This window comes from Capricornis sumatraensis, chromosome 5 (genome assembly GCF_032405125.1).
Source record: "Capricornis sumatraensis isolate serow.1 chromosome 5, serow.2, whole genome shotgun sequence".
Lineage (NCBI taxonomy): Eukaryota > Metazoa > Chordata > Mammalia > Artiodactyla > Bovidae > Capricornis > Capricornis sumatraensis.
This window is the reverse complement of record NC_091073.1, coordinates 70,795,394-70,939,572: the sequence shown is the minus strand read 5'-3', so window position 1 is coordinate 70,939,572 and position 144,179 is coordinate 70,795,394. Positions and strand designations below refer to the sequence as shown.

At 38.9% G+C, this 144,179-nt stretch overlaps 1 protein-coding gene and 1 pseudogene across 1 annotated transcript; both read left to right on the top strand.

The window, feature by feature from the left end:
* Positions 1–9,747: 9,747 nt before the first annotated feature.
* On the top strand, positions 9,748–10,177 carry LOC138080428 (protein yippee-like 5 pseudogene; annotated as a pseudogene).
* A 35,414-nt stretch (positions 10,178–45,591) lies between these two features.
* ZNRF2 (zinc and ring finger 2) lies at positions 45,592–135,939 on the top strand. The gene is made up of 5 exons (XM_068973203.1): positions 45,592–46,048; positions 101,297–101,392; positions 124,395–124,500; positions 131,039–131,118; positions 134,720–135,939. Exons 1-4 carry the CDS (start codon positions 45,592–45,594, stop codon positions 131,094–131,096), a joined length of 717 nt encoding a protein of 238 aa, XP_068829304.1. The 3' UTR covers positions 131,097–131,118; positions 134,720–135,939.
* The last annotated feature ends 8,240 nt before the right edge of the window (positions 135,940–144,179 follow it).

Here is a 144,179-nt window from a genome sequence, read left to right as displayed (position 1 = left end):
GCAATGTTGTATATGTTAATTGCAAACTTCTAATTTATCCCCCACATCATCTTATATTAAAGAGACATTCATCTCAATGGAGTTTACTCTTAAAAGTGGACTCTGATGCTGAATTCAATTCTGAGCATCAGAAGCTAGGCTGGAAGATCTATAACCTCCTGCTTGTCAAGTGACAAACTGTGCAGCCAGTATCAGACAGCAGGTTAAGAAAGCATGATCCAAGTGTCCCATAAGGAAACAACGATGGATAAATGTCTAAGCTTATTCTCTTCAAAATATGTTTAAAAAACTCAAGACATTCTTTTTAATCAAGATGACTATTTCTGGAATTTCTAGGCCCTGAAAGACAGGAAAATGAAACAAGGAAGCAACAGCATCATTTTTTCTGAGAATTAATTAGAAGTAACAAAATTTCAATAAGGAGCCACTGTTAGAAATCACCTTATACATCTTTGAGGAAAAGCTCAGAGATCATCCCCATGGTTGAGCAGAGCCTCAAACATCAAGTTCCTCACTTAAGGCAAAAGGGTCATTTATTCTTGCATGGAAATTTGCTGACACCCAAAGGTGAAATAAGAAGAAAGGGATGGCTTCCCTGGTGGCTCAGTGGTAAAGAATCTGCCTGCCAATGCAGGGGACACAGGTTCGATCCCTGGTCCAGGAAGATCCCACGTCCTGCCTGTGTGCCACAACTACTGAGCCCACGAACTGCAACTACTGAAGCCTGAGCCCACCTAGAGCCCGTGCCCTCCAACAAGAGAAACCACAGCAATGAGAAGCCAAAGCATTGCACCTAGAGAGTAGCTCCTGCTCACTGCAACTGGCAAAAGGCCTGCATGTAGCAATGAAGACCCAGAACAGCATAAATAAAATAAAGAAACAAATAAATCTTTAAAAAACTTTTTTTAAAAAAAGAATAAAGGGAAAAGTTGGCAAACCCCCTGTCCAAGAATAAAAATGTGGGACTAAAAACTAAGGCTTCCTTATTTTTTAACCGTCTCAAAAAGAAGTCAGACATTCTAGACCAAGGATTACCACTGTAGGAACTTTGGATATATAGTCAACTTTCTCACATTTTTTAAAAACAGTTTGCATTCAGGACCAATGATTATGAGATCTTTGTCCTTTTCTACAGCCATGTTGAGAAACCCCTAGGGATTCAATGGTTGGAAACACTGACTAAGGTGAGAGCTGGGCTGGATTTGGGGAGACAAGAGTGCCATGTGTTTAAAAATATACCCCAAATTCACACTGGAGCTAGAAGATAAATCCAGCATGTGAGAAAGACTGAGGGAGGCAGGGATGATAGTTGGACCTCTTAGGGGTCATCTTAAAGAATATTAGAATAATTTTTTCTTTTGGTTTCAAAATCTCTCCTTCATAGTGTTCAGATCATGGATCTTTATAAGTGTGTCTGAATCTAAAAAGATTGCTTCATGGCAAGGAATCCTTCCTCCCGGACCCCGGTTGCCATGGAAACAGCACTTGCTCATGTGGCAGAAGCTCACATGCACACAACACATACACACACAGCAGATTAATATATTCTCGGGGAAATGCCTTTTATGTGATCTCCTTCTGGTGTTCTGTATACTTCTTAAAAAACACATTCAGAGCCAAAATTTTACTAATTCCTACCATCCAATTGTTAACTATCGTGTCCTTTGTTTTAATGTTTAAAAATTCTGATTTTAGGTTTTTCTTCAACACAATCTCTCCTGGAAGTGAAATAATCTATTATTCACCCCTTCACCTACCTCTAACTTTTCTCTCCCCCTTTTAATGAACAGACAATGGATTTCAATACATTTAGTTTAACTAAAAAGAAGCCTGTTTCAGATTTTACTTAATTTCTTTGATGAGTATAATGATACATTTCAAGTATTTCATTTCCCTAAATATTCTTTATTCCAAGTATTAGTTGTTGTTGTTGTTTTTTTTTATTTCTGGGCTGTGATGGGTCTTCTCTGCTGTACTGGGGCTTTCCTTAGTTGCGATGAGTGAAAGCTACTCTTCGTTGCAGTCAGTTTCTGTGGTGGCTTCTCTTGCTGCAGAACACCAACTCTAGGTGTATGGGTTTCCGTAGTTGCTGCATGTGAGTTCAGCAGTTGTGGTTTGTGGGCTCTAAAGGACTGGCTCAGTAGTTGGTACATAGGGCTTAGCTGCTCTGTGGCATGTGGGATCTTCTGGGACCAGGGATTGAACCAATATCCCCTGCATTGCAAGGGGGATTCTTAACCACACTGGACATCTAGGAAAGTCCCAAATGCTAGTTTTACCTGGCAAAACAGCGATTCTTTGGAAGGATGTTGATGAATCCCAAGTTTATGTGAGTATAGGACTATAGTTATCTGGTTTAGTGTTTCATCTATACGAATTTGAAAAGAAATCAAAGGAAAATCTGATACATGGAAGTAATTTCCTTCAACCTGTAATTCTTGAGCACCTACTATCTGACTGTATCTGACTCAGTTCCCGTGACAGCTGATTCTGATTACATAGAGAAGCTCATGGTCTACCATATGGAGAGTGGGTACAGCAGAGTGCATGAGAGTCGGAAACTGACCTCGATTTCACCACCAGTTGGGAGCTTCACTTCAACTGAATTGAGCCCTATAATTATAACCTGTAAAATGAACAACTTGAACTCGACTCTCATCCTGGCCCCTCCAGTCACACGATGCCATGACTGTAATCAGCTTCAGAGCCAGACCAATGGAGGCATATGGTTGATGAAGCAGCCTTAGACCTCAGTCCAGGTGGTGACTGTCATGACATTGGATAAGGTCTGACACCCATCAGTCTTCCCATCCCTTGTGGTACCCACAGCTACCCAATGTGTCTGCCCATGGGGTGAGACAGAGCTCCTACTCAACTGTCCCTTTCAGACCATTCTTTCTTCTCCTGCATCAACTCTGACTGTCCTTTGCCATGCCCCTACTGAGGCTTGCCAACCTGCAACACTTGTTCTCACCAAGTTATCCAGTGTCTTTGTTTGTACTCAAGGCGATGTTCTTTAGTTGTCAAGTTATTTTTTGGGGAGCTATTAGACCCTGGTAAAATCTCCAGTTGAGTTCCTACAACTATCCCTCTCACATGCTTTGCTTCAGCCTCAAGGACAATTCCTGAAGCTCACCAAGCTCTTGATTATCCTGGACTTTGGCCTGAAGCTGTGGCCAGTGCTGCCTAGAGGGGTTGTCCCTCTCCACTCAGCTGTTAACTCTTTCCCACCCTTCAATCTCAGCCTCCCTAACTGAGCCCTGGCTTTGCTCTTTTCCTTCTTACATCTTGCTACCAGATGCAACAATTTCATAACCATCTAATGTCTATTTGCTCCAGGAGATGACAAATACCATGAAGGCCCTGCACCACTGGACGCCCAGTGCCTGGCCCACCCAGGGGTGCAGTTAGTGACTGTGAAGTAAGTGCATGGATGAACAAATGAATGAAAGCACCATCTTGACCCAAAGAAGAGACAAATGGTGGGAATTTCAGGCCCTGGCATATGCTGAGTGGGGAGAGACATCTTTTTTAAAAAATTTTATTGAAGTATGGTTGATTTGCAGTGTTGTGTTAATTTATACTGTGCAGCAAAATGATTCAGTTATGCATATATATTCTTTTTCATTATGGTTTATCATAGGATATTGAATACAGTTCCCTATGCTATGCAGTAGACCTTGTAGTCTATCCATATTCTATATATAATTGTATATGCTGATCCCAAACTCCTAGTCTTTCCCTCTTTTCCCCTGCCACCCGACCTCTTGGCAACCACAAGTCTGTGGGAGAGATACTTTTGACCCATAAAACCTGTCTCTCTTTGCGTTGTTGTATGGCAGAAACCAATACAACATTGTAAAAAAAATTTTTTTAATAAATAGAAAAAACACACCAGTGAATTCTTTCCACAAAAAAAGAAAAAAAAAAAAAAACTTGTCTTTCATCTCGATCTGCAGTGCTCACCTAGCTCTTGAAGGACAGATAGCAGCAGCAGAAAACATCGTTACTCCCAAATGGTCTATAACTATTTGTCAATAGTAATGCTTTAACTCATGATGAAAGCTTTCTCCATATAAATCCAGAGCATTTCACTTTGTATTTAGGCAAAGGTTGATGACCACAGCCTTTAGAATATGAAGCATAGTGTTAGAGACATTAGACTGAGATAGAAAAGCTGAGAAACTTGCTGCCATCTCACAGTGAGCCTTTAGCAGAATGAGGACCAGAATCTGACTTCTGGAGGTCAAGCCACTTTGCCTCTCTGGGCCTGTTTTCTTCCTCTGCAGATGATTTCCTCTCATCCCCTTCACTTCACTGCTCAGTGGATCCTGAAACTCCTTAATTTAAATGCAACATTTCTGATATCAGTAATGCCCCAATCCTTCAAATTAAAAAAAAAAAAAGAGTATAGAAGTATGTCAAACATTTAATTGACACTCAAAAGTTTTTTTAGATTTGTGATATTTATGATTTATCTGATTTTAAACATTTGCTATATTCTCTAAAGAAATATCCATGTTTATATCTTAAAAAAAAAACACATGTAAACTTTTCTTTAAATAACTGGCTTATAGAGTACACATAATCTTGGAAATAAAAAAAACAGCGTCATTTTTGCTGTCCAGACTGGCGCTGGCAGATTCAGTTGCCCTACTTATTCTATTTGTGTGCCTGCAGGATAGAGGAGAGGTAACTGCTGGGTTGCTCTCAAATCTTTGTATATCAATTCCATCTTTAAAATATCATTTTGCATCCTGTTTTCACCACTGGATCAATGTGAATTAGAAAAATTATTTATAGTTTTGTGTTTGCTTGATTTTTTTCATATGTGAAAAGGAAAGAATACCTTTTCCTACTCATGTCCCGAGGAATTTGGCAAAGGCTATTGGAATTAGTGGTTGTGGCCGTGCCTGTTCCATGGGCTTGACCACAGGGCAGGTCATACACTGATATAGGCTTGCCAGGGATTTGTGGCACCTCTGTTGCTGAGTCCCAAGGAAGGTTTCTGGAGGAGATGCTGATTAATGGAGTTCTGTGGCCTAAGAAGACAGATTTTGTGTTGCTTCTAGAACAGTGGGTTCCCCAAGAACCAATTACAATTGGGTCTTTCCATCAATGAGAATAAAAGGATAAATGTGGTGTGTGTATATTTGATGTCAGTGTGTGAATGTGCATATTGTTGCCAATATTCTTTCCTCTGAGATAATGTTCTTCCTATCCTTTGGAGTTAAACTGGTGTTTTTAGCATCCAAAAAATGTAGTCGTCCGTAAGATTCCAAAGTCTGCTTAGAAACACTGAGCTGAAGGACAACCTTGTTATTATTTCCTAGATCTTTTGTGACCTGGTTTTCTCAGTCAATGATTAACTTCCTTTGGCTAACAGAGATAATCTAAGCTTTGGAAATTTACCCAGCTTCTTAAGTGGAAGGATACTAACATTTATTGAGTGTATACTGTGTGCCAGGAACTGCATTTGGTGCTTTCATATCTATTACTGCATTAAATCTCCTTAGTAACTCTATGAAGTTGGAAGTATTATGCCAATTTAAAATGGGAAAAATCTGAAACTCAGAAGACAAGCCACTTGATCAAGTCCTGAGTTGTTAACCAGCAAAGTCTAAATTTGAACTCAGTTTTTCTGAGCCCAAAGTCCAAGGTCTTCTAACCTTACTAAGCTTATTTCCCCAAATAAAACCATAAGACACATATTTTAATCTGGGTTATACTTTTGATGTCAATTGAAGACCATCTGGGGACTGGCATTTTAATTCTCTGTTGTGCTAAGTCGCTTCAGTCATGTCAGACTCTGTGCGATCCCTGGATTGTGGCCCACCAGGCGCCTCTGTCCAAAGGATTCTCCAGGCAAGATTGGAGTGGATTGCCATATCCTCCTCCAGGGGATCTACCCAACCCATGGATCAAATCCGGGTCTCTTGAGTTATAGGCAGATTCTTTACTGTCTGAGCCACCAGAGGAGCCCCTGGCATTTTAATCCTGATACCTAAAAAGAAAGCATTCTACTTCTAATAGATATAGGGACACATACACTCACTGTTAACAGAGGCAATCCAGAGTTGACCAGGACTAGTTAATCCATGACACCAGAGCCTCTTCTTGTCTGTGGAGTGTGTAAAGAACTCTGAAGGGGTTCCAAGGCCAGGGACTAAGTGAGACCAAGTTGCTTAAGACACACTGTGTTTCTGAGAACCTTTCAGAGCTAGGTATAAAATATTCTGGATTATCTCTTCTTCTGTATAACCTATCCTTGCTTTTCCCTCTGTCCATAAGAATAATCCGTATTGACTAAATTTCATGACACAAAAACAAATGGTTAATTTGCCCTCCCAGGCCATAGCCAGCGATTCGCCTTGTGTTCAGTGACACACAGGCTAGAGTTTGTTTCTATGCCTCATACCTTGTCTTATCTGTGATTAACTTCTGCTGTGATGGTGACAAAGAAAGGCTAAAGTTCTGAATTTTCAAGACTTTATTGTTAAGAAATCAGTTCAAGAGAAGGCTAAGTCTTTGGGCAGAAGGACTAAAAGTCTCTAAGCCCCAGGTTTCCAAAGTTTAGTTAAAAAGGTAACATGCAGGCTGCCCTGTCTGTAGGTTCCCATTCAGTAGGTCTAGGGTAGTGGCCTGGAATCAGTGTTTTAACAAACAAACCAGGGAGCTAAGTGCAGCAAAGGATCCAAGGAATCCTTTGGGAAACAGTTCTAAGACACATTTCATTCAAAGAGGATATAATCATTCACTTGCTCAATGGAGCTTTTTCTTTTATTGCTGTTTTTTTTTTCAACCAATAAAGGACAGTGTTTTTGTACCCTAGTGCTGAGAGGGAAGTGCATAAACTTTCAAATAACAGCTCATTTTCTGGGTATGTTTCAGTATGAAAAATGGGCCAAAGAGAAAAACCCTTAGCTGTGGAGAATTCCAGACGATTGGTGTGTGTGTGTGTGTGTGTGTGTGTGTGTGTGTGTGTGTGTGTGTGTGTGAGATGGGGGGTGATAACCCTGTCATGCTAAAGATCCCAGAAAGGACAACATCACACATAGCCTTCAGAAGGACAAGGAATATACTAGGGCCATCAGCATGACGACCATAAATCTGGACCCGGCAGTCACAGTAATTCAAGTTGCTTGGAATTTCCAGACAGTTCTGTTTTTATTGAGTGTACAAGTCAGCATCTCTTTTAAATGCTGCCTGAAAATACCAGCGCTCTGTCTGCCTGCCACGCTTCTCCAAGGTAACTGGCACCACGGTAGGGCTGTCTTCCTGGTTGTTTACGGGAAGGGAGCCATTCTGGTTGATGAGCACCTGAGCTGAACCAGTTGTTAAATGCACTGAATGTCTTCCCTAACTCTGCCAGTGCCTTGTGGGTAAGTTGTGACCATGGAGAGTCACAAAGAGTGAAGGGCATAAAGGATGCCTTGAGAAAGGGGAGCCGGAATCTGAGGCTCCTGGCAGAAAAGCAGAAAATATAGCTAAAAATACTTATGCTGTCCCCAGTGAATTGGGGAAACTAGGCCAGAGATGGCAAAGTTTCTTTAGGAGAATTAAAGCTGAAGGGCAGGTAGTGGCTCCCTGCCCTGAAATAGATTCGGAAACCAGTCTTGGCAGTGATCACCTACAATCATTGATTACTGATGTCTGCCAAGGGCTCAGGAAGGGGTATGTGTGTGAGGCATGCTTGTTAGCTGTGCTCGAGGGGACATGGGGCTGACCTTTTGCTGATCTCTCCTTTCAGAAAAACACACCAGCTTATTCTTTCTCCCCATGAATATACGTGGCCATCTCCAAGCTGCTCAAATAAGAGATTTATAGTAGTTTAGGCAGAATCTCTCAGAGATATCTGGGCTAATGAGCAGTAAATGCCAGTCAACATATGTCTCTGAAAACTATGAACAGGGGACTCCCTTCAAGCTGGCTTTCCCTGTGTAGTCACTTATTCTCTTTGCAACAGATGTCCAATGTGTCAGGTTCCCCCAGGCCCTAGAACCAGCTGCCACCCTCAGATCCCCTGGGGTGGCTCATGACTGTGGTAGGATTCACATCTGTCACTCGGTTTCACACAGAAGACATGGTGGGTTATTATGAATTACGACTGTGAAGTCACGGGTACTTTCAGTCATAACTGAGGTCCCTGGAAACACCTGCCCCATCTGATGGTGTTGATGTTCCTGGTTGTGATCTGCTGGATGGATGGGCAATGGTGCAGAGGGTGTTCACCTTGCTTCCTTATCTCTCCACTGACTTCCTTTTTGCCATTTTTTAAAATGAAAAATCCAGTTTCCTTACATTTTAAATAATCTTGCCTTCGGGGACACTCTCTTTTCTAGAAGGTGTATTATCATTCGAAAACACCAGCCTTTGATAATAACATAGGGGATATAACCTATGTAACCAAATTTTCTACCAAGATTTTGCTTTGCAGTTTGACCTGACAGTGTTATGTTTTGGGCCTGTAGGGAGTTGATATACTGGTGGTACTGGCTTGTACTAGTCAGGATTCTATGGAGAAACAAAACCAGTAGGATATATAGAGATATATATGAGAGGAGGGGCTTCTTTGGTGCTAGTGGCAAAGAACCCGTCTGCCAATGCAGGAGATGTGGGTTCGATCCCTGGGTCGGGAAGATCCCCTGGAGGAGGAAATGGCAACCCACTCCAGTATTCTTGCCTGGAGAATCCCATGGATAGAGGAGCCTGGCGGGCTACAGTCCATGGGGTTGCAAAGAGTCAGACACAACTAAAGTGACTTAGTATATACGTATGCACATGTAAGAGGAGATGTATTATAGAAATTTGCTCGTGTGAATAAGGAGGTTGAGAAATTTCACAGTCTGATCTGCTGTCTACAGACTGAGAACCAGGAAAGCTGGTGGGGTAATTTAGTCTGAATCCAAAGGCTACAGAGCCAGAAGCCTTGGATGTCTAACGGAGGGAAGAGATGGATGTCCCAGCCCAAGGAAAGAAAATGATTTTTCCCCTTCCTCCAGCTTTTTGTCTTATTCAGTTCCTCAACGGATTTGGTGACACCCACCTGCCTTGGTGAGGGCAATCTTCTTTACACAGTCTACTGATTCAAATGCTAATCTCTTCTTTATACAGTCTACTGATTCAAATGCTAATTTCTCCCAGAAATAATATTTTACCAGCTATCTGGGCATTCCTTAGCCCAGTCAAGTTGACACATAAAATTAACCATCACATGAGTGGAGAGCACAGAGCCTTAAAAAATCATTAAGATTTAGAGAAATAATGGTATTTTTTCAGGTTTAAAAGAAGTAGTGAGTGATTTGGTTGTCAATGCTAATCATAGAAAAATGCCTTCGAAAAATCCTCTGGGGAAATGCAGAGGAACACGCAGTAGGGTGTGGGGAAGACTCTGCGACTCTATGCACTGTAGCCCTCCAGGCTCCCCTGTCCATGGGATTCTCCAGGCAAGAACACTGGCGTGGGTAGCCATTCCCTTTATCCGGAGGATCTTCCTGACCCACGGATCAAACCTAGGTCTCCCATATTGCAGGCAGATTCTTTACAATGAAACTTCCTCTTATATTCACATTTCTAAGCCACGAAGAACTTGCATGTATATACTGACAAATCACAAAAAAGAAAATAGAAATGGTACAGACGCATTTGAAAAAATGTTCAAGGCTTTATCCCAGTTGGGGAGCGAAGAGTCATTGGCAGTCATGATCTCACAGCCCCTTGGGGGTATTTAGAGCTTTAGCTATAAAAATGGGCAGGATTTTCCTTGATATCAGTGGTACCCGTCTGCTTTCCTGTGCAAACTGATACGATCCTGACCAACTGCTCAGAATTCATCTCCATGCAATTCACAGGCGCCACTAGCAGAATACTTCTTTTCAAAAAAAATTTCTTTCTTTATTTTACTTGGAGGATAATTACTTTACAGTATTGTGATGCAGAGCATTTCTTTATAACAAGGTAGTCAACCTGTGAATTTCAAAACTGGGTCATGCTCTCTAGTTATCACTTGGTTCAAACTGTGAGCTGCAAAGACTACAACAGCAAACTGGGATGGATCTATGAGTTTGCCACTGAAGACAGCCAATTTTATAAGCAAGGCCATGTGACACTGAAAAGTGCTCTAGTTCGAGAAAGTGAGGGCTTTGAGGAGGAGCATGAACCATCTGATAACTCTTGAAGAAAAAGAGATAAATCCATCTTTTCCCAGGTCTCTTTCACTGGAAACAAAACTCTACTTACATACATTGTCACCTTAGCATCAGAGTCTGATTCATGAACTGTGGAAAGAGGTTATGAGAATCTATGATGGAATCTTTCTCTCTTTTTTAAAATTTTCTATTTTCCATCCAACAGCAGTGTGTAGAGAGAATATTATGCAGATGCTGTTCTTTTCTTCCCCCTGTGTTTATATCTTGAGGCAGACTAGTCTACCTGCAGCTACATGGTGGGCTATGGGAGGAAAAAAGTCTGTGCTATTAGAGTAAAAAAGCGTTTTACAGACATTTTGAAAGGAAAATGTGTCAAGGGCATGATTTTTAAATTTTTCTGGGCTTCATTTTAAAACTAAAAATAAAATCCAGTTATTTCACTTGATTTGCTAAGTTCAAAGAAGAGATCTGAATTTGTGGCCAGTGCAAAGGTTCAGTGTTAGTCTTCTCTATGTAACTTAAGCATGAAAGTGAAAGTAAAGGTCTCTCAGTCATGTCTGACTCTTTTCGACTCCATGGACTCTAGCCTGCCAGGTTCCTCTGTCCATGGAATTCTCCAGGCCAGAATACTGGAATGGGTAGCCTTTCTTATCCCTAGGGAATCTTCCCAGTTCAGGGATCAAACCCAGGTCTCCTGCATTGCAGGCGGATTCTTTACCAGCTAAGCCACCAAGGAAGCTCAACTTAAGCATAGTAATATAAATAAAGTAATAGCTGGGAAAAAAGAAGAAATATTCAACTTCATAAATGAAAGAAATACAGGTTGAAGTAAGACTTTACTATTTTCAAACCATCAAAATAATGATTTTTCAACAATTTAACAATTCACTGCTAGTTAGGATGTGATATATATATATATGTGTGTGTATATATATACATATAACGATATTACATCCCATCATTAAGAAGATAAGTGATATGGACTTCCTGGGCATCTTTTAGCAGTACACTTCAAGAGACTTGAAACATTTCATCCATTGACAGTGTAATTCCATTTTTAGGGAAACATTTTTCTTAGGGAAACAAAGCTTTATAACAAAAGATGTTTGTTACATCAGTACTTAATATAGTAAAGAAAGAAGGAAGGAAAAAGGAAGGAAGAAAAGAAAGTTTCTACAAATAGCTTCAATGTTCAACAAAGTAATGATTCAGCAGATTATGCTGTATCTATGAAGTGATCTGGCTTCCCAGGTGAAGCGGTGGTAAAGAATCTGCCTGCCAACACAGGAGACCTGGGTTCAATCCCTGGGTCGGGAAGATCCTCTGGAGAAGAGAATGGCCACCCATCCCAGTATTCTTGCCTGGAGAATCCCGTGGACAGAGGAGCCTGGCAGGCTAGAGTTTATGGGGTCACAAAAGACTGGACACAACTCAGTGACTAAACAACAACAACAAAACTGTCTATTAGAGGCCTTAAAATGCCAGGCATTCCTACAGTTCCCTCTAAGGGGTCTTTTAGCCAGTGACCTTTCCAGCTGGCCCAGGGGTGGAAACCTGACCAAGGGAAGCCAGTTTATTTACAGGATGATCAGCAGGGGAGACGGTGATTCACTGAAACCATGCAGAGCTTTCCTTGGCACAGGCTGAACCTGAAGCTTAGGGAGAGAAAAGCACATGGAGGCAGAGAGGTGAAGATGAGTAGGATCTCCATCATGGTGGTGACTGAAACAGTGTACCAGAATTCTCTTGCGGTATTAACAAGCCATCCCCAAATGTAGTGCCTTCAGTTCAGTTCAGTTCAGTCGCTCAGTCGTGTCCGACTCTTTGCGACCCCATGAATCGCAGCACGCCAGGCCTCCCTGTCCATCACCAACTCCCATAGTTCACTCAGACTTACATCCATCAAGTCGGTGACGCCATCCAACCATCTCATCCTCTGTCGTCCCCTTCTCCTCCTGCCCCCAATCCCTCCCAGCATCAGAGTCTTTTCCAATAAGTCAACTCTTCACATGAGGTGGCCAAAGTACTGGAGTTTCAGCTTTAGCATCCTTCCTTCCAAAGAAATCCCAGGGCTGATCTGCTTCAGAATGGACTGGTTGGATCTCCTTGCAGTCCAAGGGACTCTCAAGAGTCTTCTCCAACACCACAGTTCAAAAGCATCCATTCTTCAGCACTCAGCCCTCTTCACAGTCCAACTCTCACATCCATACATGACTACTGGAAAAACCATAGCCTTGATTAGATGGACCTTAGTCGGCAAAGTGATGTCTCTGCTTTAACAAGCCATCCCCAAATGTAGTGCCTTCAGTTCAGTTCAGTCGCTCAGTCCTCTGACTCTTTGTGACCCCATGGACTGCAGCATGCCACGCCTCCCTGTCCATCACCAACTCCCAGAGTTTACTCAAACTCATGTTCATTGAGTTGGTGATGCCATCCAACCATCTCATTGTCTGTCATTCCCTTCTCCTCCCACCTTCAATCTTTCCCAGCATCAGGGCCTTTTATAATGAGTCAGCTCTTCACTTCAGATGGCCAAAGTATTGGAGTTTCAGCTTCAACATCAGTCCTTCCAATGAACACTCAGGACTGATCTCCTTTAGAATGGACTGGTTGGATCTTCTTGCAGTCCAAGGATCTCTCAATAGTCTTCTCCAAGACCACAGTTCAAAAGCATCAATTCTTTGGTGTTCAGCTTTCTTTATAGTCAAACTTTCACATCCATACATGACTACTGGAAAAACCATAGCCTTGACTAGACAGACCTTTGTTGGAAAAGTAATGTCTCTGCTTTTTAATATGCTGTCTGGGTTGGTCATAACTTTCCTTCCAAGGAGTAAGCATCTTTTAATTTCATGGCTATAGTCACCATCTGCGGTAATTTTGGAGCCTCCCAAAATAAAGCCAGCCACCGTTTCCACTGTTTCCCCATCTATTGGTCATGAAATGATAGGACTGGATGCCATGATCTTAGTTTTCTGAATGTTGAGCTTTAAGCAAACTTTTTCACTCTCCTCTTTCACTTTCATCAAGAGGCTTTTTAGTTCCTCTTCACTTTCTGCCATAAGGGTGGTGTCATCTGCATATCTGAGGTTATTGATATTTCTCCTGGCAATCTTGATTCCAGCTTGTGCTTCTTTCAGCCCAGCGTTTCTCATGATATACTCTGCATATAAGTTAAATAAGGAGGGTGACAATATACAGCCTTGATGTACTCCTTTTCCTATTTGGTACCAGTCTGTTGTTCCATGTCCAGTTCTAACTGTTGCTTTCTGACCTGGAAACAGATTTCTCAAGAGGCAGGTCAGGTGGTCTGATATTCTCATCTTTCAGAATTTTCCACAGTTTATTGTGATCCACACAGTCAAAGGCTTTGGCATAGTCAATAAAGCAGAAATAGATGTTTTCTGGAATTCTTTTGTTTTTTAGTGATCCAGCAGGTGTTGGCAATTTGATCTCTGGTTCCTCTGCCTTTTCTAAAACCAGCTTGAACATCTGGAAGTTCATGGTTCACGTATTGCTGAAGCCTGGCTTGGAGAATTTTGAGCATCATTTTACTAGCGTGTGAGATGAGTGCAATCATGCAGTAGTTTGAGCATTCTTTGGCATTGCCTTTCTTTGGAATTGGAATGAAAACTGACCTTTTCCAGTCCTGTGGCCACTGCTGAGTTTTCCAAACTTGCTGGCATATTGAGTGCAGCACTTTCACAGCATCATCTTTTAGGGTTTGAAATAGCTCAACTGGAATTCCATCACCTCCACTAGCTTTGTTCATAGTGATGCTTTCTAAGGCCCACTTGACTTCACATTCCAGGATGTCTGGCTCTAGGTTAATGTGAGTGATCACACCATCGTGATTATCTGGGTTGTGAAGATCTTTCTTGTACAGTTCTGTGAAGTGCCGTAAAACAACAATAAAAAGTAACCTTGCTCACAAATCTCTAATTTGTGGGCAGAGCTTAATGGGGACCGTTGGTGTCTGTTCCATGAGAAGAGCCTGTCGGGAAGTCAGTGGAGGACTGGATAGAGGGTCCCTCTTGAAGATGGCTCACTCACTTGGCTGGCATGTGCAGGCCCATCACTAGTTATGACCCTCTCCATGAACTTGTCACACATGGCATGGTGACCGGGTTTCACTGGGACAGGGCTGAAGAACATGAAAGTGAAAGTCACTCAGTCATGTCAGGCTCTTTGTGACACCATGTTCTGTAATCTGACAGGCTCCTCTGTCCATCGAATTCTCCAGGCAAGAATACTGGAGTGGGTAGGTGTTCCCTTTTCCAGGGGATCTTCCCAACCCAGGGATCAAACCCAGGTCTCCTACATTGCAGGCAAATTCTTTACCATCTGAGCCACCAGGGAAGCCCCTGAAGAACGTAGTTTTCTTTTTTATAAGCACATGGTATTTTTATGACCTAGACCTGGAAGTCAAGGAATGTCACTTTTACCAGGCTCAAGGTCAAGGCAGTCGTAACAGTCATCCTACTTTCAAAGGGATGGTCATAAACTCCACTTCTTGTTGGAGGAATGGTTAGGCTTTCCTGGTGGCTCAGATGGTAAAGAATCTGCCTGCAATGTGGGAAACCTGGGTTCAATGCTTGGGTTGGGAAGATCAGCTGAGAAAGGGAATGGCAACCCACTCCAGTATTCTGGCCTGGAGAATTCCACAGAGGAGAGAGGAGCCTGGTGGCAGGCTACAGTCCATGGAGTCACTAAGAGTTGGACACGACTGAGCAACTTTCACTTCAAGGTTCTAGAGGAGAGCATAGAACAGGAGACATTTTTGCAGGTCTGCCACTAACACAGAGGGTTAAATAAATGAAAGGGCACCAAGGACCTTAGTTGCTAATTAACCTATGCTGGGCCCTGAATGACCTGAAGTTTCAAAACTACATTCTAGACACCATGAGACCTGTCTGTTCTTTTTCTGGGATTTCATGATGGCAGACCTCCATTTTCTACAATAAACTTTCATTATTTAATTATTAATACCTAAGGTAACTTTAGCAAATCTTCCATCCTTGCAAACAAAAAAAGAAAAATAAGTGCTACTAATCTAGACATCCGGATAGCAACTACATAAAGAGAAATTAATGGAAGGAAAACTAGAAATAAATGTGTCAAAATGATAACAATTGTTGCCTCTGAGTGGTAGATTTTTAGGTGATATGTCTTATTCCTTTAAGATTATTTGAAAAACACTAAGGTGAAAAGACACTAAAAAACTTTATTTGAAAATAAATAAGATTATTTGTGGAAGGGAGATTTGTATTATAAATGAGCCTTCTATCAAGTTATGTCTGGTTGCCCAGAACTGGTTCTCATAAAGATCTTAGCTATACCCAGTTCTTTCCCCAATCTCATTTTTATTTATTAAAAATGCTTTTAGTATTTATTTTTATTTATTTATTTATGTGTCTGAACCGAGACTTAGTTGCAGCATGTGGGCTCTAGTTCTCCCAACAAGGATTGAACCCGGGCCTCCCACACTGGGAACACAGTCTTAGCCACTGGGCCAGCAGGGAAGTCCCCTAAATCTCTTTTTTAATAATCCCAGTTTGGTGCCAGTTACTTGCAAGAGATTGTTTTCTAGACGTATTCATGTCTAATAACAATCCTAAAATTAGATGTTTAGGGAAATTGGAAGAGACATCTTGTCTGATCTGGTTCTCTTGTTCTTCACCACCCTTGAACAAGCAGTCCCTCAGCAAGGGCTGACGATTAAGGATGCTCTGCAGAGGACCACTGCATCAGGCTGGCTGCTCAGGCTTGCCAGGTTGCCCCAGCATTCTGCTGCTGGTCACGGAGAGTGATGACATCCCACTGCAATAAATCCTCATGGGCTGAGGGCTCGATTTCTATTTAAATCCACTGAAGTTAACCCATCTTGTTATTTCTCATTTCCACCACTGCCAGCTGGTTTAAAGGCAGTGACGAAGCAAGTTCAGGCCAAACAGTGTCCATTCTAGAGATTCCCACTGTCTCCACTGTCTCCCTTTCATGTTGTCATGTATGGAGAGAGAAGACATAATGTCAGCCACAGGCATGGTCCCTTGACTCGCTGGGAAGTCATACAGCCACAGGCACGGTCCCTTGTCTTGCTGGGAAGTCATATTGGCTCCCTAAGATTGCAGGGGTATTCCTTATCATCTCCTTCACCCCAGTTCCCTTTTCTTCATCTGACTCACCTCACCTTGCAACTCCCCCACTTGCTTCTACCCAAGGCACATATATAAACACATGCACGTACACATACACCCCCTACTACCACCTCATACAAATCTGTTCATCAGAGGATCTTTTACCAACTCTCCGTAGAGTCTTTGTTGTGCTTTGGTACAATGTGGTTGTCCCCTATTCAAAACTAAACCTGTTTCCTTTATCCTCAGCATGCACCTTCTATGTTTCAAAGCCTCTGTAGGCTTTATGTTTAGTGGGAAGTTCCAAGCAATCCAGGTACTTTTATGGTCAAAATAGCTGGGGAGAAGATGGTGCAGGTCAGGGAGACATAGGGTATATGTGACATTTGTCTTTACCTGTACAAGGGATCCTCAGAGATCCTGCTACTTACCAGTGAGATAGTGCTTTAAAGTTTTCCCTGTTTTCATCTCAACGAGGACTTCTCAGACAAGCAAGATTACATCTTGGATTTAGCACTGTTAGCATGCACTCTTCATTCATTTATTTTGGCAATAATTAATCTTTGCTCTGACCTATACAAACTGGCTTGGTGTGGATCAACTTCAAATGCTTTTCTCATAGGGTAGTTCAATAATAGCAGAAGTAATGATATCATCTCTGCAGAGTTGTCTAGTATTTGTGTTTTTTCTGACCATACCTTCTGATAGATCACACAAGAGCACTGTGAAGGCAGCAATTAATTTTTCTTTAGTTACTGTACTTACTGAAGATGCTTCACTTGTGAGGTCTATGCTTCCTGGCACAGCATAGAGACAGCCCTGCCAGAAAGAAGATTCCCTTAGTAAGGCAATATTTTGTGCACAGAGAATGTTGAGATTCCCTGCTGAGGTATTTTAGTCTTTTGGAAATATTTTGGGGAAAAATTAGTTGGAATAGTTTTGTGTTAATAAATCCGAAGACCTCTGATGCAGAACCAGTCTCTTCCCTGCTTTTTGAAAACAACAAAACAAAAAATAAACTATTATCCAATGCAATATGCTGAAGAATTGATGCTTTTGAATTGTGGTTCTGAAGAAGACTCTTGAGGGTACGTTGGACAGCAAGGCGGTCAAACCAGTCGATCCTAAAGGAAATCAACACTGAATATTCATTGAAAGGACTGATTCTGAATCTTCAATACTTTGGCCGCTTGGTGCAAAGAGCTGACTCATTGGGAAAAAAACCCCCTGATGCTGGGAAAGATCAAGGGCAGGAGAAGAAGAGGACAACAGAAGATGAGATGGTTAGATGGCATCAACAGACATGAGTTTGAGCAAACTCCGGAAGACTGAAGGACAGGGAAGCCTGGTGTGCTGCAGACCATGGGGTGGCAAAGAGTTGGCTACGACTGTGTGACTAAGCACAGCACAGCACAATATTCCTCTGTATGATATATCACATATTGTTAATCAGTTGACAGACAGTTGAATTGTTCCCCCTTTTGACTATTATGAATGCCGTTGTTTACCCTCTTTCATGTGACACATTTTCAAATCTCTTAGCGGTATGTCTAGAAATAGCATTTCTGGGTCTTATGATAACTCTATGTTTAGGGTGTTTTTGAGGAATTATTAAACTGTTTTTAAAGTGGCTGTGCAATTTTACACTCCATGAGCAATCACTAGGGGGTTCCAGTTTCTTTATATCCTGACAACACATGTTATTGTCTGTCTTCCCCACTACCCTCTCATGAGTCTGTTTTCTTTTAAATTTATTTTCGTCTTTTATATGATAGCTATCTTAGTGGGTATGAAGTGATATTTCATTGTGGTTTTGATTTGCGTGATGACTAATGATGTTAAGCATCTCTCCATGTGCTTATTGGATATTTGTAAATATTCTTTGCTCATTTTCAGTTGGGTTATTTGTCTTATTATTAGTGAGTTGTAACAGTTCTTGACTTTCTAGTTGCTCTATCCATTATTGAATCATATTGAAGTTTCCAAATATTATCATTAAATTGCCTATTAATTCCTTCATGTCTGATCATTTTGTTTGTTTGCTTACTGGTTAGGTAATTATTAGATAGAAATTTCCTTAAATGTTGGGAACCAATGGATCTTTCTTTTTTGCAGAGGGCCCTTGCATACGTGTGGAGGCATGCCTTCAACATCCAGTCAGGCAATTGACAACTCTGCCTTAGCTTACACTTCCTGCCTACACACAGCTTCAACATTAGGTTGCATAGCAGTGAGAACTTAGGGCCTTCTCAGGTCTTTCCTAAGCATATGCAACAGTCCCATGTACGACCACAGCTTTCTAGTTTTTCAGGAATGTGTTGCAGTTTTTTTGAAGTCCTTATGGGCATTCTGCAGCCTTTCCTTTTAAGCTTTTAGGTTAGCCTACTGTTTGCCAACAGATATCCATTCCCTCAGAGTAGTCATAAGGTTAAATAATTGCTTCTAAGTATTTTCAACAAAAGTCCTCAGGGAAAAGTCTTTTCACACTGGGTGAGCTCCAAAAGAAGTCAAAGCCTGCCTTGCAATTGGAATATTTCAGGGGAACAGCAGACAGGTCAAATCATGACTGTTCTGTGAGAAAGAGGCTTTGCAGGTGCTCTGGTTTCATTTTACCCTGTTCCATTGCTGTCGGCAGGCTGATTTTCACTGTGATTTTTGGCTATTGGTTTTCAAGGCTATAGAGCTGGGGGATGTGGGTAATGGGAACCAAATTAAACTCACTCTTCTTAGTAAGATTCAACTGTTTTTCTTGAATAAAAACTTCTTGAATTCCTGCAATCTTTGATTAATTTCTAGAGTTTTGAATAAGTTGATTCTGACAACTTTTTGCCAGTTTCCTCCTTGTTTTTATGGAGGAAAGGATTTTTGGAGATCCTTACTCTGCCATTTTCACTGACATTACTCCAATGAAGTCTTAATGGGAAAACAAGTATGTGTTTTGAAATAGTGGAATACAGTGTGTATGCTTAGTCACTCATGTCATGTCCGATTCTTTGCGACCCCATGGACTGTAGCCCACCAGGCTCCTCTGTCCATGGGGATTCTCCAGGCAAGAATACTGGAGTGGGTTGCCATGCCCTTCTCCAGGGGATCTTCCCAACCCAGGGATCGAACCAGGTCTCCTACACTGCAGGTGGGTTCATGTTTTGAAATAGTGGAAAGTTTCGAGTAATGACAAGATTCAGGGTAGGATCATGGGAATGGATAGTTGGAGTGAAGGGTAGGTAAATGCCACTGCTGTGGAGGAAGGTGGCAGGTAATGGATTTTTGAGGCCAGGCTGATGAGAGGATACCATGGTCCCTATGTTTGTATCCTCCCAAAATTCATGTGTTTAAATAATAACCCTCAAGGTGATGGTATTCTGAGGTGGGGCCTCTGAAAAGCATTAGGTCATGAAGGTGGTACACTCATGAATGGGATTAGTGCCCTCATAAAAGAGGCCTCAGAGAGCACCCTGTGCAGTTGCTAAGCTGCGTCTGACTCTTTGCAACCCCATGGACTGCAGCATGCCAGGCTTCTCTGTCTTTCACTATCTCCCAGAGTTGCACAACTCATGTCCATTGAATCGGTGATGCCATCCAACCATCTCATCCTCTGTTGCCCCCCCTTCTCCTCCTGCCCTCAATCTTTCCCAGCCCCTTCCATCATGTGAGGAAAAAGATGACCATCCAGGAAGGAGGCCTTTCAGCAAACAACAAATCTACTGGCACCTTGATTCAAGATCTTCTCAGGTTCAGCACTGTGAGAAACAAATTCCTGTGGTTTACAAGCCACCCAGTTTATGGTACTTTGTATTAGCAGTTTAAATGGACTAAGATAGCAGGTGTCCACATGGATTTTTTTTTTAATTTTTAAAATTTTTATTTTTACTTTATTTTACTTTACAATACTGTATTGGTTTTGCCATACCTTGACATGAATCCACCACGGGTGCACATGCGCTCCCAAACATGAACCCCCCTCCCACAACATCCCTCCGGGTCATCACCGTGCACCAGCCCCAAGCATGCTGTATCCTGCGTCGGACATAGACTGGCGATTCGATTCTTACATGATAGTATACATGTTACAATGCCATTCTCCCAAATCATCCCACCCTCTCCCTCTCCCTCTGAGTCCAAAAGTCCGTTATACACATCTGTGTCTTTTTTCCTGTCTTGCATACAGGGTCGTCATTGCCATCTTTCTAAATTCCATATATATGTGTTAGTATACTGTATTGGTGTTTTTCACATGGATTTTGAAATCTTCCTGAATGATGATACTGCTTCAGGGAAAAGGATATTGAGCAGGTACCTAAGTTTCCTATGACCAAGAAGTTACCTGAGACTGATGGATGGTAGTGTCAGTGTTTGAAATTTGAGAAATAAAAGTTATCATATGCATAGCCAGTAGGAAAAAGCAATGGTAGAGAAATTCTCAAGGGGGAATATGACCAAAAAATTTTCAATGAGAATTTTAAGTACATGGAAATTACACTAAGATAAAAAATGGAGAGCTGTTATCAATATAACAAGGATGGTCTATCTGTGGGAACATTTCTTAATGCCAACAAACTATTTTTACTCATACTTTCATACCTCAGGATGTAAAGGCAAGAACTGCAGCCCTCGATAGCTTCATCTTCTCATAGTTACACTCTGATCATTTTTCAAGGCAGTTCTCTTTCTCTGAGTTTTCTATTACCTGGGTTTCTTTCTAGCTTTATATTATAGAAGAGCCCATAAGTCTCTCTCACTGGAGATGACCCACTATAAGGACAAGTTTGGTGACCTGCAATATCTTCAGGTCAAAGTTAGTCAAGGCCTTTGTCTTTGGAAAGTCATTGCTTTCTGCAGGCTCTGAGCGCACTGATTCATCCATCTTTGGTCTTTACACACAGAATCATGAGTATTCATTATATAAAATTATTTTCATTGACATTTTCACTATTTATAATAGCTAATCTCTAGTGGCTCACAATACATGTGCAAAAAAGCATTATACACTAAAATGTCCTAATGGGGCCATTGCAGAGTTGCATCCAAATACAAGCCAAGACAACAAGATTTGGGGCTGGAAAATACACGCTTTAACATAATGGTTTAAAGCTACCATCACTTTGGACAAGGAAAATCATTTCAAGTTCAGCTCTCCTGACTGAATCTTAGACCCAAGGGACATGGGGTGAAATCAACTGTTTTTCCTCTAATTTTCTAACCACATGTTATACCAGACTTAGAAGTAAACAGCATGAGGAAAATAAAGCAGGGAAATTGCCTCTCCTTCAAGTGGCTGTAACTCCTTTTCCTGCTGGGCCTGGCTTCCACCTGCACCGCTCTAAAAAGATCAGCTGCGATGGATGCTCTGCTGTCAAGGACGATGTCTGTCTTGTTTGTGAGTGCTGCATGAATAACTTGATCCTTCGTCCCCCTATACCTCCCATCTCCACCTGGGAGCCCCATGTCTCCAGCTCAGCCTGCTGGACACTGACATTGACACCAATATATCTTCAGCTCAGCATGCCTCAGATTGTACAAACTGGTTTCCCCAAACCTGTTTCTCTTGTCTTCCTTAGTCTCCATGTTACCCAGCCTAGAAATACTGAGTCATTACATATTCTCTCTTTCTCCATATAATCGATTCACTCCATTTCTGAATAAAACATTCTTAGATGCCTCTCCTCTCCAACCCCACTGGGTTCCCGGTTATCCCCTTGACTATAGGCACCCCCTCTGCTTTCCTATGTGCATTGCTATCAGACTCCCCTCTATAATACAGACATATCTGAACAGTGTCAGGCCTTACAGGTGTGGCAATGCTAGGGTGACTGAATCGCCCTGTTAGCTTGGAAAATTTCAGTTTTATGTTGGGTGTTGTGTTATCCCATCTGGTTAGCATGCCCTTCTATTCCCATTTGGATGATGAATTATGTGGTCATTCTACCATGGCTAACAGGATAAAATTCAAACACTTTTATCTAACTTACAGTCTGGCTCCAGGCTAACTTTTTGGCTCTGTCTTCTTCCATTCTGGACACCTGCTATTCCTCAAACATACCAAGCTGTTGCCCACCTCCTCGCTACTGTCTATGCCATTTCCTCTTCCTAAGCAACCTTCCCCTTATTTCCCACTTACTGATTCCTCTTTGACTTTCACTGCCCAACCAAAATAGCACCTGTTCGGTAAACACTATATCCTGTCTGGCCCCACCTCCCCCCATCAGAGATTGCTTCCCACCATCCCCCAGAGTCCTGCCTATGATCTTGTAGGAATTTGTTCAAACGTTTGTTTGAAACTAGTACAACACCTGGCACATTGTAGGCCTTCAAAGTGTTTTGAAGGAGAGGCTTTAAAGGAGCATGAAGCCAGGAGTATTTTCTCTGGCTCTTTTTAGAATTGAGAGCTTTTATCCTCCATGTGGGACTTGCTTGAGAAAATCTGACATGTCAGAGCCAAGTCTATTTCTTCTTCATCTGTAAAGAAATAAGGAGAATAATTGCTGCTGCCAAAACCTACCCAAGTAAACTCAATAGGAAGGCAAAAACAAGTCCTGCTGTCGAACTGTAACATGTTGAAATAAAGAGATGAACTTTCCACCTTCTGTCATCTGTCCCACAGCCTAGGGCCTGTGGAAGGGGTGGGCAGGAGGAGGTTCTGAGTTCTGGCAGATGGCTAAATAGAGAATGTACCTATGGGAGGTCAGAATGATTTATTCCAATACAAATGAAACTAATTCAAAGAATAACCATTTATTGACCATGTCCATGGGTCAGATACTGTGCTAAGAAGTTTATATACCATTTTTTTTAATGTAAGGCCAATTTTGTAGGATAGATATTATGTGTTCCTATTTTATATTTGAGGAAACTGAAACTCAGAGAGGTTAAGTAACTTACCAAGGGCATAAAGATTGTAAGTGGAGTTGGAGTGCATAATCATAATACTAATAAACACATGTACGTGCCAAGGTCTTTATGACGTTTGCTGCTTGGTCTTCACTACCACTTCACTACCACATATGAGTTCAATACTGTTATGTTTCCATTATCAGATGGGAAAACCTTTAAGTAACTAGCCTAGGGTCACACAGCTAGTAAGAAACTGTACCAGGAAGTTTACATCAGAAGTCACATAGCTGGTCACTAACTTCACTGTCCTCCAGCTCTGTTTGATTTTGCTATCTTGGTTCATTCTATATTGTCAGCATGCATAATATATTCTAGCTCCTCAAACATATGCAGACCACCAACATTGGTATCACCAGGAAGTATGCTTGAAAATTCCTGGACCCCAGTCCAGACCTAGGAAACCAGAATCGGCACTGTAACATGATCCCAGGTCCTGTCTAAACCAGTGGGTATCAACCTTGTCTGCACATTGGACTTCCGTCAGTTTGGTTCAGTTGCTCACTCATGTCTGACTTTTGTGACCCCATGGACTGCAGCATGCCAGGCTTCCCTGTCCGTCACCAACTCCCAAGGTTTACTCAAACTCATGTCCATTGAGTCAATGATGCCATCCAACCATCTCATCCTCTGATGTCCCCTTCTCCTCCTGCCTTCAATCTTTCCCAGCATCAGGGTCTTTTCAAATGAGTCAGCTCTTCACAGCAGATGGCCAGAGGATTGGAGTTTCAGCTTCAGCAGCAGCCCTTTGGAGAAGGAAATGGCAACCCACTCCAGTGTTCTTGCCTGGAGAATCCCAGGGATGGGGGAGCCTGGTGGGCTGCAGTCTATGGGGTCGCACAGAGTCAGACACGACTGAAGCAACTTAGCAGCAGTCTTTCCAGTGAATATTCAGGACTGATTTCCTTTAGGATGGACTGGTTGGATCTCCTTGCAGCCCAAGGGACTCTCTACAGTCTTCTCCAACACCACAGCTCAAAAGCATCAATTCTTTGGCACTCAGCTTTCTTTATAGTCCAACTCTTTCATCCATACATGACTACTGGAAAAACCATAGCTTTGACAAGATGAACATTTGTTGGCAAAGTAATGTCTCTGCTTTTTAATATGCTGTCTAGGTTGGTCATAGCTTTTCTTCCAAGGAGCAAGGGTCTTTTAATTTCATGGCTGAAATCACCATCTGCAGTGATTTTGGAGCCTCCCAAAATAAAGTCTCTCACTGTTTCCATTGTTTCCCCATATTTGCCGTGAAGTAATGGGACCGGATGCCATGATCTTAGTTTTCTGAATGTTGAGTTTTAAGCCAACTTTTTCACTCTTCTCTTTCACTTTCATCAAGAGGCCTTTTAGTTCTTCTTCACTTTCTGCCATAAGGGTGGTGTCATCTGAATATCTGAGGTTATTGATATTTCTCCCGGAAATCTTGATTCCAGCTTGTGTTTCATCCAGCCCAGCATTTCTCATGATGTACTCTGCACATAAGTTGAATAAGCAGGGTGACAATATACAGCCTTGACATACTCCTTTCCCAATTTGGAACCAGTCTGTTGTTCCATGTCCAGTTCTAACTGTTGCTTCTTAACCTGCATACAGATTTCTCAGGAGGTCAGGTGGTCTGATATTCCCATGTCTTCAAGAATTTTCCACAATTTGTTGTGATCCACATAGTCAAAGGCTTTGGTGTAGTCAACAAAGCAGAAGTAGATGTTTTTCTAGAACTCTCTTGCTTTTTTGATGATCCAATTGATGTTGGCAATTTGATCTCTGGTTCCTCTGCCTTTTCTAAATCCAGCTTGAACAAAAAACTTGACAATTATGGTGGAGTAAAAGGCCATGTGCTCATCTTCTCCTGCAAGAACTCCAAAATTACAACTCGTTGGTGAACAGTCATCAACAGGAGAATGTTGGATCCACCAAAAACGATACCCCATATCCGAGAGCAAAGGAGAAGCCCCAACAAGACAGTAGGAGGGACGAAATCATGTTTATCATCAAACCCCATAGCCACCAGAGATGCTTGGAGGGCTCAAACAAACCTTGTGTGCACCAGAGACCCCACAGAGACTGGACTTCCATAGGGAGCTTGAAAGAATCCTGATGCCTGGGTTCCACTGACAGCGATTCTGCTTTGTCTGGTTATGGTTTCAGTATCAAACTTATAAAAAGCTTCCCAGGGGAATTCTGATGTGATGCTAGGTCTGAGAACCACTCCTTTAGGCAAATATAGCTTGGTTCCTTCCTTCCTTTCTTCCTTAACTCATTTCTCTTATGTGCAATTGACCCTGCCAAAGTATAGGCACAGCTCTGTGGGAAGGTGAACACACAATTACAATATTGTAGAATAAGCACTATGAAAATCATTACTCCATTGGCCGGGCAGATCCAGAGGAAAGCCTGATGTCCAGGTTCACATGAAAGAATCAGGGCGGAGTGCTTCCAGGACACCACGTGGGTTTCAAGGGCAAATAGGAGTTCTTGGATCTGTTGCACCTGTGCTCAGTTGCTCAGTTGTGTTTGACTCTTCTTCACTCCATGGAGCCTGCCAGGCTCCTCTGTCTATGGGGTTTTCCAGGCAAACTGAGCCATTGAGCCACCTGGGAAGCCCTGGATTTGTTGAGGGGAGTGGGAAGCTGGTATGGGTGAAGGGAGAGTTCTGTATTTACTATGAAAGTGAGAGTCATAGAATTTGAAGCCATAACAGATTATAAAGATCATTTGATGAATCCAATGAAGTAATATTTACCTTCACTACATGTAATGCACTTTGATGTTTTCTAGTATTTCAATACTCTTTTCCTTCATTAAAAAAATAAATACTGGTCATGCCTAATTGAACTGGCTTTCTGCATCACTAATGGGTCACATCTGCAGTTTGAAAGACCAGACTTAAACCCTTCCATTTTCCCTTGCAGGAAAAAATAACCTAGAATATTGAAATAACAGCCTGGAAGAGTAAAGAAAAATGTGTTCAAATTCCAGTGTGAAGGATTTGTACCAGAAATTAAAAAAAAAAAGAAAGCCTTTTGTATGGTTTCAGTTGTTGGACTTGCCTTCCCTATAAATTCTGCTCATTTTCGGGCAGACTAAGGCATAGACCTGTGCAGAAGTCCAGATGGTAAATTAATGAATGAGGTATCCAGGCCCTTTCTTGTTGTTGTTCAGTCGCTAAGACATGTCTGACTCTGTGATTCCAAGGACCGAAGCATGCCAGGCTTCCCTGTCCTTCAGTATCTCCCAGAGTTTGCTCAGATTCATGTCCATTGAGCTGGTGATGCTACCTAACCATCTTATCCTCTGCCACCCTCTTCTGCTTTTGCCTTCAACCTTTCCCAGCATCAGGGTCTTTTCCAATGAGTTGGCTCTTCACATCTGGTGGCTATAGTATTGGAGCTTCAGCTTCAGCATCATTCCTTCCAATGAATATTCAAGGTCCTTTCTAACCCCACTCAAATATCCTGGATATATTAATACTACTGAGCAGGTATTCTCAGTTTAGCTGGGTTTGGGAAGTGGTCATTGCCATTTGGGTGTGGGGAGAAGGCCCTGTTAGAATCACCCAGGGTCTTTATCTAAGGTACATGCCTCCCAGCTCTTTTGATATGCACCCTGCCCTTTTAAGGCCAAAATTCCAGCTGACAGTATGCCCTACTGAGGCTGTGGGAAAGGTAGGGAAAGCAAAAGTGAGAACCACTGATCTCTTCAGCAATGGTTCCCCACCTTTTAGGTTTCACAGGTGAATAAAAATTCAAAATGAGTTTGGGAATTAATATCACGGTGCCAATATTTCATTGTGTCAAATAAGGAAGGAAAAAAAAATCCCAAATAAGCAAAAAACAAACAAACAAAAAAAAACCCACCAAATTCCCCAAACTACTGCTCTCTACAATTATCGTAAGATTAGGAAGCACATAATCCTAAAGGAAAGTTTTGTGAAATGAATATGTTAAGCCTTAAGAAATTTTAAATATGGTAGCAGAAAATTTCCCATCTTAACCGTTTCTAAGTGTACGGTTAGGTAATGTTAATTATGTTCGATTATTGTGTAAGCAGCCTCCAAAATTTTTCATCCTGCCAAACTAAAATTCTGTACCCCTTAACAACTCATAATATCCCCCTCTCCCTGGCCCCTGACAACCACCGTTCTGCTTTTGGTCTCTATGAATTTGACTGCTCTAGGTACCTCATGTAAGAGGAATCACACAGTATTTTTGTTTGTTTTTGTGACCGACTCCTTTCCAGTCTTCAGGTTTCATCCCTGTTGGAGCGTGTGTCACAGTTTCCTTCCTTTCTGCTGTCCCTCTGCTCCCCACTATGTGAGAATACAATGAGAAGATAGTAATTTACAAATCAGGAGGCTCTCACCTGACACCAGGTCTACTGGCAGCTCCAGAGCTGTGAGAAATAAATGTCTATTGTTCGAGTAAAAAAAAATCTGAATAATATTTTATCATATGTATATACTACATTCTTTTAATCCATTCATCCACAGATGAACACAGGTTGCTCCCACCTTTAGGCTATTTCTAGTAATGCTGCTATAAACAGGGTGAAGAAATCTGTTTGAGTCACTGCTTTCAATTCTTTTGAGTATAATCCCAGAGGTGGGATTGCTGGATCATATGGTAATTGAATGCTTAATTTTTGGAGGTACCATCATATTGTTGTAAGACATTTAGCTTTTTCTAGATAAGAAAGCAAGTGCTGCATTGAACTAATTTTTCTTAGTTTACTGTGAAGTCTTCATCACATACCTGCATCAGTCTGTAGATCAATGCCTAGAATTACTGCTTCAACAGATATAAACTTATTTCTGATGCTATCCACTCTTCAAATGAGGAAATCTGGGTTCTTTATATCTTGCCTGACAAGAAAGATAATTATTTTTCATCATAAAATATCCATTAAGTAGTTTGGAAAAGTATAAAAATCCATTAGCTTGATTACACTAAATTATGAAAAACAAGACAGTTTCTATTATTCACTTTATCAAGTCATCACTATTTTAAATTTGACTATAGGTCATTATCATTCTAATAGTGAGTATTGAAGACAACAGACATTTGCTTTTCCCCTGCATAGTGACTGAGTTTATAAAACTCCTCGAGGAGATACTCTTGCTTTCCAAAACTCATTTCTCTAAAGTTCATGTGTATCAAACTAGGTAAAATTTCTGAATGATGGGGCTTAAAAAATTTTTATTTTCAAATTATTCTTTTTCAGTTCTTTGTGAGCTCCAGAAGAAACTCTGTTACTACTGAAAGTCATTAGTTATTATCAAATAACTTTAATTCAGTAGGAAAAAAAATCCTAATAAAAGAAAAGAAAATCCTGCTGTATTAAAATGAAATCTTAATTGTAGCTGCCATATTGGCCTTAACGGTCTTGACAGTATTTTTCACATCACCCAGTCATTGGAGAGGGGCAGGCATGAAGAAACAGAGCAAAATTTATTAGTAGTATGACGTGTCTTAAAAGACCTTACTCCTTGGAAGGAAAGTTATGACCAACCTAGAGAGCATATTAAAAAGCAGAGACACTACTTTGTCAACAAAGGTCCGTCTAGTCAAGGCTATGGTTTTTCCAGTGGTCATGTAAGGATGTGAGAGTTGGACTACAAAGAAAGCTGAGCGCTGAAGAATTGATGCTTTTGAACTGTGGTGTTGGAGAAGGCTCTTGAGAGTCCCTTGGACTGCAATGAGATCCAACCAGTCCATCCTAAAGGAGATCAGTCTGGAAGGACTGATGTTGAAGTTGAAACTCCAATCCTTTGGCCACCTCATGCGAAGAGCTGACTCATTTGAAAAGACCCTGATGCTGGGAAAGATTGAAGGCAGGAGGAGAAGGCGACGACAGAGGATGAGATGCTTGGATGGCATTACCAACTCAATGGACATGGGTTTGGGTGAACTCCAAGAGATGGTGATGGACAGGGAGGCCTGGAGTGCTACGGTTCATGGGGTTGCGAAGAGGCGGTCACGACTGAGCGACTGAACTGAACTGAACTGATGATGTGTGTTAAAAGACATACTAGAGAAACTCTGTAGATATACATCTGAATGTTAATAGAAATGTTGCATTTTACTGAAGAAATTCCAGATCTCTCATAATTCCTCCCTGGAATGCCAATGAATCATAATTTCAATATGTTACAAATTCTAAAAAGTAACAAATTGTCATTTCCAAACCTGTGAATCTGCTCTTTGCGCAAGTCATGTCTGAAGTTCCTCCTATTTAAATATCGTTTTTGTTTTTGCTTGGCTTACAAAGAACTCAATTCTGGAAATGTTTTTTATCTCTTTCTTACTTCTGACACTCAAAACTGAATCAGAGATCCCTCATGAAGTGTTTGTGTGTGTATGTGTGTGTGTGTGTTTTCTTTTTGCCCTTTCTCTGCTAAATCTGTGTGCTTTTAGTGTAGCACATTTTATTTTCCCATCTGTATGATTTGCTTGAAGCTTGGTATTTTTATGCCATAAAAGAAAATGTTCTAAATGTATGGAAAAAATACACTTCATTGTAAAATCTGATGAAGTTCTTCCACACTGTTTCAGACAGTTGTAAGAGTGTTTTTAGGCATTAATCTTCTAGAGTTTATTATTTGTTCACAATCTGCCCATGGAATGAAAACAAATCTCCACCCAGTCATTTCATTAGCCCTGTAAGACTCTTCCTTTCCCACTGTTTCTGATGCCGGTCAGCCTCTTACTAATTTTTTTTTCTGGTGGTAAAATATACATAACAAAAATTTTAATCGTTAAAATAATTTTATTTTAAGTATCATTGATTTACAATGTTGTTAATTTCCGCTATACAGCAAACAGCAAAGTGATTCAGTTACACATACGTATATTCTTTTTCATACTTTTTTTCATTACTATTTAAGGATAATGATTATAGTTCTCTGTGCTATACAGTAGGACCTTGTTTATTCAAAGCATCTTTAAGTGTACAGCTCAGTGGCAGTTGAGTGTATTCACATGATTGTGCAGCCCTCATCATTTTGTACTTGAGTTACTGCAACAGCCTTCAAAACCCAGTTTTGCTTCTAATTTTGCCCGCAGTAAGGAAACATAGAAGTCGTAACTCTGTTGACTTATTTTCACCATGTGCATCCGGAGAAAAAAAGTGAAATGTAAGGGGCATTCTTTGCCATTTCTTCCGTGCTTTAGGCTACATAGCTGATGAAGATCAAAGGCAGATAAAGTTCCAGGGGCGAAAAAGGGCATGTACTTGCTGCACTTGTGCTTCCCTGGCGCAGATTATTCCTTGCTCCCGATATCACAGCCGAAGCGATTGCTTTGTGTACCTTGGAAACGTAAATGCTCTTAAACTGATTTGGCACTAAAGGGTCTGGTCACCAGAAGCACCGAAAGGCTTTTAGAAGTAAAATTTGTAGCTTAATAGAGCGCAGAAATGATTATTTCTCAAAACAAAATGCAAAATTCTTAGACGGCTGAACTTTGTACACACGCGCGCGCGCGCGCGCACACACACACACACACACACACACAACGTAAAGGAGCCTGACCCGCCTTGGCCCCGCCCACGACCGCTGACGTCACCTGGTCAGTCTCCTGGTCGACGCCGAGTCCTGAGCCGTCTAGGAGGGTAAGAGCATCGAAAACGAAAACGAGGAACCGGTTGACGCCAACTGTTTCAGGTTTGGAGCCTTTAGCAGTGCAGTTTTGGATCACTAGATGTCAGTGTGGGCTTTTCCGACCGCCTCTGCAGGAGATGCACCAGATCCTGGGTCCTTACCCAAGTCCTGGCAAACACAGGGCTATTTTCAGAACTGTAATTTCACCAAATATATTATATACTTACATATTTTGACTTTTCAGAGCCCTTGTAAAACACAGAAACCCTGAACCAAAGGCTGTTCTTTTTAATGCTATGACCTAATCTCAGTGCTTGCATTTGGAAGACACGCTGTTTTGAGGCAGGTGATGGGAAGTCCCAGCTGTGTTCCACTTAGGGTCTTTCAAAAGCAGCGTGCGATCTCAGATACTTGTAATACCTAGCTTCAGGAAATCAAGCATCTTATGCTCCCATGACTCACGAATAGGGCAGGAAGCCAAGAAAAAATATGTATGACTAGCTACATAAGAATTTCATTGGCCATGGTTATTAGATTTTTTTTTTTTAATGCAGTTTGTCATCAGGGAGCTTCTGAAGTCTTAAAGAACAACCAGTATATTCGTTTCCTATGGCTGCTGTTGGAGAAGGAAATGGCAACCCACTCCAGTATTCTTGCCTAGAGAATTCCATGGACAGAGGACCCTGGCAAAAAGTCCGACACAGCTGACTAACACACTTGGCTGCTGTAACAAATTACCACAAACAATTGCCTAAAAACAATACAAATTTACTATCTTGCAGTATTAGAGGTCAGAAATCTGAAATGGGTTGCACTGACTAAAACCGAGATGTTGGTGGGACTGTGTTCCTCTTGAAGGATCTCGAGAGAATCCATTTCCTTGCCTTTTCCAGCTTTGAGAAGCTACCAGCATTCCTTGGCTTGTAGCCCCCTGTCTTTAGCAATGGCCCACTGAGTTCTTCTTGCACTGTATCACTCTCTTGCATGTATCATTTTGAAAGGTCAAAATGTGTAAGTATATATTTGGTGAAATTACAGTTCTGAAAATAGCCCTGTGTTTGCCAGGACTTGGGGAAGGACCCAGGATGCTGTCTGGTATATCTCCTGGAGAGCAGAGAGGGTGGTGGTCGGGAAAATCCACACTGATATCTAGTGCCTCTCCTCTCCTCCTCCCTGTTTCATCTATAAGGAACCTTGAAATTATTATTTTTAAAAATTTATTTATTTTAATTGAAGGCTAATTACAATATTGTAGTGTTTTTTGCCATACATTGACATGAATCAGCCATAGGTGTACATGTGTTCCCCATCCTGAAACCCCCTCCCACCTTCCTCCCCATCCCATCCCTCTGGGTCATCCCAGTGCACCAACCTTGAGCCCCCTGTCTCATGCATTGAACCTGGACTGGCAATCTGTTTCACATATGATAATATACATGTTTCAATACTCTTCTCTCAGATCATCCCTCCCTCGCCTTCTCCCACAGAGTCCAAAAATCTCTTCTTTACATCTGTGTCTCTTTTTCTGTCTCGTATATAGGGTCATTGTTACGATCTTTCTAAATTCCATATATATGCATCAGTATACTGTACTGGTGTTTTTCTTTCTGGCTTACTTCACTCTGTATAATAGGCTCCAGTTTCATCCACCTCATTAGAACTGATTCAAATGTATTCTTTTTAATGGCTGAGTAATACTCCATTGTGTACATGTATCACAGCTTTCTTATCCTTTTGTCTGCTGATGGACATCTAGATTGCTTCCATGTCCTGGTTATTATAAACAGTGCTGTGATGAACATTGGGGTACACGTGTCTCTTTCAATTCTGGGAACCTTGAAATTAAATTGGGCCCATTCAGATCATACAATCTCCCTATCTCAAGACCCTTCATTTATTTATACCTGCGAAGTCCCTCTTGCCATGTAAAGTAATATATTCACAAGTACCATAGATAAAGGCATAGACCTCGTTAGGTGGGCATTTCCCTGCCTATCACAGTCATTATTTTAAGTACAACAATATAAGATGCAATTTTTAGATACATATTTTTTATTTGCTGATGTATCTGTCTATGCCGGGTCTTACTTGAGGCACAATGATCTTTGATCTTTGTTGTGGCATGCAGGATCTTTATTAGTTGCAGCCTGTAAGATCTTTAGTTGTGGCATGCAAACTGTTAGTTGTGGCATGTGGGGTCTAGTTCCTTGACCAGGGCTTGAATTGGCCTATTAAAAAGTTCATCACCTCAAAAACTGTATCTTAGTCACTGAGATTTTCCTGGTGGTCCAGTGGCAAAGATGCAATTTTTGAGGTGATGAACTTTTTAATAGCCTAATTCACTGTGATAGAAAACTGCTGTCCATAGTAGACTGTGTGGGAAAATAACAAGGCCTAAATTTCCTTTATTCATGGAATGTTAACAAGGAGGAAAAATAAATTTGCCACACCCAGCATTAATATTTGGTCGTCCTCCAACCTGACTGCACAGAGCATTAGCTCTCCTTGCCCTTGGGGTTCCGCATATTCAGAATGTCTATCCCAGGAATAGCACTGAGCTGGAGAGTGGGAGATGTGGTTCTTGCACTGAGAAGCATTGTACTAAATGAAATTCAGGGCTTTGAGAAAGCTGTTTGTATCCCTGTGCAAATTCAGTATAGGATTGGATGCCTAAAGCCAACAAAACTTAACTCCATGGCTTGCTACAACCTAAAGGCTGGTTTTGTTCTGCCTTGTAGAGCTGAATGTATTTCCCTAATTCTCAAAATTGATCTTTCCTATCTAGTGCTCCCCGGGACCCAAAAGCTTACCTGTTATCCTTGACTGTCCTTTCTCAGCAATGTACAACACCTGATGGGCCTCCAAGACCTATGGTGGCTACTCTTTTAATAGCTTTTGAATCCACTGTACATCAGTCTCCTGACTTGTCTTCCTTTTCCACTGTGCTTTCCTCTCTATCAAGAAACTCTCCAAAATACTGCTTGAGTTATCCTTCTAAAATGTGTATACAATCATGCTACTTACCTGTTTATGAAAGTGGTTGTCTTTTGTCTTCTGGATTGATTCCAACCTCTTAGCCCAGCATACCAAGCCAGTTAAACTTTGCCTCAACCTACTTTTCCAGCCTAGTCGCTTGCCTCATCGCCTCCCACTCTTTGTTTCAGCTCTAATGAACTGTTTGCTGTTCTTCAGATGCTCAGAGCTCTCCCTTGCTTCATGCTCCCTCAGCCTGGAATGCCTGTGGCTGCTTAAGCCAACTCTCAATATTCAGTTCAGTATCACTTCTGGGAATTCATCTGTCCTTCACCCAACCCCTGTCCCTGCACTCGGCTCCCGCATGCATTTATCACACTGCACTCTAATCATCTCATGATTTATACCTATGTCCCCTAACTCTAGGCTGTAAGTTTTTCCAAGGTAGGGGCCCTGTTTAACTTTGCATCTCCACTGGTAAACACAGGGCCTGGCAATTACAAATGCTCAGTCACCTTTTGCTTAAAGAATGAAGACATCTCCAGCACAGGTCCCAAGGTATTTTGCAGTTTCCATGAATCAAGGACAACCTAGTTCAGGGCTATGTTTCAAAACCTACCTGGTTTAGACCTGAATCCTGAGAGTGCAGCCAGAGCCCAGCTAGTTTCTGGGAAACAGAGGGTGGGGCAAGTTGAACAGTAGCTCTTATTACTCTGTTTTCTCTCTGGTTGCCAAGGATAGATCACCCAGCAATTATGAGTTTACCACTTCCAACCTGCCCTAACCTGGCGGCATACGTCAATCAACAGTGACCCAAAGGGAACTGGCCACCCGAGATATGGACTTCCCTGGCTGAAAAGCATAGAAGATGGCAAATGGGACACATGCAAACTTAATGCGGCGATGACAGCCTGGTAAATCAGGAGAGATTCAGGACAGGTATTGTCACAGCTGCCCGTCGTGATCCACGGTGGATGCTAATGTCTCTCGTGTGCAGAGTGTCTCAGAAGCAGGCACTGTAGGGAGTTAAAAATAAAACAGAGTTCTGTATTTGGGAAGCTTATGCAATCTAGGCTTAAAATAAGGGGCTTGCTTTCATCGGGGCTTTTGGCTACTTTTTGGGCTAGGGGAGGAGATGGTTAGGGAAAATGTCTTATAATACTATTTAATCATTGATGTATAACCATAGCGATTTCAGCAAGTGACAGGAAGCAGGGGGCGAGTGTATATGCACTGGATAAGAGCCCACATGCATTATGTAGCAGAGAGCTATTTTTTCTCCAAGCCAAGCTATTCTTCACTTCTGGAGGCAGGGAAACACCCCTTGGTGCTGACCTCATGACGCACCTTTCCACTGAATCTTAAGGTTTTTTTGACAGTATGCCTCTCAGAGTAGGGATTCCTTTTAAATTTAAAACAGTGTGGGGAAGCTGAGGATTTATTCATAAGGGAGGAAAATCATCATGTGTTGCAGTTGTTTTGTATGATGGATTTTAAAATAGGGCTTTTAAATATTGAGAAAAATATATTGTTTGCAATCCAAGGTGGATTGAGAAGACAGCATAATATAAATATTTACGCTCTTATTGATACTCCATATCATTTTGATAAGCAAGAATTAAGTTATTTTTATTAGTAGTTGCTGACATTGTATCTCAAGCTGTTTTGGGAAAGGAAGATGATTTCAGAATCTGTGTTTGACATAGCCTAGGGATCTGGCCACTGATTAACATGAACTGCTGTCACAACATGTTTAGTCCTGTTTAGGATGCTGAAGTCTCTTTAGTGAAAGCGTAATTTAATTATCTTATAGACTCAAGATATTTTTTTGTTTTTAAAGCTTTAGATATATTTCAAATAACTAGTCCCTTGTCTCTTAATGACAATTTCTTTTCAAATTTTATATATATATATGCATATTCATCCATGCTATGACAATTAGATTTGCCATTATGTCATATTGTCATCAAAATTAGAGTAGTGATAGATATACTTATTAGTAAATTACTACTAAACAATTATTTCCAATAAATAGTGTCAATAATGTATTCTAATTATACAAAGTGGTAAAATCAATCCCAGTCAGTACTAGTATATATTAAACTGAATAATATCATAACCTGCAAGAAGTAATGCAAATTATTACAACCTGCTAGGGACAATCACATTGAGATTAAAATGTGTGCATCTATTAACAAATTTAAAAGTATTTTCCAAGAGAGACTGAGTCTTTTGAGACTCACAACTGCTCTATGCAATGGGTATTATGATCATTTGCATTTTACAGAGGAAACAGGTTTAGCCAGTGGCTTGTCCTAAATCCCACAGCCAGAGCTAGGCAAAGCCAGGGCCTAATGCTGGCCTGAGCTTATCCACGTCATGGTGTGTGCTTAGAATCCTATCATGATGGCTCCATCTTTTGGAAGACAGGCATGATTGATTAAAGAATCAATGAAAGTAAAGGGATGGAAGAATTTAGCTTACTCATGATCCCCCAAAAAGTGTGTTAAAGACATTATCTAAATTATTGATGTCCTATGAAAAATTACTCAACAACACGAGTCCTAAATATTCCTCTCAACTGACTTCAGTTTTATTAAGATATAAGTTTCTGATTACCACTCAAGTCTTTTGTAGGATGGATTAGGATAAATTTTAATGTTAAGATGCCTCATTTATTTATGTAAAAAAGGAAACATAAGAATAGGAAAAAGGCCTATTTAAAGATAGGTAATTCTACCTATGGCTTCCCTGGTGGCTCAGCAGTAAAGAATCTGCCTGCAGTGCGGGAGATGCAAGAGATGCGGGTTCGATCTCCGGATTGGAAAGATCCCCTGGAGAAGGAAATGGCAGCCCACTCCAGTATTCTTGCCTGGAGAATCCCATGGACAGAGGAGACTGGTGGGCTATAGTCTACAGGGTTGCAAAGAGACACGGCAGAGTGCGCACACACAATTATACCTATAGTCCTATAGTTTGGTAAGGAGACCAGATAGTATATAATACCAAAAAAAAGAAAAGGCAAAATCGTAGCCTTTTAAATACTATAGTAAGAGGAAAGTGGGATGGCGGAGACTTTAGCAAACAATGTAGGGCTGGTGCTGGCTGTAGGAAAGTCTGGTTGGGAGGCTGTGGGCCTGACTGAGCAGATGAATGAGGGTGACAGGCCTTCTGCCCAGTGCAGATCTGCTGTCCTGTATGTCAAAGGTCTGACCTGTCATAACTTTAAAAGAGTGGGCAAGAGAGGAAAGAGAAGCACACAGAAAAGAATAAGTGCAAAAGGAAAAAGACGTGCTCTGACTGGAATTCAAACTAGGTAACAGCAAACTGCTCAGTCAGGTATTTTTACTAAGTTCACAACTAGTTTATCTGTTCCAGTGTGGGGTTCTGGTCACCAGTTTTGTCAGCAGAAGTACTTTAACAGTACAAACTAACTGTGAACCCCAAAAGTCTTTGAACAAATATCATTTAAACCTGTCAGGAGAAAGGAAAACAGAGCATGAGAAAGCTTCAAACAATTTTAAAGAGCTGGGGCTTTGGTCTCTTGAGTCACTGAGACATTAAAACAACAGCTCTGATTCAATACAGGAGAGTGTCCTTGAGACGCGTGCTTCTCCAGGATGTTCTGAGGGCCTGTGGCATCAACATCACTGGCCTGCTTTTTAGAAAGCACATTCTCAAGGTCCGATCCTGATCTAAGAAAGGAGAATCGTTGAAGGTGGGGCCCAGCAGTCTGTTTTAGCGAGGTCTCCAGTTGATTCTCTCATGCACTGAAGTTTGTAAAGCACTGATTTAGACCATCATTTGTCAAACCACAGATTACAACCCATGAGTGGGCTATAAAATCAATTCATCAGGCAGTAACCAGCATTTTACAAAAGTGAAATGGAACAGACCAGAAACTGGAGTGTATCCCACGTAGCATGGGTATGATCGCGTAAGGCTTTGTTCAGTTCTGTACAAGTGTACTGATTTGGATGAAGCAGCACTTTTAAATGTTGAAGAAAGAGTCGGATAGAATAAAGAAGCTACAAATTTTAAATGAAGTCAGAACTGTTTGGTTGACAATAAAACACACTGACAGCTTAATGTGGATCCCTGTTTGGAGAGAGACAGAGGAGAGAGGGAAGAGGGCCAAGGAAAAAAAAACAGAGCAGGCCAAAGTTTCATAATTCCAGGATCCTTGAGGGGAAAGAAATAAGTCCCACCCAGAGAGAAAATAGAAGGGGAATCGACCACAAGGGAGCTATCAAGGGAGATTCGTGCATGTGTGCTAAGTTTCTTCAGTAGTATCTGACTCTTTGTGACCATATGAACGGCAGCCCACCAGGCTCTTCTGTCCATGCGATTCTCCAGGCAAGAATACTGGAGTGGGTTGCCATGCCCTCCTCCAGGGGATTTTCCTGACCCAGGGATCGAACACAAGGCTCTTTTGTCTCTTGCATTGGCAGGCAGGTTCTTTACCACTAGCACCACCTGGGAAGCCCATCAAGGAGGATAAGTATGAAATAAGGTCATGTGTAACCTTCAGGAAACCATCATTTAAGCTGAAATACTCATTCACTCCTTCATTCATTCATTCATAGACCACTTATTGTACCATCACAGGTCCCAGGTACTGTGTTAGATGCTGGACAGTATTGTTTAATGACAGCAAGAAGATGAATAATAATAGCAAGATCTGTAATGTGAAGGGAGTATTGATGTGTGTTGAGTGAGAATATTCAAGTTAGCCTGTGATGATGGGGTTAAGAGTGGAGTGACAAGAGACGTCCATACAGAGAGGGTGTTTAATCAAAATGATGACCACATTTCAACATGATAGTTTATTTTGAAGTTAATTAATAGTTATTGAGATAAGTGGTTCTTAAATATTAGCATGCCTCAGAATCCCTTCAATGGCTTGTTCAAACACTTTTTGATTTAGTAGTTCTGGGGGGTGGGGGGTGGGTGAGGTCTGAAAATTGCCTTTCTGACAAACTTCCAGGTGATGCAGATACTACTGATCTGGGCACCATACTTTGAGGGTCACTGACCCAAATGACTAAATGAACAGTTGTGCTGGGTGGTATTTCTAGACACACAATATAGAGCAGAAGGAATTTAGCTGACCCATACAGACACAACATTTTTTCTTTACATTTTGATGGCTTAGAAACAATAGCTGCCACTTGAAATTTTTAACTTAATTTTTATTGAAAAGATTCAAGTTTTACAAAGATTTCAGCTTAGATGTTTGATGGCCAGACAGTTGTTCTTGTGTGGCAAAGATATGTTTGCTATGTGCTTGCCAAAATTATTTCCTTCCCTTCCTGGGCACACACACACATCCACATTTTCTGACCCCTTTGCAGGTAGGTTAGACCATGTGACTGATTTCTGCCAACATGGAGAGTGGGAAGAGGGATGCAAAACCTTTTAGTCTTGGCCAAAAGTTCTTCCTATATCTGTCCTTTTTCTTTAGGTGGCACGGGATCGAGTGAGGGGACCAGGGGTCTTGCTTAGCCACAAGATAAAAACCTGGGTCCCCGAGTCACCACTTGGAGAAGAGATACTCAGGATTGCCACTTAACTGTGAAACTATTTGGAGGGAGCTGAGAGGGTTTACCAAGTGAAGTTGTAATATGCTTTCACTGCATCATGAACCTGAGGTCAAGGGGCTTGTTTCCATTTTGCGGCTTAGCCTGCCCTGATTAAGATGCTGTTCCTGGCACTAAGTAACACAAAACACACACTTATGAAGCAGAATGAATAATCATTACAACTCTAATTTTTACCCTCTATGTTCAATTTGTAAATGGCCTTCTCACTATTCATTTATTCAACAAATACCTACCTAAAGGTTATTGTGTGCCAAGCATTGCAATGGTGAGCCAGAAAATGACGCTTTCCATGCCTGCATGGAATTTACAATTTTGTGAGGAACGGACATAAACAATCAAACAAATATAAAACTCCAGCTGTTGTGAGTGGTGTGAACACTGGAAACCTGGCACTATAAGGAGATGTTTTTTCTAGGTAGGAATAAATGAATAAATATTGAGTACTTTTTAGGTGTAATTAACATCTGAGTAAAAATGACTTAAAAGTATAGGTTTGGATGTGTTGAAGCAAAACATATGTAAATTTGGATATGAGCAAGAATCATAGGGTTAAATCTTTTCATTTAACAGTTTTAACTAATGAATGGGGTTTGCTCCATATTATAGCTATCTAAACTTTTAAAATGCATAATGTATAATCACACATAAAATTTTATATATGATAAAATGTATAATGATGAGTGTGAAACTGTCAGTTGTTAGCTCCTCCGAGACCTGTAAAAGTCTTTTACTTCCTTTGAAAATCATAATTTGCTACTTTTCTCTATTAACAATAAGTTCTTGCCATATTGGTATAAATTCCTGTTGAACCAGAGTTTCCCACCAAAGGCCTCATTCAATAAAACTTAAATTGGATTGAATAACTAGATTGCCTGCTTAAATTAGAGCTTATCATTTTGGTAACAACTTTGGCCTTTCAAACATTATTTTTGCTTACCAAGTAAATGTTAAATTCTTAAAGAGATGGGAGTACCAGACTAACTTAACCTGTCTCCTGAGAAATCCATATGCAGTTCAAGAAGCAACAGTTAGAACCAGACATGGAACAACAGACTGGTTCCAAATTGGGAAAGGAGTATGTCAAGGCTGTATATTGTCACCCTGCTTAACTTATATGCTGAGTACATCATGAGAAATGCTGGGCTTGATGAAACAGAAGCTGGAATCAAGAGTGCCTGGAGAAATATTAATAACCTCAGATATGCAGATGATACCACTTTTATGGCAGAAAGCAAAGAGGAACTGAAGAGCCTCTTGATGAAAGTGAAAGAGGAGAGTGAAAAAGTTGGCTTAAAGCTCAACATTCAGAAAACGAAGATCATGGCATCTGGTCCTATCACTTCATGGCAAATAGATGGGGAAACAGTGGAAACAGTGGCTGACTGTATTTTTCTGGGCTCCAAAATCGCTGCAGATGGTGACTGCCACCATGACTGCCACCATGCTTGCTCCTTGGAAGAAAAGCTATGACCAACCTAGACAGCAGAGACATTACGTTGCTGACAAAGATCTAGTCAAAGGTATGTTTTTTTCAGTAGTCATGCATGTATGCATGTGAGAGTTGGACCATAAAGAAAGCTGAATGCTGAAGAACTGATGCTTTTGAACTGTGGTATTGGAGAAGACTCTTGAGGCTCTTGGACTACAAGGAGACCAAACCAGTCCATTCTAAAGGAAATCAGTCCTGAATATTCATTGGAAGGACTGATGCTGAAGCTGAGGCTACAATCCTTTGGCTACCTGATGCAAAGAACTGACTCATTGGAAGACTCTGATGCTGAGAAGGATTGAAGGCAGAAGAAGAAGGGGATGAGATGGTTGGATGGCATCAATGACCCGATGGACATGAGTTTGAGCAAGCTCCGGGAGTTGGTGATGGAAAGGGAAGCCTGGTGTGTGGCATTCCACGGGGTTGCAGAGTCGGACACGACTAAGTGACTGAACTGAAGTAAATGTTGATTTCATTAAGCTCATACCCAAGATGAAAGAATTTTGAGTACCTCAAGATTTGAATTGAGTGAGTAGTTATATATATATATATATATATATATATATAACTACTCAAGGCAATGGCACCCCACTCCAATACTCTTGCCTGGAAAATCCCATGGATGGAGGAGCCTGGAAGGCTGCAGTCCATGGGGTTGCTGAGGGTTGGACACGACTGAGCAACTTCACTTTCACTTTTCACTTTAATGCACTGGAGAAGGAAATGGCAACCCACTCCAGTGTTCTTGCCTGGAGAATCCCAGGGATGGGGGAGTTGGTGGGCTGCCAACAGTTGGTGGGCTCCCAGCAGTTGGTGGGTTGCCATCTATGGGGTCACAAAGAGTCGGACATGACTGAAGTGACTTAGCAGCAGCAGCATATATAAATATATATATACGCACACACACAGAGTACATCAATATCTATACATATAGTCTTCTGTTTAAAAACTTGATTCTCATACTTCAAAGTGATAATCATTACATAAATTACTCATTACAAGTATGAGAAAAAAGACAAAGCATTTCTACAGTTTGTACAAAAAAATACCAGTTACTATTATTTTCACATAGAGAACACTTTTAGGCATTTTAAAGATCGAAGGGTCACAGCAGGGTGTCCACTGGGTATCTAGACCATGCTTTGCCACCAAAATACCACATTACAGTTTGGACCGGAGTGGGAAGAATTTTATTCAGTTCAGTTCAGTCGCTCAGTTGTGTCTGACTCTTTGCAACCCCATGAATTGCAGCACATCAGGCCTCCCTGTCCATCACCAACTCCCTGAGTTCACTCAAACTCATTTCCATCGAGTTGGTGATGCCATCCAGCCATCTAATCCTCAGTCGTTCCCTTCTCCTCTTGCCCGCAATCCCTCCCAGCATCAGAGCCTTTTCCAGTGAGTTAACTGTTCACATGAGGTGGCCAAAGTATTAGAGTTTCAGCTTCAGCATCAGTCCTTCCAATGAACACCCAGGACTGATCCCCTTCAGAATGGACTGGTTGGATCTCCTTGCCAACCAAGGGACTCTCAAGTCTTCTCCAACACCACAGTTCAAAGCATCAATTCTTTGGTGCTCAGCTTTCTTCACAGTCCAACTCTCACACCCATACATGACCACTGGAAAAACCATTGCCTTGATTAGACGGACCTTTGTTGGCAAAGTAATGTCTCTGCTTTTCAATATGCTATCTAGGTTGGTCATAACTTTCCTTCCAAGGAGTAAGCGTCTTTAAATTTCATGGCTGCAGTCACCATCTGCAGTGATTTTGGAGTCCTCCAAAATAAAGTCTGACACTGTTTCCACTGTTTCCCCATCTATTTCCCATGACGTGATGGGACCAGATGCCATGATCTTCGTTTTCTGAATGTTGAGCTTTAAGCCAACTTTTTCACTCTCCTCTTTCACTTTCATCAAGAGGCTTTTTAGTTCTTCTTCACTTTCTGCCATAAGGGGGGTGTCATCTGCATATCTGCAAATATAATTGCGGTTTCAGACCGTGAATTTTAAATCATCATAACTGGGCTTAAGCCCATCTTTATTAATTAAAATAGGAACCATTATAATCAATAATTTTTTCCAACAAGAAATAAGTTTGTTTATCCCTGTAGTATCAAAATCAATACTTAGGGATTCGATGAACTCTTGGAAAGCATTTCCTGCCTTCTGCTGGCTCTGGAAGCATTTTCCCTGCAAAAAGTTTTCGAGATGCTTGAGAAGTGGTAGTCGGTTGATGAGAGGTCAGGTGAATATGGTGGATGATGCAAAACTTCGTAGCCCATTTGTTCAGCTTTTGAAGTGTTGGTTGTGTGATGTGCAGTCAGGTGTTGTCAAGGAGGAGAACTGGGCCCTTTCTGTTGATCAATGCCAGCTGCAGGAGTTGCTGCGTTTGGCGCATCTCATTGATTTGCTGAACATACTTCTCAGATGTGTTGGTTTTGCTGGGATTCACAAAGTTGTAGTGGATCAGACTGGCAACAGACCACCTATCAGTGACCATAATCTTTTCTGGGTGCAAGTTTGCTTTGGGAAGTGCTTTGAAGCTTCTTCTCGGTCCAACCACTGAACTGGTCATCACTGGTTCTCATATAAAATCCACTTTTTGTCGCATATCACAATCTGATAGAGAATAAGAGAAGAACCTAATGTAGGAAAAGAGAAGATGACCCTTCAAAATGATGATTTTTTTTCATTTTCAGTCAGCTCAAGATGCACTCACTTCTCAAGCGTTTCACCTTTCAAATTTGCTTCAGATGCTGAGCAACTATAGAATGGTTGATGTTCAATTCTTGGGCAACTTCTCATGTAGTTGTAAGCCTCTCAGTTGGTTACTGTCAACTTTCCATGGGCAGCCACTATGTTTATCTTCAGGCTTTTATCTAGTCTGTAAAACTTCTTGAACCACCACTGCACTGTACATTTGTAAGCAGCTCCTGGGCCAAATGTGTTGTTGTGAGTTGTCTCTGCGAACTTGAATAGAAAAATCGCTTGAATTTGCTTTTTCTCTAACATCATTTCCATACTTGAAATAAATATAAACAAGTAATAAGTCAGCCAAAAACATAAAGCAAGAAATGTGCATTAAAAGATGTACAGCACAACCATATTTAAGAAAGTATTGCAATATCAAATGGAAACTTTAAACAATGCAAAAACCGCAATTGCGTTTGCACCAACCTAGTAGTAATTGACATTTTAGAGAAAGTACAGGGTTTTAAAGCAGCAGGTGCTGTGGCGATTTGATACAAACATCCCAGGTAAGGAAACTAACGTCCACAAAGGTAAAATGATTGCTTATTACACTTAGTTTTGGTCCCAGACCTAGATAGACCCCAGGTCTTATGAATCGGTTGCAGCTGTCTCCGTGCCACAGTTTTTGCTCTACAGCTGAAAATCATGTTGGATTATCTTTAGTTCTATCAACTCTGCTTTCTCCACAGTCGGAGTGTTTAAATGGGATAGATCTAATTCAGATCAAGTTGCCTTCAGCCGCCTAGGTTCTTTCTTTTGTTTTCAGTCTTTTATTATCAGATTGGTGAGCTTCTGCTTTACTTAAAACACGCACTCGGAGTAACATCAAGGAGGAAGGTCGAAACCCATTCAAACGCAATGGCTGGGGACACAGGACCGAGACACACCCAGCCCCAGCTGTAAAAGGTGAAGACTGCCCACTGTCAGGTCCAGCGTCCGAGGGCCACGTGCAGGAGGAGGGGCCGTCTTCTGGTTGGCCCCCGGAGGAGCTCCGTCCCTCCAATCAGCGCAGGCCCCGCGGTGGAGAGGGGGCGCGCCCTGCAGGGGAGGGCGGGGCCAGAGACCTGTCCATCACCGAATCCGCGGGTGGCAGCACCTACCCCACCAAGGCACCTAGGCGAGACAGGGCGGGAGCGGGAAGGCCGCGGCGAGGGGGGAGGCGGGGCCAGGCCGGTGGGAGCCAATCCGCCCGGCAGCGCCAGGGGGCAGGGGCGGGGTCACCGTGCGCGACCCAAACACATGGGATCGGGCGCACCCTGGGGCCGCGCTGCTCCTCCGCCTTCCGGTGCGAGGGCCGCAGTACCTCCTTCCCTTCTGAGCACCCCCACCTCGTGGTCCAGACCCTACCCACCCCCCCGCCCCTCCTTCTCTGGGGGAGCGCGGTGACGGTTGCCGGGAAGCGCGCGCTGCCCCTCCCTCTCCTCCTGCGTCCTCTCCTCCCGCGCCACCCGTTTTCCTCCTTCTCAGTTAATAACAGCTGGGTAGCTGGAGGAGGAGGGAAGGTGGCCCCAGCGGAGTCTGGGCGGGCACCTCCCACTCACCCGCGAGCCGCCGTGGGAGCAGGAGGATGGCGGCGGTAGCGGCGGCCGCCCGGGAGGAGGCGGTGCCGAGGGCCCGGGCGCAGAGCGCAGCGGCGGCGGCAGAGAGCGGCAGCGGCCCGTCGCGGCGCACCAGAACCGAAAGCAGCGGCAGCCGCGCAGCCACCTGAGCCGCCCCTCCCGCCGGAGCCAGCGATCGGCGCCCGCGGGAGCCGGGACCTCCTTCCTCTTCATCTCTCCTCGTCTCCTGCGTCCCCAGACAGGTCGTCGATCTCGCTCGTCATCCCTTAGAAAAGCGCGGCGGGCGCCGACCGCCCCCTGGGGCGCCGGGCGGCGGCCCTGGACGTGCGGGCTTGTTTCTGCGCCGGCCTCCGCGCCTCGGCCCTGCCCTCTCGCTCCTGCGCTCGCTCCCGCCCTCCCGGCGCTCCGGGCACTGTGCGCGGGCCCGGCCCGGGGCAGGGCGGACATGGGCGCCAAGCAGAGCGGGCCGGCCGCTGCTAACGGCCGCACCCGCGCGTACTCGGGCTCGGATTTACCTTCCAGCAGCAGCAGCAGCGGAGGGGCCAACGGGACCGCGGGCGGCGGGGCGCGAGCCGCAGCCGCTGGGAGGTTTCCGGCTCAGGTGCCCAGCGCGCACCAGCCCAGCGCCTCCGGCGGCGCCGCGGCGGCCTCGGCGGCCCCGCGCAGCCGCTCCCTCGGCGGGGCCGTGGGGACCGTGGCGTCGGGGGCCCGGGCGGCGCAGTCAACCTTCAGCATCCCCAACAGCAGCAGCGGCCCGTACGGCTCGCAGGACTCGGTTCATAGCAGCCCGGAGGACGGCGGCAGCAGCGGCGGCAGGGACCGGCCGGCGAGCGGGGGTCCTGGAGGGCCGCGCCTGGTGATCGGCTCCTTACCAGCTCACCTCTCGCCGCACATGTTTGGAGGTACGGCCCTTTCCCTCTGCCTCCCGCGGGCGGCACGTGGGCCGCGGCTGCGCTTATTTTTACCCTTCTCCTTTTCTCCTTCAGCCCGAGCGCTGGGGCTTCGCCGCGCGGCCGGGCCGGGTCACCCCTCTTTGGGGTGGGAGGGAAAGAGAGAGGGAGAGAGCGCCTCTTAACCCCTGCAGCGCCGCTACTGCGGGACCCTAGTGTTTGGTTTTTGAACACCGCGTGCACTCTCACCTCTTCGTGGCTTTCTCATACAGAAAGCCCTTGTTTGCTCCCGGAGGTGAAGGGAGCAAATATTGTTTTAAAAACGAGCGCAATAGCTGGTGCTTGTGGTTTTTAGTAGCAGGAAGTCAGGACCCGTTGCTAAATGTAGTTGTATCTGGTGACTCGAGTGGTGAGCAGTTTTTAAAGGCCAAAAGTCAGAGTCTCAAATGAACAGATGAGTGTTAGGAAAAAGAGTTACCGCTTTTGGAGTAACTTATTGTAGAGCTGTAATTCTCCTGTCTTGTGTCAGTAGTCGCACCTACTGTGTATGCTTTAATTAGGTGAATGTGCTAATGAAAAGTATATTTTTAACCTCAGTAAACTGCTACTTTAGATAATGATTAATGTGAGTTCTGCTTTATTTGGACAGAGCATTAAAAAATTGAGAACTGTTTCTTAAGGAAAGAAACCAATAATCATTACAGCTCTGCCTACAAGATGCAGTAAAAGCCCAGGTGTTTTTGAAAAGCAGTGCTCGCTAGGGTTCAAGAAAGACCCTGTGAAAAATGGAAATTTTAGTAGCAAAACGGTATGTCTTTTTGGATTGATAGAAACAGGGGAGGGGTACCCCTGATCTGAGTAAAGCAAATTCGACCTCTTGAGTTGCGTTTTATGGTTTCTACTTTCCTTCAGAGCAGTTAATGGTAAATGAATTAAGACACTCCCTTTCCAGTTCATGAAGAGTAGAAGTTAAATCTGGTTAGAGATGCAGACAATAGAAGAGAAACATTTCCATATCATTGCTTTCTTTACACATCATGATATTACCTACAGTTACAGTTGAGCACAGGTGAATAGTGAAAACACTATCTTCTCTATTTCTCTGCTTCCTTTACTCATGTTTATAAATGTGAGAAATTTGAGCAGGCAGTTGATAAAGTGAAATGTTCAATAATGTAATTGCTCTGATGTTCTGTACTATCAATATTCACATTAGCACAAATTTAAAATGGAGGCGACATGTTTAGTTTCCCCCATCTTTTTAATACCTCTTTGCATATTCAAAATATAAAACAACTCTTTAATTACTTTTATTTTAATTACTTGTTATAAAATGATTTTTTCTTTGTAACTAAAAATACTGACTTTTAAGATTGGCCCTTAAAACATTTCTTTTTGAGAAAAAGAACTAGTGCTGACTGTACTGTGATTTGTGATTCATAACTAACACAGCTGAAGGTCCTGTAGTACCACACCGAAGAATAACAAAAGACAGTTTCTTAAGAATGGGAGATTAGTGACAAGGATAAAGGCTAAGCTGGTCCTAAAAAAATATATTTATTTTAAGACTAAAATTTGCATGTAGTTATGTCTAACAGCTTGCTAGAGAAAGGAAATAGGGAAAGGCTCATCAGATTAGTAACTTCTTTGGTATACTGATGGCTTAACTTTTTTTAAAGGACTTTGTTTTCTTTTAGCAAAGTTTATCTGTATGGGTTTAAAGTGTTTCATCTGGGGGTGGGGGCAAATATTTGACACCTGTGCTATTCTTAGTGAAATAGCAGGTGAAGAAGATCTGGTTGGTGAAAGTTGGAGAAGTAAAGCATTTATCTTTTTTCTTCTCTGAGTTCTTAGATTTGTACACTTTAGCCGTTTTTTGTGTTTTAGGGGTTAGCATGATTGGGGCCTAGTGGAAGCACAGTGACACTGAGAACTGTGGCAGCGTTTCCGAACCAAGTCTCTGTAGAGAATGGAGCCCCAATGGCTTAAAAGTATCTGTTGTGTGCAATTAGTTAACTATTCTCTTGTGCATTTGGAATGTTTCTAGCTGTGTATCATTCTTAGGAAATTTGAGAAAACAGTCACTGGGACAATTTTGTGTTTGATAGTTCAGATGAGGGACTCTAGTTGAGAAAACTTGGAAGAGAATCAGAGAAATTACCTGTTCTTTCTAAATGATACGGACAGATCAAAGTGCCAGTACCTTAAATCCTACTTAAGACTGGGAGATGGAATACACTTGAGAGTGAAAAAGCATCTTTCTAGCAGTGTTTGTGTTAATGAGATTTTTTACCTATATTTCAGTAGTTGGGCTCATTAGGGAAACTTAATAGAACCCTGTTTGTTGTCATCCTGAGATTTAGGGAACCAGATGATAAATCTTTCTTTTTAATTTTTTAAACTCTATATTGAGTTTGTTACATATTGCTTTTGTTTTACATTAAAAATTTTTGGCCCCAAGGCATGTGGGATCTTAACTCCCTGACCAGGAATCGAACCTGCACCCTCCACATTGGAAGGCAAAGTCGTAACATCTGGACTGCCAGGGAAGTCCCTGAATCTTATTTTAAAAACTGGACTTCATTATTACTCCATGTTGACTTAATTTTTTAGTAATTTATTCAGTTAGAAATTGTGCAGATGTTTGGGCAAATAAAAAGGAACTCCATCTGAAAGTTGATAGAAGGATTATTTCTAAATTAGTGGAAAGTTATTTCTGTAATTTTTTAAAACTTTAATTGATGTTTGTATTGTTACTGTTTCCTAATAGGAAAATATGGTACTAATCAGATACAAAATTATCTTTCCCTTATGGAAAAGGAAAATCTAAACAATATCACTTTAAAAAAAATTTAGACATCTGGTAAGTTGAATGGTTAACTAGTTCCATCGTAATGAATTACCAAATTAAATGAGGTTTTCTGTGTTGGTTTTATGTTTTGCTCTTTTTGGGACATGTATTGTGGCTATATTCGCTCTTATTTCTCTCTAGAGAAATAGAAAAGAGGTACTTAATTTATATTTCAGTTTACAGAATTTTCTTAGAATTTCTTCAAACTGAGTTGTATATCAGAGTATGATTATAAAACATACAGGAATTTTTAGATCAAGTAGGTTTCTTTTTTTATTCTTTTCAGAGTGCTGAGTTTAACATAAGTTTTACAGTGAACAAGAGCCTTTTTTTGTTTAATCACCTTTGTTTTAAAACAGGTCTTTAAGGGAATAGTCTAATATTGAAGACTTAATGGTATCTTAGGATTTTCTTGGCTTTAGTGTATGTCTACATTTTTTTCACTACAAGTTGCTAATGTTTGTTAACATCAATTATGGATGGTAAAATAGTGTTTAATTATCTAGCAAGGATATCGAAGGTAAATTGAACTATAAAATTATGCCAGTCAATGGAGATCATTTCTAGAGAAATCATGTGGGATCCTCATGTATCTCTGAGTCTGAAAGTGAGACGGAGCGATGAATTAATCTAGACTATTGATGGTACTGGGTTGCTTTTGGTCACCTCCTAGTTGATTGGCTTAAGTTTGGGTGTGTGATTGTAATTCAGGTGCCTCCTGTTACTTAGAAACAATTGCTTCCTTTTATTGAAGAAGTTTGTCATTGCTTAAAACTGAATATGTTAAAATTTGTAGTTCTAGGCCAACTTCTCAATCTTCAGGACGGATGTGGGTTTTAAGGTGTTAGATTATCTGCATTAACTGTGTTGAATTATGCCCAGTCACTATTACTTACCAGTATTTAGTGCCAGAATGTTTGAGTTGGGGATATTGTGATTAATCTGCTTTCTATTCCTGAATGTTCTTTTATTCAGTTGAAAACGTAGAGTGGTAGAGAAATGTCTGCTTCAGAAAAATGACTAATTAACCACCATCCTGTCACCCATCTCCTCCCACATCCACCCCCCAGAAATAAAGAACTCTTGTGGTTAATTTTTCTCATTTGTAATCTCACATAATCCTTAAACACTTGATACTTTGTTATGCTAAAGTATGGGCTCCCTCATGAAAGTTTCTGCTTTGGGAATATTTTGAGTTTTCTTCCCTGCAGGGTGGAGCGGGTGCCCAAGGGAGGACTGGTTTGTGTTGCAGTGGGCACCATCTGATAAGAGAGCAGCTGCCTGACCTGAGTACTTTTGATGCTTTGCTGACTGCAAAGCCAGTACAAGCTCCGTTGTTTTACTAACAGGTAGTGTCTCCAGCAAGTCCCCCAGTCCTCTCCAGTTGGATTACTTTGCCTGGAAACCACTTATTTTCTTTACCAATACCACTAATTAGTTGTCAGTTTTTATAAGAATTGTGTTAAGGTTATACTTACTATGTATTCTGGGTATCTGCACAATTGGGTATATTAGCAAATAGGTTAAAAAAAAGAAGTATAGGAATTGCTATATGTAGCAAAATACTTCCTAATTAATTTTACATATATGTATATACTTGACTGGTGTTATTAAATTGTTCTTCACTTATTGAAGTGTTTAGAAATTGGAACAAACATGCCCTTTGTATGAACAGAGTTCAGGAATAGCTTAGGTTATGATTGTATTCAGTTGCAGGTAGTTTTCTTTGCTGATTATTAAATACTACAATTCATTTCCTCATGGTTATTAAGCTGTTGGCAGCTTGCTTCTTCAAAGCCAGCAAAGGAGAGACTCGAAAGATGGGCCGGTGCTACACTCTTATGTAAATATGTACACTTAATGACACTCAGCCCATGGCCCTTGCTGCGTTCCATTGGTTATAAACAAGTCACAGGTCCTGCTTATACTCAAGGGGGAGGGAATGACAGAAAGGTGTAAGTATCAGGAGGCAGGAATCACGTGAGCCCACACTAATGATAGATTTAGGTTAACCAGCTAAACATGCAATTGTTCTAACCATATTTTTGAATTTACTGTTTACTTTGAAGAAGTTATGATATTGTAGATGCTAAGTATTACTTTAATAAATGTGAATCGAGCCCTTTCTAGGGGCTGGCCATTGTAGTTGTCAGGGTTACAAACATGGGGCTGGTTCTTGCTCAGTGCTCAGTTGAATTTGAGATTGTTATACACTTGAGTTCTCTAAGATAGAACTGATAGAGTTGGGAACTGGGGTGTGTGGTGATGTCATTAACCAGTATTAAAAATAAAGAAGAAAATAGTGTTATAGGAGATGATAATAAGTCCTTTTAGGCTTGTTAAATTTTGAGGATTTCTGTCTAGAAGCATCTTTTAAGCATTTGGAAATTGTCTCCAATTTAGGACATTACAAAAAAATTGAGAAATTGTCAATTTGCATATTATAAATGAAGCTGAACAGTGGTTAAGATTACTGAGGGATGGATACAAATTGAGGCACAAGCATAGAATCCTGGGGAGCAAGAATTTTAAGACAGATAGAGCAGGAGGCCAGTGATTACAGATAAAGCACAAGGAAAAGAAGTTGTTTAAAATGTTTTTATTATTAAAATAATATGTGTTCATTAGAGAAAGCTATAATGTGGGAAATACAGAAAGGCACATACAAGAAATTGCAGATCACTTGTAATATCATCATGGGAAATAACCAGAATAGAATGTTGATGGCTATTTTTCTCATATGTTTTAGATAGAAAATTTGGAGGTCATTCTTGTATATTCTTTTGATTTTTAAATCTTTTGGATGGTCTAATATAAGATTTTAAGGCTACAGATTTTCCCCCAAGAATTGCTTTAGCTGAATGCCACAATTTTTGAAGTGTTTTGTTAACATTCAGTTAAAAGTATTATCTAATATCCCGTGTGATTTCCTTTTTGATGTGTTGGTTACATATTCTTTGATAAAATACTCTTTCTGCTTAATCAGTTTCTTCTATCATGCTAAAATTTTTTATAGCATTATTTTTAATGACTGTCCAGTTTTCCAGAGCTCATTCAATAAATATTTGATGAAGACCTACTTTGCCTTGCACTGTCCTAAGGATATAGAAGTGGAGAAATCTCTGCACTCATAGGCGTCATATTATACTTCGGGGAGACAGTAAACAAACAAGTAAAATATCAATATACCGTGTGTCAGAGGGTTTTGAATGTGATGCAGAAAAATGGGAGTGGAAAGGTAGAGATCGTGGGTTATAGACTTGTTTTTGTTTTAAATAGGGTTTTAGGGATAACTTCTCTGAAAAGGTGACATTCAAGCAGAAACTAAAGAAATAAGCCATGAAGAATCTCTAGGGGAATAGCAAACGCAAGGAGAAGGAACAGTAACTAGAAAGGTGCTTAGGTGTGCTTGTAATGAATGTACCTGGTGTGTTCTGAGAATAGTTATGACACCAGTGTAGTTGGAGTGCAAGGGCTTGTAGATAAGGACTGGGATGGGGCATGAACTGCCTTGTAACCATTGATGTGGTTTTTAGAGTTTTATTTTAGAGAGAGATGGGAACGCATTGCAGAGTTTTTTTTGAGGAAGAGATTGACATAACCTGACTTAGGCTTTTAAAAGATTGTTCTGGGAACCATGCGGGAGTAGACCCTAGAGAGCAAGAGTCAAGCAAAGGAGCAAGAGATAAGTGACTTGGACGAGTCGTGGCACTGAAGTTGGTGAAGAGTTGGTAGACTCTGGATATCTAGCTCTTTGAAAGTGGAGTCACCTAGGTGTAGAGGATTTGTATTCAGCCAACCCTTGAATGTCATGGGGGTTTGGGGTGCAGGTGCTCTGGGCAGTCCCGTCTAATTTGTAGCCCTTCTCTGAAATAGCCATTCCTCTGTATCCATGGTTAGGAATGGAGGACTCAACCAAACGGCAGATGGTGTGTTGTCATTGTTCAGTCGCTGAGTCATGTCCGACTCTTTTCCACCCAATAGAATGCAGCATGCTGGGTTCCTTTGTCCTTCTCTAACTCTTGGAGTTTGCTAGAATTCATGGTGTACTGGAGTATTTACTGTTGAAAAAAGTCCATGTATTTGACCTCCACAGTTCTAATTTGTATTGTTCACGGGTCAGCTGTAGTTTGTCTGAGTTTGGTTCTTTCAAATTATTAGGAAGAGTCCTACAATAGCTCACAGACTCAAAGGACCAAGTGCAGGAACCAGCATCAGTGGAGCTGAAATTGAGAAATTCTGTACGTGCATGCATAGTTCAGTTGCGTCTGACTCTTGTGACCCCATGGACTGCAGCACGCCAGGCCTCCCTGTCCATCGCCAACTCCCGGAGCTTACTCAGACTCATGTCCATTGAGTTGATGATGCCATCCAACCATCTCATCCTCTCTCCCCTTCTCCCACCTTCAATCTTTCCCAGCATCAGAGTCTTTTCAAATGAGTCAGCTCTTCGCATCAGGTGACCAAAGTATTGGAGTTTCAGCTTCAACATCAGTCCTTCCAGTGAATATTCAGGACTGATTTCTTTTATTATGGACTGGTTGGATCTCCTTGCAGTCCAAGGGACTCTCAGCAGTCTTCCTACACCAACACCTCGGAGGAGTCTTCTCCAACACCACAGTTCAAAAGCATCAGTTCTTCAGCACCCAGCTCTCTTTATAGTCCAACTCTCGCATCCATACCTGACTACTGGAAAAACCATAGCTTTGACTAGATGGACCTTTGTTGGCAATGTCTCTGCTTTTTAATATGCTGTCTAGGTTGGTCATAACTTTTCCTCCAAGGAGCAAGCATCTTTTAATTTCATGGCTGCAGTCACCATCTACAGTGATTTTGGAGCCCCCCCAAAATAAAGTTTGTCACTGTTTCCATTATTTCCCCATCTATTTGCCATCAAGTGATGGGACCAGATGCCATGATGTTAGTTTTCTGGATGTTGAGTTTTAAGCCAACCTTTGAGTCTCCTCTCTCACTTTCATCAAGAGACTCTTTAGTTCTTCTTCACTTTCTGCCATAAGGGTGGTGTCATCTGCATTATCTGAGGTTATTGGTATTTCTCCTGGCAGTCTTGATTCCAGCTTGTGCTTCCTCCAACCCAGCGTTTCTCATGATGATCTCTGCATGCACACCTACACCCTAGTTTTCTTTTTGCTTGTTACCTAGTTTAATCCTCATATGTGTATAGGCTTTATTTAAGGTGATGGCCTGTTGGCTCATGGTTACTTCCATCTTCATGTCATCTGAGTGGCCCGAAGAGAATGTTTTCCTCCAGCTGTAGCAAGAGGACTCTGATTTAAGTTGTGTGCCTATCCACACATCAGTCACCGAAGCGAAGGAGTTGGAATGCACTCTCGGAATGAGACGGCTGTGTTCTGTTATCATGGGGAGGAGTTTGGGTTTTCGGAGTCAGGCTGCCTGGGTTGAGTCCATCCACACTGTGTGACCTTAAGTAAGTTATTTAACTGCTTCCTACCTTAGTTTTTTCACCTCTAAAGTCAGGATAAAAATAAATCTTGTTTTGTGGTATTGTGAGGTTTAATCTGTTTATCTTTTTATTTTTAACATTTGAACTGCTATCAAAAATTAAAACATTCAAGACTCCTATCACTCTTCTCATTCTCACCCTCTTCAGGAAGACCATGTCCTTTACTTTTCTCAACTTCTCACATTTTGCAAAAAAAAAAAAAGAAAAAAATCCAAGTATTTCTATGTATGTGTTTTCTATTCCCATGAATCTCCCTTGAATATCTGGATTAAGCTTTACAGCGCATGTACTGTGTTAATCAGAAGGTAAACTTTTGTAAATTCAGTGTTTTCAAGTACATTTTGTATTTGAGAACACAGCTAATGATCACTAAAATTATTGTATATTTAAATCATATATAAAAACTTATTGCTCCAGACAGATGTGATATTTTTACTTCTGTAAAGTAAATATATGTAAACTGAATTGTTGAGCCAAAAAAATAGGTATAATGTGGACTATAGAAATGTGGCAATCATAAAATTGTCTTACAAATAAAATTATGCTGTACTTAATAGTTGTTTTTTCATAAGCATTTCAAGTGCTGCAAACGTTGATCAGTTTGAGTATATTTTGTGGGTGGTGGGAGATGGTTGGTGAGAAGTTAAAGCAGGTCAGTTCTTATAAATACATGCTACTTCTCCAGGGAAGTATCCGAAACCTTAGCGTTTTTATGCTGTATGATTTACTGCATCTCAGGCAACCTGGGTGACATGGCATTTGATAAAGGAGCGTGCGGCTTTGCTGGTGTTTTGGCACTCTGTGGTCTGAGACCTCTAAGGTCTTGATTGGGAATTTTTCAGATTTCCAGGCCTTTATAACACATCTTCAGAAGCAGTGCATCTTCGAAAGCAGTGGATCTGGTCACCTTTACATCTCAGTTAATTCCCACGTTTCACTCTTCCCACCATCTTGCCATGTAAAGAATTGTTCGGAGGAATGTCATTAGTTTCCTAAGAGAACACTTAAATGAGGAATACTTGATATTATAGACCACTTTTAGTGTCTCTTGAAATATAGAACTGATACTGTTTTATGTGGTAATTTGTGGATTAGAAAAGTGACTTCACAAGCACTGACTCATTTGCATTTCATAAACATAGAGTAATTTCTTTGGTTATTTGGAGAGGAACATGAGAAGTTAGATGAATTCCAATTCTGTATTTGTTGTATTTTTACTTATTCCCAGGTGCCGCAGTGCTAAAGAATCCACCTGCCAGTGCAGGAGACACAAGAGACACGGGTTCAATTCCTGGGTCAGGAAGATCCCCTGGAGTAACAAATGGTAACCCACTCCAGAATTTAGCTTGAAAAAATCTCCTGGACAGAAGAGTCTGGTGGGCTACAGTCCATGGGGTTTCAAAGAGTCAGACAGAACAAGAGATTGGACATACATTTCATATGTTGCAATGCACAGATCCTAATTTACATTTTAAAGAGTTTTGACAAGTAGATTTGACAGTACACTGTGTAATCAACACACTGTCAAAAGTAGGAAACACTCTTTATCCCCAAAAGTTCACTGAACACTCCTTCCAAGTCATTCCCACAGTACTTCTTAGAGATGATTAATATTATCTATTTCTATTATCATAAATTATATCATCTATTATACCATCTATTATCATAGATTAAATAGTTGGATGGTATCACCGCTCAATGGACATGAATTTGAGTAAACTCCAGGAAATAATGAAGGACAGGCATGCTGCAGTTCATGGGATTGCAAAGAGTCAGACATGACTTCACAGCTGAACAACAACGTTATCATACATTAGTTTTGTCTCTTGAATTTAATGGAGTCATAATAAAAGGTAGTTCTTCATGTTGAGGGTTTGGGGTAGTTGTAAAGTAAAAATAGGAGACATTGGAAAGGTTAATAAAATTTTTTCTTGCCACTCCCTCCCTGCAGTAACACTATCCTCTAATGTGCGGACACTAAGCCTGAGAATACCCACAATGTTTAATCAGTGATAGATTTATCGTAGGATACTTGAGTGTGTAAATACCTTAAATAAAGGAGAAATTTAATTTTAAAATTAATGCTTAAATTTATCCCTAAACTTTATCAACTCTTTAATCCTAAATTATCTGATTGGAAAAGGTTTTGAATGATACTAAATGTTTTAGATGGTATTCACTGTATCAAAGTGGGATATAGTGGTTAATTGTTTCTTCAAATTGTCAGTTCTTCGGAAGAGGACAGCATTCAGGAAGCTTTGTTATTAGGATCAGTGCTTCTAAACATGGGAGAAATGTAACTTGTCCAAGGAATGTAGAGAAGTGATTGAACAAACATGAAAGAGTTGGTTATTTCCTATGTTTTTGGTTTAGTCTGAATCTTTTAAAAATTAAGTAGACAGTAGCTAGACATCTAATTTTCTTTCTAATGTTTTCTGTGTTTGTATATAAATCAGGAAGTATAAATGAGTCAAAGATCTTGTTTTCTGTACAACTTAACTGTAATCCACAGTAACGGCTAGTTAGTAGAAATTCCAGTCTTACGCAAGAAGAACCAGAAAAGGGAGTTCTTAGGCTATTTGTGACAGTGAGACAGACTGTACTGAATCTTGAATATGGATTCTGTATTCACCAAGGCTGAGAACAGGAGAAGAATCTCCTATTTTTTATATAATGCATGTATCAGGCTACATGGACTGAAAAAGGTGACTAGGAAGACAGAACCTCAGCCTGGAGATTCCTTCAGTATCTATGGTGAAGAGTATTCATAAAAAGCTAGTATAAAGGGCCTAACTAAAATTCTTAAAAGCCATCAGGGACATGGTTAGCTGCATTCACTTTTGATATATTAGATATTTTTGGAAGGGTCATTGGTTATGGTGAGAACAAATTCTACCTTGAGGTCAGTAAAGCTTGTTTTATGACCTTCATCTTTCATTTTCTTGGGCTTCAGTTTCCAGGATAGACTGAAGAATAATGAAGCTTAAGAAAACAACTCTGTCCGTGCCTTGGAATTGAATATACTGATGCAGACAATTCTCATTTTTACAAATTCCTAAAGGGTAATTAAATTTGCTGTATAAGAACAAATGATTAGGACAGCAGCCTAGAGGCCTGTCCTCTTGCAGGTTAGTGCGCTGAAGAGTCGTAATGATACTTGCAGAAAGGCGCATGCTGTTGCTTGTTCAGGGAAGGAGGTGGTTTCACTTTTTTCAGAGGGGGTGGCAAACTAGCTCTGTCAGCATTATTCCTTGGTGTTCTGAAAGCAGTCTTCCTCTTTCGGAGTCAAGAGCTCTAGAGGAATTTGAGAAATCTGACAAGCTTACGCCACAGAAAATTGAGGTCCTTTGGGGACCAAATTATCTGTCATTCTTTTGACATTGTTCTTGCTTTTGCTATGTATCCACATACTTAATGTCTTAAGGCTTTTTAAAGACAGTAGCTTTATAATGTGGCAAGCACTAGAAAGAGTGTTTCTTGTTGTGACAGTGAACTTTGATAAGCCAATGCACAGGACTTAGAGATATCCTTTGTGTTTAGCTGGCTTTAAAATTGAGTATGGAAGAAACCTAAACTCTTCTCTTATTATCATGCACAGTCTGTGTATCTGATTCTTCTTCTTCACTCAGTCAAAAAATATTCAATGCCAGCTGCAGTAAGCTAGGTAGGCTTTCTGGTACTGGGAATGCAAAGGTGAAAACCACTTTTGTCCTCAGGAAGTCTGTCTAGTGGACAGACTGGAAACTACAAAATTAAGTATACAGTGGTATGGGTTTTGTTTTGGTGATTTTGTTACCAAATTTGTGTATGTATGTGCCTATAAGGAAAAAAGACCAGAAGGTAATACCCATACACTAAAAGTTGGTTATCTGGCTCGTAGGAATTTCTTATGTTTTGTCATTTATTTTCTTATAGTAATACGTGTATACCTTTTATAAACAGAAAAGAACTGGTAGCAGTATCATTATCATTGCTATTCTTCTTACTGTTACTACTCCTGTACTCCTGTTACTCATACTTTGAGAGCTCAGGTTCATACTTAAGTTTATCTGACTTCCGGTGTGTGCCCTTAGCCCTCAGGCCCCATGGAACAAAATCTGCTTTGGGACAGGATCCTTGAGAGTTTAATCATATTAAAACACTGGTCCCATAAGATTCTCCTAGAAGAGAGAGTTCTGCAGCCAAGGAAGTTTTATAAAGAAATTGGGTTAACTCCTTTTAATTCAGTATCTCCGTAATTAGTTTTGCAGGAACTTGACTTCTGTTTCATTAATCCTTTATTGATGTTCTGTGGCTCTTGAACTTCAGTGGGCATCACCCCCACTCCCAAAGTGTTTGACTCAGTGAGTTTGGAATGGGGCCTGAGAATGTGCATTTCTGACAAGTTTTCAGGTTGCTGATGCTGCTGGTTTGAGAGTCACACCTAGCACTCTCTCTGTTAGGTGATTTGCAGTCCCATTTTTGCATTGAGATGTAAACTTGACAAGTCTTAGGTTGTGATGCTACTGTTTTCCTGCTGAAAGAAGATATCTAAAAATAGGAAATAATTGTGGTATAGAAAGAGCTGTCACAGGGGTTTCATTAACTAAATTAACCAGGGGGCATTATTTCCCTTCTGCCATCAGTATTTCTCTGTTACCTTGTGAGGTTGAGTTTAGGTATCTGTAGATGGAAATGATGAAACCTACCTCAGAAAGTTTTAATAAGGATTAAATGATGTAATATTTGCAAAAGTGCCCAGTGCTCCCCACTTAGTGATCACATTCTAAATGCTCACCACCTTGTTAAAGTGCATTCTGTGGGCCAATTGCATTACATTTACTTGTGAGCTTATTAGAAGTGCAGAATCTTGGGCCCCATCCCAGACTTACTGAAAGAGAAAAAGTGAAAGTGAAAGTTGCTCAGTGTCAGACTCTTTGCAACCCCATGGACTATATGGTTCATGAAATTCTCCAGGCCAGAATACTGGAGTGGGTAGCCATTCCTTTCAAACAGAATCTGCATTTTAAAAAGGCCCAGGTGATTTGTATGTGCATTACCACACAAGAAGCACAGCTAGTAGCATACACCTTGAAAACAGCTTCTCTGGTGTAGCACGTGACTTACTCTCCACTTTATAAACTGACCATCCAGGGCTGTTTCTGTATGGATGTCACCAGGTGGGCTATTATTTATTCTAGACCTTAGAGATACTTTGTCCAAAATGATAGTATAAACTTTAGTGTTTACTAGCCATAAAATCGGAGAAGGCAATGGCACCCCACTCTAGTACTCTTGCCTGGAAAATCCCATGGACGGAGGAGCCTGGAAGGCTGCAGTCCATGGGGTCGCTGAGGGTCGAACAGGACTGAGCGACTTCACTTCCACTTTTCACTTTCATGCATTGGAGAAGGAAATGGCAACCCACTCCAGTGTTCTTGCCTGGAAAATCCCAGGGATGGGGGAGCCTGGTGGGCTGCCGTCTGTGGGGTCGCACAGAGTTGGACACGACTGAAGCGACTTAGCAGTAGCAGTAGCTGTAAAATAATATATCCTATTTATAAATCTTGAGTGCTATTGTTAAAATCTTGAAATGGCACATAAAAATACAAGAAAATAAAAACTACCTGAAAATCCAGTAAGGAAAATTACTTGAAAAGTTGCTTGAAAACCTGCTAAGATAAATACCACTGACACTTTGGTACATCTCTTTATACATGTATGTATGTTCACACCAATTTTTTTTTTGCTTGCTTTTTCTTTTTTATCCCCCACACCTTTACCTGCCAGATAAACTGATTTCATGTTTATTTTCTGAACCTTTGTGCTAGGCATGGATATAACATATACACATATATATATAGGAATTTTGTGGTTTTATAAAATGGATGGTATTATGAATACTTTTCTGCATCTTGTTTTTTTCACTTAAAACACTTTGAAAATTCCTCAAGTAATACACTTAAGATTCTTTTTAATGACTGCAAGATATTTCACAGTTGCCCTGTTGGATAAATTATTGAGCTTTTTTTTTTTTGACCACTACAAACAAATGAAAATCAATGTGCATATGTTCTTTATATATTGATGTTATCCCTGGGATGAATTACCAGATGGAGATTGCTGGATCAAAGGGTAATTTTTAGAAGTCATTTTATTGTGTAATATATTTTACATGCAGAAAAATATGTAAAATTGTATTCATCTTTCAAGACTAATAAAGTGAGTCCTTTCGTTCTGCCACCCATGCCAAGAAATGAACGGTTCAGTGTTTATTAGAATCTCCCTCTTGGTTTTCTGTTGTATTATACTTGCTTCTGAGAAAAATATTTTTCTTATCTTTCTTTATGGCTTCATCGCTAAGTTAAGCATCTCTAAAACATAAGTGTCCTCAAATAATAGACTTCGTCATGAATACCATGTAAATGGAGTCATTCTAAATAGATGACTTTATTTACAGTTCGTCCATGTTATTGTTTGTAGCTATAGCTTATTTATCTTTATTGACACATTGTATTCCATTGAATGAATATCCCACAATTTATTCATTTTAATTGTTGATGGAATGGGTGGTGTTTCTGATTTTGCATTATTATAAAGATGCTGCTGTGAACGTTTTTATTCATGACTCCTTTTGCACATGTTCACAAGTACTTTGGGACAGTGGTCATTAAACCTTGATGCTCTTTTATCTCCTGAATTTAAAAAATTGAAGTATAGTTTATTTCCAGTGTTGTGTTACCTTCTTATGTACAGCAAAATGATTTAGTTATACACATGCACACACACACACATATATATACTTTTTCAGATTCTTTTCCATCATAGTTTATTACTTGATACTTGATATAGTTCCCTCTATACAATAGAACCTTGTTTATCTGTTTTATTCTATATATATATAGTTTGTATTTGCTAATCCCAAACTCCTAATTTATCCCTCCTCCCTGCTTTCCCCTTGTAACCATAAATATATTTTCTGTGTCTGTGAGTCTGTTTCTGTTTTGCAAATAAGTTCATTCATATCATACTTTGGATTCCACATGTAAGTGACATATCTGTCTGATTTCACGTAGTATAATCTCTAGGTCCATCCATGTTGCTGCAAATACCGCATTCCTTTTTATAGCCAAGTACTGTTGCCTCGTGTGTGTGTGTATGTACACCAAATCATCTTGATCCATTCGTCTGTCGATGGACCTTTACGTTGCTTCCATGTCGTGGCTTTTGTAAATAGTGCTGCTGTGAATATTGTGGTGCAGGTCTCTTTTTCAGTTAGTTTTCTCTGGGTGTATATTCAGGAGTAGGAGTGTTGGATCATATGGTTACTTTCGTTTTAGTTTTTTAAGAAACCTCTATGCTGTTTTCCATAGTGCCTCACCAGTTTATCATCCTACCAGCGGTGCACGAGAGTTCCTGTTTCTCTGCATCCTCTCTAGCATTTATTATTTGTAGACTTTTTAATGAGGACTGATCTTACTGGTGTGTGGTGATACTTGATTATGGTTTTGATTTACATTTCTTTAATAAGTAGCAGTGTGCATCTTTTTGTGTGCTGTTGACCATTTGTATGTCGTCTTTGGAGAAATTCCTATTTAGGTCTTTTACTTAATTTTTGATCCCCAAATAATTTTTTAAACTGTCTACCTCTTTTTACATTTTCAAGTTGACATCTAGCTTTTTTTTATCATAATGTTTAAATAGTTGTAAGGGATATAACTTCAGGAATACTAAATATATTGATGTTTATAATACTGATATCACTGTTTTAAATATATCCAGTGGAATATAAATATAATATCCCAGTGTCTTGAGATTTGCCTGCATCCTTTATAACGTTCATGAAAATGCTAGTCTTTAGTTGTTGGAAATTTTACATTGTTCCTTTTTTACCTTGAAGTAGTATTTGTATTTTATTTCCACCACAGAATTTTGCACCAGAGAACCATACTTTTATGTTTGAGTCTTCACTGATCACTTTATCATACTCCTCTTCATGTATTTTTACCTCTCTCTCTATATATATATATATACACACACACACACACACGTGCATATTATGTAGTACTGGTACATAAAACAATATATTTTAAATATAATTTAAATTTCATTAAGCATTTTGTTGCCATCAGACTCTAGATATTAAACATTGCAGCTGATGATAATATCAGTTCAGTTCAGTCACTCAGTCCTGTCCGACTCTCTGCAACTCCATGGATTGCAGCACACCAGGCCTCTCTGTCCATCGCCAACTCCCAGAGCTTGCTCAGACTCATGTCCATTGAGTCAGTGGTGCCATCCAACCATTCATCCTCTGTCATCCCCTTCTCCTCCTGCCTTTAACCTTTCAGGGTCTTTTCAGATGAGTCAGTTCTTCACATCAGGTGGCCAAAGTGTTGGAATTTCAGCTTCAGCATCAGTCTTTCCAATGAATATTCAGGACTGATTTCCTTTAGGATGGACTGGTTGGATCTCCTTGCAGTCCAAGGGACTCTTGAGTCTTCTCCAACACCACAGATCAAAAGCATCAGTTATTGGGCACTCAGCTTTCTTTATGGTCCAACTCTCACATCCATACATGACTACTGGAAAAACCATAGCTTTGACTAGACGGACCTTTGTCAGCAGTGTCTCTGCTTTTTAATATGCTGTCTAGGTTTGTCATAGCTTTTCTTCCAGGGGCAAGCATCTTTTGATTTCACAGCTGCAGTCACCATCTGCAGTGACTTTGAAGCCCCCCAAAATAAAGTCTATCACAGTCTCTATTGTTTCCCCATCTATTTGCCATGAAGTAATGGGACCGGATGCCATGATAGTCTCTTTTTGAATGTTGAGTTTTAAGGCAGCTTTTTTCACTCTCCTGTTTCACTTTCATCAAGAGGCTCTTTAGTTTCTCTTCACTTTCTGCCATAAGGGTGGTGTCATCTGCATATTTGAGGTTATTGATATTTCTCCAGGCAGTCTTGATTCCAGCTTGTGCTTGATCCAGCCCAGCATTTCACATGGTGTACTCTGCATAGAAGTTTAATAAGCAGGGTGACAATATACAGCCTTGACGTACTCCTTTCCAAATTTGGAACCAGTCTGTTGTTCCATGTCCAGTTCTAGCTGTTGCTTCTTGGCTTGTATGCAGATTTCTCAAGAGGCAGGTCAGGTGGTCTGGTATTCCCATCTCTTTCAGAATTTTCCACAGTTTATTGTGATCCATAGAGTCAAAGGCTTTTGCATAGTTAATAAAGCAGAAGTAGATGTTTTTCTGGAACTCTCTTGCTTTTTCCATGTTCCAGTGTAAGTTGGCAATTTGATCTCTGGTTCCTCTGCCCTTTCTAAAACCAGCTTGAACATTTGGGTGTTCTTGGTTCACAAACTTTTGAAGTCTTGTTTGGAGAATTTTGAGCATTACTTTGCAAGCGTGTGAGATGAGTGCAATTGTGCGGTAGTTTGAGCATTCTTTGGCATTGCCTTTCTTTGGGATTGGGATGAAAACTGACCTTTTCCAGTCCTGTGGCCACTGCTGAGTTTTCCACATTTGCTGGCATATTGAGTGCAGCACTTTCATAGCATCATCTTTTAGGACATGAGATAGCTTAGCTGGAATTCCATTACCTCCACTAGCTTTGTTCATAGTGATGCTTCCTAAGGCCCACTTGACCTCACACTCCAGGATGTCTGGCTCTAGGTGGGTGATCACACCATCATGGTTATCTAGATCATTAAGATCTTTTTTGTATAAATTTTATGTGTATTCTTGCCACCTCTTCTTAATATCTTGTGCTTCTGTTAGGTCCATACTGTTTCTGTCCTTTCTTGTGCCCATCCTTGCATGAAATGCTCCCTTGGTATCGAATATTCTTGAAGAGATCTCTAGTCTTTCCTATTCTGTTGTTTTCCTCTATTTCTTTGCATTGATCACTGAAGGAGGCTTTCTTATCTCTCCTTGCTATTATTTGGACTTTGCATTCACATGGGTATATCTTTCCTTTTTTATTTTGCCTTTAGCTTCTCTTCTTTTCTCAGCTATGTTTAAGGCCTCCTGAGACAGCCATTTTGCCTTTTTGCATTTCCTTTTCTTGGGGATGGTGTTGATCACTGCCTCCTGTACAGTGTCACGAACCTCCATCCATAGTTCTTCAAGCACTCTTGTCTATCAGATCTAGTCCCTTAAATCTATTTCTCACTTCCAGTGTATAATCATAAGGGATTTGATTGAGGTCATACCTGAATGGTCGAGTGGTTTTCCCTACTTCAATTTAAGTCTGAATTTGGCAATAATGAGTTCATGATCCGAGCCACAGTCAGCTCCTGGTCTTGTTTTTGCTGACTATATAGAGCTTCTCCATCTTCAATTGCAAAAAGTATAATCAGTCTGATTTCGGTGTTGACCATCTTGTGATGTCCATGTGTAATTCATCTCTTATGTTGTTGGAAGAGGGTGTTTGCTATGACCAGTGCATTCTCTTGGCAAAATTTATGAGCGTTTGCCCTGTTAATTTTGTACTCTAAGGCCAAACTTGCCTGTTACTCCAGGTATCTCTTGACTTCCTACCTTTGCATTCCAATCCCCTATGATGAAAAGGACATCATTTTTGGGTGTTAGTTCTAGAAGGTCTTGTAGGTCTTCATAGAACCATTCACCTTCTTCAGTATTAGTGGTTGGGGCATAGACTTGGGTTACTGTGAAACTGAGTGGTTTGCCTTGGAAACAACTGAGATCATTCTGTCACTTTTGAGATTGCACCTAAGTACTGCATTTCAGACTCTTTCGTTAACTATGATGGCTAATCCAGTTCTTCTAAGGTATTCTTGGGCACAGTAGTAGATACAATGGTCATCTGAATTAAATTCGCCCATTCCAGTACATTTTAGTTCACTAATTCCTAAAATGTCGATGTTCACTCTTGCCATCTCCTGTTTGACCGTTTCCAATTTACCTTGATTCATGGACCTAACATTCCAGGTTTCTATGCAAAATTGTTCTTTACAGCACTGGACTTTACTTCCATCACATCCACAGCTGGGCATTGTTTTCACTTTGGTTCCTTCTCTTCATTCTTTCTGCAGTTATTTCTCTACTCTTCTCCAGTAGCATATTGGTCACCAACCGACCTGGGGAGTTCATCTTTCAGTGTCATTCTTTTCGCCTTTTCATACTGTCCATGGGCTTCTCAAGGCAAAAATGCTGAAGTGGTTTGCCATTCCCTTCTCCAGTGGACCGTGTTTGTCAGCACTCTCCACCATGACCCTTCCATCTTCGGGGGCCCTACATGGCATGGCTCATAGTTTCATCGAGTTACACAAGGCGGTGGTCCATGTGATTAGTTTGGTTAGTTGTCTGTGACTGTGGTCATAGTAGGCTATAAAAATGAAAGTTAAAGAAGTATAATAAATAACTTAATTTTTAATAAATTAAAATGTGATAATATTTAGGAGTTTCTCTGGAGTTCTTGTGGGCAGTGTGGGGTCAGTTCAGTGTCAGATAGTCCCTTATTCCGGCTTGTATTTGTTCTCAAGGTCTGTGGTTTCCCGTCAAATGCACAGCCTCAGCATTATCTGCAGAGTTTTAATCTGTTGCACCTGTCACTTCCAGAGTGGTTCCCCCTTCTTTGTTTATTTTGGCTTCCTCTGTTTCCAAGTCTCTTCAGTGTCTAATTTCTACCCTGACACGAGGAGGCAAAGGTGGCCCCTTATTTAGACTCACTTGTTCAGTTGTAATGTGGAGAGGGAGGGACACCCAAACAAACACCGCTAGCATGTGTGGGGAGTGCTCGCAGGGGGTGGGTCACGCTGGGTTTCCCGCAGCCCGAGGCGGCATGTACTTTCCAGGTCCACACTGCTCTGGCTCCAGGGTGCCCTGCAAGTGCACCGTCCCATGTGGGCCCTTTGTTTCATGCACTTCCCTGATCTAAGCTGCTCAGGTTCTCGGGTGCCTTGCAAGGGCACAGACCCAGATGGGCTGTGTGTTTTGTGCCCTTCCCGAGTCCAAGCCTCTCAGACAGCTGGGTACTTGGCAAGTGCCCTGTCCCAGGTGGACCGTGTGTCTTAGGCACCTCCTTGGTCCTGGCTGCTCAGTTTCTCATTAATCAAAGTCACCTCAGTCGTGTCCAACTCTGTGCAACCCCATAGACAGCAGCCCACCAGGCTGCCCCGTTCTTGGGGTTCTCCAGGCAAAAACACTAGAGTGGGTTCCCATTTCCTTCTCCAGTGCATGAGAGTGAAAAGTGAAAATGAAGTTGCCCAGTCGTGTCCTACTCCTAGTGACCCCATGGACTGCAGCCCACCAGGCTCCTCCATCCATGGGATTTTCCAGGCAAGAGTACTGGAGTGGGGTGCCATTGCCTTCTTCGCATTAATCAAAAATAACATTCAAATTAGGCAAATTATATACACACACACACAAGTATATATATGTTTATCTATGAAGTAGCAGCATTCTGTTTAAATAGGCCATGTAGATGATTCTGATGCATGCTAAAGTGTGAGAATTTCAGTGTAGTGTTTTTAGACCATGTAGGAATTATGGCGTCAGACAGCATTTGCAACAAGAGTTCTATCTGTGTTCCCGAATTCGCAGTGGTGATTTTTTTCATCTCCTCCCCACCCAGTGTCCAGGTTCAGTGGGTTTTCCTTGAAGTTGCCTGGGAGATGTTGGTCAGGAGAGGAAAGTTATTTCTAATTTACCATAATGCAGCTATTTGAGGGTATCCTACCTCAAGGCAAAGGGCTTCCCGGGTGGCACTAGTGGTAAAGAACCCCCCTGCCAATGCAGGAGACATAAGAGACATGGGTTTGATCCCAGGGTCAGGAAGATCCCAGATCCCCTACAGAAGTGAGTGGTAGCCTACTCCAGTGTTCTTGCCTGGAGAATCCCATGGATAGAGGAGACTGGTGGGTTACGGTCCTAGGGTTGCAAAGAGTGGGACACAACTGGAGTGACTTAGTATGTATACCTCAAGACAGAAGCTTGTCGCTGTTCATTGTACTGTTTTGGATTTTCAGTCTTTTTTCATTTTCTGGCCTAGGAATTTGTATCTTCCTTGCTAGCCTGTTAATGTTTTTAAGATTTTTTTTAATGCTAGATTTTTATTTATATTTTGTCTGTTAGGATTGACCTAGATACCTATTCTTCTGTATTCCTGGGACATCTTTCTCTATTACTAAATTCGGTAGATTTTGCCAGGTTGCTCTCTAGGGAAATACAAGCTAAAGTAGTAATGCAGCACTTTGTTCCCGTCAGATTGGCAGAAAGTAAAGTAGTAGCAACATACCATTGCAGGTGAGAGGGGAGTAAGTGATAGTGGTGTAAATGTAAGTTGTTCTGGTCTTTTAGGCAACTTAAAATTAGCTTGGGTCAGGCAAAAACCATCTTGTCAAAGGAATAGGTTGGGGGAAGTATGTTTACAGCAAAGGAAACTGGCCACTGCTTTCATTTTTCTGTGATGAGGAATGGGAATGAATGATTGTTACTCATTTTTTATGTTTAAGCCCTGGGGAGTGGCTTTTGCTTAACTGAACAAAAAGAATAGGTGGATTTAGGGAATATTTACATAGGCTTGGAATAAATAAGTGAAAGCCCTGGTGGATTAAACTGTTGAAACTTCCTTACCAATCCACCAAAATGTATAATAGCAAAGTGAGGGAAATAAATGAAGGACTGGGGTGAATTAAAAAGGGAACTGTATGCCAGTGGTGTGCTGGAACTGGCTCTTCCTGGAGTTGATTGTTAAATTCAGGATTTTGGCAGCCATCGTTAAAATTACATAAACATACAATTAGATAAATTACATTTTAAACAAAGATAATGAATACTCAAAACTCAACACTTCCTAGTTATTTTACTATATTTTACTGTTAATGCGTTCTTGAGGTTATTGGCATCTGTTTGATTGTATCTGTATGGTGGAAATACTATAAAATGATGTACTAGTGCTCATCTCTTCCCAGTTCTGTGTTCAGTGATCATCCTTTGGTGGCTTAAAATCAGATAAATCATGGAAATTAGCAAATACCGAAAGTCAGGATTTTTTTTTTTGCTCTGAAGAGCAGTTCTTACGCATTCACCAGAACACCACTGGGTATGTAACATTTTGCTGTTTGAGATACCAATTCCTTTTCATCTCTTTAAATATACTTAGCTTTCTGAAGTTTTAGGCCTTCCAATATTATGTGTAAAGCTTTAACTGTTCTTAGGGAAATAGTTATTTTAAACGAATCTTAAAGGAAGATATGCCTTTTACTTAGCTGTAAGGTGTGTAGACTGTATCTGCAAATTTGTTCTAGTCTTTTAAATCATTGTTATTTAAAGGTATCTTGATAAACTTTTGTTTTTCTTGTAAGTCATTAGTTTCATTTATTGAGTTCCTTGTAGCAAGAAGGAACATACTTTGTTGTTATTTTTAAAATGAGTGTGTGTGAGAGAGATTGAGAGATTTGAATCTCGCACCAGTGTTATTGATGAAGTTGACCACTTAACACTGAGAAACATTATTTGTCCAGTATTTTTATTTATGACTAGAGTTTGATTTTTTAAAGTAAGATTAAAATAGTGTTTTAATTATTTCCTACTTGTGCATGTGGTGTCTTTATGTTCAGATACTTAGAAAATCAATGAATTGGGAAGCTCTTCATAAAACTTTTGATTAATGTTACATTGGTCTGTCATACATATTTTCAGCACTCATAGAAATAAGAAAATGACATTGAAATAATGTGAAAATACTATTTTAAGTTGCTTACTTATTCTGCAGTATAGTGGTTTACATTTTTTGATTTATAGTTGGGCCTTTGCGACTTTGGTCAAATCATTTAAACACCAAACCTGTATTTCCTCAAATAAATGGTTATAATAAATAGTATCTGCCTCATGTGGTGGTTTTGAAAATTAGATGAGGTAGTGTAGCATTCAGCAAATCACTTCATTTAATAGCAAAGTGCTCTGCAAGTATGAGCTAACATCCTTATTACCAAAATCATAAATCCTCCTATCTACAGATTGCTTTGAATGGTGGGTATGAAGCTGTAGTAAGTAAAAGATGGTATGATATACTTTACAAAACAATAAAAGCTAATGTAACAAAGTTGTGAGTAAAATTCCATCTTTTATGGCACATTAGGTACATATAAGTAAGGTAATTGTCACCTTTCATTTGTTCAGGGTGGTGGTTCGATATGAACCATACCAGCAAATATGAAAACCATCTATTTTATTCACTTAAATGTTAAACCACAACTTTAGCTGTATAGATACATTCTGGATAAACTTAGATGATTTTCCTAAAATACTAGGTAGTCCAGTACTGTAGAATAAAATGTAAGGGTTCTTAGTCCCTTAGTAATTTCAGTTGCATATTGATTTGTTGACCTTAATGAATATTACAGACTTAACCTTTGCCCTCCCTGGTCTGCTCTTTAGCTAAGGAACTCTGTCCACCTAATAAGCAAAATGGGAATAAGAAGTGGAAGGGGCACCAACAACCCACCTCTCAATACTTGTAGAAAGTTGGCTGCTTGACCTCATACTTTCTATTCATTTGTTACTTTATTCAAGGTGCCTAGAGTTGATGTTGTGTTGCCACTTTTTATTCTTAGTATTGATTGGGTTTTCCCTCTTTTTTCTACTCTGCTACCTCTATTCCTTCTGGAACCAGTAGTTTGATGGTAAGTATTTCAATAACATTTACAAAGTTTTTGACCTTGTGAGGAATTTTTTCCCCTCACCTATGCTGGTGAAAACTTTGTAGACTCCAGATGGTCCCTGTGGTTTCCCAGGTTTCATTGTTGCCTTGTTTGTGTGTGGACTGATGGACCTCAGTTTTGAGGTACCGCTGTCCTTGCATGCTGTGTCAAATGGCATCCATCGTTTGTGTGTTTCATACTGATATTTCTCTTGGAGCTTGCACTCTCCTTTTCCCCTTCTTTCTGCTGGCTTTTGTTGTTGTTGTTGTTGTTGGGGGTGGGGGTGGAAGAGGGAGCTTTTGGGGTGGGAAGGAGAAAAATCTTTCTCACACCTGCACTTTATTTTTCCTATGATATTTGGAATCTTTCCAAATCTCGCCAGTTAGATACATGTAAGACGCTTGTTCTATACACATTAAAAGCGTAATTACTATTATCTTCGGGCAGACTTATAGATTGAGTGATAGTGAAGTTGATTTATTTTTTTGGGCTCCAAAATCACTGTAGATGGTGACTGCAGCCATGAAATTAAAAGACACTTACTCCTTGGAAGAAAAGTTATGACCAGCCTAGATAGCATATTCGAAAGCAGAGACATTACTTTGCCGACTAAGGTCCGTCTAGTCAAGGCTATGGTTTTTCCAGTGGTCATGTATGGATGTGAGAGTTGGACTGTAAAGAAAGCTGAGCGCTGAAAAATTGATGATTTTGAGCTGTGGTGTTGGAGAAGACTCTTGAGAGTCCCTTGGACTGCAAGGAGATCCAACCAGTCCATTCTGAGGGAGATGAGCCCTGGTATTTCTTTGGAAGGAATGATACTGAAGCTGAAATTCCAGTACTTCGGCCACCTCATGCCAAGAGTTGACTCATTGGAAAAGACTGATGCTGGGAGGGATTGGGGGCAGGAGGAGAAGGGGATGGCAGAGGATGAGATGGCTGGATGGCATCACTGACTCGATGGACATGAGTCTGAGTGAACTCCGGGAGTTGGTGATGGACAGGGAGGCCTGGTGTGCTGCAATTCATGGGGTCGCAAAGAGTCGGACACGACTGAACTGAACTGGAGTTGATTAAGTGATACTGGTTTCATCCACTGATTCTTCAGTGTTAAATTCGCAATTAGGTTTTGTGTTGATGTTATTTCTCAATTCAAATTTCAAGGTATTTGAGCCATTTCAGTATTTTTTAAAGGTATAATTTTTTTTTTTAGAATTTATCATAGCAATATCTATTTGTTATGCTGTTCCCTCAAAGCTTTGTATTGTAGTGATAAATTACCACTGCATATACCACCAAGGCTAATATTTATTTTTTTGAACTTATAAAATATAATGTAATTGACTAAAAGGATGAGGCTAGATTTAGAACACTGAGATTCAAATAGCAAACTCTGGGAAGTCGCTTTCCTAAAATCCTATCATCAAAGAAAATATCTTTAAAAATTTGTTGTAAGTAAGAAAGATGCATAAGATAGAATAATTCACATTTACAGAATGAGTACCAATGCAGCTGTCATCAGTATTGCAGACTAGAACATCGCCAGTACTCCAGAACCCTGCCTTCCTGATTATGGACCTTCTTTCACTTAGAATAATAATTTTTTAGATCACCATTTCCTTGCTTTTGTTTATCGTTTATATATGCAATCTAAAGAATGCCTTTAATTTTTCTGGCTTGATATTAAGCAGAATCATATTTTTATTTTTGGATCTTTCTTCTTTTCCTCAGTTTTTTGGTAAAAGATTCATTTAATTTTGTGTGTAGCATGCAGAGGGAATAATAATTTCCTCTACAGTTCTGAGATTTTAGCTGAAACTCTGGTAATAAAAAACAGATTAACATGAGAAAAATAAGCTTATTAACATGTGTGATTTATGTATACATGGAAGAAACCCAGAGAAAAATGAGTAACTCTCCAAGATGGCTTAGAATTCAGGCTTAAATATCATCTTAAGAGGGAAGGGGAGAGGGGGATATAGGTCCCTCAGGGGAGAGAAATGATCTTTAGGAAGAGTGAATGGACTTTCATAAGAACAGATGGGAGGTGTGATAGTTGGTGACAAAGCTTGTCTGGCTGTGGTGTCAACTTCTAGTCTCCTCTTCTGTGGTAAGAGTCCGTTTTCCTGGTTGACGACATTCCTGGGGCAGGGAGGAAGGAACTCCCCAGCTGAGCTCCTTCTTGAGCGTATCTCTTTGGGCAGATGAGAGGAGTTCGGAGGGAGCTGCTCTGTGGGTTAGCTGTCTTTTCCAGTGCCTACAGCTCAAAATAATCTGTATACCAAAGTGACATATTTTAGGGTGGTGTACTCTGTCCTTCAGTAGCTGGTTAATCTCATCATTCCTTTCTCTGAATATACCACAATTTATTTTACCATTCCTTTGTTGGATGTTTGTTTCCATTTCAGTGTTAGAAATACTGCTGCCGTGAATATTTTGTTAACATGCATTCTGGTGCACATGTGCACAAGTTTCTTTAGGACAGTGTTAATTCAAACTGTGGTCCTTTGACCGGCAGCATTGGTGTTATCATCTGTGAGCTTATCACAAATGCAAGTTGATGGGTCACACACTCACCTGCTGCATGAAAAACTCTGGTGTCCCGCAGACTGAAACAGAATCTCCAGGTGAATCTTAAGCACATTAAAGCTTGAGAATCACTATTCTGAGATTTATACCTTGGAGTGGGTTGAGGAATTATAGGCTGTGCATACCTTCAGCTTTATTTCACAGTTTTCCAGTATAGTTGTATCAGTTTACACTTAGGCTGGCAGTGTTTCAGGACTTCGTTGTTGCTCTGTAAAAATGTTGTCAAAAGTTTTAGGGTTTTGTTTTCTTTTACATGTCAGTATTTTCTGAGTTCACTTTTAATTGCAGTCGAATTTTGTCTTTTCAGATCTATTGGAAAAATTGACTTCTTAGATTTACTGAAGACTTTCTAAAAGTATTCTTGAGAAGTTTTCAAACATTCTGAGAAATAGAAATAGTGCAGTGAACTAATAAACTGCATCCCCATTTACCGGTTAGTTATTTTTTTCCATATTTGGTTTTATCTCTTTTCTTTGAAATATTTTAAGCCAGATCCCAGATATTCTTGTCATTTCACCCCATATTCTCAAATGTGCATATTTGAAATAATACTGTTTCTTTATATGATGAGAATATGTTTAGAACACCTTTTTGTTTTAAAAAGTTAGACATCGTCATATTAAAAGCATGTACAAATTCTAAAGTAATGACACAGCACAGTTTTTATTTATTTTACTTTACAATACTGTATTGGTTTTGCCATATATCAACATGAATCCGCCACGGGTGAACATGAGTTCCTAATCCTGAACCCCGCTCCCACCTCCCTCCCCATACCATCTCTCCGGGTCAATCCAGTGCACCAGCCCCAAGCATCCTGTATCCTGCATCAAACCTAGACTGGCGATTCATTTCTTATATGATATTATACATGTTTCAATGCCATTTTCCCAAACCATCCCACCCTCTCCCTCTCCCACAGAGTCCAAAAGACTGTTCTATACATCTGTGTCTCTTCTGCTGTCTCGCATACAGGATTATTGTTACTATCTTTCTAAATTCCATATATATGTGTTAGTATACTGTATTGGTGTTTTTCTTTCTGGCTTACTTCACTCTGTATAATCGGCTCCAGTTTCATTCACCTCATTAGAACAGATTCAAATGTATTATTTTTAATGGCTGAGTAATACTCCATTGTGTATATGTACCACAGCTTTCTTATCCATTCATCTGCTGATGGACATCTAGGTTGCTTCCATGTCCTGGCTATTATAAACAGTGCTGTGATGAACGTTGGGGTACACGTGTCTCTTTCAATTCTGGTTTCCTTGGTGTGTTTGCCCAGCACTGAGATTGCTGGGCTGGCGAAGGTAATGGCGTCCCACTCCAGTACTCTTGCCTGGAAAATCCTATGGATGGAGGAGCCTGGTAGGCTGCAGTCCATGGGGTCGCTAAGAGTCGGATACAACTGAGCAACTTCACTTTCACTTTTCACTTTTATGCATTGGAGAAGGAAATGGCAACCCACTCCAGTGTTCTTGCCTGGAGAATCCCAGGGACAGGGGAGCCTGGTGGGCTGCCATCTATGGGGTCGCACAGAGTCGGACACGACTGAAGTGACTTAGCAAGGTGGTTCTATTTCCAGTTTTTTAAGGAATCTCCACACTGTTCTCCGTAGTGGCTGTACTAGTTTGCATTCCCACCAACAGTGTAGGAGGGTTCCCTTTTCTCCACACCCTCTCCAGCATTTATTGCTTGTAGACTTGGATCGCAGCCATTCTGACTGTGAAATGGTACCTCATTGTGGTCTTGATTTGCATTTCTCTGATAATGAGTGATGTTGAGCATCTTTTCATGTGTTTGTTAGCCATATTCGTATGTCTTCTTTGGAGAAATGTCTGTTTAGTTCTTTGGCCCATTTTTTGATTGGGTTGTTTGTTTTTCTGGAATTGAGCTGCATGAGTTGCCTGTATATTTTTGAGATTAGTTGTTAGTCAGTTGCTTCATTTGCTATTATTTTCTCCCATTCCGAAGGCTGTCTTTTCACCTTGCTTATAGTTTCCTTTGTTGTAAAGTAATGACACAGCACAGTTTTTAAACATTTGGGACATTATAAGTGAGAGATTTTGACATTCAACATTCAAACATTCTCTGCACTCTTCTAATGTATTCAATTAGATAATTATACTGAATATTGTCTCTTCTACCAATAGAGTCAGAAATTTAGCCTTCTTAAAATGATTAAGTTTTACTTTTGGTATAATTTTTTTTTGAGTGCTTAGAAATTTATCACTTTATCTCTTTGTGACTTACTTAATGACTTACTCCAGGGATCAGCAAACTTTCAGTAAGGGGCCAGATAGTAAATATTTTAGGCTTGGCAGGCCATTGATCTCTGTTCCTTCTTGTGTAGTATGAAGCCAGCCATGGAAAATATGTAAGTGCATGTACATGACTCTGTGTTGCAACAGAACTATTAGTGGACACGGAAGAACTTTGAATTTTGTATAATTTTCATGTATCACAAAAAATTCTTCTGGTTTCTTTCCCCAGGCATTAAAAAATGTAAAATTATTTTTGATTCAAGGGCTGTGCAAAGGCAGACTGCATTTAGCTCAAAGGTTCAGTTTGCCAGTTACCCCAGATGCAGGTTCTTCACAAGAAAGTTTTAAGATAAACAGTAAATAGGCTGTAAGGTGTCAATTCCTTTCAGTCCTAAGGATTTATAAATCCTTCAGTATGTAATGCTGTTATTTGATCCCTCCATTTGTAGGTTGAGGGTCCCCAAGAGACAAGAATACACATAGAAACAAGAATCTCCCAGCAAACTCTGTATAGCTGGGGAAATATTTAATGTAGAGTGAATTCCCTGAAGAACTGAATCTTTAAGGAGGTAAGAAGTAGTTTCCAGAGGTCAGCCCCTATGGGAAAGAAAGTCAGTAACTTTGACTAATTGCAGATGTGTTAAGAAAGTGGAGTTGGGTTATATTCTAGTAGTGAGGAATCTGATTTGTATGTGGAAGTTGGCATTTCTTTTAGGCCTTGCTCTACTCTGTTCAATTCAGTTGCTCAGTCATGTCTGACTCTTTGTGACCTCATGGACTGCAGCAGCCAGGCCTCCCTGTCCATCACTGACTCTCAGAGTTTACTCAGACTCATATCCATTGAGTCGGTGATACCATCCAACCATCTCATCCTCTGTAGTCCCGTTTTCCTCCCACCTTCAATCTTTCCCAGCATCAGGGTTTTTTCCAAGGAGTCGATTCTTGGCATCAGGTGGCCAAAGTAATGGAGTTTCAGCTTCAGCATCAGTCCTTCCAATGAATATTCAGGACTGATTTCCTTTAGGATGGACTGGTTGGATCTCCTTGCAGTCCAAGGGACTCTAAAGAGTCTTCTCCAACACCTCGGTTCAAAAGCATCAATTCTTCTGTGCTCAGCTTTCTCTGTAGTCCAACTCTCACATCCATACATACATGACCACTGGAAAAACCATAGCTTTGACTAGACGGACCTTTGTCAGCAAAGTAATGTCTCTGCTTTTTAATAAGCTGTCTAGGTCGGTCATAACTTTTCCTCCAAGGAGCAAGCGTCTTTTAATTTCATGGCTGCAGTCACCATCTGCAGTGATTTTGGAGCCCCCGAAAATAAAGTCTGTCACTATTTCCATTGTTTCCCCATCTGTTTGCCATGAAGTGATGACACCAGATGCCATGATCTTCGTTTTCTGAATGTTGAGTTTTAAGCCAACTTTTTCACTCTCCTCTTTCACTTTCATCAAGAGGCTCTTTAGTTCTGCACTTTGTGCCATAAGGGTGGTATCATCTGCATATCTGAGGTTATTGGTATTTCTCTTGTCAATCTTGATTCCAGCTTGTGCTTCATCCAGCCCAGTGTTTCTCATGATGATCTCTGCATATAAGTTAAATAAGCAGGGTGACAGTATATAGCCTTGGTGTACTCCTTTCCCAATTTGGAACCAGGTCTACCAGCTCTACTACGAATACCATATACTAGTGATTTCACATCTCCTGCTAAACTTATATAAACTCTTATAGAACCAGCCTTTTATTTCTAAGTCAAATTTGATATGGTAAACCATGAGAATTAAATTATGTATATATGATATTAGGAAACACTGCCAACATTGAGTCAGATTGAGTAGAAATATCGTGGGCAGAGTTTTACCTAATTCGGTGTGTGTGTGTGTGTGTCTGTGTGTGTGTGTGTCTGTGTGTGTGTGTGTCTGTGTGTGTGTGTGTCTGTGTGTCTGTGTGGCTTGTGGAATCTCACAGTTCCCTAACCAGGATTGAACCAAAGCCATGGCAGTGAAAGCCTGGAATCGTCACGAATAGGCCACCAGAGAATTCCTGATACTAAACTGTTAATGTATGTTTAGCTTTCATAATTAACTCTTTGTTGTGGTGGACGTAAAAAAATTGACAGTAACTGAAAATACTTTTAGTCAAACATATAAGATTTTAAAACCCTGGTTGCTTAAAGAGCATTTTTTAAAATCCTATCAAATTTTGTTAGGTATATTCTGTATTTGATTGTGTATCTAAAAACAGTTATTTGGTAAAGAATTTAGTGTTTGTGATAGACATGTTAAATTTTAACACACTGGTGAATTGAATTATTTATTGTCTATAAGAAATCTCTAAACATCAAAGCCATATTGTTTTTTACAGAAAACAAAATATTTAAAATAAGATTTTAAAGTATCAGGTTTCTATTTAACTTGTAATTTTTAATTATTTTATCTCCTCATATTTCAAGTTAGTACATTAGTACTAATGTACTACATGGGCAAAAGTGAATTTACTCATTCAGGTGTAAGCTATAACTAGAATGGCACAAATAAAATTTAAATCTAATTCTAGAAGCTTAATAAATGTGACTGTTTTGTATACTCTGTCCCTGTATAATGTTTGGCCTAGTATTTTTTCTTTCAATGTATATTTTTTTGCCTTTCCAATTAAAGCCTTTTTTCATTTCGTATAGGGTATAGTGAGAAGAGAAAGAGGAGTGTAGAAGAGAGGATATGCTTTTATTCTTGGCCGTATCTTCCTATTTTCTTACCTGTGTTCTAACAGCTCTGCTTTAGCCATTACACCAGGTACTTGTACTTTCTCTTGCTCTTTCAGCCTTCCTGGTTGGATATTAACTTTTCTTCTTTCGCTTCTTCAAGTCTCTAATTCCATGAGAGTGAATGGAATCATTAAAGGTTTTAAAATTTAATCAGAATGATCGATAAAAGATTATCCCCCTTAGAGATAAAGTGCACACTGAACATTTTAGGATTTTATTAAAAAGTAAGTTCTCTAAGAATGTAATGTGCTTATCATTCCCTGATCTTTTTTGAAAAACATATTTTTTTAGGTCGTTGAGGGAGAATTGATACTGTGATTTTCAGAAGAATAGGTACCTCATTCTGTCTGCTGCTTCTCATGTTTCTGTGGCTGAGTGGAACATTAAACCATGTAAATGTATTTTTTCTTTTTTTTTTTGTGAAACAACAGACAGGCACCAGCTATTGTTCACCAAATAACTATTGTATAGTTATTCCATGAACTATTGTTCATTCAGTCTTCTCCTACTTTCTAGAAAATTGTGACACATATTTTGTGGTCCTTAATTTAGGTTTAATTCTGACAGTTGACAGCATGATAAAACATCAATGGTGTGTAGTGTGAGAGAGGCAGACAGAGGTGGGGGGAGGGGAGAGAAAGAGACATATAGATGAGCCATGCTTTAAAAATGTCATCTAGCTAGCTCTTCAGAGCTGCTATTGTTAACTTGAGCACTAAGGAGAGAATTGTGGAGAGAGAAAAAAAACTCCATACTTCATCACATTTGGGCACGAGGAGGGGTATATTAGAGGGAGTACATCACTGTTCATTCATTCAATAAATATTTGAATGTCTACTTTACTTTGCCTTGGTGTGCTGGGAAGTAGATACCCTGATATGAAACACGAAGAAGGTATATTTTAATCAGCTAAATATTTTGTATATTTTACATTTGTACTTGAAAGTTCTAAAGACATTTGACTTTAAGACTCTAATATGATTAGCTGCCTTGTAGTTCCTGAAAAAAATTTTAAGTCTAATGAAGTCTGGTTACTATACTAGTAGTAATTTTGTTCTCATTTACATTTTGAAAAGACTTCAGGAGCTTTAGTAAAATTGAACTGGACCTTTAGCAAATTGTTTTTGGAATAGCTAATTAGACAGCAAATATAAATATGATAGGGACAATACATGTGTCTCACGGAACCTGAAATGAAACAGGTGATAAACAATTATAAGCCTTGTGGGCTATATCCAGGTTGATGCTTTGTTTCTACAGCTTTGGTCATATGATTTCTGCACTTGCAAGGGAATTGAAAACATGTCTGTTTACAAACAAATATTTTGGAACATTGAGCTTAGTGAGAATTTCAGTTGTGTAAGTTTTTCGTAGTATTTTGCTTTAAGCCAACAAGTGTGAAAAGTTAACTGTTGTGGTTAGAGTTCATTGTAATAATTCTGAAGGCTACTGTGTAAAAACTTCCCCTTGACTTGATTTCTTTGTTAATCTAGAGCCATGACAAAACTAACACTTAGCTTATTATGTTACATATGAACCGGTAGACTAGTGAGCATTATTATGTAGCTGTACCGTGTGTCTTGGATGAGAAACTGGCTCAAAGATACTTTTCTCCATCTAGTATGTGAATTCCCAAAGTAAATGCCATTACTCTATCCTCTCCCTCTCCTCCTCCCTCAACTGAGAGAACATCCCAGAGCAGAGGTTGCTGCTGCTAAGTCGCGTCAGTCCTGTCCGACTCTGTGTGACCCCGTAGACGGCAGCCCACCAGGCTCCCCCATCCCTGGGATTCTCCAGGCGAGAACACTGAAGTGGGTTGCCATTTCCTTCTCCAGTGCATGAAAGTGAAAAGTGAAAGGGAAGTTTCTTAGTCATGTCTGACTCAGCGACCCCATGGACTGCAGCCTACCAGGCTCCTCCGTCCATGGGATTTTCCAGGCAAGAGTACTGGAGTGGGGTGCCATTGCCTTCTCTGGCAGAGGTTACTGTCTTTTATATAAAAATGAATTAACTGTGACTGTTGTTGAAGTTCAGTTTCAAAAATGCCTTGCATGCTGTTGTGATTTGAATATTTGTGCCTGTCCCCAAATGAATACATTGAAAACCTAACGGGCAAAGTGATGATGGTATTAGGAGATAGTGCCTTTGGGGTGGGATTTGGTCATGAAGGTAGAGCCCTCATGGAAGAAGTTAGTGCCCTTGTAAAAGAGGCTCCAGAGAGCTCCCTAGCCCCATCCACTGTGTGAGGATACAGTGAGAAGTCTGCAGCCAGGAAGGAGGGCCCTTGTGCGACCGTGCTGGCACCCTGACCTCCAGAACTACGAGAGAGAAAACTTCTGCTGTTAGCTACCTTGTCTCTGGTGTTGTTACAGTAGCCTGAATGGACTAAACACGTCCCCAAGACACAGAGACTGGTTGACTTTTGGCACCGAGGCATTCTCCTCCTGTTCTAATAGTGAACTTGTTTCCATCAGTGAAGGATAAAAACTCATTCCTCCCCTTTGGCCTTTGTCTGTGTTTGGTCATTCAGTGCCCTGTCTCACTGCCCTCTTCCGCTGTGGGCATATGTGGCCACTTTGAGGTTCATTGATGAAAGGAGATGTTCAGTATATTGAATTTTACAGGACTCATTTGTACTTGCTAAACTGCTGATCCCTAGGTTCTTATATGATTATTGGCGTACTCATTCATTATGAATTAAGGCCATCTTGTTTGTATTACCATATGAAATTTAATTTTCCATGAGAGCTGACCTGTTGCATACTACTGTAGTTTACTTTTCTAACTGTTCCCCTTTTCCAACCGTTTAATAAGAGCAATCAGTCATAACCTATGGTTCTTCTGTTCCCCTTTTCCAACTGTTTAATAAGAGCAATCTATCATATCCTATTTGACTTTCTTATGTAAGGTGGATTAATTTCTTAATTCAGTCATACAGGTTTAAGAAGGAAGATTTATCTTATTTTCCAGAGAAAAGATCCATGGTGCTGTGGCTGTGCTGGGTCTTTGTCGCTGTGCACAGGCTTTCTCCAGTTGTGGCGAGTAGGGCTTTCGCTCTGTCACGGTGCGTTGGCTTCTCATTGTGGCTTTTCGTGGCAGGGCTTGGGCTCTAGGGCGTGGGGCTTTGAGTAGTTGTGGCTCTCAGGTCTAGAGCACAGGCTCAATAGTTGTGGCACATGGCGTGTGGGATCTTCCCGGCTCAGGGATTGAACCCATGTTTCCTGCATTGGCAGGCAGATTCTTTACCACTGAACCACCCGGAAAGCCCCATGATCTTTATTTTTTAATGAACCTGTGATTTTCCATGTTAGAATTATCTTTCTTATATAATATGGGGCTCATACAAATTGCTGTGCCAGGGAAGCCTTCTCTGTCACTTGTGGCCCACTGTTAAGATCATTCCTTTATCACATTTGTCAGTTATATGTAATATTTTAAATAGTCGAGACAATAAAGAAGCCAAAATGTAGGATGAAAAATAAAGCTAATGGGATATTTAAGAGAGTTGGGTGGAGGAAAGAGAAAAAAGTTGACTTGGAGTTGATTGATAAACTAGAAGACAATAAAAATAATAATAAAAGGAAACAAAAGTAAAAAGATGGGCATCTTTGCAGTATTGTTTTCTAAAATTGTGAGTATGTCAAAGACATAAACATTTCTACGTGTTTTTCTTGCATTTTATGACTGCAGTTGGCTTTTTGAACCAGTGAAGGAAAATTATTGAATCTCCAGTACCTATGTTAGGGGACAAGGCGTAAGTATATGCCATGACAGGCCCCAGGAGCCGCACTAGGCCTAAGTTTCGGATTCTGGAAAAGGTGAGTCACTGTTCCAGGAAATAAGGCCCTGAAAACTCCCCAGAATTAGCCAGTCATGCAAAGCCCCATAAGCAAACCTTAGCCAATCAGGAAAGTCCCACTTGCGCCAAACCGGAGCCAATCCAGATAGGGATGTGGGATTTAAAAATCGCATGCGTGTGCACAGCTTAGCCAATCATCACCCACCAGCTACGCTGTTACAGAAACAAAGAACCGCCTGTATAAAAGCAGATGTGATTCAGAGCTCGTGGCTCTCGTCAAGACTCCACTGTGCTGGATGAGACATGAGCCCTAGCTCGAGCTAGCAATAAAACCCCTTTGTGCTTTTGCATTGCTGTGAGTGTCTTATTCTCTCAGTCTTGGGGAACTGGACCTTGGGCATAACACCTAATCTTTCAGGGTTTCTGAATGGTTTCTCAAGCATGGGAATTACATGTGTTAAGATGTTCAGGAATGGGTCCTAGTATGGATTTTGATTTGCTTGTGGTTCCTGGTGTGTGTTCTTAATTCTGGCCATTCATTTTGTAGAATTTTGCCACTGTACACAAGGAATCTCACCTCTTCTTGAAAACAAGTTCAGAATAGGTTTCCTATAATTGTTGTATGGTTGTTACATTAGGTTGGTGCAAAAGTAATTATGGTTTCGGACCCTGAGTTTTAAATCGTTATAACTAGGCTCAAACACATCTTTATTAATCAAAATAGGAACCATTACAGTCAACAGTTTTGCCAATGAGAAGTAAAGTTTGCATGGATTTTTACGCTACAGGAATAAGCTTCAGGATTCAGCAAACTCTTTGAAAACATTTTCTGCCTCCTGCTGGTTGTGGAAGCATTTTCTCTACAAAAAGTTGTTGAGATGCTTGAAGTGGTAGTTGGTTGGCGAGAGATCAGGTGAACATGGTGGATGAGGCAAAACTTCATAGCCCAATTCATTCAACTTTTAAAGTGTTGGTTGTGTGACTTCTGGTCGGATGTTGTTGTGGGGAAGAACTGGGCTCTTTCTCTTAACAAGTTCTGGCTGCAGGCGTTGCAGTTTTTGGAGCATCTCATCGGTGTGCTTAGCATACTTCTCAGATGTACTGATTTTGCTGGGATTTAGAAAGCTGTGGTGGGTCAGAGTAGCAGCAAACCACCAAGCAGTGACTAGGACCCTTTTTTGGTAGTATGGCTTTGGGAAGTGCTTTGGACCTTCTTCTCGGTCCAGCCACTGAGCTAGTCATCGTATAAAATCCACTTTTCAACACACATCACAATCTGATCAAGAAATGGTTCATTATTGTTTCAAATGCTTCATTATTGCATAGACTAAGAGATGATGACACTTCAGAACAACAATTTTTTTTTTTTTGAAAGCAGCTCATGTGGCATCTCCTTTTCGAGCTTTTTCCCCTTTCCAGTTTGCTTCAAATGCCAGACGACTGTAGAATGGTTGCCGTTGAGCTCTTGGGCAACTTCTTATGTAATTGTAAGAGGGTAAGCTTTGATGATCCGCTCAGTTGGTCATTGACAACTTCTGATGGTTGGCCACTGTGCTTCTCATCTTCAAGGTCTTGAATCATCACTGCGCTGTATGTTCATTAGTAACTCCTGGGCCAGATGCATTGTTGATGTTGCAAGTTGTCTCTTCTGCTTTATGACCCAGTTGCAACTTGAGTAAGAAAATTACTTTTTGTCTAACATCATTTCCATAGTCTAAAATGCATAAAAAATATATAACAAGTAATAATTCATTTAGCAAAAAACATAAAGCAAGAAATGCTTATTAAAATGACGTATAACATAACCACATTTAAGAACATATTCCAATATTAAATGGCAGAGTTCAGTAATGCAAAACCACATTTACTTTTGCACCAACCTACTAGCTTTTTTATGTAGATCGTATTATAATTTATTAGTTTAATTGGTTACAAATGCTTATGAGGGAGATCTCATGGTGGATGAATGAATTGGGTAATGCAGTGAGAAGAACCCTAGTTCTGGCCCTCCTCCTGACTTGTTTTATAATTTCTGGCAAATATTTTTACTTTTCTGGATTTTCTTATCTGTTGACGTAGATTAGAATAGATACTCTCTTCAGACCCATTCACATTCTTATAAAATTATTTCTAAGTGGCATGGGAATGATTATAGTGAACATAGAAAAGTGGCTTTTTAAAAACAATACTGGAGGGCATTGCTTGAGCCTTGTTTGTTGTTACTCCATCGCTCAGTCATGTCTGACTCTTTGGGACCCCATGAACTTACCTGCCCTTCACTATCTCCCAGAGTTTGCGCAGACTTCGCCTAAGTCCATTGAGTTGGTGATGCCATTCAGCCATCTCATCCTCTGTCACCCCCTTCTCCTGCCCTCAATCTTTCTCAGCATCAGGGTCTTTTCCAGTGAGTCAGTTCTTTGCATCAAGTGGCCAAAGAATTGGAGCTTCAGCTTCAGTCCTTGCAATGAATATTCAGGACTGATTTCCTTTAGGGTTGACTGATTTGATATCACTGCTGTCCAAGGGACTCTCAAGGGACTTCTGCAGCACCACAGTTCGAAAGCTTAGGGCTTCCCGGGTGGCACTAGTGGTAAAGGACCTGACTGCCAGTGCAGGAAATGTAAGAGAGTTGGGTTTGACCCTGGGTCAGGAAGATTCCCTGGAGAAGGAAATGGCAACCGACTCCTGTAGTGTTGCCTAGAAAATCCCATGGACAGAGGAGCCTGGTGGGATATAGTCCGTAGGGTAGCAAAGAGTCAGACACAACTATAGCAACTTAGCACATACATAGCCTTGTTTATGGTCCAACTCTCACATCCATACATGACTACTGGAAAAACCATAGCTTGACTATATATGGCCCTTTGTTGACAAAGTGATGTCTCTGCTTTTTAATACACTGTTTAGGTTTGTCATAGCTTTATTCCAAGGAGCAAATGTATTTTAATATCATGGCTACCGTGACCATCTGCAGTGATTTTGGAGCCCAGGAATATAAAATCTATGATGGTTTCCATCCCCCCCCCATCTCTTTGCCATGAAGTGATGGGATTGGATGCCATAATCTTAAGTGTTTTTAATGTTGAGTTTTAAGTCAGCTTTTTCACTCTCTTTCACCTTCATCAAGAGGCTCTTTAGTTCCCTTTCTCTTTCTGCCATTGGGGTGGTGTCAATGAAGCAGAAGTTGATGTTTTTCTGTAATTCTCTTGGTTTTTCTGTGATCCAGCAGATGATGGCAGTTTGATCTCTGGTTCCTCTGCCTTTTAGATCCAGCTTGTACATCTAGAATTTCTTGGTTGATGTACCTTCAAGCCTAGCTTGAAGGATTTTGAGCATTATCTTGCTGGCATGTGACATGAAAACCTAGCATAAAGCATATAAAAATACTCAAACTATAAGTATTTTTGTCTTTTCTAAAACCAGGAGGCAGAAGAGACAAATTATACTCTTCCCCCACTTTAAACTACAAAGAAACTTTTAGGACGTATTTAAAGTGCTTTTAGAACATGTTATGAATCATTTCAGTCTGCTCATATGTAACTTGAAAAAGAAAACCTCTTTGGATAGGCTTTAGTTTATTCCATTATTTGAATGTCTATGGTGTGTCATAATAGGCATACTAATGGCTTTGTGACAAGAAAAAATAGATCATTTCACTTAAAATCGTTTCATTTCCTTTTACCATTCTCATTGGAAATCATTCTTTTTAAAAAGATACTATATGAAAAAAGAATAATAGAATTGTTGCAAGTGGGTAATGTGATAGAAAATAATGAGTTTTCCTAATGGACTTAAAATATAATCCTGACATAAACTAAGCTCTTCAGTAATGTTCATTATGCAAATTGATACACACTGATGTTATTTTGTAGGTTCTCAAGGATTGTTTTTGATTTTTAGGATTCGAGATTTAAACATTTGCTCTGGTAAACATGCTTGTCGAGCAGAGTAAAAAACGTATTCTACTATCTTGTGTTGTGGAAACGTTTGCTTTGCTGTCATTTAAATTTTGTTAGCGCTATTTTTGTCTTTTAAGTAGCTGTCATTTTTAAACAGTACAGGTTTTACCTAAATGTTTCCCTTTGGCTTTTTGAGCATCTTTTTCTCTTGTAGTAGAAGTTTTGCCAGTTAGAAACCTATGATAGTTAGAGGACAGTCTACAGCTCATCTTGTCTGTGTTTTTTTTTTTTAAGGTGAATTGCCTTGCATTTTCTGAGGAAATTTTTCAAATCAGATAATCCTGTATTTGCCAAGCTCTGAACAAGTCCTGTTGGCAAATGAGATCTTGCTTTATACACTCCATATCTGTTCCTGAATGTCATATATATTATGACACTTGCTTATGGAGGTTGCTCTGTTTACCTTTCTTTTCATTGCATGTTTTCCTTTTATTGGCATGTTGAGAATTTTATCTTTAAACTGAATTTCTAAGAAGACAAAATGCAGTTTATTTCTGCAAACAATGCTTCAGTCAGTTCAGTCATTCAGTCGTGTCCGACTCTTTGCGACCCCATGAATCTCAGCACGCCAGGCCTCCCTGTCCATCACCAACTCCCGGAGTTCACTCAAACTCACGTCCATCGAGTCAGTGATGCCATCCAGCCATCTCATCCTCTGCCGTCCCCTTCTCCTCCTGCCCCCAAGCCCTCCCAGCATCAGAGCCTTTTCCAATGAGTCAGCTCTTTGCCAAAGTACTGGAGGTGTTTGGGAACACATGTAAGAATTAAAGATTTTAAAATTAAAAAAAAAAAAGAACACTAAAAAAAAAAAAGTACTGGAGGTGGCCAAAGTACTGGAGTTTCAGCTTTAGCATCATTCCTTCCAAAGAAATCCCAGGGCTGATCTCCTTCAGAATGGACTGGTTGGATCTCCTTGCAGTCCAAGGGACTCTCAGGAGTCTTCTCCAACACCACAGTTCAAAAGCATCAATTCTTCGGCACTCAGCTTTCTTTACAGTCCAACTCTCACATCCATACATGACCACAGGAAAAACCATAGCCTTGACTAGACAATTACCAATAATTAGAATTTTCCTTATCTGCCTTTAATTGTGCCACTCTTGCCTTTTAGAACTCAGGTCACCTATACAGTTCATTCACACGTGCATTTAGGTATTTACTGAGTCTTGACTCTAGATCTATCTAGATGTTGGGGCACAGTGATTGAATAGAATATTTAGAAGAATATACAACTTCTGCCCCACAGGTATTATCAAATTTGGGAGATTAAGTCTACATAGAAGAAATGTAGTAGCTGCTTTTATATATATATATATATATATATATATATATGAGTGTTAAAAATGGAATATAGTAAGACAGAGAAGGACATGGTTTCAGATTCTTTTAAAAGGTCTTATTGAGATAGAAAGACTTAATCTAGACTTAACCAATCTAGGCTTGAAGGGATGGGAGTAGATTTTTAATAAGAGAAAAGGCATTTGGATTTAAGAGCAAAGGCATAGAGGTATGAATGGGTGTATTCTATTGGAAGAAAGGATTCAATTGCCTTCACTAAGTTAGTATTAGGTTAATAGTGATTATGCAAAACATCTAGTGTAGGGGAAAATGTACATTAGTGCAGTAATGTAAAAGATGATCACAAGTCAGGGTGTTGTGGTAGAAAGCTTGATATAGCTCAGGCATCAGAAGCGCTAAGTTCTGTTACTTGATATCTTTGCACTTAGGCTAGTCTCTTTAAATAAGCAGCTTAAACCAAGACAGTCTGTAGACTCCTTCAGGGTAATATTCTTCATTTCTGTTATTGAGGATAGGAGATGGCAACTACTGTTTTGTGTTGTTGTGCTTGAGGAGACTGATGTGGCAAATTGAGGTCACCTGCTGTAGAAATCTCTTGAATGCGTTCCTTTCTCATTGATTCATTTCACTGTTTGTCGCACTCAGTGCACATATACCTTAGAGAGTTTTAAACCTATTGATCATTTCCTTCTGGAAATTTATATTAGTTAAATTACCTAATGGAGATTAGAAGGAATAGAGCTTTATTTAAGGCAGCGTGTAGATAAATAGTTTTGACTTTGGGTAACTGGGGAGTGCCATCTTCAGGTAGAGAAATCCATACCCATGGGGTATTATAGAAGGGTGAGCACACCTTGGGAGGGGCAGACTATTTGGATTTTTATGAAGACTGAAGTAGAAGAGTCCTAAAGTCAGACATCTATTATATCTTCACAGCAGCCAGCACAGTTTATCTTCCTGTTCTTTTTCCCCTGAATTCTGGTAGTGGTTGAGGATAGCTTTTCCACTGTGACCCTCTCTCATGTCTTTGTTTATGACTCAACTAATAAGCAAGTGCATTAGATGACTTGTTTGTTATAGAGCTGACAATTTGATATGTAAATCTCATAATAGGACCTGATACTTTATAATCTTCTGTTTTGCCCAGCAAATTCTGATTGTGGAAACAGATTTTTCCTGCTGATTGCTGTACACTGTCTCCCCATGTCTGAAGCAAATTGTTTCTAGGACTCCCAAGGGCACCAAAATCCACCTGTGCTCAAGTCTTTTGTAAACAATTGGCGTATGTATATTTGTATATAACCTATGCACACTTTAAATCGTCTATCTCTGCTGCTGCTAAGTCGCTTCAGTCGTGTCCGACTCTGTGCGACCCCGTAGACGGCAGCCCACCAGGCTCCCCCGTCCCTGGGATTCTCTAGGCAAGAACACTGGAGTGGGTTGCCATTTCCTTCCCCAGTGCATGAGAGTGAAAAGTGAAAGTGTTACCGGTAATGCCTAATACAATATAAATGCTGTGTAAATAGTTACCAGGGTATGGAAAATTCAAGTTTTATCTTCTGCAGTATTTTCCTCCTCAGTATTTCGATCCCAATGGTTGGATCTGTGGCTGTGGAGCTTGCTTATACAGAGGGCCTACTGTGTTTAGCAGACTTGGGTGTAGGAGCAATCCTTTTTGCTTATAGAAGGAAACAGTGAACAAATGCTAAGTAAATGTAGGGTTGGGCCAGAGGGGATGCTGAAGAGTATAAAGAAGAACCTGTTTGCCTTAGTCATCAAAGTGGAAAAGGACAGGTATTCACAGTTTACTGGTGCTGTTCATGTTTAATATATAAAGTAACTTTGATGTCACAGGTACATCTCTTTGAACTGTTGCAGGACATTTCCTTTAGTCTGAAGGCTCTGAATTTTACCATTAAAGAATGTCATTTTAGAACTGTACTGTTTTAAGAACTTCAAGAAAAACAAGTGAATTGTCTTGAAGTTGAAAAAGAAACAATTTCAATAAGTAATAACCACTGTTTATTGAATGGCTACTATATTTTTTGGCACTTTACATACATTTTTGTAATCTTTAATCCTTAATCAGATTGCCAATATATAAGTGATATTAACATTTTATAGGGAAGAAATCAGACCTGGAGAACTTATGTATTATATGCCTTCCCTTGGGACACATAGTTTGTAGTAGAAACTGCATAGCCAGGTTTGTGTACCCATGTCTTTGGGCTCCAAAGACTGTTTTCACTGGACCATTAAAGCTAGTAAGGAGGATAGACACACGAGTAAGTAACTAGAGTTCCATGTGCTATATTGCAGTATTGGAAGTATCATCAAAGTATAGAAGAAACAAAAGGGAGAGGATGAGTAAATCAGCTCTGAGGTGGAGCATTCTGTAGCCTTTAGAGAAAGGCTCTTGGGAAAAGGGTGATCCCTGAGTGTGGTTTTGATGACAGCCTCAAAGTTCTATAGGGTAGAAGAGAGAGAATAATAACATTAATGTTTCAGTACCTCCAGAGTTAGTGTTAGTTGCTCAGTTGTGTCCAACTCTTTGCCACCCTGTGGACTGTAGCTCGTCCATGGAATTCTCCAGGCAAGAATACTGAAGTAGGTTGCCATTTCCTCCTCCAGGGAATCTTCCCTATCCAGGGATCAAACCGGGTTTTTTGGATTGCAGGCAGATTCTTTACTGTCTGAGTCACCTTGGAAGCCCCAGTACCTCTATACTTAGTTTTAAAAGAACAGGGTGATCTAGATCATTTCTGCTGCTCATTTTCTTCTTGCATCCCGGTCTTTTCTGTCCCTTTTATACACAGCAGGATCGTGCCATTCTCATCTCACTTTTTGCTAGTTGTGTCGTTTTTGCTTTGTTGACATTTCTAATACTGTAGCAATAATTTCTACAGTTGTTTTATACCTGTTCATTAAATGATAACGTGTACTACCGTGTGTGTGTGTGTGTGTGTGTGTGTAAAACACCACAGCTTTTTTTGGTTAATCTTTTGGTTGAGTCTTGAGTCTTTGAACTTTTGAGGATATGAATTACTCGAGTCCTACTCCCCCCCGCCCCTACCCTTTTCGAGAGTTCTGAAGACATCTTTCCCATCGTTCCCCACACGTAAAATGTGTATATTATTCTGTGGATGATTCTGAGACCAGTGTTATTTCTGCCATCCTCCCCCTTAATAGTAGACATCTTATGTTTTCTGTCTAGATATTCACTAGGATACTTGGTAATTTTGTTCTGTTCTTTTGATTCAAGTCTCTTTGAGAGAACCAGTTAGCCCCTTGTTTTCCATATATTTCATCTCTTTTTCAAATTACTGTCCTCTGTTTTGTTTTGTATAAGCCTGCTTTCCATGTCATTGATGTTACTGCTAGCTATTTCTGTCTAGCTCTGATTCTTCTGATAACGCTTATCATTACAGGTTTATTATTTTGTTGATGAGCTATGACAGCTATTTTTTGAGTTGATATTTCTAAGTTGTCTAATTCATAGGCCTTTTAATTGTTTTTGTTTTCCTTAAATAGTAGATTTCAGTGGTTAGGTCCTGTAATAAATTCTTTCTTATAAATAATCACACAGTGGAGCCAATTCTAGTTGGCCCTGTTGTAAGTGAAGACAGCGTGGAGGTCGGGATAGGGTAGAGTGGGGGAATGGCAGAGGAAGAGACCTGAGGCAGCCTATAGCTTCAGCTAAGTTCCTGTGGAAACCTTTTCACTTGGCTTATATGTTCTATGCTCTTCTTCCTTTAAAATAGTTTAAAAAATTAAACTAATGTAAGATATGTGTGTATTTTGAAAGTACAGAATACATCTAGTCTTAGAATAAAAGTAATCCTTTTCTTGCCTCAGCTTCCTCCAACTCCCAGTTTTTATTTTTTTGCGGGATGGCTGTTTTCAACACCTGTAGGTGTTGGTTGTAAAGTTACTTTGGTTGGTTATAAAGGCTACTATTTTTATTACTACATATTACTAAGTAGTAAATATTACTATTTGTAAGAAATGTACCTGTATTCCTATTTTTAATTTATTTTAAATGCTAGCTATCAACCACTTGTTATGGAAGGTGAGGATTTTCACATCACCTGTCTTTTTATCCTTCCACCTTTTGAACGTCATTTTAAATGACAATTTGCTTGAATTGATACTCATTGTTTCTGACTGTGGATTGCATTTCCTTTTATGTATTTTGTTTCATAATGAATAATTGCCTCATCTGTTTGCTTGCTTCATTTTTTTAAGGTCCTATCAGTTTTTCCCAAACTTGCCCGAAGAATCATAAAACTGTGAGTGCAGTACTGTTTCCACGTGATTGAACACATCAAGGAGCCTCATCAGGTCACGCCCTGCCGCCCTCCTCCCTGCATTTCCCTCTCTTTCCCGCCTCTCCCCTCCTTCCCCTTCTCTGTCCTCTGCCTTTTCTTCCCCCCTTTCTCCCCCTTCTTGACCAGCTAGAGCACTATGCAAGGAGTTCCCTTCACCTTTCTCCTATGAGAGATCTTGTTGCCTTGATCTTGGTGTCTTTCTCGTTTTCCTCTTCTGTTAGTGGAGCATATGTGCTAAAAGTTTCTCAAGAATGCACGTATGAAGGAAAGGTTTTGATGGGGTTTTTTTAATCAGGGAAATATGTTTTTGTCAATCAAGTATGAGTATGTATAGTTTTTCTACATAGTCTTAAGTGAAATAATTTTCTTTTAGAATTTTGAAGTTATTGTCTCACATGTCTTTTTTCAAGTGTTGCTGTTGACAACACTAGAGTCATTCTGATTCTGAAAAGTGGATTAGACTCTCCAAAAATATTAGTTTCATGAAAGACAGAGTATAGAAGTCTGGGAAACTGTTTCAGATATTTTATATTGATCTTTTCCATTTTCAAAACTTGGATTTGTTCTCTTTCCCAATGCTCTGTTATTTCGTGGTGATATACCTTGATATGGCTCTTTATTTTCATGTGTTGTATGGATATATTCTTTCAGTCTATATTCTCATAAACTTCAGTTTGGGAAATTAAGTCTTTGACAGTTTCTTTCTGTTTTCTCAATTGTATTTCTAGCTGATTAGATGTTAGGCCACCTGGATCAATCTTTTGATTTTCTTTACTCTCCTGTTTGACTTTTGGTTTTACTTCCTGGGAGATTAAACAATGTATGTAGAGTAATGGTTAAGAATTAGGCTCTGGATCCAGAAGCCCTGTTTGAACTCTTCATTGCCAGTTTCTAACTGATCTTATGTAAGTTAATTACCTTTTCTCTTTCTTATTTGTAAAATAGGATTAATAGTAGTGCCTAACTCAAGGATGTAAAGATAAATGTTAATTCATCTGAGTTGCTTAATTTCTTGTTATATAGTAAATGTTACTGTTATTAACAGTTGGCATCATTATTACCTCGAAGTTAATACTTTAACCATCTGTTTGAATTCTTAGTTTCTACCAAAAGTTTCAGTTTTCCAGAACTTCTGTTTGCTTCTCTGTTCCTAGTTTATAGCCTCCTGTTCTTGTTTCATGATGCAGTATCATCTTGAATTACTGGGACAGTTGAGGAAATTTGGAAAAAAATTTTCAGTATGTAAGATGGACACCAAAACAATATGTAGAAACAAAATTAAATAGAGAAAGCGAAAATAGAGATCTTTTAATTGTAAGGTTTTGGGGGGATCAGCAATGCTGAAGTTTGTTTTCTACATTGATTGTATTATCAGAGTTCCCTTTTCTATTAGTTTTGGTGTATATCTCATTAGAGGCTTTTTCTAAATTTCCTTGTTTTTCAGCCACCAAGTCATATCCAACTCTCTTGACACCCACAGTATGTCATATCTGGGAGCACAGATGTCAGCTTACCCTTGTGTTGGTGATACTAAGTTTGGACTCTTAAGCTAATGTCAGCCAGTTTCTCCATTTTAAAAAATACCTTTTAATCCTTGTTAATTAAGTGATTTCAGTTGATATTTCAGAATGTGTGATTATCCATCTGTACTTTCGCATTTTTTCAAATTTAAAATATTATAATTTATTATATCATCCATTTTGGTGTTTAGATTGTCTGAATTTGACCAGGAGAAGCCCTTTCAAAGTAGCTGTGCCTTTTTGTGTCTGTATGTCAGTTTCTTAACTCTTCCTTAATCTGGAACAAGATATTTGAGGTTCACTATTTCTTGCCGCCCCAGACTTAAAAACCAGCCATTTCTTCAAGGATCCTTGGTTCCTTTTTTTTTTTTTTAATGGGGGTGGGGGGAGGGGTGATATTTAAAAACCCAAGATCTGGGAGTAGGTCCTTTTTGCTATCGAGTATCATTGCTTCTAGGTCATTTTAGAGAAATGAGCTAAATAAGTTTGTGTGTATATTTTTCTTTGTATCTGATTATATACAGATGAGTTCATTTGTTTCCATTTATATTTGCTCTTGAGCTTCCCTGATGGCTCAGACATCTTGGAATGTGAATTCAAGTGGGCCTTAGAAAGCATCACTAGGAACAAAGCTAGTGGAGGTGACGGAATTTCAGTTGAGCTATTTCAAATCCTGAAAGATGATGCTGTGAAAGTGCTGCACTCAATATACCAGCAAATTTGGAAACCTCAGAAGTGGCCACAGGACTGGAAAAGGGCAGTTTTCATTCCAATCCCAAAGAAAGGCAATGCCAAAGAATGCCCAAACTACCTCACAATTGCACTCATCTCGCACGCTAGTAAAGTAGTGCTCAAAATTCTCCAAGCCAGGCTTCAGCAGTACGTGAACCGTGAACTCCCTGATGTTCAAGCTGGTTTTAGAAAAGGCAGAGGAACCAGAGCTCAACTTGCCAACATCCTCTGGATCATGGAAAAAGCAAGAGAATTCCAGAAAAACATCTATTTCTGCTTTATTGACTATACCAAAGCCTTTGACTGTGTAGGTCACAATAAACTGTGGAAAATTCTGAGAGAGATGGGAATACCAGACCACCTGACCTGCCTCTTGAGAAACCTATATGCAGGTCAGGAAGCAACAGTTAGAACTGGACATGTAACAACAGACTGGTTCCAAATAGGAAAAGGAGTACATCAAGGCTGTATGTTGTCACCCTGCTTATTTAACTTTTATGCAGAGTACATCATGAGAAATGCTGGGCTTGAAGAAGCACAAGCTGGAATCAAGATTGCTGGGAGAAATATCAATAACCTCAGATACGCAGATGACACCACCCTTATGGCAGAAAGTAAAGAGGAACTAAAAAGCCTCTTGATGAAAGTGAAAGAGGAGAGTGAAAAAGTTGGCTTAAAGCTCAACATTCAGAAAACGAAGATCATGGCATCTGGTCCCATCACTTCATGGGAAATAGATGGGGAAACACTGGATTTTGGCCTCCAAAATCACTGCAGATGGTGATTGCAGTCATGAAATTAAAAGATGCTTATTCCTTGGAAGGAAAGCAACCTAGATAGCATATTAAAAAGCAGAGATATTACTTTGCCAAGAAAGGTCCGTCTATTCAAGACTATGGTTTTTCCAGTGGTCATGTATGGTGTGAGAGTTGGACTGTGACGAAGGCTGAGCACCGAAGAATTGATGCTTTTGAACTGTGGTGTTGGAGAAGACTCTTGAGAGTCCCTTGGACTGCAAGGAAATCCTACCAGTTCATTCTAAAGGAGATCAGACCTGGGTGTTCATTGGAGGGACTGATGCTAAAGCTGAAACTCTTAATACTTTGGCCACCTCATGTGAAGAGTTGACTCATTAGAAAAGACTCTGATGCTGGGAGGGATTGGGGGCAGGAGGGAAAGGGGACGGCAGAGGATGAGATGGCTGGATGGCATCACTGACTCGATGGACATGAGTCTGAATGAACTCCAGGAGTTGGTGATGGACAGGGTGGCCTGGCATGCTGCGATTCATGGGGTCGCAGAGTCGGACACGATTGAGCAACTGAACTGACCTGATGGCTCAGAACGTAAAGAATCTGCCTACAATGCAGGAGACACACCCTGATCCCTAGGTTGGGAAGATCCCCTAGAGAAGGAAATGGCTACCACTTCAGTATTCTTGCTTGGGAAATCCCATGGACAGAGGAACCTGGCGGGCTACAGCCCATGGGATCACAAAGAGTCAGAAGCAGCTGAGTGACTAACACACAGACATACACACATTTACTTTTACTAGAGACTTTTCCCTAGTCCTTGTTTATTTTTAATCTTTAAATACTTATTAACATTGTTCAGAAGTCTAAAACTTTATCAAAAGGTGGACCCAGGAGTACCTTCTTCGAGTTTTTCATTCACTACATTCTCATTTACCACCTGTAGGTAACATATGTAAACTTTAATTTGAAATTTATCCTTCCTTGTATTTCTTTTTGCAGATATACACATACATGTATATATTTTTTTACTCTTCTTTTCTTACACAGTAATGAGTGTAAAATATGCCTGCTTTTCCACATTGTTTTTTCCATTTAATTTAGCTTGGGCATCTCTTCGTATCAGTTTATAGAGGCTGTTCTCATTTTAAAAAATTATTTGCATAGCAGTTCCATTGCATAGATGTGTAAATGCATAATTGTTTATTTACCAAATCTTTTATGTGTTTCCAATATTAGACTGTTTCGAAGAGTGTCACAGTAAATTACTGTGTGTGTTTTAATTAAAAGATAAATGTATTATCTCTTTAGATTCTAGGATGAGTAAGCTAGGATCAGTAGATGGGCTTCCTGTTTGGAGTCTCTCAAGCAGTTGCAGTTGGAAATTGAGATTGGAGTCATCTGAAAGTCCAAGTAACTCAACATCTAAGGAAACTCACTTAGTATGCCTGGTGATTGATACTGGTTGTTAACTCTGAGCTCAGCTTGGGCTGTCAGCTGGAGTACCTACCATGACCCCTCTGTGTGCCTGGAACTTCCAGAGTATGTCAGCTGGGTTCTGAAAAGAAATGTCCCCAAAGTGAACATTCTCAAAGGCTCAAATGGAATCTGCTAGACTTCTTGAGGTTTATCTCAGAAATCCCAGAGCATCAGTTATGTATTCCATTGATCAAGTTATTAAGGCTGACTGATACGGGGAGGAAAGTTGGACTCAATGTGAGTAACAGGATGCATGAAATTGAAAGCAGCTATTCTTGGAGACTATATAGCATAGTCCACTTAAAACTCAGCATTCAGAAAGCTAAAATCATGGCATCTGGTCCCATCACTTCATAGCAGATAGATAGGGAAACAATGGAAACAGTGACAGACTTTGTTTTCTTGGGCTCCAAAATCACTGCAGATGGTGACTGCAGCCATGAAATTAAAAGACGCTCGCTGCTTAGAAGAAAAGCTATGACAAACCTAGACAGCATATTAAAAAGCGGAGACATTACTTTGCTGACAAAGGTCCATCTAGTCAAAGCTATGGTTTTTCCAGTAGTCATGTAGGGATGTAAGAGTTGGACTAGAAAGCTGGGTGCTGAAGAATTGATGCTTTTGAACTGTGGTGTTGGGGAAGACTCTTGAGAGTCCCTTGGACTGCAAGGAGATCAAGCCAGTTCATCCTAAAGGAAATCAGTCCTGAATATTCATTGGAAGGACTGATGTTGGAGCTGAAGCTTCAATTATTGGTTACCTGATGCGAAGAGCCAATCCATTGGAAAAGACCCTGATGCTGGGAAAGATTGAAGGCAGGAGGAGAAGGGGACAACAGAGGATGAGATAGTTGGATGGCATCATCAACTCAGTGGACATGAGTTTGAGAAAGCTCCGGGAGTTGGTGGTGGACAGGGAAGCCTGCTGTGCTGCAGTCCATGGGGTTCCAAAGAGGTGGACACGACTGAGCAACTGAACAACAACAGTCTTGTTATCTAAGTCAGGTCCAGTTATAGTTGAAGCTTTTCAGGTGCAGTTCCTCCAGTATAGCACCTTGATAACAGTTTCCCTTGATCTAAAGATGTTTACTGAGATCTTTATTCCTCCATATGGCTTTGAGTTACTGTCTGGTATCCTTTCATTTCTGCTTGTAGGACTCCATTGAGCATATCTGGTAGGGCATGTCAGTGATAACAAACTCCTTCACCTTTTGTTTATTTGGGAATTTCATTTCTCCCTCACTTTTGAAGAAGTTTTGCTGGATATAAGATTTTTTTTGCCTGAGGTAGGTCTTAGTTGCAGCATGTGGGATCCACTTCCCTAACTAGGGATCGAACACTCATGGGGAGTGTGGAGTCTCAGCCACTGGACCACCTGAGAAGTCCCTGAATATAAGATTCTTAGTTAATGGTTTTTTCCTTTTCTCCACCTGCCAGCTGCTTTCTGGAATCCAAGTTTATCATGAGTAATCTGCTTATAATCATATTGAGGATCCCTGTTTTCAATAATTTTTGTCTTTTGAAAATTTGATTATAATATGACCTAGTTGGCCTCGTCTTACAGGGAGGCTGTTGAGTGCCTCACATGTTTATATTCATGTCTTTCATCAAATTTGGGAAGATTTCAGCCATTATTCAAATATTTTCTCTACTCCTTTCTCTCTCCTCCTTCTGGGACTCTCAAATGTATATTTTGGTCTGCTTGTTGTCTCACAGGTCTCAGACCCTGTTCACTCTTTTCAGTCTGTTTTACTTTCTGCTCCTGAGACATGATAACTTCATTGTCCTATCCTCACACTCATGTTTTCTTTCATCTTCTTGTCCAAATCTGCCTTTGAATCCCTCTAGCAAGTTTTTCATTTCAGTTATTATACTTTTCAGTCCTGGTGGCTTAGATGGTAAAGAATCTGCCTGTGATGCGGAAGACCTGAGTCAGGAAGGTCCCCTGGAGAAGGAAATGGCAACTCACTCCAGTATTCTTGCCTGGAGAATCCTATGGCCAGAGGAGCCTAGTGGGCTACACACAGTCTGTGGGGTCTCAAAGAGTTGGACATGACTGAGCTGCTAACACAGACATTATACTTTTCAGCTCCAAAATTTTTTGTTGGTTTTTATTTGTTCTCTATTGATAAATTGCTCATTTGTCATTTTCTTAACTTTCTGCACACCTTTCTTTCTTGAGCATCTCTAAGACAGGCATTTTAAAGGTTTTTTTCCTAGTATATCTGCCATCAGGTCTTTTTCAGGGACAGTTTCTGCTGATTGTTTCCCCCACCCCTTTGAATGGCCCTGTTCATTTGTGTAACTTTTTTCTTCCTGAAAACTGAACATTTAAATCTAATGTGGTAACTCTGAAAATCAAATTTTGCCAGGAACAAGTGCACCACTGCCTGCCATGTAGAAATGGCAGGGAATGGAGGGGAAGGGTAACTGCCTCTGTGCTAAGAGCTGAAATTAACCACAGTGTATTGTCCAAGCCTTCCTTCCCCTGAAAGTTGCAAGCCTTCAGTAGATTGCAGACTTCCAAAACAGTTCCTTCAAACAAATTCCACCCATTCAGTTTTTGTCTAGGTGGGGAGGTAGATGCCCTGAGTGCATTCTACTCTGCCGTCTTCCCATGGTCTTTTGTCCCTGCATGTGTTTTTTGGTATTTTGGCTGGTATACCCTCAGGGAGAGATCCTAGAAATGGGATTGCAGGATTAGTAGATTACACGTGTAATCTAGTTAGATATTCTGAAATTGCCCTCTGTAGAGGTTGCATACTTTAGTACTCTTACTAGCAATGTGTGAAAGTACCTGTTTCTCCACAGCCTCTCTGGGAATGAGTGCCAGTCTTTTGTGTTCTTGCCTGTCTGGGATGAGTAATGATATCAGTGTAGAGATACAGAGCCCAAGGAGAGAAAACAGTATGTACAAAGAACCACCTGTATTTTTAATTAAGCAGTGAATTAAACACATATTTCTCTCTCCCCTCCTCAGTCCACTAAAATGAGAGTAAAGAAATAAACAGAACTTCTTGAGAAGAAAGCATGTCTTACATTCTGACACTGCTCAGTTTTTTGTTTAAGGATTGGTTGCTTATCTTTCTTTTTGGTGAGATGTCTGTTTAACATTTTTGCCCATTTTTCTAACAGGTGTTTGGTTTTCCTCATTTTTAAAGAGTTCTTTGTGTATTAAGGATATTGTCCTTGTGTGATAACGGTTATAAATATTTCATTAGCCTTTTCAAATTGTTTCTGCTGTGTTTTAACTGCAATTTTTTTTTGTTTTTTTTGGTATTGTGTTATGTTTATGAGAAGAAAACCTGAAAAGCTGTTTGGAAGCTTTATATGTAAGACTTGACCTTATCAACAGACAAGGATCTTGATGTTCCATTTTGTGGAATTTCTGATGTAAGAGAAGAAGCTACCAATTTTTTTGGTAGAGATAGAGAAAAGGAGATTTGTAGGAAGGGCCCTTTTCTGTACATAGATATTTATTTATTCAGTCCCTTGTTTTCTTTCCTTCTCCTTGCTGTACCTGGTGTCCTCAAGCCAATCTGTTTTGGGTCTTTTTTTTTCCTGTAGTGAACTCATTCTTCTACTCTCATTGGAAAGCTGTAGTTGCTTGGCTACATGACATGGGTTGGAGACTTGGGAATTTCTTTTATTCTGTTTATTAGTCCATTATTTTAACCTCATGGTTAACCTCATCACTGGCATGGAAAGTTATTGGAGGTATAGGTTCTTGAGCTTTTTGAGAATTATGTAGTGAGAATTGGCTTACTTCTGCAGACACTTAGTATGTCTGTTTTCTCAGTCCTGTCAGTTCCGCCCATCTTTTCATCTACTGCTGTCTCCTTTCAACTTCCTTACCTTAATTTATATTTATCCTCAATTTAGTAGGTTTTAGATGGAGGAGAAAGAAACACATCAATTTATTGAATTTAACTAGAAATATGGTAGTTCTCTGTACAGAGGTTTTTTCCTTAGGCTCTACTTTGTGGGCAGTTGGATGGCTCTCAGAGGTTCATGGTTGTGCACTTTTGTTTGATAATTTAGAGTTCATATGCCAGTATGCATATGATTTTGATCAGTAGTTAGAGAATTAAGTAGTTTAAAAAAATTTTTTTAATGTCCTGTTTAATTTCAAGGGAAGGATGTTTTTGCAGTTCTAAGAAAAAGATTGCTAATGGTCCTGGAAATAGGAATGCTGCTTGAGAGTCTCTTTGTCTTCTCCCCGTTTGATGCATGTTTTGCCACACTGATGCAGTAGCTAGTATTTGTGTCAGAATTGTTTGAGGGTTGTAGCTGTTTTTGTAGTTTAATTTGAGATTGATCCTCTTTTGCTTTTTTGGTGGTTTTTAAGAAGTGGGAATTAAATATACCTTTATTCCTTTCTTTTAAGATATATTTAATACAATGTGAAAAACTGCTCAGAAACACATATTTCATTTAGGAAGTTGAGTACGTGGATTAAGTATGCATGCCAAAACTGTTTTCTATTCAGCAGAGCTCTGCATGAGGTATGACTCGACTCTGTCTTGAGTTGAAGAGGGTTTCATGTCAAGACGAAAGAAGAGTATCTCTAAGAGCACACATATACTAGAAGTAGAAAGCTACCACAATCTGGGTCAGCTTTTAGGGACTTTTTTTTTTTCTTTCCCACCACCCTTACTTGTTGTTGTTTCTCACAGCACTTAGCTCCTCTCTGCAGATCTGCTCTAAGATCTCCATGTGAGCTGTTTTCCTGTGCTTGCTGATAGTTTTTCTCCTCTACGTTCAGCCTACACATGACCCAGAATAGATACCCCACTGCAGTCTCTTAACTTCACGTGCCCTTTTTGCTTCAGCTGTCTACAGCTGACCCATGACCCTCTTGCTGTTTCTTAGTCTGATTTTCAAGAAAAACGAATTGGCCCAGGCCATCTTTTTGTGCCACTTCGGATTAGTTGTTCCTCACCAGACTATAAATGGACTTTTATCAGTTCACTGCTTATGCAGGTTGGGGATGTTGGAGGAGAGAGCAGTAAGTAAGTCTACAGGGAAACAGCAAGGACCCATGGATGAACAGTTACTCTTGGTAAATGAGGGAGCAGGATAGAGCTGAATTTATAACATAGTCCCTCCTTCAGTCTACCAGTTTAGTTTTATAGAGTACTGCTGGCAAGTACTTAGTGCAAATTGAATATTGTAGGAAAGTAATATTTGTGTCAAAATTGACTAAGAAATCTGCCATTTGGTGCTATTTTCTGTTTGCCTTGTGACTTGTGGTATGGCAATAAGTCCAATATAGTAGGAGTCAGGAGTCTTAGATTCTAGACCTGATTTTGCTGTTTCATGAAAGGCTTTATTTCATCAGATAAATCTTTAAAAGGTCAGTGGAATAGAATAGTTTGTAAGGTACTATCTAGCTATAAAACCTTGCAACTCAAATTGTACTGTACCAACCTGGGAAAGGTACTGTCAGGAAAGATGGTCAGAATACAAAGCTATTGTAACAAAATCGTAAGTTCAGATTAATGAAAAAATAAGAAATGAAAATGATTGGACCGATACATTAGAAGAGGATATGAGAGTTTTGTAGTGAGTCAGATTTTCTTCATTGAAATTGGATGGTGTTCATGAACTGATTTAAGTCAGACACTATAGTCACAAACTCTGTTCCCAACTTAAGTTGTGCATAGGTAGTGTATTAATGTATGTGTAATGCTGAAGTTTAAAATGCTTTTTCTTCCTTGCTTTTTTAAAGAGCAAGCCTGGATATTTAAAATTGTTAAGTAACATGGATTTCTTTTCTTTTTTAGGATTTAAGTGCCCTGTATGCTCAAAATTTGTACCCTCTGATGAAATGGATTTACATCTTGTGATGTGTTTAACAAAGCCAAGAATAACCTATAATGGTAAGTCCAGTGCTTTAAAATGATACTTTAAATTATCATTGTAGTTATATTTCATAAAATGTATTATGAATTTCATGTTTCAGGTAGAAGTTAAAAGGCCAGGAGGGACTGTCTCAGAGCTTGAGCTAACTGATACCCTGATTAGGTCTGGTACTTTGGCCGTGCCTTTCTTACCTGACCACAATCTCCAGATATTTTCAGTGTAGTCTTAGTACATTTTGAAGTAGACTTGGGAAAAAACAGAGTAGTTCATTTGTGACTTCAGATGAACAGAGTGAAATAAAGAAAAAATGAGAGCTTTTTTCAAAATTTTATTGATAAAAAGAGAGACTTCAAAATCTGTGGAGAAATTTTAGATTTTTCAAATGTAAAATTTGGTTTGAAATAGAATGAGTAAGAAGAGTACCAGTAAACAGTGAAATTGAAAGACTGACTCATTGACTGGCAAATGTTTTTTGAGTCCCTGTCACCTATGAGGCGTTTAGTGTTAGAAACTTGGGATATACCAGTAAGTAAAACGGATGGGTCCTACAGCATAGGACCAACCAAAAGTTTAATCAGTGTGGTAACACTTTGTCAGTAATCTGAGATTTCACCTCAGATTATAGAAACTTGTAGGAGTACAACTTAATATTGAAATGAACATGTTATTTTGAGTAGCTTTTTTGCAAAGTGGTTTAGGAATGTCTCTCTTGATAAGGTAGTGCTTCAGCCCCACTCTTATAGTAGTAATTGAGCACTTTCCCCCATTTTCCAGTGAATAAATAAAAATAGCTTTCAGCATTTTCTTTGAATAGTATATGTACCTGTTGATTATATATAAACCTTTTTGCATTAGGAAATTGAGTTGGCTACTTTGCATAATCTAATTGAAATTTAGTTACTTAAACAAAAGAGGTTCAAAATTTGAGATAAAACTGATTTGGCTTGTTTCTCATATGTTATTATCTTATTCTCCTCCATAATTATTATGTTTATTATAAATGTTTTTAAAATGAATAGCCTTAAATGTTAAGACTCTTGCCTTGAGTTTTAAAAGACAAGTGTATTTCCTTTTACCATATAATATATTTGCACATAATCTTAGTATTCTGTTTATTTTTTGTGCAGTATATTTGGATTTAGTCTTCTTACGTGTTGATATTTGGCAGTTTTTAATTTCCTGTTTGAGCTGTGCCTGGTCATTAAAGTGTTCTAATAGATCACTTATTTGGTGGCTTAAAGAGCAGTATATAACCTTCTGTTTGGGGATACCTTGATCCAAGAATTCAGGTTTTAAATATTTGACAGTATTCCAGTTTAGATATTAGTAAACTTAATAGAAAAAGTGAGGTTTCAGCCACTTTTAAGAAGAGCTACCTACTGTAAGGTAGGTAGGCCTGAAAAGTTTTAAATTGTTAATTATATATGGGTATCTATAGAAATTCACAACAAGAAGCAAAAACAGCTTCTTTATAAACATGTATGATTCTTGCCTTTTTAAATGTGGACAGTGGTCAACTATGAGTGAAAAGGAAGAACTGTGATTGACTGGTTTAGGTTAGATAGAGGTAGCAGATTGGTAGTGTACTCTCCCCTCACAGGCTGTGGGAATTCTAAGGCAAAGGCCTGTAGGGGAAGGAAAAAATGATCCCCTTACCCTTGAGTTCTTGGCTGAGACCTCTGTAATAGAAGACAGATTAATAAGAGGAAAATAAAAGTTTATTAACATGTATACCTCCTGGGTTCATAGGAGGTATTCCTGAGAAAATGAGATCTCCAGGGTGGCTTATAATGTGGGCTTAATAACATCTTCAGCTGCAGACAAAGAAGAAAGTGAGGATGGGGAGGCCAGTTGTGGAGGATTAGCACGAAAATCATGATAAAAGAGGTTTGTTACGCAGGTATAAGTTAGTGCCGTCTCCTTCTCTTGTTGTAATCTTTTGTGATTTAGAGCCCTCATTCTTTTCCTGGAACTGAGGAGACATCCTGGCAAATGAAGAGTTCCTCTGCTCAATCTTATGTAACAGCCTAAATGGGAAAAGAATTTGAAAATGCTTCTTGTTTTGTGTAGTAATTTTAAAATTTAGCATGTGTTTACTTTATAAATAAGATGATGGATCAGAAGTGGTCATACAAGAAGCAGTCTTACCCAGTTACCAGAATTGTATACCTATTTTATGTGGCACTAAATTCAGTTTTATTGCCCCTCTTTTAGCATTTAGCTGCTCAAAAGCAGTACCAGTTTGCAATTAAAATGTTATAAAGAACAACGATACTTAGAACAAACTGTAAGCTTTAAGTTCAGCTTGCTGAGTTCAGATCTCTGTTTTATTACTGAATTCCAGTATGAAATCTTGGTTTTGATTTTCTCTCCTGTAAACTTAGGACTGGAAGTAGTGCCTGTCTTGACAGAGTTACTGTGAAAATCATACATACTTCTTTGTAGGTTTTGTAGTGACTGTTAAGTAAACAAGACCTGTTGTTATAAATATTACCTTTGACTTTAAGAGGTAAAGATATAGTGGATACCATATTTAATGTGCTGACGAGTCTAAATTTCTTTTGCTGTTTTAAAAGCTCATAGTAACTTAATACCAAATTAGATGTCTAAAAGTCTTGCATAGCAATAATAGTTCCTATAATATATGGAGAAGCAAGGGGATAATTAGAGCACTACCTGTTCTCACCTGATGTGATAAATTTACAATTGCAATTCAAGGAAAGAAATACTTTTTCTGCTTTCTGTAAGGAATATGGTGGCTGGCACAGCTGAAATCTGAGGTCTAAAATTGATGATAGGCAGTTTGCTTACTCTTTGAAGAAGCATAAATCCTTTCATATTCAGTACAGAAATAAAATATTGTAAAAAACTAACTGTAAATGGATATGTGTTTCTGTTACCTTTTTTTCTTATGGCCTATTATAAAAGAAGATAGCTAGAATAGAAGTTGAAATTAAAATACATATTTCAGTGAGAAGGAAGTTCTGTAGATCTCTAAAGCATAAAGTAGGTTTCAGATTTCTGTTTCTGGTTTCTTCAATAAAATTTGAGAAGGAAAATTACATATTTTTTTATTTATAGATTCTTATTTTGTTTCATGATTTTATAAATCATTGTCTTGCCTTTTTTGTGTTCTTATCATATCACTTTTATAACATTGATTTTTTAAAATTAATCCAACATTCAAGGTAAGCTTTCCTGAATCATAAGAAATCTGAAGAAACAGAACAGAGACAATGAAAAGACCTTTCTTGGAGTGCAAGAAAACCGAGTAAACCTACAGAGCTGTCCTCAGAGGGAAAGTTTTTCCTCTGGTCACAATTCTTACTTTGGTTAGAATGTAGTATAGGCAGACTCATTTTAAACAAATTTTAATGCAAATTTATACAATACCTTTCTAAATTTGTCTCATTTTTATGTTTCTTATTTATTGGAGCAAAGATACGAATCATCTCATGTCTATCAACAGTTTTGCTGTTTCAAAATTATTGTATATGTATATGAATTAGTCTGTTATTAATAAGATTTGGAGAGAAATGGAAGATATACTTGTAAATAACAACTAGGTAGGTATAGTTTGGGGCAACAGAATGATAAGAGAATTGTAGGTGAGAAGATAAATTAGGGCTGAATAATGAAGTTTTTAAATAAATTACGTGTAATTATTTGCATTCATGTGCAAAAATATTTGTAAGGAAAATAATTTCTTTAAAGACCGGTTGGAAGAATGGTATGGTATTTCATGTAGGAAATGGTCAGATGATTGTTAGGTAGAGAAAGAGATGAAGAAAGAATGAATTGAGTTCAGTGTTTGCTAGAAATGGGGAAGGAGGAGCCACAGGTGACTTGAGGATTGGCACTGGAGGACTCAAATTGGGGTAAAAAGGCTGTAAAAGTACCTAGCTGCTCTCAACGTTGTTGATCTTTGCAAAATGTGAAAATTGTGAATTTTTTTTTTTTTAGGATTTTTCCAAAATGAGTAAGGGATTAAGGTCATTGTATATTTTAAGGTAACAAAACAATAAAAATAATAAAAATATTCTAGATAGTCTCACTCCTTTGGTATCTAAATATTTATGATATTTGTGATTTGCTTGATTTCTTCCATTTTTTGCTAGGCAGACTTTGGGATCTCCAGGCTCTCAGTACCTCATAGGTTATTGTTACTTAGGATTCTTTTTATCTTAATCCCTTTAAACTGTACTTCTTGGTATTCAGTTCTTAGACCTTCCCTTGTAATGCTTTTTGGTGTGAGAGATCTTTTTACAGCTGAAAAATCTTTGACACCCAGTACCCAAATTTTGGTTTCTAGATACCATTCTCATGTAAAAAGAAAACAGGATTCCTTGGAGAAATGGCTGATTCCAGCACTGGAGCAGCGAAAGAAAAACCTGGAGATACTGTATTATTTGAATGCAAGGAAGCGCTCAAAAATCAGAAAAGATGAAGGACACAGGAGGAGCAAACCTGAATGAGCTCCCAGTAAACAATTTGAGCAACAGAATTAATACAGCATGGAGATGGTAGTTTAGTCATCAAGTTGTGTCTGCCTCTTGTGACCGCTTGGACTGTAGCCCTCCAGGCTCCCGTACCCATGGATTTTTCCAGGCAGTAATCCTGGAGTGGGTTGCCATTTCCTTCTCCAGGGGATCTTCCCGACCCAGGGATCAAACTTGGGTTTCCTGCATTGCAGGTGGATTCTTCATCAACTGATCCACCAGGGAAGCCCTGTAGCATGGTATTGGATTATAACTCAGTGTATAAAATAAATATATCTGGTTCCACCAATCAATCAGTAAGTTAATACAGAAAAGTAGAAGTTTAACCTGGATATTAATTCTAAGAGACAGACCATACATTTCTTTAAAAAAATTTTTTTTTAAAGATTTTTAACATTCTCATTTGTGGTTATTTAAAATAATATTTTTCAAAAAAATTTTAATGGTCCATGTGTGCTCTCTGATTTTAAGTATCCCCAAGACACACTAAAATGTATAATGGCACATATATAATTTGAAATACCTAATCTTAGCGTATTATTATCATTACAGTGGTGGATGAAAGGGGTTTTTAGGTGGATGAGAGCTACTGTTGTAAGCCCCAGCAACAAAAAACTTTATAATTTTCTCTTCCTTAGGGAAAACATGAGTTAATTTTGTTAGGTTTCATATTGTGACATTCTCATAGTGAAGGACTCCTATTGTGAAGTCTTACTTTCTAGTTTCAGACATTTTATGTTTATTATATACAGAATACAGATGAGTGACTATAGAATAGCCTATTATTTGTTATTCATTAACATAAGACTGAACTGGACTCTACATGTTTTATACTTTATTAAATCTTACTAAGGAAAAGTTCACTGTCTTCCTCAGTGCTGGTTTTTTTAAGATTGTCAGTTTACCTATTAAGGGACGTGCTTTGTCTTTACATTTGATTCACTGAGAACCTATTCTTCATTGTTAAACATAGTTCTGCTACTGTTATGGGTGAGATTTGGTACTATTTGAATATCAGATCGGTTTTGCTGGTTATAAAGAGAAGCTAGGTTTTAGGCAAGTCTTTGGGTTTTCTAGATTTACGACATACCTGCAAATGAAGATAACATTTTCAAGCATTTATGCACATTTGTTGTTTTCTTTGTATTCCTGCATTAGTTTGAAGCTTAAAAATGATGTTGATAATAACAGTGCCAGTGGACATGCCTGTCTTATGTGTCTTTAGTGTTTCATTGTTTCATAGATGCTGGCTAAGAGTTATGGTTAATCATCTTCATTGTATATATGTCATTCTCATTTCATTCTCTTTTACTTTAAGACAAAAAAGAGCCTAATTTTATTAATTGCTTTGTTCCTTTATTTGTTGATAAATTACATTGGTAGATTTTATAATGTTTCAATTGAATTGTGTTGATTTCTAATATTAATTGAATTTAACTGTTTGATCATAGATAATTCTTGTAAAGCAATGTTACCAAGTTTTTGCTAACTAAAGATTATGCTAATAAAATGAGTGGGAAAGCTTTCCGTCTTTGCTCTGGAATAATTTGAAAAACCTTGGAAGGACTATTATTTTCATATTGTATATAATTTGACTGCAAAACCATATAGCCCCCCCACTTTTAAAATCTTTGACAGTCCTTATAACTTCCCTGATTATTAGTATATTTGTGTTCTTTGACGTCCTTAGTCAATTATGGGAATTTGTATTTTGTTAGAAAATATTTTTCTTCTGAATTTCCTAATTAATTGCCACAGCATTGCATTGCATATGCCATTTCCTTACAAATATTATAATTTTTATTTTTTGTTATATTGGCCTTTTCATTCTAATGTTGTATATTTTTGTACTTTTGAACCTTAGGCTATTTGAAAGAGCTTATATTTAGTTTGTATTTTCAAAAAAGCTTCTTTAGAGTTGTAAATAAAGCTAATAAAGCTACTTTCTTTTCAGTTTTTTAATTTTAATAGAAGTATTTTAGAAATATATTTTTCCTACAAGAGGCTTTAGTTGTATCTGAGGTTTTAATATGTATCTGAGAAGAAAATGTTCTTCAGTTTGAAGATAAATTTTTTTATGACAGGAGGAGTATGTGTGATGGGAAGTCATTCTGATCTTGTTATTAGAGAATGCTGCCCATAATAACTGTTTTTAATAATTATGTGACCACATACATCATTGATTTCTGTAAATCATGAATATAAGAGAAGCATATATGTTCTCTGTAGAGTAAAAAAATTACTTATATTATTCTTTTTAAAACATATGTATTCATATACTTCCAGTAAACTGAGTTTGGTTGTGTTATTGAATTACTCTGTATTCTTCCCTATGTTTGGTTTACATAGTCTGACAAATTTGGAAAAAGTTTATTAGTGTCCCCTCTGTGGCCATAGTTTCATTAATTTTTTTCTTATACTGTTATAAGTTCCTTTTGTGATAGTTGCCTTGCAGCAGTCTTTTTCTGGCTTTATGTATTTCATAATATGTTGTTTACACAAATATTATGGCTTATTTTCCTTTTCCGTTGAATCCTTTTATGTTATAAAGCATACTTCTCTCTATTCTGCTTTCTCTAATGTTATTTGACTTAGGCTTACCAGAAACCATGCAGGGTCTTAGATTTTTACCTTGTTTTTGTTGTTCAGTCAGAGTCATGTCCAACTCTTTATGACCCCATGAACTATAGCACACCAGGCTTCTCTGTCCTTCAGTATTTCCTGGAGTTTGCTTAAATTCATGTCCATTGAGTCGGTGATGCCATCCAACCATCTCATCCTCTGTAGCCCCCTTCTCCTCCTGCCCTCAATCTTTCCCAGAATCAGGATCTTTTCCAGTGAGGTGGCTCTTTGCATCAGGTGGCCATAGTATTACAGGTTCAATATCCGTCCTTCCAATGAATATTCAGGGTTGATTTCTTTTAGGGTTGACTGGTTTGAACTTCTTACTGTCCAAGGGTCTCTCAAGAGTCTTCTCCAGCACCACAGTTTGAAAGCGTCAGTTCTTCGGTGCTCAGTCTTCCTTATGGTCCAGCTCTCACATCTGTACATGACCACTGGAAAAACCATAGCTTTGACTATATGTACCTTTTGTCAGCAAAGTAATATCTGTGCTTTGTAATATGCTGTCTAGGTTTGTCATAGTTTTTCTTACAAGGAGTAGGCCTCTTTTAATTTCATGGCTGAAGTATACCCTCGACAGTGATTTTGGAGCCCTAGAAAATAAAATCTATCACTGTTTCCACTTTTCCCCACCTACATGCCATGAAGTGATGAGACTGGATGCCATGACCTTCTTTTGTTGAATGTTGTGTTTTAAGCTAGCTTTTCCCCTCTCCTCTTTCACCTTCATCAAGAGGCTCTTTAGTTCCTCCTCACTTTCTGCCATTAGAGTGATATCATCTGTATATCTGAGGTTATTGATGTTTCTTCTGGTAATCTTGATTCCAGTTTGTACTTCATCCAGCCTAGGATTTCTCATGATGTACTCTGCATGTAAGTTAAATATGCAGGATGATAGTATACAGCCTTGACGTACTCCTTTCCTAATTTTGAACCAATCCATTGTTCCATGTCTGATTCTAACTGATGCTTCTTGACCTGCATACTGGTTTCTCAGGAGGCAGGTAAAAATGTGGTCTAGTATTCCCATCTCTTGAAGAATTTTCCACAGTTTGTTGTGATCCACAGAGTCAAAGGCTTTAACATAGTCAGTGAAGCAGAGGTAGATGTTTTTTTGGCATTCCCTTGCTTTTTGTGATACAACAGATGTTGACAATTTGATCTCTGGTTCCTCTGCCTTTTGTAAATCCAACTTGTACATCTGGAAGTTCTTGGTTCACATAATGCTGAAACCTAGCTTGAAGGATTTTGAACATAACCTTGCTAGCATGTGAAATGAGCTTTATTGTACGATAGTTGGAACATTCTTTGGCATTGCCTTTCTTTGGGATTGGAATGAGAACTGACCTTTTCCAGTCGTGTGGCCACTGTTGGGTTTTCCAAATTTGCTGGCATATTAAGTGCAGCACTTTAACAGCATAATCTTTTAGGATTTGAATTAGCTCAGCTGGAATTCCATCACTTCTACCAACTTTGTTTGTAGTAATGCTCCCTAAGGCCCACTCGACTTCATACTCCAGGATATCTGACTCAAGGTGAGTCACCCCATTGTGATTATCTGGGTGTGGGTAAACTGATTCCAAATAGGAAAAGGAGTATGTCAAGGCTGTATATTGTCACCCTGCTTATTTAACTTATATGCAGAGTACATCATGAGAAATGCTGGGCTGGAAGAAGCACAAGCTGGAATCAAGATTGCTGGGAGAAATAGCAATAACCTCGGATACGCAGATGACACCACCCTTATGGCAGAAAGTGAAGAGGAACTAAAAAACCTCTTGGGATGAAAGTGAAAGTGGAGAGTGAAAAAGTTGGCTTAAAGCTCAACATTCAGAAGACAAAAATCATGGCATTTGGTCCCATCACTTCATGGCAGATAGATGGGGAAACAGTGGAAATAGTGTCAGGCTTTATCTTTTTGGGCTCCAAAATCACTGCAGATAGTGACCGCAGCCATGAAATTAAAAGACGCTTACTCCTTAGAAGAAAAGTTATGACCAACCTAGATAGCATATTGAAAAGCAGAGACATTACTTTGCCAAGAAAGGTCCGTCTAGTCAAGGTTATGGCTTTTCCCATGGTCATGTATGGATGTGAGAGTTGGACTTTGAAGAAAGCTGAGCGCCGAAGAATTGATGCGTTTGAACTGTGGTGTTGGAGAAGACTCTTGAGAGTCCCTTGGACTGCAAGGAGATTCAACCAGTCCATTCTGAAGAAGATCAGCCCTGGGATTTCTTCTGAAGGAATGATGCTAAAGCTGAAACTCCAGTACTTTGGCCACCTCATGCAAAGAGTTGACTCATTGGAAAAGACTCTGATGCTGGGAGGGATTGGGGGCAGGAGGAAAAGGGGAAGACCAAGGATGGGATGGCTGGATGGCATCACCAACTCGATGGCTGTGAGTCTGAGTGAACTCCAGAAGGTGGTGATAGACAGGGAGGCCTGGCGTGCTGCGATTCATGGGGTCACAAAGAGTCAGACACGACTGAGCGACTGAACTGAACTGAACCAGACTGAAACTATAAAAATCCTAACTTTTTTGTATAGTTTTTCTGTGTATTCTTTCTACCTCTTCTTAATATCTTCTGCTTCTGTTAGGTCCTTGCCATTTCTGTCCTTTATTGTGCCCATCTTTGCATGAAATGTTCCCTTGGTATCTCCAGTTTTCTTTAGTCTTTCCAATTCTATTATTTTTCTCTATTTCTTTGTGTTGTTCACTTAAGAAAGCTTTCTTATCTCTCTTTACTGTTGTCTGAAACTGCATTCAGTTTGGTATATCTTCCCATTTCTCCACTCCCTTTCTCTCATATTCTTTTCTCAACTATTTGTAAAGCTTCCTCACACAGCCACTTTGCCTTCCTGTATTTCTTTTTCTTAAGGATAGTTTTGGTCACTGCCTCCTGTACAGTATTATGAACTTCCATCCATAGCTCTTCAGGCACTCAGACCTGATCCCTTGAATCTGCTTGTCACCTTCACTGTATAATCATAAGGGATTAGGTTTAGGTCATACCTGCAGGGCCTAGTGGTTTTCCTTACTTTCTTCAATTTGTATATTGAGGGTTTTCTTCTTATTTTAATTTTCTTTTTCATTGAAAGCATTTTTGTGAATAATTTCTTTAGTCTTTCATGGATGATATACTTAATGAGCTGTTGGGTTCCCAGGTGTTTCTTGTTTGCTTTCACATATGATTACTATCTTAGCTAAATATAGGATATTTTAGTTTTTTTCCCCTTCAAGTCTGTAAAATTGTAGTGTTCTCTTATTCCCAGTATTACAGATGCGAGGTCTTGCTGGGTCTCATTTTTCTTTCATCTTAATCTGCCTGTACTTTCAATTTGGAAGCTTACAGATTAATTTCTTTTTTTTGAAGGTTAAAACTTCTCTTTTTGTTCCCAGATGCATCTGTCTGTTTGTTCACTCTGCTCCCATCTCTAATTGAGACTTTATAAGACTTTTCAGTCTAGAAATGCAGATCTTTAGTTAGCTCGGGGATTATTTTCTTCTCGTATTTCTTTGATTATTATTTCTTTCTCTGTTCCTTTTTCTGTTCCTGTGACTCTTGTAATTTCAATACAAAACCTCCTGGATTTATCCTCTGTTTCTTATGTCTTTGTTAATGATTTTTGTTTTTTATTTACATGATGTTTATTGTAGATTACTGACTTAGTTTTCTGCATTGACCTTCCTTTCCCCTTCCTCTGAAGTATTAATCCTTCTAGGAGTTTCTGCTTGTAAAGTCATCATCTCCCTTACTTCCATTCATTCGTTTGTTCTGATTTTATGGTAAGCGTCTATTTCAGGTTTTTAGCTTGGTTCACCTTCATTCACATTGTTGTGTGTACTTAGTTTATGAATTTTCTCTGTTACATAATGTTAGCGCACACACAGATCACACTTACTTGTTTCTCAAATAGAAGAGAATAGAATGCAAGATACTTTCCTCTTGTGAACCTTGTGGTCGTAAGCTTGGTGCACACTAGCCCTTTTTGTTTAAAACTGTTTCCCTGTTCTTGGGCGCAGAGAGTTCTGTCCTCAGCCCAACTCAGTAGCTTCTTTTCTTTGAGTAGTACTTTCACCATCAGAGCAGCCTCCTCCCTTATTCTAATGGGATTCACTCAGGTACTGAAGTTGCCTTGGGCAACTGAAGGATTGGTGAAATTTGAGCAGACAGAAATAAACCTCGTTCAGAATCAGTGTGTTTCCCCTCTCCTTAAAAAAATTTTTTAAAGAAAGCATTTTACATTTGCCCTTTCTTGATTTTCATGAGATTTCATTACATGAATTTTCAGATGAATCTAGATTTAGTTTCTCCAGGGTTTTTCTCACAGGTTTTTTCTTTTTTAAGTAAGTTAGTCACAATATTTGGTCGCAATATTCAGTCATTTAGTAGGAGAGTATAAGGGGACCAAGAACTCTGAGTTGTTAGTATTACATGACTGTTACTGTGAGAAATACTGGTTCTCACCTTCCTTTTTCCTCCAGATACATGTGAGTTTCACACTTTGCTTTAGTATCTTGGTGGAGTGGACATTTAAAATATCTCTCCTGTGTATACATAGTACTTATAACTCTTTACCCATAATTTTAATCAACTTATTATTTATTGTCAAGCTCTGCATATATTAGTGCTTTCTGGTTGATTGGCTGATAGGAACCACCTGGATAAAGAAGTCAATACACTTAAAAAAAAAAAAAATGTCTGAGCTCAGCTGAGTCACCAGACTGCAAACTAAGTGCCCAAGTCACCGAAACTCCAGCCCTCCGACTTTGCGGTGTTTTCGCTCTCCATTGGTTCATTTGTTGCTTGGTGCTTTTAGTCTTCTGAGATCTTCTGTTTTCTTAGCTGTTCAAAAAATATTTTTCAAGCAGTAACTGTGCAAAACACCATGCTGCGTGCTGGAGTAAGCAGAATCTACAAGGTTCTCTTCCTCATGGAATTTATTGTTTATTGAATACAGAGATTGCAAAGTATTGGCCACCTTCTCACAGACTGTATTTTTGTTTGTTTCAAAAATGTTTGGCCAATGAAAAATAAAACAAATGAAAACAAAAAAAAAAACCCAAGGAACTTCCCTGGCAGTCTAGTGGTTAAGACTCCACCTTCTAATTCCTTCCTCCTCATAGACTCAGGAGGAAGCAGAAGGGAAGGAGCCTCACACTCCAGCCTCAGTTAATAAAAGCAGTACAAACACATTGTAACACTCATTCTCAAATCCATTCTAACAGAATGATAGAAACCCTCCTACTTCATAAATCTGATAATAGTTCTGACATAATGTTTTTTTATAAGCCATTTGAGTTGACATTTTTCAGTTTCAATATGATAGTAAATGGAATTTTAATTTAACCAACATTTAGAGTTAAGCATTTTTACATTAACTCTTCAATTTTTAATTATCAATATTAAAGAGTGTATGAGATATAACTATTGAGAGTTACAATTTATTTGAAGAAAATGAATCTCAAAGAATTTTGTGTGTTGTCCAAAGTTCAGGTCTTCCATTTGCATTCTCATTGGATCTCCGTAATACTCTTAAGAGACCCGTCTAGCAGGTTTCATCATTTCTTTCAGTTGGAGATAACAGGCTCAGAGGAAGAGTCTCTTCTTCTCAGTAGTCCTATAACTAGTATTCAGAACATACCTGCTCCTTGCTAGGTACAATTCTAGACATTTAACAGGTGTATTTTAAATTCTTACCATTGCCCTATGGAGTAGGTATTGTTATCCCCATTATGTACCTAGATCTGTTGCAGTGTTGGAGTTTTATCTTATTTAATTCCTACCACTGCCCTGTGAAGTAGGTATTGTTATCCCCATTATTCCTAGATCCATTGCAGAGTTGGGATTTGAACCTAGAACTGTCTATAACATCTGTTATTAAAATTTGCTACATTATATTACCCAGATTGTTTGACTTCTGTTATTGCCGTTAAAGCCTACTTTATAATTGAATACATTAATATAATTGGAAAGTATACGATCATAAATTAAGTTTGAAAATAAGCTTTTTTGTTTTTTTTAGGACTGATGGTTTTCTCTTTGCATTGATTCAAAGCAAAAATGAACTTGAAACTTTAGTTCAAAGTGTATTATATTCTATTTTTACATATTCAGCAGTTTTTTTCTTTTCTGTTTTTCCCCCTTTTTAATGTGGACAACTCATTTGTATGATCTGAAGAGAAACCAGGGTATTAATGTGGACAACTCATTTAAGTAAACATTTATTTAGAGTTAGCAAATCAGTGATTTGTGATAGGGAGAGAGTAAAGGAAAGTCATCTTAATTTGATATGAAGATTGGGAAGTAATTTGGTAATTTAGAAATTTCTTAGATGACTTGTAAAACTTCTTATAGCTTATTAGGTATCTGGTTTTATAGAATACTTAATCCTGAGCTTTTTCTTAGGCAAGTTAGAAACAAAAATGCCCAAGAAAACTGAATTTATAAGTATTTAGTTAGTGTTGTTTTTGTCTGTTTCACTTTTTAGAGTATATAGTTTGGGTTCTGTTTTATTTTGCTTATGTTTTCTTGGACAAGGATCCAAATGTCAATTTCCAGAAAATCCCAAGAGTATACATTTTTCTAAGTTAGCAGAAGAGTTGCAGATTCTGTCTCTTGAAGAATAGTCTTAATTTTAAAGTAAGTTTCTAACAATGCAAATGAAAAGCAACTAGGTGTTTAGTCATTTCTCAATTATATTTAAAGAAACCATTGACATTTCAATGGTATCTAGGCAGAGGAAGCCAGCAATTGCTCCTTGAACCAGAAAAATAAATTTCTAAAAAGGATAAAAGTTGACCCTGACCATGAATTTTGAGTTTTAGACAGTTTAGTGAAGGTTACTCCCATGGTTTTATTGATATATTAATTTTACACTGAAAATGACTGTTTCCCTTTGTTAAATATAATTTCTAATTCCCTTTATGGTATTTGAGTACAGTAACAGCTCATGAATCTATAATCTAGAATGTTAATGTTAAAGTCTTCAAAGTCCATTAGATATAACTTTATATCTGAAAGTACTTATTATTAAACCCTGTGAGCCCCAGTTTTTCATTCTTTGAGTAATTGCTTCTTACTAATGTTGTGAATTTTTTTAATTCTTGATTTTTCTAGGGATTATTTCACATTTCAGCTGCTTTTGTTTTCTACTGCTATCATTGAGGGTTCAAGAACAAAAAATAAGTCTTCAGGTAAAATGCCTGATCCATAATAGTGCTTGGCATTGTAATTTGCTGAAAAGATCATATACCTTTGGATGCTTGATCTGAAAATAAAGTTGTGATGATTATAACTTTTTCGCATGGAGTTTTGTTGGCTGGCTCTAACAAATTTGGTCTTATTTGTTGTTTTTTCTCCCCCTCCCCTAAAGGATTTTGGCTGTGTGCTTTTTTTCATGCTGTCTTGATCTGCAATAACTATATGGATATGTGCTTGTACTTGCTACATATTTTAATTTTGCATATTTGGCTGCTTGAATTTTAAGTAGTTTCTTTGGGCAATGCAAATTAAGAGCTTGAGGCTATAAGTAAAATAACAATTAACAGAAAATTTTAGTTTATAAATGTATGTTCCTTATCCACTATATTGAAATACATAGGTTTCATATTTTGCACTGGCCACATTTAAAGTGCTATTTTCAGGCCATATGTGGCTAATAGCTACTGTTTTGGACAACATAGATAAAAGACTATTTTTGTCATCATAGAAAGTTTTATTGGACAGAGCTGTTTTTCTGTTCTGTAAAGAAAGTAAATAGTAAAGTGTTAGCTCATTTCTGATAACAGTTTTTATGGCAGTTTATTAATTCCAGAAGATAAAGCAGATGATCAGTCTTGAGCGTGCTTCCTCTAATCTAAATAGGTAGCCACACTAATCTTTAGTACTTCTAACCTAAAGTTGTCTAACATAGTTTGCTTCTGTATTTATACTCTTAAAGTGAAATTATTTCTTGTACCAAAACTGATGAAGTTGTTTAAAAAAAAAAAAGTGAAAGTGAAGTCGCTCAGTCGTGTCCGACTCTTTGTGATCCCATGGACTGTAGCCTATCAGGCTCCTCCGTCCATGGGATTTTTTTTCCAGGCAAGAGTGCTGGAGTGGATTGCTATTTCCATTGAACCCGGGTCTCCTGCATTGCAGGCAGACGCTTCACCGTCTGAGCCACCAGGGAAGCCCAACATAGTTTGCTTCTGTATCTATACTCTTAAAGTGAAATTGTTTCCTGTACCAAAACTGAAGTTGTAAAAAGGCCAAATAGCCTAAATTTGAATCCTGACCCCAGGACTTACTAGTTTAGTAAATTCTGGTAAATTAATTTATTTGAGCCTCATCTGTAAAATGGAGGTAATTTTAGTTACCTAATAGGATTAATAAAAGACTTATGTCCAAAAGCATGTAATAAAGTAGACATTTATAGTACTTTCAAATATAGAATGAAGCCAAGACAGTTAAAAAATTAATTAGGCAATATTGTTTGTATGGAGTTGTCCCCAGCCTTGAGTTATAAAAGGTCTTTAGAAATGACTAGGTCTAGAGTATCTGGTAAAAGTTTCTTTTGGCCATGGGATTATTTACAACATTTTATAAAATTGAAACAACTGGGATACCAGAATGGGGAGAAAAAGAAAAATAACCAACTTTGTTTTTGGAGAAGTCCATCAAGTTTTTTCTGATAATATTTTATATAGTGTTTTTATAACTTAAAATTTTTATGTAAGATTCTTTAAAGCTTCATATCTATAATATTTTGGATACCCAAAAGGAAACTCAGGGTTGACCAACATTTTGGAGGTTATGTACCTAATAGTGAGAATGGAAATTCATATTATTTGCAACTTTAAGTCTTAATGTTCTTTCTACTTCAACATGGTGTTTCCTTGATAGCAGTTGTTTTTCTGAAGCAGCTGTACAGTTCAGAATCTCTAGGGATGAGGCCCAGATATATATAATCCCTTTTTTTTTTTCCTTTCTGTGTTGAGATGGAATACAAACCCAAGTAATTTTGGTGCCCACTTCTTGATAAAATCATTGCTGTCTTCCCGGTTTAATTCTTCTTTTCCAGTATCAGTATCTTTGTTTCTGTATCAGTATCAGTATCTCTAAATTAATGCACAGACCATGTGAATAAATCAAAGAATTTGACTGATAAGCAGTACACTGACTCGAGATATTAGGTTGGACATTGACAACCCTTTTGGAAAAGCAACATAAATTTAGTTTCATGTTCACAATCTTGAGTGTATCTCCCCCGATCAGTGCTGTGCAGAGGGGGATTACACAAGCAAACCATGGTAGTTAAGTCTGTGTTCCCTTCTCTGCTTTTCTCATTTTAATTTGGTTGGTTAGTCTGCCCTTAAGATATTCTAGTCCTAAAACATTGATTCCTTATTTTTTGAGATGTTTTTTTCATGAATGTTTTCAGTTGACTGGTTAAAGACTTTTAATAATCTTTTCCCAGCTTTCTTAAATGCACTTCAGTCTCCTGGATTTAATAGTATTTCTAGGCTCTAATTAACTCTGCATGTGTCTCATTGCTAAGCTGAAAAATTCTCTTTTAATGAAAATAGAATGTCATAATGGGGTAGGAGAGGGGAATACTGTAGAAAAACTCCAGATGTTGCATAATGAATTTTCAAAAATAAAAAATGCCTTCAAATATATAAAGACAGATTCTATTGGAAATAAGTCTTTCAAATTTGAAAATTAAGTATTTGTTACGTGAGGCAATAACTGAGGTTTTGCAGTGAGAGTGAAACTCAGAGTGACTTATCAAAATGCAGTTGAGCAGTGGCTGTAGTATGTTAACAGCTTTTAATTTTTCTGAGCAGGTATCATTTCATTAGAAGCCATTTACATTGGATATTGGGCTGCTTCTGCATTGAAATTAATGTATTTGGAATGTTCTTGTATGTACAGGTATACCTTTCTTAACAGAGAATATAGTTGTGCGTATTTTTTATTACTTGGGCTTAGAGACCTTTGATTAAAATGGCTGATGTTAATATGTCATTCTAAATTGAAGTAAAAAGATTTTTTTTAACTTAGTAACTGCAAAGCATATCATCATATTCTTAAAATATATATTATTCTGTTGATTATATGAATATTGGATTTGTCTTTGTTGTACTGTAAATAAATTTTCTTGTAAGCAGGATAGCCAAGGCCTTTTAAGATACTAAAATTTTCCCAACTCAAAGATTTTTAACACCTGTTGCAATTAATGAGAGTTGGTAGTCATAGGTCTGCATAAAAGTATTGTAAGACATTTGTATTTGTGTGAACAATGAATTTGGAAGCTTGCAGCTAGTGGATTTCTACTTACTTTTATTTGGTGCTGAGAATATGTTACAGAGATTTAGATGGAAAAAATGTGGCAGTACATTTTATTTTTTAAAAGCTGGTCTAACTTATGTTAATTGAGTTTTTGGTTCATTTATACTTAAATCTAGATGTGTTGTTAATGTATTCTAGAAGGTAGAAAGTTTTACACCCTAGTCCATCAAATCTAAGACATACTTTTAAAAAATAAATTGTAAAGTTCTGAAAAAGGTATATCTTAAAATTGATTTATATCAGTTTAGTGGGAGCATTTTTTACTCAGTGAAATATAAAACCCATGGTGCATTTTTATATAATGTCTTATGCTTGATAAAAAGAAATGGTTAATTTTTTGAAGTTAGTTGTGAGATGTAGATTCATTTTACAACATGGTTATCCCTGTGGTGGAAAAAAAAATCTAAGTGGTGAGAATATACATTCATTTGGAATTATACAATTGTACGATGATCTTCTAGTGTTTCCTTCACATCTTTTTCTCTTTGTTTTCATTGCTATCATCCTCATATCAAATGGCAAAACTAAAAAATTTAGTAACAAGTTTGATGTCCTTTTACTCAAGGGAAAACAGTCCATAGACTGAGGTCTACAATGCCTAGCAAGCACCTCCTTAGGGAATTTAGGGTAAGAGTGACTATTATGGGGTCTTAAAAGAGGCACTGCAGAAACAGGACATGATTGGCTAGAAAGATGGGACTTTCCTCATAAAACTAGAAGGTCCTATTTTCTAGGACAAGATAGGCTAGCTAACGCTGAATTGGACAATTGTGGTTGATGTTGGGTTTCTTGAGAGTGAGGTCATTTCTATAGTGCAGGCTGACTTAACATATAGGTTTGTGATGTCGTCTGAGCCACTGGGATGGCTTTTATGAGTTCCAATATAGCAGTTAACATTAGCTGGGTGCTTTCCATTAAACTGGTTCCCTGTTTGTGGAAAGCTATTCAGAACAGTAAAGGAAAAACAGAGATCAAGAGGAGGAGCAAAGAATTGGGGTTGCACTTGAGGACAGGGCAGTGGTTAGGACTTCAGGGCTCAAGAGAGAAACTTGAGAAGACTCTTGTTCAGTCGCCACGTGTGGCCGACTCTTAGAAACCCCATGAACTGTAGCATACCAGGTTGCTCTGTCCTCTGCTATCTCCCCGAGTTTGCTCACATTCATGTCCATTGAGTCAATGACGCCATCCAGCCATCTCATCCTCTGCCACCCCTTTCTCCTTTTGCCTTCAGTCTTTCCCAGCATCAGGGGCTTTTCCAGTGAGTCAGCTCTTCATGTCAGGTTGCTGAAGTATTGGAGCTTCAGTGTCAGTCCTTTCAGTGAATATTTAGGACTGATCTCCTTTAGGATGGACTGGTTTGATCTCCTTGCAGTCCAAGGGACTCTCAAGAGTCTTCTCCAGCACCACAGTTCAGAAGCATCAATTCTTCAGTGCTTAGCCTTCTTTATGGTCCAACTGTCACATCTGTCCATGACTACTGGAAAAGCCATAGCTTTGATTATATGGACCTTAGTCGGCAAAGTGATGTCTCTACTCTTTTATACGCTGTCTAGTTTTGTCATACCTTTGGGCTTCCCTGATGGCTCAGATGGTAAAGAATCTGCCTGCAATGCAGGAGGCCCGGCTTCGATCCCTGAGTTGGGAAGATCTCCTGGAGATGGAAATGGCAACCCACTCCAGTATTCTTGCCTGGAGAATCCCATGGACAGAGAAGCCTGGTGGGCTATACAGTCCATGGGGTTGCAAAAGAGTCAGACAGGACTGAGCAACTAACACTTTGTTTCACTTTTCTTCCAAAGAGCAAACATCTTTTATTTTCATGGCTGCAGTCACCATCCGCAGTGATTTTAGAGCCCAAGAAAATAAAATCTCACTGCTTCCATTTTTTCCCCTTTTATTTGCCGTGAAGTGATGGGAACAGATGCCATGGTTTTAGTTCTCTTAATGTTGAGTTTTAAGCCCGCTTTTTCACTCCTGTCTTTCACCCTCAAAAGGCTCTTTATTTCCTCTTCACTTTCTGCCATTAGAGTGATATCATCTGCATATCTGAGGTTGTTGATATTTCTCCCACAGTCTTGATCCCAGCTTGTACTTTATCCAGCCTGGCATCTTGCATGATCTACTCTGCATATGTTAAAATAGGCAGAGTGACAGCATACAGCCTTGACATAGTCCTTTTCCAATTTTGAACCACTGAGTTGTTCCATAACAGCTCTGACTATTGTTTCTTGACCTACACACAGATTTCTCCAGAGACAGGTAAGGTGGACTGGTATTCCCATCTTTTTAAGAATTTTGTGCAGTTTTTGTGATCCACACAGTCAAAAGCATTAGCATAGTCAATGAAGCAGAAGTAAATGTTTTTCTGGAACTCCTGAATATCTGGAAGTTCTCGGTTCACATACTGCTGAAGCCTAGCTTGAAGGATTTTGAGCATTACCTTGCTTGGATATGAAATGAGCTAAATTGCATGGTAGTTTGAACATTCCTTGGCCTTGGAATGTAAACTGACACTTTTCCAGCCCTGTAGCCACTGCTGAGTGTTCCAAATTTGCTGACATATTGAATGCAGCACTTTTACAGCATCATCTTTTAGGATTTTAAATAGCTCAACTGGAATTCTGTCACCTCCACTAAATTTGTTTGTAGTAGTGCTTCCTAAAGGCTCCCTTGATGTCACACTCCAGTATGTCCAGCTCTAGGTGAGTGGCCACACCATCGTAGTTATTCAGGTCATTAAGACCTTTTTTGTATAGTTCTTCTCTATTCTTGCCACCTCTTCTTAATCTCTTAGGTCCCTCCATCTGTTAGGTCCTTGCCATTTCTGTCCATTGCATGAAATGTTCCCTTGTTATCGCCAGTTTTCTTGAAGAGGTCTCTAGTCTATCCCATCCTATTATTTTCTTTGCATAGTTCATGTAAGAAGGCCTTCTTATCTCTCCTTGCTGTTGTCTGAAACTCTGCATTCAGTTGGGTTTATCTTTCCCTTTCTCCCTTATTTTTCACATTTATTCTTTCCTCAATTGTTTAAGTCTCCTCAGACAACCATTTTGCCTTCTTGCAATTTCTTTTTCTTTGGGTTGGTTTTGGTCACCCCCTTCGTTACAGTGTTAAAAACCTCTGTCCATAGTTCTTCAGTCACTATCTACCATATCTAATCCCTTGAATCTGTTTGTCACTTCCACTGTATAATCATAAGGGATTTGATGTTTGTCATATTTGAATGACAGTGGTTTTCCTACTTTGTTCATTTTAAGTCTGAATTTTGCAATAAGAAGCTCATGATCTGAGCCACGGTCAGCTCCATCTTGTTTTAATTGACTGTAAAGTGCTTTTCCGTCTTCGACTGCAAAGAACGTTAGCCTGATTTCAGATTTGACAATTCAGTGATGTCCATGTGTAGAATTATCTCCTCTGTTGTTGGGAAAGGGTGTTTGTTATGACCAGCGTGTTCTCCTGACAAAACTGTTAGCCTTTGCCTTGTTTGTTTTGTCCTCCAAGGCAAAACATGCCTGTTGTTCTGGATATCTCTTGACTTAATACATTGTGTCCCAGTCCCTGATGGTGAAAAGGACATCTTTTTTTGGTGTTAGTTCCAGAAGGTGTTGTAGGTCTTTATAGGGGGGTGTTAATTAGCATTTTTCCATTTACCCGGTTCCACTTGCCGAAAACTCTTTTTCTGGTTAAATCTTTGATGTGATGTATTAGCTCGTGAGCTACCCAATAGTTAGCTAAAATTGCCTCAGTCATATTCCCTAAATTCTGAGAGCATAGACCTTCTTACCAAGGCCTTTCCTTTTGCTGTGGAAGTTGCCCTGTTGCCCTCTCTGGCCTAATGGGTAAATCAACTGCTGGTACCTTCCTTTCTGCAGACTGAACAGAGCTGTATTTCCTCTTAATGTGCTGTCTCAAAATGAATCACTAAAGGGGAAACTATTTATAGAATGGATTTTTGTAAAAGGAACTATTAGGAAACTTACCTACATTGGTCTGTGTTAAGCATTTAGGGAGAGATTAATGCAGCTTTTCCCTTTTAGCTTGTTTGAGTTTTATTTCCAAAGCAGTACTTTATCTATTTGTGATATAAATTTATATTGCATGTTCCTGCTTTTGCTTTCTGTTCTCTAAACTTAAGTTTCTCCATATTCTAAAGTAATGGCATGTTTTAGTTATTCCTTGTTTAAAAAGAGTCACAAAGCATATACTAATATACTTTTAGGCAGGATCCTTTTAAAAATTAAAATTTAATGTTAAAATATGTTAAATTTTCAGTATAAAACATAAATTGAGAAAACCTTGTTGGGTTTTTTTTGTTTTGCTTTGCTTTTCTTTTTCTTTTTTTCGAAAGGAAATTTTGCTTTATAAAGGGTTTCACCATAGTAGTATTTGTGTTTAAAATACCCTGCAGGGTCTTTTGCAAGTGACTCTAATTGGTGTCTGGGATAAACTTCGCGTAGTTGCAGAAAAGGATTAAGAATTGTTGAGCCCAGTGTCTGAAATCCTCATTTCTAAAAGTCCCTTTCAGAATCTACACAGAAGCTTTGATCTCCCTCGTTTTGTATGTTCTTGAATTAAGCATATTTTTTTTAAAGTCCTGTATTCAAGATGATTTCTTTAACTTATGCAATTTTGTTACTTTAGAATTTTAAAAATTATAATAGTATTTTAATGTCTTTTCTGCCATGTTACACTCTATACTTTTTTGACCTAGCTTGGTGGTGGTTTAGTCTCTCGGTTGTGTCCAACTCTTTGTGATGCCATAGACTGTAGCCCATCAGGCTCCTCTCCTTTGTCCGTGGGATTTCCCAGGCAAGAATACTGGAGTGGGTTGCCATTTCCTTCTCCAGGGGATCTTCCTGACTCAGGGATCGTACCCAGATCTCCTGAATTGCAGACAGTCTCCTACATTGCAGTCAGATTCCTTATTGACTGAACCACCAGGGAAGGACCTTTGCTGCTAAGTCACTTCAGTCGTGTCCGACTCTCTGCGACCCCATAGACGGCAGCCCACCAGGCTCCCCCGTCGCTGGGATTCTCCAGGCAAGAACACTAGAGTGGGTTGCCATTTCCTTCTCCAATGCATGAAATTGAAAAGTGAAAGTGAAGTCGCTCAGTCGTGTCCGACTCTTATCGACCCCATGGACTGCAGCCTTCCAGGCTCCTCCATCCATGGGATTTTCCAGGCAAGAGTACTGGAGTGGGTTGCCATTGCCTTCTCTGGAAGGATCTTTGGGCACGAGGTTAATATTGGTTAGTAGGATGAATTCTAAATTACAAATAACTGACTTACTGATAAAACTTTATAGCAAAGTTGTTTGCGAGTTGGAAGATTGTATACTGTGTTTGTATTAACTGTAATGCCTCAGTGAAATCTAAATGAAATTGAGAGACACTGTAAGTAAAGGTAAACATTGTTTAGTGAGTTACAAATAGTATTTCAAATATAGGTGCTGAATTTTATGTGCTTCTGACAAAAATATGCCAGACACCACTCTGTATAAGTTAGCATTCACATAATTCTTTTAGTTCTGTTGTCCTAAATGCATTTTCTTTTTTCTCAGAGGACGTACTGAGTAAAGATGCTGGGGAATGTGCAATATGCCTTGAAGAACTGCAGCAGGGAGATACTATAGCACGACTGCCTTGTCTGTGCATATATCATAAAGGGTGAGTTTACTTTTATGTTAGCCAAATTGATATTAGACTAAAAGACTTTCCTCAAAGTTTCGAATTTTGTAGTTAGGGATGAAAGGTTTCTTCTTGATTGAAACTCCCTTCCCCCATTTCTTTAAAAAAAAAATTAAAAAGGCTTTTTTTCCCTTGTTGGTAATAAAAATCTGTTTACATCTCATAGTCTACCATTTGTTAAGCATTTACTATGACCCAGGTATTGTCCGTAGCTTCTTGAATAGGTTATCTTATGTAAGCATTACAACAGTCTCATTGTACCATTGAGGAAATAAGCTGGGGGGCATGGTCACATGGCTACTAATAAATGAAAGAACTGAGATTCCAGCCATGTCTGTTTGACTCCAAAGCCCATCTGGTTTCTGATAAAGTGTTTCGGTTTTAGGGCAACAAGGAAAAATTTGATTTAAGATGATTTAAAGTAAACTACAAAAAGAACAGAAAACTATAACTTTAAAAGCAATAGTGGAAATAACTTGGAATTTTATTTAAAAGCAGGGTGTGGACGTTGGAGAAAATAGTAAATAGTACCAAAACAGAGAGGCAAAAATAGATCCAATATCAGGAATTATAATAAATCCAAATGGTCAAACTAACCAGGTGAAAACAAATCAAAAGGTTGGAATATGCTATTGATGAGCAGCACACTTAAACATAAGGGTACAGAACAATATGGACATAAAGGGATAGAAGACTATATCCAGGCAAATGTTAAATAAATAAAACTGACAAAGCTAAATTAATGTTGGAGAAAATTAACTTTATTGAAAAAAGTATTACTAGTATTATATGATGATCCATGAATGAAGTTGCTCAGTCGTGTCCCGACTCTTCGCGACCTCATGGACTGTAGCTCACCAGGCTCCTCCATCCACGGGATTTTCTACTCAAGAATACTAGAGTGGGTTGCCATTTCCTTCTCCAGGGGATCTTTCCAACCTGGGGATCTAACCCGGGTCTCCCGCATTGTGGGCAGACGCTTTACTGTCTGAGCCACCAGGGAATCCCTCCATTATCATTATCAATCCCTCCAAATCATATGATGATAATAGTATATAAAAACTCCATTCTTTCCTGCACCAAAGAACACAGTCTCAAAGTAAAATATTTGTAGAATGGTTAAAAAAAATTGAGAAAAATCATCATGGTAATTGATGATTACCATTGAGAAAAATCATCATGGTAATTGAAAATTGAATAATTTTGTGTACAGGCGTACACAAAACTAGTTAAGACCTAGAAAAATTGAACAGTACGGTGAACAGATTTGATCTCATGAGTATTAATGGATGTATCTACACTCAGCAATTTAGAGAATACATTTTCTAGCCAGGAACATACAAAATATTGTAGAAATTGGTCATGTACTAGGCCACCAGGCAGATCTTAGTAAACCACAAAAAGCTGGTACCATACAGAAAGCTGTTTTGTTCTCTGAGCGCAGTTAGATGTCAATGACAAAAGATAAATGATCTTCACAAATACTCTTAAGTAACTTATAGATCAAAGAAGAAATCATAATGGAACTTAGAAAATATTCTGAATAATAATGAAAACCTTTTCAGCATTTTTCTAGAGTGATCCTTGCAAGATTTGTGTTACTGTGGAAAGAAAGACTGGAAATCAATAGTCCAAGATTTTACCTGAATTAGAAAATTGATAGCAGGATAAACACAAAGGAAACAAAGATCAGAGAAGAAAAAATTGAATGAAAAAATTACACACTAGAATAGAGACTAACAAAGTCAAAAGTTGATTCTTTGAAAAGAATAATAAAATAGGTTAGCCACTGGCAAGATTGTGTCTAGAAGGAAAAAATAAACAGTGTTAGAATGAAAAGGAACACATAACTTTAGATATAACAGGAATTAAAATAGTTGGAAAATTCTGTGAAAAATTTTATACTTTTCATCTAAAAATTTTAAAACAGGTAATTTCCTTAGAAATATAATATTGTCCAAAATGACTCAAGAAGAAATAGGAAATCCAAATAAAGTAGTAACTATCCTAAGTAGTTATTAAGACTAACCCCCGAAAGTAACAACTATTTTTTAAAAAGCCGAAACAAAACACTAAAGACAGGCCTACCATGACAGTTTGATGACAAGTTCACCATGTAGCCGAACATGGGGTGGGCTTCCGCGATGGCTCAGTGGCAAAGAGTCTGACTATGATGCAGGAGACGCCTGGTCTGTCCCTAGGCTGGGAAGGTCCCCTGCAGAGGGAAATGGCAACCCACTCTAGTATTTCTTGCCTGGGAAACCCCATGGACAGAGGAGTCTGGCGAGCTACAGTCCATAGAGTCATGAAGAGTCGAACATGGCTTAGCAACTAAACAGCTACAACAAAACACTGTCTTAATAATCATAAATTCCTCCAAAAAGTAGATAATGATGGAAGGTTCTCCCACTTATTTTATGAGTATAGTACATACTTGATACCCATGTCAGACAAGAACAGTATAAGAAAGAAAACTAAAAGACACTCTCATTTATGAACATAAATGCAAAATCTGAAAACATAGTAGCAAACCAAGTTCATCAGTATATATGTAAAATAAAGCCTCTTGACCAAATTGGATTTATGTTATTAATAGTAATGTAAAAACACTATATGATTAGAAAATTTGTGTATATAATTTACCTCATTAGCAAAGGAAGAAGACTATATTAACTTAATAAACTCTATTTACTATTAATTTAAAATCCAAAGCAAAAAATAACAGATAATATGTTAAAATTAATAAGAATTTAGCTAGGTTGTCTGATAGGAGCTCAACATATGAAATCAGTTGCATTCATATCCCAGTTAAAAAAAAAATATATATATATATAACTTTTTAAGGATAATAACATTAATAGCAACAGAAACTGCAACAGGAATAATATTTATTAAGAATAAATCTTACAAAAAGATATTCAAGATTTTAAAACATTCCTCGAAGATACTATAGAAAGTCTAAAATAAATACATGGCATACGATTTTGTGGATGGGAAAACTCAATATCATAAAGATGTCACTGCACCCAAATCTATGTAGTTAATACTATTTCAATCAAATCTCAATTAGTTTTTTCAGATAGCTTGACAAGTTGTTTCTTACATATATATGGACAAAAGAGCAAAGGGTCAGGAATAGTCAAGACAATCATAAAGAAGTAAGTGATGCTGGGTGGTGGTGATGGGGTACTTATCCTATACAGATTCACTGTAAGACTCTTAATTGAGGTGGTATGGAGAGAATATAGGCAAGTAAGTGGAAAAGAATAGAGTCCATAAACACTCATGCATATAAAATGGAGATTCAGCATCGCATGGAGGTAAAGAACATGGCCAGTACTCCAATACTTGGCCACCTGATGTGAAGAACTGACTCACTGGAAAAGACCCTGATGCTGGGAAAGATTGAAGGCAGGAGGAGAAGGGGGCGACAGGATGAGATGGTTGGATGGCATCACTGACTTGATGGACATGAATTTGAGCAAGCTTCAGGAATTGGTGATGGACAGGGAAGCCTGGCGTGCTGCAGTCCACGGGGTCGCAAAGAGTCAGACAGGACTGAGCGACTGAACTGCAAGAACATGGACTGTTAAGAGTCAAGATTCCTAAAATTTGAGTCCCAGACCCTCTGCTAATTCATTGTGTCATCTTGGTCAAGTTACTTCCTGTGCCTTAATCTGTAAAACGAAGCGCTAGTATTAACTTCGTAGAGTAGTTCTGAGGTTTTAAATGAGTTATTTTTAGAAAGTGCTGGCAAATAATAGATGCTATATAAGTGTTTAACATGAATAAATGGAAAAATTGGTTTACCAAGGTGGTATTACAGTATAGTAAAGATAATAAGGAATAAACTATTCATTGAATGGCACTGGAATCAGTTATAGACATGAAAAACTAATTGAATCTCTATTTTACTTTTGAAATAAGAATTAATTCTAGATTAACTGCCTATGGAAACTAAAGTATTGGAAAGAATATAGAGAGATGTTCTTAATCTCATGGCAAGGAATTATTTTGGGGGCTAAGATAACCTCTCCACAAAAAGTTAAAAAGAAAAGTTGAAGTATTTGACTACGTTAAAATTCAGAACTGTTTTTTGAATCATGAAAAGGAGTACATCAAGGCTGTATATTGTCACCCTGCTTATTTAACTTATATGCAGAGTACATCATGAGAAATGCTGGACTGGAAGAAGCACAAGCTGGAATCAAGATTGCTGGGAGAAATACCAATAACCTCAGATATGCAGATGACACCACCCTTATGGCAGAAAGTGAAGAGGAACTAAAAAACCTCTTGATGAAGTGAAAGTGGAGAATGAAAAAGTTGGCTTAAAAGCTCAACATTCAGGAAACGAAGATCATGGCATCTGGTCCCATCACTTCATGGGAAATAGATGGGGAAACAGTGGAAACAGTGTCACACTTTATTTTTTTAGGCTCCAAAATCACTGCAGATGGTGACTGCAGCCATGAAATTAAAAGACGCTTACTCTTTGGAAGAAAAGTTATGACCAACCTAGATAGCATATTCAAAAGCAGAGACGTTACTTTGCCAACAGAGGTCCGTCTAATCAAGGCTATGGTGTTTCCAGTGGTCATGTATGGATGTGAGAGTTGGACTGTGAAGAAAGCTGAGTGCCAAAGAATTGATGCTTTTGAACTGTGGTGTTGGAGAAGACTCTTGAGAGTCCCTTGGACTGCAAGGAGATCCAACCAGTCCATTCTGAAGATCAGCCCTGGGATTTCTTTGGAGGGAATGATGCTGAAGCTGAAACTCCAGTACTTTGGCCCCCTTATGCGAAGAGTTGACTCACTGGAAAAGACTCTGATGCTGGGAGGGATTGGGGTCAGGAGGAGAAGAGGACGGCAGAGATTGAGATGGCTGGATGGCATCACTGACTCGATGGACTAGAATCTGAGTGAACTCCAGGAGTTGGTGATGGACAGGGAGGCCTGGCGTGCTGCAATTCATGGGGTCGCAGAGTTGGACAGGACTGAGCGACTGAACTGAACTGACCTATAAAAAATTTAAAAACTAGATGTCAGAGTGCTTTCAGTACATATAACAAAGGTTCAATATGTAAAACATGGAAGCAGTCCTATATGTTATTTTGGAATACATACACACACACAGTTTTAGAGTACAGGAGAGTGATTTCCTGCTGGATCTTGGGAGGGGAATATAATATTTTAAATAACATGGGTTCATAGCAGTTTATCTAAGAAGGGGGGATTTTAAATGCCTTCTTTGTCAAGATGAACTAAAATCACATGGTTATAAAATAGGAAGTACCCATTTTAGATCACAGAACTGTACATTCAGGTGTACTGAGAATTGTTAACGCATCTGGCATATTTTGTTCAGTTCTCAGTATTTTGTTGTTAAGAGGCATTCTGGTAGACCAGAAGTGAGTCAAACAGCAAGTTGAAAACAGTGTCGTAAGTCAAATGGGCATGTTTATTTAGACAGCAAAAGTCTTAATGGCAACAGAAATTGTTTTAAAATATTTGTAAGAATATCGTGTGGATGGGATCTTTTACCTTCTTTCCTTTTAAATTTATCTGTTGGTTTTACCTATCAAACCAACCTGTGAGAATGGATAACTATTAATTTTGCCCTTCAGCATATTAGTCAAGCCATCTGGCTGTGTGGAATATATTAATTTGCACTGTTAACTGTGAGAATGTTTGACACTTGAAAAGCAATCTGCTTGGGTAATTTCCTAGCTGTTGGGCAAGTTACTTAAGTTCTTAAGGCCTTGAGTTTATCGTTACAACTTTCTGCATAGAACTTTCTGTTCTATGTCTGTTTTATCTAGTAGAGTAGCCACTAGCCATGTGGTTGTTGAGCGCTTGAAATGTGGCTAGTGTGACTAAGCAAGTGGATTTTTCTTTAATTTTAATGAATTTAAATAGCCATATGTGGCTCGTGGCTTACTGCATTGAACAATGCAGATCTATAATGATAATTATATATGCACCCTGATATTTAACTTCCTATCAACTTGTAAGATAGTTTATAAATGGATGATGGTATATTTATTTGTATCTGTACATGTATTGTCAGAAGAAAGGGATAGAATTAGGTTTTCAATACTCCCATATAAATATAGTCTTTTAAAATGTGATATATAGTATTGTCAAGAATTAAAGTTTAAAAGCTTGATTTGTGGTTGACATTTGCATAAATTTGAACAACTATTTTGGAGACAGATATCTGTCCAGATTTGGCCTTTAACTTTGAATATCGGTCAAGTGGTAGTTCTTCAGGTTCTCTTTTGGGAATGGTGGTTCTGTTTAAACCTTAAAGTACTTTATAGCATAATTTTGCAAAGATTTATTTCCTTCTTAGAATAATCAGAATGTAATAAAAATATTTTTATTTATATATGCCAAATATCATTAAAATATCACATTCTTTTTCTATAGAGATATTAATATCAATAAGTAAGCATTTTTAACTATTATATAGATAATTAAACATGTTTCAATTTTTCTGTTTTTTACTTTTCTAGCTGCATAGATGAATGGTTTGAAGTAAATAGATCTTGCCCTGAGCACCCTTCAGACTAAGCATCAGCTTCCTGTCTTATAGGTAATTTTCCCTTTTTAAAAAAAAATTGCTTTTTAAACTGTTACCTGAGTCATCCATTCTCAACCACCGTTTTTATTCATTGATTTTAGTCACTGAGGTGTGTATGTGTTCCAGACATTGTATGAGGCTGCTGTATAGAAAACTCACATGAAAAGTTACAAAGAAACAATTTTCTTGATTTCCTGAAGAGAATCATGTATTAAGTAAACTCTGCAATTTTGGTACTTTAAGGCACTTTAACTTATTTTAGTTTAATGCTTTCAAAAACACCATGAACTACTATCCTGACCCCATTTTACCGATGAGAAACCCAAGGGTCAGAGTAATTAAGTTCCATGACATTAAGAAGCGTGTTGTCCCAACAATCCAAGGTTATATAGTTAGCAACAGAATCAAATTCCACACTCTTCTTCTAACTTCCCAGGTATGTTTTTTAGGTAATGCAATATATTATAGTTCTTCAGTCATAATAGTTAGTTAACATTTATATTGCGTTATTATATTAAAAATCAGAGACATTACTTTGCCGACAAAGGTCCATCTAGTCAAGGCTATGGTTTTTCCGGTAGTCGTGTATGGATGTGAGAGTTGGACTGTGAAGAAGGCTGAGCGCCGAAGAATTGATGCTTTTGAACTGTGGTGTTGGAGAAGACTCTTGAGAGTCCCTTGGACTGCAAGGAGATCCAACCAGTCCATTCTGAAGGAGATCAGTCCTGGGTGTTCATTGGAGGGACTGATGTTGAAGCTGAAACTCCAATACTTTGGCCACCTGATGCAGAGAGCTGACTCATTAGAAAAGACCCTGATGCTGGGAAAGATTGAGGGTAGGAGGAGACGGGGACGACAGAGGATGATATGGTTGGATGGCATCACCCACACAATGGACATGGGTGTGGGTGGACTCTGGGAGTTGGTGATGGACAGGGAGGCCTGGTGTGCTGCAGTTCATGGGGTCGCAAAGAGTCGGACATAACTGAACATCTGAACTGATTATGTACCAGGCATTGATCTAAGCATTTTACATCTGTTAATAACTCATCTAATTGTTATAACAATTCTTTGAGCTCAGTACTCTTTAACTACTCCCATAATGCAGATGAGGAAACTAAGTTTTAGAAAGCGTAAGAAACTTGACTTGTCAAGGTCACAGGGCTAGTTCCTTAGTAGAGCTGGGAATTGAACCCAAAGATTGTGTTGTCTGCTGTTTTGCTGTTATTAGTGAGAACATTTTCCTCAGAAAGCTGTTTTTATAGTCATTCATTCAATTTTATCTTTCACTTGTGTATCCTATCTACACAGTAGACAGAAGAAAAGAATTTTTATTTTTTTTTATTAAAAAAAATTTTTTTTTAATTTTAAAATCTTTAATTCTTACATGTGTTCCCAAACATGAACCGCCCTCCCACCTCCCTCCCCATAACATCTCAGTGGGTCATCCCCATGCACCAACCCCAAGCATGCTGTATCCTGCGTCAGACATGGACTGGCAATTCAATTCTTACATGATAGTATACATGATAGAATGCCATTCTCCAAAATCATCCCACCCTCTCCCTCTCCCTCTGAGTCCAAAAGTCCGTTATACACAGCTGTGTCTTTTTTCCCGTCTTGCATACAGGGTCGTCATTGCCATCTTTCTAGATTCCATATATATGTGTTAGTATACTGTATTGGTGTTTAAGAAAAGAATTTTTAAACCAGATACAGAATTTGGTTTGCACTGTTGACATAGCTTATTCATGATTCTGCATTTTCTGAAAATGTATAGTGAATTGAATGAAAATCTCAAAACCTCACTTGTGTATTCTTTTTGAGTTCCATGAAGTGAATTGAATGACATCATTTAGCTTTGAAATAAGTTAATTGCTAACTTCATTTGTATGAAAAGCTTTTTATTTGTATCGCTTCAGAATGGTATAAGGTATTGTGTTTTACATGAAGGCAGAATATTTTAGCCCATCTTGAAATTGTTTTGGAAGGAGTTACTGCCTCTGTGTTCAGAGGCTCAAGGTAGTCACAGAGCCATTCTTTCTGAATGTCTGTGATCGCAGGCAGGAAACTAAAGCAGATAGCATCCTAAGTTCCAGTCCTGTGCTGTCCCCCCAGCTTCCTTTTATTTCAGTAACTCCTGGTCTTAAATATGAAGTGTTGTGATAATAAACATATTTGAGGAATTCTGTTGTTCTTAATGAGGATCATTTAATAGTGACAGATTAGAATATTTACAAAGGAGATTTGAGGTAACTTAATAACAGCTATTGCAGCTGGAATAAGAGCTGCACCTTTGAGACCTCTGTGTTAATTAATAACAGTAGGGTTACACATGTGAAATATGAAGTCCTGGCTGAACTATCAGCTTTTGAACCTTTTCACTATGAGATGATTCAGATCATACCTTGACACATTTAAGTATGAGTCGGAATTAGGTTACTGTGTAAGATGAGGTGATGGGAGTGATATTTTGAGGATGCATGCGTGTATACTTTTATCTCACTTTGTTAAAGGGATTTTGAAGAGGAAGATGCTTTGGAATGTCTTCAGTGTCACCTTACATCTGGGTCACTAAAGTAAAGCTATGGCTAAAATTATAGACGCTTTTTAAGAGAAGTACTAACACCAGCGCTAATAGAATGAAATATAGTATTTTATGGACCAAAAACAATATGTCTAAGTCTTTCACCCATAAGTAAAATTTGTCTTTTTAGTCAATAAACTTTTTTGTGTGTAAGTGGAGTTTTATGATATAAAATCTGTTATTACCTGGTCTAATCAGCTAAATCTTTGTTTTAGTGTCACAGTGAGCTTATGGGGTGTATGGGAACATGGCATCTCATCTTACGGGCAACATTGTGTGTGTTGGTTTTAAACAGCATTTCAGTTTCCTTACCCTGTGTATCAGTGTTATCTTCTATCTTCTTTAGTTTTTTTTTTTTTCCAGTGTGGAACCTGGGTTTGGATGTGAATCGATGGAATCTGTCTCTATGGGTCTTTTCAAATGATGAGTCATTTCTAAGAATGTATATACATGGGATTTCTCAACTCATATTTTGTCTTTGTTCTGACTGCCTTTGTCAAATGATGAATCCTCCTGTCTCTTTAGTTGTCCTGGATTAAAAGTGTTTGAGTTTGAAGAGGATTCGGTGTTAAAACTTTTTTTTTTAAGGCAACATGTACTGATACTCTTCAGCATATGAATTTAGTAGTCAGCCTAAAATAGAGATACATGAATATCTAAGGTCTTGATTAGTTAGGAAATAATTTACTACTCTTAATTTGAGATTTTGGGCAACTTGGAAAGGGATTAATGAATTGTGTATATGTGTATGTGTTCGTACTTTTTGTACTCTATTGTAGTCTTTATTGTGGAGGGGGAAGGACTGTTTTTGGTGGGTTTTCTTGGTAACAGTTTTAAGCTTTAATTTGTCCTTTGGTGTCCTTGATTTTTTCTTTGCAGGACACAGATTTTATCAGCTTTTTAAAATGCTAAGTGTATGAAAATTTACAGTCTAAAGCAACGTTCATGGGGAAATAGGTGTTTAATTTTGATTTGTGTTACTATCATGGACCATTGCTTAAGCTTAATGTATCTGCTTTTACACAGGTTTCCTTGACTTCAAGATGCTTGAAAAACCAAGAGGATACGAAGATCTGTCTCTGGAAAAACAAAAACAAAATGCAGGCACACTCAGCCAGATATCTAAGTTCTGTGAGACTCAATAATGCAGAGATGGACAATCATATAGGAAAAAAATCCTGCTGGAGAGAGGACAGTTGCCACAGAACTCAGTGTACCAGACATGCATTTAAAGGACACACAGGGATTTTGAAAATGCTGCACATCCCTTAGTAGTCATCTACATAGGTAATACTGGTGAACATTTTGTATGCAGACGCCAAAGTTAACTGATTTACAAGTTGATTTTCTTTTTATTAAGTTCTCTAGGGCTGCACAACTACTTGTGTTTGATTTGTTTTGGTTTTTAGTTTGGGGACCCTTTATTTTCCCAACATGATGTTCCTGCATTCATCAGTTCTTAAATTGAAGACCACGTAATTTACTTCTTAAAAATTGAAGTCTTAAATGTGAAACCAAGAAATGTAATCAAGCAGTAAAACATTTTCTGAATGTAGACCATGATCTCAAGTTCGTCGATTTTTTTTCTCCCCCAAGAGTAGAAAATAGGTTTCTACATAGGAAAGCTACAGTATGTTACTATTTTAAATTAAAGGTTTAACATTATCAGGATGCAGTCCAAAGAATAAAAAATCAAGTTACATATTATATTCTAATTAATTAAATCTAGGATTATCTACTGAATTGCAATTTATTAAATATGTTATTTCCTTTTTAAATAAAACTGCTCAACAGGTAATCAGCAATGAATCATCTTGCAGCTATGCAACTTAAAAAAAAATAATTACCAATTTTAAGTGCTGCCAGCTATAATAACTTTGTTTTAACGGGTATTTTTATTTGTTCTTTTCATGTAATGTGCTTTGCATCTCCGGGCAGTTTTCCTACATTTAGGTAAAATGTTTAGCAGGTTGTAATACTTTAATAACTTATGAAAAGGGTAAAATAAAATCTTCTTGAGTGGAACTGGGAATAATTTGAGGGACATTTTTATATACTTTTAAAAATCAATTTAATTGGGATGCCAGATTTATAGCAATTTGCATCTTTAATTTTCCAGATAATCTGGAGTTTACATTTGATAAATGATTTTTTAAAGCAGACATGAAGATTTTGTTAATTTATAATTTATTAATGTGTTATTACTATAATTAAAATGTTAGTTTTAAATTCAGTCTTGTATAGAAAGAAATGTATTAAGCAAAATTATGTGAATAAATATTCCCACAAAATACATCTGAATGGTTAAAAAGTACTGGAAGAGAGCTATCAGGGCTGCAACAATGAATGTCTTTTTCTTTTTTTAGTATCAAAAATACCAATTCATAAATTTCATGTTTTCAACATAGGGAAAATGTTATCAGAGGACGATTTAAGCAGTGCACTTTACTCGGAATAATTAAGAGGTACACAGTACTGTTTCCTTCTTTTAAGCTTTCTTTAATGTATTTAAGTATTTGCTTTTCTCTTTTACTGCTGCTCTTATCCTTCTCGATTTTCTTCCCTCGTTCTGTTGCTTCTGTTTCATATATTTTTTTTTTAAGGGCACGTACAGGAGCAACTGCTGCTACCCAGAAAAATTTGTGTGTTATAAACAATTTTTAAAAAGAGTTTCTAATTGTTATTTGTGTGATTCTAGAGCAGATAACATTTTCCCTAAAGTTATGCTGTGAAATGCCTTCTGTTACGGTGCAGTTGATTAAGGAATCCTAAACCTCCATTGTGACAAGCTGACAGCACAGTTTCATAGGTGCTTTTTTAACCAGTTGTGTAAAATATTCTTTCCTCAAGGAAAATATTCTCTTCTTAAATTTTTTGTTATCATGAAATCTTAATATGAATGCATTTTAGTTCACATTTTCAGTTTTGTAAGTTCTTCCTCTTGCTCTCATGTGCGTGCTCTCTTTATCTGTCACTCACTCACACACACCCACACACACACAGAGCAAGAAAAACCTCTTAGAATGTGAATAATTTTTTTTTTCTACTGGTATGTTGTTATGGTAAGAATTACTCTGTATTCCATTCTTAAAGGAAAAGATTTACTATAGCTGTGGTAGTTAGCTGTTGATGTTTTCTTGGAAGTTGATTTTCTGATATAATTTACTCACTGACTTTTAAAGTTTATTGGTCTGAATTCCCTTTTCCTGCTTTATCCAGTACCATACTCTCACAGTCTTATTCACTTAGCCTTTGTTTGTCATAAGGTTCTGTGCTGCAGCTCCTACAGTATAAGCTCCTGTGGTTGAAAAGAAAGTTCATTGTTGGCCAGTGTCGAGTGCTACTTGATTATTTGTTTAGAACAGTATTTACTTATTAATAAATTTGTTCATAGTGATCCCTTTTTGTTAAAATTTACAAGAGGTAGCATTTTTTTTTAACTTTAAATTCAGTCTCCATCAGTGACTTCTTAAAAAGAAGAATTTAGAAATTGAAAAAATTTTAAAGCCCAAATGCTCCAGTTTTTATTTAAAGTCAAAATTGTCAATCTGGAAAATATTATAAGTAATATTGTGCATAATGTCACTTATAATATTTATAAATTTATATAAAGATACCAAATAAAATCACATTAGATGTTTAAATGTGTAGCTGAAACTGCTGACAGCTGCATATTATGGAGACAAAGATTGAAACCCTAGTTATCAAGTTGGTTCTAGTTTTCTAGAAACTTTGTAAATACTTGTTTTTAAGTAAGATCACAGTTAGGTATATAGAAAGCAGTATATTCTGAAATTTCACTTTAGTGCCACTCTTTTCTTTTTAATGGGTTTATTGCCAATTTTGACTCATGCTGATCTGATTTTTTTTCCCCCAGAATGTATAAAAGAGTGTAAGGATGTATATGAGTACAATTATTCTGTCTTCTTTTGGCTCTTTCCCAGAGAAATAAACTAAGAATAATCTTAATCTGTATTTCAGATCTGGTCCTAAATCAGATATAGAGTGCATTTTAAGAGTAATGTTTGTGATTGAAATATAGATAATGGTTTCTCTAACTCATTTTTTTTGTAGTAGCCAAAGCAACTAAAAAGTCATGTTGTTAACTGTTGGATACTGTGTAGGTTTTGATTGATTCTTAGTGCAAGTTTTCTATTTCTTTAGAATAGTATACAGTTATTTCAGTTTTTACCTACTAAACAGTTTACTGGAATGTAGCCCCAAAATGCCTGAGGGAGCATATTTTCAGTATGTATCTTGAGTTAATGAAAATACCAGATTTTTTTCAAAGTTTAGTTTGCTTTCTAAATTTGGATTTAGTGGAGTTTAAAAGCAGTTGTTTAACATTATAGCAAGACACAAGGATATTCCTTTAGTTGAAAAAGGACTGTAATTTAATGTAAATATTACCTAATTTAATTTACTAACAGAATTGAAAAAGGGAAATTACATTTGAACAAAACATGAAACATTTTTAAAATTCAAGAATAATTGACTTAACCATCTGATTGATATCCATGTTATTATACATTGATATTAATAGTCATTTTACATTTCCACAGAGAAAGTTTCCAGATAAGTCAGATTATTAAGAATTTTATAAAACTGCATAGAGATACATATTGCTCTAAATACAGTACAACCCGTTAGTTGCAGCAAGCTTTTTAGTTCATTTGGGCTATTTTCTTGCATTCTGATTTATCTTGAGGTTAACTCAGAACATACTGACAATGGGTGGTTAAATGTGAAGTATCCCTTGTTCATGTACAGATATTTTCTAAGTTAAAAAAAAATCTAGCATGCCAGTATTTTGTCTTCGGCCCATTCTCTATTTCTGAAGTATGTAACTTCTGATCTTTTTCTTTGCTGTATTATGAGAAATATTATAGTAGTTACATCATCTGTGTTATTGTCCCCTTTTCTTCTCTACCCAGATTTTTTCATTCTGAAACTCAGTTGTTACTTGATTTATATGTATATGTATATAGGAAATTGCTACTTAGTATAGTAGTGATCCTTATTCAAGAACAGCTGGTAAAAATTTTTATGTAATAATAGATAATACTCGGCTTCCCTGTTGGCTTAGCTGGTAAAGAATCTGCCTGCGATGTGGGAGACCTGGGTTCGATTCCTGGGTTGGGAAGATCCCCTGGAGAAGGGAATGGCTACCCACTCCAGTATTCTGACCTGGAGAATTGCATGGACTGTATAGTCCATGGGGTTGCAAAGAGTCAGACATGACTGAGCAACTTTCACTAGACAGTACTACAAATAAACCATATTCTATGAATGCTGTGCTTAAGCTAGGGATATTCTTTTCAAATCACAGAATTCCTGTATTGAATCAGAAATACCTTGTCTTTTAAGTTGTCTGATTCTCTATGGAAAGTAAGAGACATCAAAGAAAATCAGATTTGATAATGTTTAGTTTTAGTCAAAAATGCAACATTACTATACTTAGGGGAGACCAATAGCTAATAAGATAAATTGTTGGTTGCTTGTTGGTTGCATGGCATAAACTCACATTCCAGAAAGAAATGAAATTTTAAAAAGTGATATTATAGTATCTGTTAACCAGCTTTGTGGTTCTTAACTCTGCTTTGGACTGTGTGGCATCTTCCAGGATTGCAAGTCTTATAATCAGAAGTGACTAATTTCTTCTGTCACTAGATTCTCATGACTTCCTTTTTCGTTTAGTATGCTGAGATTGGTAAGTACTAATGATTTCTGTTTATAAACTTAAAGAGTTCTCTGGGAAACCTGTTACCAGTGAATCTGGTGCCAGCATCTTGAAAAGGTTTTGTTGTTAGTCAAAAGCATTTTGAGCATCTGTGTGCATTTAATACAATTAGCAGATCCTATAGAGAGATACAAGAGATTTGGGGATTTGATGATGATACTGATCTCCATTACATTTTATTGCTCTGTAATGACTGTGTGAGTTTCCTCATTTGAAAATCATGATAATAATGAATATTTACCTCTACTGCTCTAGAGGTTCATGGTTTCCTTACCTCTTCCGAAATACTTTTTAATTTCCTCCATTAGAAAGGGTTTTCCTGGTATCAAAAACATCAATCACAAGAAATAGAGAAGATGTTTTGGGAACAACTTGTATGCTGTAAAGTGGAACAATTAATTATTAATATTTTAATAAATAAGACTTCCAAATGATCTTGCCAACTTATCCCACTATTGAGAAGTAGAAAATAAGAGAAGAATTCTTTCAGGGAACTTTGTCATATCCACCTTATGTCTAGAAGTTGACAGTACTTTACAATAAAACAGAATTATCTGAATTCTGAAAGGTTACCATGAATTAACTTATGTCACAATTTTCTTTATTGTATACTCATTGCCACAAAAACTGAATAAAATATTAAAATTCTGCAATAGCTTAAGAAGCAACTGTTCGTAGTGGTAGTGGACAAAGGCCTTTCTTCACTACTGTAACCATAAGGAAAGAGACGTACTGTGAAATTTGTAATGTAAAACCTATTCTGTAAATTCGTAATTGAAATGTGATTGGAGAGCTATTATATTTTAGGGAGGGATGATGGTCTGCCAGTGCACAATCATAACTTAAAATTTAGATTGTATTTTAGTAACATTCCGTTATGTTTTTAAAAGGAGAGTAATCTTTTGAAGCACAGTTTTCATGATGGAAGAGGTATTGAATTTTTTAGCATAGTGGTTAACAACATGGATTTTGGAGCCACAGTGCCTAGTTTTGCCATCTTCTTAATGTTGGCAATACACTTTTCTGTGCCTCGCTTTTGCCTATAAAAACAGGTAATACTACTGCCTACCTCAAGGTTGTTGGAGGATTAAATGGAAAGTACATGTATGCACCAGAGAGAGTAAGCACTTAATAATGTTAGTAGTTTTTATAAATAAAAATATTTTTGCCCATGTGTGAATAAATTTTGTTATTCTCTTCATTCATGAAGTGTAGGAGTAATTCATAGACCTTGACTTAAGAAACATAAGTGTAATAGAGGACAGGGTGGATTCTGATCTTCCCTCTTGCTGAAATCTGAAGATTATTTCAGCAGTTACATATTAAGCACTACTTGGTTCTGTGGACTGTTAGGGAACTAAGAATATAGAAATGAAGAATAACTGATCTGCAGGAATTTAATCTTTAGTATGTGATGCAAATAAGTAAACAAACATATAATAAGGAGTAAAGGCTCTTGTGGAGGTAGGGAGAAGGGCCATTAAGCTCAGACTAGGCAAGAGAATGACCTTAAGTCTTTAAGAAGAAATATAGCTCTAGGGCATATGGATTAAAAGGAAGTGGGAAGCAGGAGGTTGGGAAGAGTATTCTCAGGCAGAAAACATAGCACATAGAATCATAACCCTCTTGGACAGTTGCTGTGTCTAGAGAGGTAAGCAGGTAACAAATACCAAAGGGTTGTATGTGCCAAACTAAGGTTGAAGGATTTTTAGCAGGAAAAACACAATCAGATTCACCCTTCAGATTAGAGAGGAATGAGGCTAGTGGCAGACATGTTAGAATTTATATTAATTCAGGCAAGATGATGAGCAAAACTAAAACAATGACAATAGAGCAAAAATGGAAGAGCTTAAAAGATGTAAAGAGTAGAATTAACTCATCTTGGTAGTCTCTTAGATGTAAAGGATGACAGACAAGACCAAGACAACTCCCAGCTAGTACTTCTCCCACATCTTGAAGGATGGAATCTTAAGGACAGAATATCTTTCCCTTGGGAAAGCCAATTATGCTGAAGAATCTCCTGGAGAACCAGAGATAAAAGAGCACCAGTTCTGACCTGCAGGATCTTAAATGAGAGAGTCTTGAGAGAACCAGACAGGAACAGCTGGTGTGTGTGTGTGTGTCTGTTTTTAGTGTTTTGGGGGCATCTAGACAAAAATGTGGCCAACGCTATTAGAAGTATATGGTAAGTGGGCTTCACCGAACTAGGTTATCGACATCTAGGTTGGGTGACTTGGACTCCTCCACCACTAATCTTCCCCTTAACCTCAGATACCTGTTGGAGTAGGGCCATGCTTTCCTAGGTGTGTTTAGTGAAATGCTGAGACACACACTGAAGCCTTCTTGAAGTTTTCTCTTTGAGTCATTTGTCCCGTACCCTTTCTGTGTACTAGTCTTCTACTCTTGGAAGACGAGTATTTTCAGAAATAGGAAGGATGAGTCCTGCTGTCCTAATGGATGCTGCTGTTGGAATGAGTAGGTTAGGCTGTGCAAGAGGACCAGAAGAGGACCAGTTCCCGGAAGACTCTGGAGTGCTGCTGGCTGCATTTTGATCCTTACTAGCAATTGTTAAATTCAGTCACACAGTGCTTTATTTCTATGGTTCTTTTCATATAAACTTATGAATTCAGTGTTCATTATTTTATGAGATTTTAAAAAGTACATGACACAAAAAATATCTTCCTAACGAAGTCAGTTTGAGATTTAAATGCTTTTGGATCACTTTGATCATTTTGTAGCTGGGTAACTGAAAGCAGTTGTAATTGTACAGTATTAGCAATGTGAATTTGTATTTCAGAAAGATATCAAGTTATTGTATGTCATGAACTTTTCAGAGTGAATCATTAATAATTCAAATGTTGTTAAATCTATAAATGTTAAAAGGATTCATGTTCAAGTTTTCAGAGGATAGCCATCAATGAAGTTAAACGGTATATGGTTCAACCGTTGTTAGAATTCAAACACTGCGAAAGCTGAAGGCCTTGCTAGGGTATTTCAGTATCTAAACTATTATCACTTTAGTATATAATCAGTGTAAAAACTATCAGTGAAGTATTTTGCATTCTTTTTCAGTCTTTAAAATTGGGTATATATTTTATATTTATAGCACATCTGTATTCAGAACTAGCCTTATTTTAAGTGCTCAAGAGCCACATGTGACCATTGGCTACTGTGTTAGACACACAGGTCCAGATGACCAGGAGGTTGTTTTTGTACTCTATCCTTAACGTGAATATTTTTGAAAGCCTTGTAATTCTAACTTTGGAGACCTGAGTTTCTCAAAGTTGATTAGCTACCATGCATGAGCAGAGCTGGTCTTATTTTGTTACTAAATGGAAATAGAATTTCCAGCTTTTTTTTTTTTTTTTAATGAGAAAGGCTAGAAATGTCTTGAAAAGGTTGATGGCCTAACGAGCCCTCTTTGTGTGCTCTCATAAATGTCACTTTTTTTTTTTTTTTGCCAATTTATTTAATTGAAGGATAATTCAGTTCAGTTCAGTCGCTCAGTCGTGTCTGACTCTTTGTGACCCTGTGAATCGCAGCACGCCAGGCCTCCCTGTCCAGCACCATCTCCCGGAGTTCACTCCGACTCACGTCCATCGAGTCCATGATGCCATCCAGCCATCTCATCCTCGGTCGTCCCCTTCTCCTCCTGCCCCCAATCCCTCCCAGCATCAGAGTCTTTTCCAATGAGTCAACTCTTCTCATGAGGTGGCCAAAGTACTGGAGTTTCAGCTTTAACATCATTCCTTCCAAAGAAATCCCAGGGTTGATCTCCTTCAGAATGGACTGGTTGGATCTCCTTGCAGTCCAAAGGACTCTCAAGAGTCTTCTCCAACACCACAGTTCAAAAGCATCAATTCTTCGGTGCTCAGCTTTCTTCACAGTCCAACTCTCACATCCATACATGACCACTGGAAAAACCATAGCCTTGACTAGACGGACCTTAGTCAGCAAAATAATGTCTCTGCTTTTGAATATGCTGTCGAGGTTGGTCATAACTTTTCTTCCAAGGAGTAAGCATCTTTTAATTTCATGGCTGCAATCACCATCTGCAGTGATTTTGGAGCCCCAAAAAATAAAGTGTGACACTGTTTCCACTGTTTCCCATCTATTTCCCATGAAGTGATGGGACCAGATGCCATGATCTTCGTTTTCTGAATGTTGAGCTTTAAGTCAACTTTTTCACTCTCCTCTTTCACTTTCATCAAGAGGTTTTTTAGCTCCTCTTCACTTTCTGCCATAAGGGTGGTGTCATCTGCATATCTGAGGTTATTGATATTTCTCCCAGCAATCTTGATTCACAGAATTTTGTGGGTTTCTATCATCATCAACAATCATCCATAGGTACACCCATGTCCTCTCCCTCCCCATCCCACCCTTCTGGATTGTCACAGAGCCCCTATTTGAGTTCCCCTGAGTCATACAGCAAATTCCCCTTGGCTATCTATTTTCCATATGGTATTGTAAATTTCCATGTTACTCTTCATACTCTCACCCTCCCCCTCCTCCCCCACACCTACCCTCTGTCCATAAGTCTGTCCTCTGTGTCTGTTTCTCCATTGGTGTCCTGAAAATAAGTTCATCAATCCCATCTTTCTAGATTCCATCTATATGCATCACTATATGATATTTATATTTCTCTTTCTGACTTACTTCACTCTGTACATATAATAGGCTCTAGGTCCATCCACCTCATTAGAACTGACTCAAATGTGTTACTTATTATGCTTGCGTAGTATTCCA

Bases quoted from the DNA above. Each gene is read 5' to 3' on its own strand.
- ZNRF2 (XM_068973203.1), top strand. From the start codon at position 45,592: ATGGGCGCCAAGCAGAGCGGGCCGGCCGCTGCTAACGGCCGCACCCGC. The intron at 46,049-101,296 runs GTACGGCCCTTT...TTTCTTTTTTAG, and splicing joins CTCGCCGCACATGTTTGGAG to GATTTAAGTGCCCTGTATGC. The intron at 101,393-124,394 runs GTAAGTCCAGTG...CTTTTTTCTCAG, and splicing joins GCCAAGAATAACCTATAATG to AGGACGTACTGAGTAAAGAT.